We start from the raw sequence: 144,179 nt of genomic DNA on the forward strand, positions 1-144,179 counted from the left end.
TCGTTACAGAATCTCAAGAGGCCAGAGATTTGCAATAGTATTTGTAGATTTCAAAAAAGCATACGACTCGGTAGATAGAGAAACATTACTGAAAGTATTGGAAGAATTTGGGGTCGATAAGAAAACAATTCAAATTATCAAACAGACGCTAACAAACAGTAAGGCCAAAGTTAAATTTATGGGTGAAATTTCAAGGAAGTTCGAAATTAAAACAGGTGTTAGACAAGGTGATGGTTTATCCCCAATCCTCTTCAACTGCGTACTGGAAAAGATATTGAGAATATGGAAAGAAGAACTCAAAGGCACCAAGAATGACATCAGAATTGGAACAAAAAAAGAAAAAATAGAAGTGGACTGTTTAGCTTTTGCAGACGATCTGGCAATAATTACAGAAAACGAAGAAATAGCTCAGAATTACTTGGAGAAACTACAAGAAGTTTCGGCCAGAGCTGGACTGCAGATTTCATTTGAAAAAACCGTGTATATGTCTAATCATAGAAATAACAAGAAAAATCTTATTACTAAATACGGCAATATTAAGAGAGTAGAAAAATTTAAGTATTTAGGTGAAATAATTCAAGTGAATGGTTTAGACAAGAGTGCAAACCAGGCGAGAGCAAGGAAAATGGAATTTGCTTTTCAAAAAACCAAAGACATATATAACAAAAAAAACATTTCGATTCAAGCTAAATTAAGACATTATAAAACTGTCATTAGACCAGAATGCCTGTATGCATCGGAGTGCCTAACTCTTAACAAAAAGGGGGAAATAGAAAACATGGAAAGGAAAGAAAGGAAAATTTTGAGAAAAATATTAGGACCGAGAAAGATTGGAGAAGAGTACAAGCTAAAGAGTAATAAGGAAATATACAAAACTATTGAGAAAGTGAGTGATGCAATGCGTAAACGCAGACTAACGTTTTATGGTCACCTGTCGAGGATGGATGGAAACAGACTAACAAGAAAAGTGTTTGAACATAGTAACAGGAACGAAACGACCAACAATAAATGGATACAGATGGTGAAAAAGGATTTGGCCTATTTTAATGTCACCCGTGAGTCAATCAGGGACAGGAAAAAGTTTAGACAAATAGTGAACGAAATTGTTTTCCAGAAGAAACGAAACTAAAGAATAATAACAGGAAATGGTCGGAAGAGCGGAGGAGGAACCATTCGAAAATGATGAGGAAATATTGGGAAGAGAGAAAAAAGATCAAAAAGCCGGGCAAGTGAATTGTTGAACGTGGTCCAAAGATGGCCGAAATCGAAAGAAGAAGAAATAGAGAAACATTAAAAGTAGGCGGATTACTGTAAACTTTAGATATAGAGGAAGTTATTTAATTATAATTTCAAATCATTTGTTAATATTTACACCCATAACTGCAAAAATGGAGGAAAACCATATAAATTATTGTTTACAAATAAACTGTGGCAGACAAAAGAAAACTGGTGACAGCATATTATTTCTCGGAAAATTTCCGTCTGATTTGATGTGTCATATGTGTGTAAAAGGTTAACATTAAGAATTTCAGCAATTTTCACGTTCAGTAGTTTAACTGACTTCAGTGGTGCTTGGCCGAGGTTTTCAGGGTGAACATCGACATTTCGGAGGAGAGTCTTATCGATGTATGTCCAGACGCCATTGCAGGTGGTCGGGCTATGGTAATCTGTGTTCGAGGAAGTTTTATCTGATGAACGGTGGAATAGCGGCTAGTTAGCGTGTGTGAATTATCCAGTGTTCCTACTCTTGGACATAGAAATTTTTCTGCGTCTGACGGACGTGTTGTTTTTCAGGTTGTGTGTGACACAAGCAGCGCATAGAAGGGTTCAGTGCGTAGCCATTCTGGAATTTATAGTCTGAGGCACTGTGGAACTTTTCCGGTTTTCTAAAGAAAACTCATGCAATTAATGGTGGTTTACTGAACCGCCTGCAAGATCTTAGGAAACCCGGCCGGGCTCTGAAATTAATTTATTGTGAACTGTAGCTTTGGATTTTTCTATGTTGTTATTGGCAATAAAATGGAATTTGTGCAACTTGAGAAAAAGAGCGTACGCGATTTTTGCATTGTAAATCCTGCCTGCATTTATATTAACCACTTTTGTGGAACATTGGATACATTGCAACAAAGTGAGTGGGCACTCCATAGACGAAACGTAGCCAACCTTGTTAAGTCCTACCAACTGAAGTGTTTGTCCTGTGTAATGCGTGGGTAAATATTTTTCTACAGTAGCACGTGGGGGCTCCGAGCTGATACAGAACTTGTAAAGAGTGTAGAACTTTGGTTTTCGGCGAGTTGATGAGAGAGATTGTACTTTATTTCCTCGTCCACACCACGTGCACATTCACATACAACCCGCGCGGTGGTAAGGTTTGTCCTTTCGTCTCTTACCAGTGGGCTGCTCGTGTGAGGTGTGACCACCCACCTATCTCAAACGGTATGCCTATTTGTAAGAACCACTGGCTCTACGTGCATTGTGTATACGCTGCGAGAATAAAAGTATTCATAGTAAAGTGACGAGAATGCGAGTGATTATTTATCGTCATAATTACCACCCCCCCCCCCCCCCGCTCACCACTACCCACAAATTATTTCCTAGTAAGTGCTCAAGAAAAAGTTACCGCCTGCTCCGTTGAACTTATTTATCCGCAGATGGAAAAAAAGGGTTCAAATGGCTCTGAGCACTATGGGACTTAACATCTATGGTCATCAGTCCCCTAGAACTTAGAACTACTTAAACCTAACTAACCTAAGGACAGCACACACATCCATGCCCGAGACAGGATTCAAACCTGCGACCGTAGCAGCAGCGCGGTTGCAGACTGAAGCGCCTAGAACCGCTTGGCCACCGCGGCCGGGAATCAAACTAGGATTCATTTCCGAAACACTCCAGCAGAGCATAATGAACAATAATCAGGTGAGTCAGGAAAAGACGCTCTCGCAGCAGAAAAACAAGTGGTAGCATTACATATTAAAACAGGTCGCCTCAAAATTATTCGGACACCCGGTGCATTGTGCTGCCACCTACTGCCAGGCCCTCCATATCAGCGACGTCAGTAATTAGAAATCGTCAGAGAGCAGAACGGGGCAATCACGCACTTCCAGCGTGGTCAGGTGATTGGGTGTCACACGCCTGTACGCGAGATATCCAGACTCCTAAACATCCCTAGGTCCACCTTTCCGATGTGATAGCGAAATGTACACGTGAAGGCACACGTACAGCACAAAAGCGTACAGGCCGACCTCGTCTGTTGACTGACAGAGACCGCCGACAGTTAAAGAGGGTCGTAATGTGTAATAGGCAGACGTCTATCCAGACCATCACACAGCAATTGCAAACTGCATCAGGATCCACCGCAAGTACTATGACAGTTAGGCGGGAGGTGAGAAAATTTGGATTTCACGGTCGAGCGGCTGCTCATAAGCAACACATCACGCCGGTAAATGCCAAACGACGCCTCGCTTGGTGTTAAGGAGCGTAATCTTTGGTGTGACGTCATAAGCGAGTGACTGCGTGTGAGATCGCTCTCTAAGTTTTCATATATTTTTAGGTTCCAGATACATATTTTAACGGTTTTTGTGATGATATTTACTATATAAGTGACGTATTAGTGGTTTCTTCATTCAGCTCTGCCTTTCTTCTGTTGTGACGTGATATTTGTGAGTGTTTCGTATCGAGCAACTTAACCTCTTGCCTGTGTTTACATTCCGCGCTGACCAGTTGCAGCTGTAGCGGCGCATCGAAAGCTAAGTACTAATTAATTGTTTGTGCATAGTGATTTATTTAGGAACTTTAGTAGTCTTCAACCGGTGTTCGTGGTGTTTTCTGGTGAAATAATTTCAGAAGAACCTTTTGGGAACTGTTTACAGCTCGTTACTGTGTGATTAGACGTTTGATTCTCTTTCTGTATTAGTCTTTTGTTATATTCACATTTGTTGTTTATTAATACTGTTGATAATAGTAGTTACTTCCCTTGTAGAGTAAGTTTGTGATTATTGTAGTCAGGTTTTTAGCATCTTCTTATTGTAGTAGCGGAACTTAGGAAAAGTAAAATTTTACCATGAGTGAGGTGGGCTTTGCCGTAGGTTCGTGAGTAGTGGATTGCGGTGTGACACTTGTTCGAAGTATTTTCACTGGGGGGAATGCAGTGGGGAAGCCAGTGGGCATTCTGGTGAGATCCTCTCCTGGAACTGCAGGTTATGTAGCAAGAGTAAACTGATAGAGGAGCAGGAGCGTAAGATCTGTGCCCTTCAGGTGCAGTTGAAAAACGCACAGGAGGAGCTAGATAGGATGAGGAGGGAGAAGGGGGTTGGGGAATGGGAGCTGGCTGTTGGCAAGAGATCTGCTAGGAGAAGAAGATTTTCAGATAGTTTTACTATTGGTGTTTACAATAGATATGACCAACTGTCAGAGTCTAGTGGAGAGGAATCTCTAGTAGCTGTAGATGTAGGAAGTATGCAGCAGACCTCAGTAGTTACTGTGCCTAGAACAGTTGCAAAGTCGAAGAGGAACAAGAAGGTTCTGCTGTTAGGTAGTTCACATGGCAGAGGTGTAGGCCAGCAGTTGCAGGAAGTGCTGGGAAGTGAGTACCAGGTCACCAGCATTGTGAAGCCTAATGCAGGGTTGGCTCAGGTGACTGTTAACATAGGGGGGTTATGTAGGGATTTTACTAAAGAGGATCAGGTAGTGATTGTGGGTGGGGCTGGTAATAGTATTGGTAGGGATGGGGAGTATAACATAGATGGTGACCTGGAAAAGATAGCCACTCAGACTGGCAACACGAATGTGCATTTCGTGGAACTGTTTCAGCGTCACGATCGGCCTCATCTTAATACAGCCGTCAGGCGTAATAACATGAGACTTGGGGGTGCGCTGATGACAGAAAGCATGGGTCACATTTCAGTGGTGTCGGTGGAGTCTATCAGCAGGACGGGTTTCACTAGACACGGCCTGCACCTCAACAGGTATGGGAAGGGGAGGTTGGCAAAGCTTATAGGTGACAGCATAGGTGGGGTTGGTGGGATCACTCATGGGAAAATTCCTGCAGTAGTGTGTGTTAGAGCTGCACCTTTTTTAGATTGAAGTCAGCTGATAGGTATTCCTGCTTAAGGGAAGTCTCTCTAACAAGGGAATCACTTTTGACAAAGCTTAGGTATCCGAGTAATGAGGGAATTAGTATATTTCATCAAAATATACAAGGTATTAGGGATAAAGTTAGTGAACTGCTTATAGATGTTGACTCTGAAATTATTGGTATATCTGAACACTTCTTAAATAAGGAGATAATTCAGAGGCTTCCTTTACCAGGATACAGGTTGGCTGGCTGCTTTTCGAGGAGCTCTTTGCGGTGTGGGGGAGTAGCCATGTATGTGAAAAACGGCATCGCATTTGAGTCAATTGATGTTTCAAAGTACTGCACTGAAAAGGTGTTTGAATGTTGTGCAGGTGTGGTTAAATTTAACGGAGTTAAACTTGTAACTGTTGTTATTTATAGATCCCCAGACTCCGATTTCACAGCATTTTTGCTAAAGCTAGAGGAGGTTCTTGGTTCACTTTATAGGAAATACAAAAAGTTAGTTACATGTGGTGACTTCAATATTAATTGTATAAGTGATTGTGCAAGGAAGAGGATGCTGGTAGACCTCTTTAATTCATATAATCTTATGCAAACCGTATTCTTTCCAACGAGAGTGCAAGGGAACAGTAGAACAACCATAGACAACATTTTTGTTCATTCCTCATTACTAGAAGGGCATTCTGTTAGAAAAAAGGTGAATGGCCTTTCAGATCATGATGCGCAAATTTTAACTTTAAAAGATTTTTATGCTGCAACTCGTGTTAAATATAGTCATCAGCTGTTCAGGAAAGCTGATCCGGTTGCTGTAGGGACCTTTGTAAACCTTATAAAGGAACAAGAGTGGCAAGATGTTTATAGCGCTGAGACAGTAAACGATAAATATAATGCTTTTCTAAAGACCTTTCTCATGCTCTTTGAAAGTTGCTTTCCGTTACAACGTTTAAAACAGGGTACTAGCACAAACAGGCAGCCTGGGTGGCTGACTAGAGGGATAAGAATATCTTGTAGAACAAAGTGGCAATTATATCAAAACGTTAGAAACAGTCAAAATCTAAATGCAGCAGCCCATTACAAACAGTATTGTAAGGTGCTTAAAAATGTTATTAGGAAGGCAAAAAGTATGTGGTATGCAGATAGAATAGCTAAGTCTCAGGATAAAATTAAAACCATATGGTCAGTCGTAAAGGAAGTTGCTGGTCTGCAGAGACAGGTCGAGGATATAGAATCAGTGCGTAGTGGGAATGTCCGTGTTACTGATAAGTCGCATATATGTACAGTATTTAATAATCACTTTCTGAATATAGCAGGTGAACTAAATAGAAACCTAATTCCAACAGGGAATCATATAGCGCTCTTAGAAAAAAGTGTTCCGAGACTGTTACCTGAAATGCTCCTCCATGATACTGACAAGAGGGAGATTGAGTTAATAATTAAATCACTAAAGACCAAGAACTCTCATGGATATGACGGGGTATCTAGCAGAATACTGAAGTATTGTTCTATGTATGTTAGCCCAGTACTTAGCCATATCTGTAACTTTTCCTTTAGGAGTGGTCGGTTTCCTGATCGATTAAAATACTCGGTAGTGAAGCCACTTTATAAAAAGGGAGACATTGATAATGTTGACAATTTTAGACCTATTTCTATGCCATCGGTGTTTGCTAAAGTTATCGAGAAGGTTGTATATACAAGGTTACTGGAGCATTTAAATTCACATAATTTGCTGTCAAATGTTCAGTTTGGTTTTAGAAATGGTTTAACAACTGAAAATGCTATATTCTCTTTTCTCTGTGAGGTTTTCGACGGATTAAATAAAAGGTTGCGAACGCTAGGTGTTTTCTTTGATTTAACGAAGGCTTTTGACTGTGTTGACCACAAAATATTACTGCAGAAGTTGGACCATTATGGAGTAAGGGGAGTAGCTTACAATTGGTTCGCCTCTTACTTTAAGAACAGAAAGCAGAGGGTAATTCTCCGCAATATTGAGAGTGGTAGTGATGTTCAGTCCCAATGGGGCACTGTTAAGTGGGGCGTTCCCCAAGGGTCGGTGCTGGGGCCACTGCTGTTTCTTATTTATATAAATGATATGCCTTCTAGTATTACAGGTGATTCAAAAATATTTCTGTTTGCTGATGACACCAGCTTGATAGTGAAGGATCTTGTGTGTAATATTGAAACAGTAACAAATAATTTAGTTCATGAAATAAGTTCGTGGCTTGTGGAAAATAATTTGATGCTAAATCACAGTAAGACTCAGTTTTTACAGTTTCTAACTCACAATTCAACAAGAACTGACATTTTAATCAGACAGAATGGGCATGTTATAAGCGAGACGGAACAGTTCAAGTTCCTAGGCGTACGGATAGATAGTAAGCTGTTGTGGAAAGCCCATGTTCAGGATCTTGTTCAGAAACTAAATGCTGCTTTATTTACCATTAGAACAGTATCTGAAATAAGTGACACTTCAACACGAAAAGTAGTCTACTTCGCATATTTTCATACGCTTATGTCGTATGGTATTATTTTTTGGGGTAATTCTTCTGATTCAAAAAGGGTATTTTTGGCTCAAAAACGGGCTGTTCGAGCTATATGTGGTGTAAGTTCGAGAACCTCTTGTCGACCCCTATTCAAAAATCTGGGAATTCTGACATTGCCCTCACAGTATATATTTTCTTTAATGTCGTTTGTTGTTAGCAATATTAGCCTATTCCCAAGAGTTAGCAGCTTTCACTCAGTTAATACTAGGCAGAAATCAAATCTGCATGTAGAATGCAGTTCCTTGACTCTTGTGCAGAAAGGAGTGCAGTATTCTGCTGCATCCATTTTCAATAAGCTACCACAAGAACTCAAAAATCTTAGCAGTAGCCCAAACTCTTTTAAGTCTAAACTGAAGAGTTTCCTCATGGCTCACTCCTTCTATTCTGTCGAGGAGCTCCTGGAAGAGCTAAAAAATTAAGCAAATTCCAGTGTTACATTGTTGATTGTCTTCATTTAACCTTATGACTTGTCACCTGAATATGTTTTTTTTTCTATATTTCATTTTATCTGTTTCTAATATCGTGTTATAATTTCATGTATTGACTCGTTCCATGACCATGGAGATTTCTCCTTAATTTGGTCCCACGGAACAATAAATAAATAAATAAATAATAAATAAAACATTGGACGATTCAACAGTGGCAAAACGATGTGTGGAGTGACGAATCAAGGTACACAGTGTGGCAGGGTGTGGGTATGGCGAATGCCCGGTGAACGTCATCTGCCAGCGTGTGTAGTGCCAACAGTAAAATTCGGAGGCGGTGGTGTTATGGTGTGGTCGTGTTTTTCATGGATGGGGTTTGCACCCCTTGTTGTTCTGCGTGGCACTATCACAGCACAGGCCTACATTGATGTTTTAAACACCCCCTTGCTTCCCACTCTTGAAGAGCAATTCGGGGATGGTGATTATTTTATTTATTTATTTATTTAACCTGGCAAGATTAGGGCCATCAGGCCCTCTCTTACATCTAACCAGGCATTCTACTTATTTTACATTCATATGTTTTAGTACGCATGTTAAACTACATCTAGTACAAAAAGTGAAATAAACAATTTGAAAGGTACACCTGGAAAAATACATACATATAGAGTTTATATTCTTAGATCACAAGTACTGTTATAATTAGACATTATTGAACAGACAGATTTGAGATAGGAGTGCTGGCAGCAGGGAGTATGAGGGAGACTCATGGTGAAGGGAGGAGAAGAATAGAGAGACATGATGAAACATAATTAAGGAAATATAAAGGAAAAGAATATTGCGTGGCTAATAGAGATAGATGAAGAGGAAGGCATCTCAGGAGCAACATAGGAGACGCTAGCTTTGCTATTTGACAGATGAGGGGATTGTCCTTGTACATTAATTTTGTGGAGAACTTTATGAGGATGATAGTAGGAAGTGCTTCAACTTCTTCTTAAAAGCAGCAGGAGATTGAATTTTGCGCAAACTAAGGGGCAGTTTGTTCCAGAGGCGGACAGCGGCAACTGAGAAGGAGTTTGCAACTGGGGTGCTTGTGCGACGAGGAGTCGGTGGAGTAGACATAGAGTGTGGTAGTCGCGCAATTTGTCCGGCCGCAGCCACCCTAGCTGGGAGTATGAGGCACTAACATGGTCATATCGGCGAATGTTGCAGGTGTAACGCACACAGGCATTCATGGTTAGCTGTAGCCGTCTTTTGTTTTCACTGCTCATGCCTTGTTGAATCACATCACAATAGTGGAGGTTCGGTAGAACGAGTGCTTGCACGAGCTGGCGTTTCAAGTCCTGTGGAAATATGTTCCGAAACTTTTTGAGAGCATAGAGACAAGCAGACGTCTTTCGGCACACTGCGACTGTATTCTCCGCCCAGTTGAGATGCTCATCCAAAGTTACACCCAAGTTCTTCACTGTTTTCTGATATGGTATTGGAGTACCGTCGAGCAGAACAGGAGGTAGCCGTTCGCGGAAATCTGAACTTATTAATTTCTGATGGGCTATTAAGATTACTTGCGTCTTTTTTGCATTTAGCATTACTTCTTTAAACACGATCGAGCACCTGTTCGTAACGCACGGCCTGTGTCGCAGTGGTTGCACGATTATAAGATTCCTGTAATGGACTGGCCTGCACTGTGTCCTGACCTGAATCCTACAGAACACCTTTGGGATGTTTTGGAACGTTTCTTCGTGCCAGATCTCACCGATGAACATCGATACCTCTCCTCAGTGCAGCACTCCGTGAAGAATGGGCTGCCATTCCCCAAGAAACCTTCCAGCACCTGATTGAACGTATGCACGAAAGAATGGAAACTGTCACCAAGGCTAAGGGTGGCCCAACGCCATATTGAATTCCAGCATTACCGATGTAGGCGGCACGGATACATTTTCAGCCTGGTGTCCGGATACTTTAGATCACTTAGTGTATATGTGGGTGCAGTTCGCAAGTAATGTTGCAAACGCAGCTAGCAGTAAGGAAGTAATAAACTAAAATGACGTGCCTAGCGCTGAAATTGCGATCGATGAACAGTGATAATGTAGAAAGCGATAGAGGTTTGCGCTTCCATCAATTTTGGAAGTGTCGGCGAAGAGAAGTTTCGTAAAGGTTTGAAATTTTGTGTAAAGTTTGTTCCCAAATGCTGGACGAATATAGTCCAGGTCATTTGTATGCGTTGTGTTACGCCAGCTGAAGACAGGTATATAAGATTATTGCTCTGTATTATGGCAGCGTTTTATATTCGGTCAATAATTATATGAAATATTGAAACTGTAATTTTCGTTGAGTATGCGAGTATACAACCGGGATTTTCACCGTGAACGGTGGACAAATTATTACGCTGTTGTCAGCTGTAATTTCAATGTCAATTTATTGGCAACCGCTTTCGACGATTACACTTCGTCATCATCGGGCCTCTTAAGTACATAGTGGATGAATTTTCTCGAAAGACGTCAGTCAGAAAGTCCCACGTGAAATTACAGCTGACTGTAGAGTTGAAATCTGCAATATTCCCGCCGGCTGTGATCCTCTGCTAGTACTTGACAGGTGTGGACCTGCCGGAATGTGAAAGAGGCTAGTCGTTGAGTGACAGACGTATTAGCCAGTGGCTGTTGGTTGTTACTTGTTACTTACCACAGAGTAATGCCGCGATGGTAAGTGACAGCAGGAACAAGTTACACGTCGGCGGAGTGCGGAGGGATACAGACCGTGAATTCCTGAATTTTCATTTAAAACTGTGACAAATGGCAACTCAGAATACCAGTTACCCAAAAGTAACGGTGGCAGCGATAACTCTTATCGGAAAGTAACAGGTTAGTCCGTCCCTAATAGGGCACGCGTGCGCTTGGGTCCGCTGCCAGTGTGGAAGCGGGCAGACCAGTCGCGTCGCAGAGCCTTTGTTTGCTGGAGAGGTCCGTCTGGAGGCCAGCGCCCCGGGCAAGGCCGCGCCGCAGACTCCAGTTCCACTGCGACCAGCTCCAGGCGCGGAGATCGCGTGCGCCGCCGCCTCCAGGCTGGAGGCTCCGGTCACGCACGGCGCGCGGCTGGATTTTCTTTCTCCGGCAGCCGGTACCCAGTACTCGCTTTCCTGCTGGCGGAGAGCTAAAGCGCCGGGCACGTGTTTTGAGAGCGCCGTCGAACGGCCCACGACCGTATCTGACGAGTGCGGTGCGTGGTCACCACCTCACAGCCACACCCCCCTCTGCCTCCAGTAACAGACACTCTTTTCTGCCCGAATAAGAGATCTGGTCTACTGTTGTTAGTGCATTACTATCTGACGTTGACATTCTCCTCCCGAGATCCAACCACGGTAAAATTGTACTTCTTGTATGCGAGATATTTAAGGCAAACCAGATAGCCGCATACTCCAACAACAGTACCGGGTGTTCCTCTTAAAAGAGTTGTCAGGCGCATTTCATCTGGAGTTTCGGCAAGCAAATCACAATTTCGCTTTCACAGTGTGTAACTGGAGTCAGTACAGAGCAACACCGCTCGTCACGTAGTTTCGACTCCCGGTGTCCACGCAAAGCCTCCGTTTGTTTCTTCTTACAAACAGATACGTAGACGACACTTTGATGCTTATAGAGGGTAACATTACAGATATAGACGAAATACATGAAGCACTGAATCAGTTAACCCCACAATGAATTTCACCACACACCAAGAAACAAACAAAACAATTACACTACTGGCCATTAAAATTGCTACACCAGGAAGATGACGTGCTACAGACGCGAAATTTAACCGACAGGAAGAAGATGCTGCGATATGGAAATGATAGCTTTTGAGAGCATTCACACAAGGTTGGCGCCGGTGGCGACACCTACAATGTGCTGACACGACGAAAGTTTCCAACCGATTTCTCATACACAAACAGCAGTTGACCGGCGTTGCCTGCTGAAACGTTGTTGTGATGCCTCGTGTAAGGAGGAGAAATGCGCACCATCACGTTTCCGACTTTGATAAAGCTCTAATTGTAGCCTATCGCGATTGCGGTTTATCGTATCGCGGCATTGCTGCTCGTGTTGGTCGAGATCCAATGGCTGTTAGCAGAATATGGAATCGGTGGGCTCAGGAGCGTAATACGGAACGCCGTGCTGGATCCCAACGGCCTCGTATCACTAGCAGTCGAGATGACAGACATCTTATCCGCATGGCTGTAACGGATCGTGCAGCCACGTCTCGATCCCTGAGTCAGCAGATGGGGACGTTTCCAAGACAACAACCATCTGCATGGACAGTTCGACGACGTTTGCAGTAGCATGGACTATCAGCTCGGAGACCGTGGCTGCGGTTACCCTTGACGCTGCATCAGAGACAGGAGCGCCTGCGATGGTGTAAACGACGAACCTGGGTGCACGAATGGCAAAACGTCATTTTTTCGGATGAATCCAGGTTCTGTTTACAGCATCGTGATGGTCGCACCCGTGTTTGGCGACATCGCGGTGAACGCACATTGGAAGCGTGTATTCGTCATCGCCATTCTGGCGTATCACCTGGCGTGATGGTATCGGGTGCCATTGGTCACACGTCTCGGTCACCTCTTGTTCGCATTGACGGCTCTTTGAACAGTGGACGTTACATTTCGGATGTGTTACGACCCGTCAGTGTAATCACATGTCAATTCTAATATAACACATTTGTCCAATGAATACCCGTTTATCATCTGCATTTCTTCTTGGTGTAGCAACTTTAATGGCCAGTAGTGTAACTTCCTAGACCTAACTATTAATGACACCGCTAACAAACATTGCTTCCAAATGGACAGAAAGTCTACCACAAAAGACTGCAAAATCAACACACACAAGTCATCAAAAGCCGAGAAACTCGCATTCTTCCACACAATGCTTAACCGATTACCAATAGAAGACGAAGCAATACAGAAGCAAATAATAGTGTTAGGATACGTAGCCCAGCAAAACGATCACGATTCCAACATTTTAACACATATTTACTACAACACGATATGAAAGGCACACTATATATAAAGAAACAACGCTAAACGCACACACAACGAAAGAGAACAAAATTCGTAACCACAACATACCTAGGAAACAATACGAACAAAATTAACTAATTATTCAACAAAACCGACATCGCCTTTGCGTAACAAAACACACACAGCCTCGAACACAAAATTCACAAAGGCAACTCGAAAATTATTCTTCAAAAATGTGTGTGAATTCCTAAGGGACCAAACTGCTGAGGTCATCGGTCGTTAGACCTACACACTACTTAAACAACACACACACCCGTGCCCGAGGGAGGACTCGAACCTCCGGCGGGACCAGCCGCACAGTCCGTGACATGGCGCCTCAAACCGCGCGGCCACTTCGCGCGGCGAAAATTCTTCTACACGAGAACCGCGGCATTTACAAAATTTCGTGTAACGCATTTCACAAATTCTATACGGGATAAAACCGGTAAAAACTTTAAACTAAAATACAAAGAACACACCAGAGAAAGTGAAAACAAATCATCCACTTTTTTTTTTTTTCAACACCTACAAACAGATTCAAATGGTTCAAATGGCTCTGAGCACTATGGGACATAACTTCTGAGGTCATCAGTCCCCTAGAACTTAGAACTACTTGAGCCTAACTAACCTAAGGACATCACACACATCCATGCCCGAGGCAGGATTCGAACCTGCGACCATAGCGGTAGCGCAGTTCCAGACTGTAGCGCCTAGAACCGCTTGGGCACACCGGCTAGCCTGTAAGATCACATGTCTATTGCAAACGAATAGTGAAAAGTAGTAAATGTCCTGCACATGTGCATACAATGCTTTTCACATACAAATGATTTAACGAGCAGGCTACAAACAGAAAACCACAAAGTAAATGCTATAAACGAAGCACTACAAACATTACATAGTACGCACAAGAGAACTTTCATGAGCATGCTTGAGGAAATAGAGATATATTCACGTGCACTCAGTATCCCTGCAATTTTACTGAACGAACAAACCGACCTAAAGCAGAAAAAGTGCATAGAAGGCTTCCTTCATGTTATAAATCAGTAATAAATCAGGAAGCCTAACGACACACATAACATGAAGACTATAAAACAGTGACATCACGCCAACGTAAATCAAAGACAATAAAGAAATTATTACGAAAAAAATTAAAAATATAAAATAAAAATCTGAAATAAAACCAAAACAAACTCCAGACAAAAATATAATTAGAATCGAACCTATAAAAATAATAAAAAAATGAATTTCACATATCATTTAAAATGGTAAGTACGAGGCGTGTTTTTTTAAGTAAGTACCGTTTTGAAATTAAAAAAAAGACGTGCTAAGATATCTCAATAATTTTATTTTTACATGCAAGCCTGTACCTTAATCTACGCACTGACGCCATTACAGTCTGATTACTCGTTGTTTACTTTGTGTACTGGGTGTTTAAGATGCCTCCGGTAATCGCGAGTCCCGCCCACTGTGAAGTACGGGCTGTTATAAGATTTCTTTGGGCTAAAGGCCTAAAAGCGATCGGTATTCATCGTGAGATCTGTGCAGTTTACGGAGAAAACATTGTGAGTGATGGAACGGTAATGAAGTGGGTGAGAGCATTTAAAGATGGCTTCACAAATGTGCATGATGAACAGCGGAGTGGGCGTCCTTCGGTCGTTAATGAAAGTTGGGTGCAGTTAGTGGACAAAAAGGTGAGGGAAAACAGACGCTTTACGATTTCCTCCTTGCGGGATGACTTTCCTAATGTTTCTCGTAGTGTTTTGCATGGCATTGTGACCGAGCACTTGAATTACCGAAATTTGTGCACATGTTGGGTACAGAAAATGCTGACGGATGTGCACAAAACCAAATGTTTAGACAGTGCATTGACTTTCCTTGAGCGGCACCACGACGACGGTGATGATTTCTTAAGCCAAATTGTTACGGGCGATGAAACACGTGTGGCCTACGTCACACCAGAATCGAAGCAACTGTCCGTGGAAGTTGAGCAAGGGCATCGTTTTGCTGCAAGACAATGCCCGTCCGCATGTGGCGAATCAGACCAAAGATCTCGTCACATCTTTTCGATGGGAAACTCTAGATCGTGCTCCGTACAGCCCCGATCTTGCGCCCAGTGACTACCATCTGTTCCTGCACTTGAAGAAACACCTGGGCGGTCAGCGTCTTCGAGACGATGACGAAGTCAAAACAGTGGTGATGCGGTGGTTAACAACTCAGGTGGCAGACTTCTATGGGGAGGGTGTTCAAAAACTGGTACAACGTTATGAGAAGTCTTTTTTTTTTAAATTTCAAAATGGTACTTTCCTAAAAAACATGCCTCGTATGTAAACATGTAACATCGCTGATCCACTGTCATCCAAGCTGTCAGAAAAGTAGCATACATGGAAACCAAGTAAAATCAGATATACGCCTCCAGTATGCACCTAGGAGAAAGTAGTGATTCTAGAAAATAATAGGATATGACAAGAACGATGTTACATGTAAAACCCCGTGTTATAGCTTTCCTCATCACAGTTACAGACCGCTGTATTAAGACCATTGTAAACGGTAAGGTGGGGTTGGATCAGACCCCAACCCTCCAAATACCGATTTTTTTACGACACCACTCATGTAGAGAAAGCCCGTCAACCATTTTATTTCAACGCTCTCTGTTGGTGAATGAAACCACTGGACCGTACTGTACTTTTGCCTAGATTTCTCGATTTCAAGATTTGTGTACAAAACAATTTTTTCTATAATTTTCGAATCTATAAATAATGAAAATATTTCCAATTCACTAGTGACCCCCCTTGCTTCCCCACGTGGACCAGGGAAATGAGTAATAATATTTGAGGCTGGTGTCCTAGAAAATTTTGAATGGATGGGTTTGTTGGTCCATATTGTCTCTAAGTCTTTACCTAGTTCAAAATGTTTCTCATCATCTACATCTGACTGACAATTATCAAACTCTACTGCTCCTGCCGCACAATGAAATACATCATCCTCGTAATCGGTATTAGATAATACATCATCCTCGGTTTCTGAACGGTTTTCTGCATCGATATTGTCGCCATCCTCTGACTCAGCCCCCTGTCGGAGAAACTCGTTGTATACCTCCTCAGGAGTTCTAAGGAGTTGATGCGCCATTTTAGTAAGATACTAGGAGAGAAAACAAAACTTAGATGTAATATAAACATCAATATGGGGTTGAATCCTCCCCACAAAAGAAACTAATAAGTGTGACGTAAACAGTAAGGAGGGGTCGGATGCAAACCGAGCGCGGGTAATGTAGATTTCGGATAGAGAGGGTAGCTACATGTCACTCACCAGACTGACGTGGCCTCCTCGGCGTTCTCGGGACGTCTGGCTGGTAGGGTAGCTGGAACCACAGCGCTCTCACAAATGGGAGTGGGCAGTTTCAAGCAAAACAGACTCGCTGGGGTCGGATCCAACCCCAACCTTATCGTTAGAGGGTTAATGCCGAATTTTATGTGCCCATTCGATAGATCGGTCCCAAATTACTCTAGTGCGACATTTATTTTTTCGATGTGTGTTAACAGGGACAGTGAAACAACGTAAACAGTAAGCGGTACTCGAGCACCGCCCCGGCCCGCGCCAACTTCTGCCGCCGTGCAGAAGCAGCGCTGCCCAGTCGCTCCTCACTCGAACCCTGCAATCAGTGATAACCGACTCAAACCATCTCTGAACAGCAGGTTGCGAGGCATCCCAGATATGCTCAGTAATGTTCATGTCTGGGGAGTCTGGTGGCAAGCGGAGATGTTTGAACTCAGAAGAGCGTTCCCGGAGACACTCGGAAGCAATTCTGGACGTGTGGGGAGTCGCATTGTCCTGCTGGAATCACCCAAGTTCGTTGGAATACACAATGGATACGAATGGATGCATGTGATGACAGAGGATGCTTACGCACTTGTCACCTGTCAGAGTCGTATCTAGACGTAATTGGGGTCCCATATTACTACAACTGTACATTCCCCACACCATTACAGAGCCTCCACCAGCTTGAACAGTCACCTGCTGACATTCAGGGTCCATGGATTCATGAGGTTGTCTCCATACCCGACCACGCCCATCGGCTCGATACAATTTGAAACGAGACTCGTCCGACCAGGCAGGCAACATGTCTCCAGGCATCGACAGTCCAATGTCGGTGTTGACGGGCCCAGGCGAGGCGTAAGACTTTGTGTCGTGCCGTCATCAAGGGTACACGAGTGGGTCTTGAGTTCCGGAAGCCCATATCAATGACGTTTCGTTGATTGGTTCGTACGCTGACACTTGCTGACGGCCCCGCATTGAAATCTGCAGCAATATGGGGAAGGGCTATATTTCTGTGACCTTGAACGATTCTCTTCAGTCGTTGGTACTGTTCTTGCAGAAACTTTTTCTTGCCGCAGCGTTGTCACAGATTTGATCTTTTACCGGATATCTGATATTCACGGAGCCTCGTGAAATGTTCGCACGGGAGAATCTCCATTTCATAGCTACCTCGAAGATGCTGTGTCCCCATCGCTCTAACTCGGTTGGACCTTGATAACCTGCCATTGTAGCAGCAGTAACCGATCTACCAATTGCGCCACACACTTGCTGTCTTATACAGGCGTTGCAGGCCGCAGCGCGGTATTCTGCCTGTTTACACGCCTCTGTACACTAATACGCATGTCCGTACCTGTTTCTTTGGCGCTTCAGTGTATTTAAACATAGAAGCCCTGCCAAGGCGCCGTCTTATATTAAGCCAGTTGCAAACTTAACCGCCATGGCGACTGACGCTTCTCGCCTGCTAGCACGGATCTCACATGGTTGGTTCTGTTTGTTACACACCATGTCTTGTCGCCAATCACAACTTTTCTTTATTTACTGCCCGCACGACGCGTTTCGGGAAAGAATTTCCAACATGAGGTGCGTTTTTCGTGGCACTTAGACACCGCAGGCGTGATGTTTTCCATGTTCGAGCTGTTGCAGCATTGTGACGACATTCCTGTACTGTAAACACGCGCATTTGTGTAACTACCGACGGATCTTACAAGGGAACCTCCCCATCGCACCCCCCTCAGATTTAGTTATAAGTTGGCACAGTGGATAGGTTTGAAAAACTAAACACAGATCAATTGAGAAAACAGGAAGAAGTTGTGTGGAACTATAAAAAAATAAGTCCATGTGCAAGATATACAACATCAAGGACAGTGTGAGCTCAGGAGCGCCGTGGTCCCGTGGTTAGCGTGAGCAGCTGCGGTATGAGAGCTCCTTGGTTCAAGTCTTCCCTCGGGTGAAAAGTTTACTTTCTTTATTTTCGCAAAGTTATGATCTGTCCGTTCGTTCATTGACATCTCTGTTCACTGTAATAAGTTTAGTGTCTGTGTTTTGCTACCGCACCGCAAAACCGTGCGATTAGTAGACGAAAGGACGTGCCTCTCTAATGGGAACCGAAAACATTTGATCGCAAGGTCATAGGTCAACCGATTCCTCCACAGGAAAACACGTCTGATATATTCTATACGACACTGGTGACGGCATGTGCGTCACATGACAGGAATTTGTTGTCAACTCACCTAACTTGTACACTTGGCGAATGGGTAAAAAGATTCTTTTACCTTGCCCGATTTAGGTTTTCTTGTGGATGTGATAATGACTCCCAAAAAAGTGATTAAAACATAAGTGTTTGTCACATAAACTGAAAATAAAAGTTAAACTTTTCACCCGAGGGAAGGCTTGAACCAAGGACCTCTCGTTTCGCAGCTGCTCACACTAACCACGGGACCACAGCACTCCCAAGCTTGCTATTTCCTTGTTGTTGCCTATCTTGCACATGAACTACTCAGTTTGTATATTTTGCTTATTTTTTCATAGTTCCACACAACTTCTTCCTGTTTTCTCGATTGATCTGTGTTCAGTTTCTCAAGGCCTATCCACTGTGCCAACTTATAACTAAATCTGAGGGGGGGTGCGATGGGGAGGTTCCCTTGTTAGTAGATAGTGGCGATATTCCTTCAACTTTTACTTACAGTTATTGCATCTTTAGCGGAATGACGTTTCGCTACTTTCAAGTTTGGAAGTATGGGACAATTAAATGAAAACGAGACGGATGGTAATAGTTGCAAGGCTTCCTACGTATTCTGCCATTGTGAATAATTCACCTTTACTGTAGTGGGACAAAGAACCCCCAGGTTAGCCGAGAGCGGTAACGCGCAGCTTCCCGGACTCGGGTAGACGCGCCGGCCCCGGATCGAATCCGCCCAGCGGATTAACGCCAAGGGCCGGTGTGCCGGCCACCCTGGATGTGCTTTTTAGGCGGTTTTCCACTCCCCGCTAGGTGAATACCGGGCTGGTCCCCAGTTCCACCTCAGTCACACGCGTCGCAGACATCTGAAACTCGTTCGCACTCTTTCACGATTCACACTAGATGCAGACAGCTGGGGTACACTGGTTACATCCCTGGGGGGGTATGGTGTGGCGGCAAGAAGGGCATCCGGCCACACCTAAAACTAACCTTGCAAAATCCGCTGTAACCACGCTGACCCTGCGATCGCTGCGGGACTGTGGCGTAAGCGAAAGAAAGAAAGAAAGAAACTGTAGTCAGACAAAGATGAATGAGCGTGTTGCACGTGTACTGAATAACATCCTCGACTGCGCTTAAGTTTATCTGTGGGTCGTATCTGAGTGGTGCAGCGGTGGTGCATTCTTATTTGAGGCACAGTAGGGAGCAGTTGCCTTTTTACAGAAGAATATCTGATATTTGTTAATCTGAGAGAAATTATCTGGAATACTTTATTACGGAGATGCACACTTGTTTGTAAACATATCCTATCTATTCTATTGATGGAGAAGGTTTTTATGGGAATTTTTCAAGACAACCAATGAAAGCACAACAGTGCAATGTTCGTTTGTTACAACTATTTTTTAAATATTTTATGGCCTTCATTGGACCACTCTAGTCACTTATAGAAAGGTTTACACAAGTTGTTGTTATTCAGTTCAAAATGGTTGAAATGGCTCTGAGCACCATGGGACTTTATATCGGAGGTCATCAGTCCCCTAGAACTTAGAACTACTTAAACCTAACTAACCTAAGGACATCACAGGCATCCAGCCGGCCGAAGTGGCCGTGCGGTTAAAGGCGCTGCAGTCTGGAACCGCAAGACCGCTACGGTCGCAGGTTCGAATCCTGCCTCGGGCATGGATGTTTGTGATGTCCTTAGGTTAGTTAGGTTTAACTAGTTCTAAGTTCTAGGGGACTAATGACCTCAGAAGTTGAGTCCCATAGTGCTCAGAGCCATTTTGAACAGGCATCCATGCCCGAGGCAGGATTCGAACCTGCGACCGTAGCGGTCGCGCAGTTCCAGACTGTAGCGCCTAGAACCGCTGGCCACTCCGGCCGGCTGTAGTCATCAAAAACTATTTCCACACTGTGGGATACATAATTCCTTTATAAATATTGGGTGTGTGTGCATCAACACGCACGCGTATGGACTACAGAAAATTTAACAATAACATTGCAGTAAATAACGGTTTCCAACACAGCTTGCACTACAGCTGGAAGGAGATTTTTCACTTTCGTAAAATCACGTGTTTCACATCCAAATTTCTGCCGGTGAATAGAAGCGGTGATGTAGTAACACTCTCTATTCTCAGCGATCACAGGCCCTGTAGACCACGTGCTGCATCAACGCTCTGCTTCCACTGCCTTCTATCTCTCGTAGTCTCTCTACAACCTGCGGAAATTCCTAATGCTGCGATGTCCTTACCTATGTCATCTTTCCACCTTGTACGGGGTCGGCCCAATGGTCTTGTTGCCTGGAGAGTTCCTTCAAATGCTTTCTTGGTGATTGTGTTGTTTTTCATTCTGGCCACATGTCCAGCCCATTGCAGTCTCCTACTTTTTAATTTCTGGATGATAGTGGGTTGCTTCATTAACTGATAAATTTCATTGTTCTTTCGAATTCTCCATACGCCATTCTCCAGCAAAGGTCACAGATTTTTTCTCATTACTTTTCTTTCGAAAACATACAGTTTTTCTCTTTCATTCTTTGTAAGCGTCCAGCTTTCAGAACCGTACAGTACTATGGGGCAGATAATAGTTGGTGTGCGTGAAATCTTATGGGACTTAACTGCTAAGGTCATCAGTCCCTAAGCTTACACACTACTTAACGTAAATTATCCTAAGGACAAACACAAACACACACCCATGCCCGAGGGAGGACTCGAACCTCCGCCGGGACCAGCCGCACAGTCTGTGACTGCAGCGCCTGAGACCTCTCGGCTAATCCCGCGCGGCCAGATGTGTTGTGTATCTTCATCTTTGTGGTGATTGACAAAGCTTTACTACTAATACTAAAAAGTGAAAACTGTGAAATAGTTAGTCTTATGTGGCAGACACTGTAAACTTGTATCGCGGTGGAACTGGAAGGAACGGTACGTCGACGCACTTGACAGAGGCTATGAGAGCACGGGTGTAGATGCGAGTCCGCGTGTGCTGGAGAAGAGACAGCCGGTATGTGCAGGCGGCGCGGCCACATAAGGCGGCTGAAGCTCCGTGTCGCGTGGTTTGCTGTCTGTCCAATGCAGTGGCGATGATCCGGCGGCCGTATTCACGTGGGAGCTTCGCGAGCACCACAATGAGCGGGCAGCGGCACTATACCGAGCATGAGACCGCAGAAGGGGGCCGAAACGTGTCCGGGGGGGGGGGGGGGGGGCGGCATACGGGACCTCTCGAGAGCTGAGGACTGCCGTGCCGGCATGCGTGCGGTGCGTGACGCAGCAGTGCGGGCCGAGGATGAGCGCCCCACGAACTTGCGTGACTCGGCAAAGAGCAGGTCCAGCTGCAGCGCGGGCGGGACGCATCTGCACTCCTCGGAGCGAGTGGCCGTGGGTGCTTCTGCCGTATGGCCCGCGCGGCGCTGGGGGGCGACGTTGTTTATACAGGCGCACGTGCGGTAGCGGGCAAGACCCGTCGTAGGATTCTCAGTAGCTTAGGAGGAATACAGTGCTCATTTTGTTTGTTTGTTATTCTTTTACAGGGTGGGCGATAGATCCCCGTACCCCCGAGCCCGTGTTTTGTATCGGATGTTATTATGCAGGACGGCAGCTATGTTACTTCTTATCAATTGCTGGAGTTCGTGTTTATATGTCTTCGCAGTCTCAGTCGAGTTTCAATTTGTGACCATCGAGCCGGCCGCGGTAGCCGAGCGGTTGTAGGCAGTTCAGTCCGGAACCGCGCAACTGCTACGGTCGCAGGTTCGAATCCTGCCTCGGGCATGGGTTGGTGTGAAGTCCTTAGGTTATTTAGGTTTAAGTAGTTCTAAGTTATAGGGGACTGATGACCTCAGATGTTAAGTCGCATAGTGCTCAGAGCCATTTGAACCATATTTGTAGCCATCGAAGATGTGAGCGGTCACATAGTTACAGCACTGAGCAGCACTTAGCGACAACTTTGTGGGTGCACGAAGTACAACGAGACAGATTATGGGATCAAAAAAAAGTTCAAATGTGTGTGAAATCTTATTGGACTTAACTGCTAAGGTCATCAGTCCCTAAGCTTACACACTACTTAACCTAAATTATCCTAAGGACAAACACACACAAACCCATGCCCGAGGGAGGACTCGAACATCCGCCGGGACCAGCCGCTCAGATTATGGGATCATTCCGGGAGATATGCACTAAGGTGCCACAGAGGAAAGACGTGCATTTGTTCTTGTTAAAGGCAGGCCGCGGAGTGGAAGATACGAGAACAAACATGTGCCGGTGTCTCTGCTTCGATGGAACTATTCCATATGAAGTCGACACGTAAACGTTCTTCGGAACTCGGTATGGCGAGCTCAGCAAAGCGAGATCATATGAAAAAGATCTTGAGGGCAGACCTTCTCGAGCGACGCATACAGATCGGAATCAGCGCTGCTGTGCTTTGTTACTCAATTTCCAAATGCAGTGAGTCGTACCGAGATAACGTTTTCAGGTGAATATTCCATTTATCGCAGGTCATGTGATCAAAATAATGTCGTTTAGGCCAAAGAGAATCCTCATTACACGGTAGAGTTAGAAAGGAACACCCCTCGCGTAATGCTGTGGCAGCGATCACATCAGATCCGCCTGGATACTTTTTTGAAGGCGCAGATTATTTGCTAATGTTGCGGACGTGGTCAGTACGTCAGCTAGAGGGAAGGGGCCTCAAAGGACGCAAACGGTGGCGGCAAGGCGGACCGACTCTGGCAGTGCGCCTCTTCCTCAATAAACACTTTCTAGGACAGCGGATGGGCTTTGGCTCATCAGCAACAACAGCTCCCTTGAAATGGCCACCAAGGAGTCCTGACCTCACCACACCTGGCAACTAGTTTTGTGGTCTCATTAAGGTGCACTTCGGTACCCACAAACGAAGAACTCCGCAATCGTCTTGAGCATGCATTTCGCAGTGTAACACCGGACACGGTCCAAAATATGTCAAAACGAACATGGGGGCGTATGGAAATGTGTTTAAAACATGATGGGGAACATACCGATATATGGGACACTTAAAATGTGAGTAAGTATTTGTGCCAAGACAAATCAAATCAGTTATCATTCTGTACAGGAGGGTACGGCGACTTCTCGCCCACCCAGTATATTTCATCCTCAGGTCTGTCAGATAGCATCATCATAGTAAATCATCGTCAGATGCTATGTATACGTGTCACAAACTGAAGTGCGAGAGAAACGGGTAGAACTGGCTAATATCGTGCAGGGCCCCTGCGAAACACGAAGTGGCATGGACTCGACTAATGTCTGAAGTAGTGCTGGAGGGAACTGACACCAGGAATGCTTCAGGGCTGTCCATAAATTCGGAAGAGTACGAGGGGGTGGAGATCTCTTCTGAACAGCATGTTGCAGGGCATCGCAGATATGGGCAATAATGTTCATGTCTGGGGAGTTTGGTGGCCAGCGGAAGTGTTTAAACTCAGAAGAGTGTTCCTGGACCAACTCTGTAGCAATTTGGGACATGTGGGGTGTCGCATTGTCCTGCTGGAACTCCCCAAGTTAGTCGGAATGCACAATGGACATGAATGGATGCAGGTGATCAGACAGGATGGTTACGTACGTGTCACCTGTCAGAGTCGTACCTAGACGTATCAGAGGTCCCACATCACTCCAGCTGTACACGCATCGCACCATTGCAGTACCTCCAGCAGGTTGAACAGTCCCCTGCTGACAGGCAGGATCCATGGATTCACGAGGCTGTCTCCATACTCGTACACGCCCATCCGCTCGACGCAATTTGAAACGACCAATGTCGGTGTTGATGGTCCCAGGCGAGACGTAAAACTTTGTGTGGTGCATTCATCGAGGGTACACGAGTTGACCTTCGGCTCCGAAAGCCCATACCGATTATGTTTCGTCGAATGTTTCGCACGCTGACACTTGTTGATGGCACAGCATTGATGTGAGCAGCAATCTGCGGAAGGGCTGCACCTCTGTCACGTTGATCGATTCAGTCGTCGCTGGTTTCGTTCTTGCAGGATTGTTTTCCGGACGCAGCGATGTCCGATATTTGATGTTTTACCGAGCTCCTAATATTCACGGTACACTCGTGAAATGGTCGTACGGGAAAATCCACACCTCGTCGCTACCTCGGAGATGCTGTGTCGCATCGCTCGTGCGCCGACTGTAACACAACGTTCAAACTCACTTAAATCTCGATAACCTGCTATTGTAGCAGCAGTAACCGATCTAACAATAGGCCAGACACTTCTTATATATACGTTGCGGACCGCAGCACCGTATTCTGCCTGTATTCTCTGTATTTGAATTCCATGCCTATACCAGTTTCTTTGGCAGTTCAATGTAATATCTATTGCTGATATAGCTGCAACACTTTTTAAGTTTGGATACAGTAATGACTGGGGAATAGCTACACAAGGGAATGAAGAAAATGGAGGATTGTTTAACAAATTACTTGCTCGCAGTGGGCATCCACAGTGGTGTGCACGACTTAGGGATGGAAGTAACTTACGCACGATGTGTCCCTGCCAAAAGACATAGCACGGCGAAACTCGGACCATATATAGAAACAACTGCTTGAGTATCGGACAGAAGGTAACTGAAAGTAATAAGCAATGACGTGAACAGGTATGACACCTTTGTCCAAAGACAATAATTATCGTGATCTACAATCGTCCCCTGGACATAAAAAAGGGGGGGCATGATTTTTTATGGGAGGTTTGGAATCCGGCAACGTGCTCCCATTCTGGCCACAAAACTGGCCAATGTCCTACAGTGTTCTGGCAAACAAAGTTTCGAGGAATTGGATTTGATGCATGCCCTATTTTCTGCTTCCTTGGAGATTCAGTACCTACGCCTGAATGATGTCTGCCGCTCTTTGTCCCACCTACGTCCTTGTTGATTCTGAACGGCGCATCAGCTACTCCAACTTTGAGCTCATAAATGCTCTGGTTGTTTTCGGGTACACCAAGGGTGTCACAGTTCCTCCTGTGCAACAGCCATGCATTTACTACCATGGAACCTAGGAAGTGAAAAGAAAATGCGGATGGCATTACTGCCTCGACCTGAGGTTTATTGTATATAATTTAATTAGTGAATCCAAAAGATCCACGCCTCACACAAATTCATTGAGGGAAAGAATAACTGATGGGCAGTCAACTTCCTTTGCCCTTCTCACCCAGTCGGTTCACCTTGCTTAGTGGTATCACTAGAGAAGGCACACATGCGACAATAATCACTGTCTCAAAAGCGACGATACTCTTCTTCTTCGCATCAAATACTTCAGGATTCACTGTCTACAAAAGAACAGTTCGCCTGCAAATGCCTAAGTTAACCCTAAAACTTTTAGAAAATACGCTCACAAATGTTAGGAGCGATGTCTACCATAATCTTTTTTTACCGAGATATGGTGCATTGTAGCTACGTGTATCCTTGAAATAATTCTTTGATTTGTCTTTAACTATACGATAATTTGAAAGAAGTCTTTGATACAATGAGTTCAAAAATAAATTTTGTGTTAAAGGCGGCAAACTATCTGGTCCTTTGTGACAGCACAGTGTGAATGCCGCTTTATCGCGCAAAGTCGCATCAGATACGAAATGATTTGCGTTACAAATTATGCACTGTAAATTCATCAAAACCACAATCACGGTTCTCAAAATTCTTCGGAATTATGTTCAGTGCGCATTTAAATGTACCTTTCAGAATCACAATAAGAATTATCGTTATCAACATCTCCGTTATTCCCATTACTTTGCCGCGCGGGGTAGCCTGGTCTGGGGGGCGTCTTATCACGGTCCGTGCGGCTCACCCCCCCCCCCCCCCCCTCCCGTCGGTGTTTCGAGTCCTCCCTCGGACATGGGTGTGTGCGTCGTCCTTAGCGTTAAGTTAGTCTAAGTTACATTAAATAGTGTGTAAGCGTAGGGACCGATGACCTGAGCAGTTTGGTCCCATAAGACCTTACCACAAATTACCAGTTTTTCCCCTTACTTTCTGTACGCAAAAATTGTGTATTTCTATCTCTTCATCTCTCAGTCTGACTCGTTAAAATTCTACTTCGAGATGTAGCCTTAAACATTATCCTTATAATAAAGGACGTTCTAGCTACTCATAATGAAGATACTGAAAATCAGGAACACTGTAAATTTTCTGGTGAAAGGCATCAAACGGACGTACAGTTACCTCCGTCTACTCTTAGACCAAGATAAGTGAAAAAACGACGATAATAAACAACGTTTGTTGTCTCCGACGGCTTCGTTACTACGTTTCGTTTTCCGCTGTTGACAACATCAACGACATAGTAATTGCGGCATCGTAGCTGTCCGGTATGCGTGCGTTACTGCAAATGAACTACATGGGATAGGCAAAATAATGTGAACACCTGTACTTACTTCGGGAATGGTTTGTTAATAAAAGGTTGGACCCTCATTTTCCCACAATACAGCTGTGATTCTTCTTGGAATATTGGTATATAATAATTGTATAGTCCCCAGTGGAATTTTATGCCACTCTTCGATCAGAACTTCTTCTAACTCCTATAGTGACGAGGCAGGCCAAAATCGCTCCCAGAAGGGTTCGATATTGTTCAAGTCCGAGGACTGCGGTGGCCAGGGAAGCGCTGCAGTTCAGGTGCACTGTCCTGGCTGTGTGTATGGGTGCACTGCCGTCCTGAAATATGGAATCATTGTGGGGGAACACCTAGAATGTTCGCATTATCGTTGGTTGGAACACGGCTTTTGAGAGTAATTATGGGACCAGCAGAATGCCATGATATGGCTGCCCAAATGGTTCAAATGGCTCTGAGTACTAGGGGAGTTAACATCTGAGGTCATAAAAAATGGTTCAAGTGGCTCTAAGCACTATGGGACTTAACGTCTGTCATCAGTCCCCTAGAACTTAGAACTCCTTAAGCGTAACTAACCTAAGGACATCACACACATCCACGCCCGAGGCAGGATTCGAACCTGCGACCGTAGCAGCAGCGCGGTTCCAGACTGAAGCGCCTAGAACCGGCCGGCCATAGCGGCCGGCTATGGCTGCCCACACCATCACACTTCCACCTCCACGCTTAACCGCTGGAATCGAGCAATCAGGTCTGTAGGCTCCTTTCGGCGTTCTCGAGAAGCAAACCGGCCCGATGTTGGAAATGACGAAAACCTTCACTGGTCGGACCATATGACGCGTGTCCACTGATCAGTCGCCTAGGATTTATGCTCCTGACACCGTGTTTTACGCTTCTTAGCGTTTCGGTATAGCAGCTCCTCCACGAACATTCGCTTTATGGAGTTCTCGGCGGACATTGATATCTGCAGTCACTTTAACCGCCATAGTTTTGCGTTGTTTTTACATAATTCGTGTTAGCGTACGACGATCTCTGTCATATAGTTTTGATTTGCGCCCACTATTACGTTTACACGATGATGTCTTTCCATGTTTTGTATAGGCTGCCACGACTGTTGAAACAGCTGCTCTTGAAACATTCAATAAGTTGGCTGTCTCGGTTACTGATGCTCCAGCTAATCGGGCCCGCACAGTCTGCCCTGTTTCGAGTTCTGTTGCACGACGACCTCGCTCTCTGACCGCAAATACGAAGTGTGCACTACTAGTATACAACCTGCACACATGCCTGGTCCGTACTGAACGCGCACAGTGCAGCGCGACGCGTGCCTTGCCAGCGCTGTTGACCGTCAGACACAGCCGTCCCGTTACTACCACTCCTCACTTTATTTTGCCTATTCCCTGTATCTCCAACATTCAAACATGAACGTCGCTAGAATGCAACTTCGCGAAACGTTGTTACTATATTGTGTCGTTTCTACCACAGCACGTGATCTTTACGCGTGGTCGAAGTTGGCAGCAATGTAAGAGACAAACGAAAAGTTTTCTGATGTGTTTCTGTCTACTTCCTCTTCTAACGATTTTCTATACACATGATTCTTTTTTATTTTGCCACATCTACGGCAAAGTTCCTCTGGAATTATGTAAGTTTCATTGGCCTCTTTATATAATTAATTTCAAAAATCGGTACTTCAGTTTTCGACGCTCACGTATTAATATTATGGACGCTAAATAAAACGTTATCACAATGAACGTCCACATTGCTATTACTTTCTCTATGCAACAGTTCTGTCTACCTGTGCGTCTTTCACTCTGAAATGTCAGCACTCTCTTTCTAAGCATACCCTGACACAGATATGGTTCCCACATAATACGGGAAGTCGGAAGTCGTAGTTATTGAAAATGAAGAAATTAAAAATCAGGAACTTACTTCAAATTTTCTGACAGTGGCAGTAAATGATCACGCAGCTACTCTCACAGAAAAGTAAGCAAACAACGACACCAATACACAACATTAATTACGGACTTCGTTACTACGATATGTTGATTTTCACTGCTGACAACATCATCGATCAAGCAGCTGTCGCATTGCAGCTGCCCGCTATACATATTGTACTGCAAATGAACCATCTGAACAAGGCAGCCCGTAGAACGCAATCTCACGAAGTGTTGTTACTTTCGTATGTAATTTCTACTGTAGCACCTGATGGGCGCGCAGTGCAGAGGTTGGTAGCTCTCCAATGTCGATGTTCAGGTATTGGAGATTTTAATGCGTGATAGAGAATGTAACTTCAGCGCTGTGAATGTAAAAGCTTCTATTTCGTTTTACCACTGTTAAACGGCTACATACACACGTTATTTTTGGTTGGCACTTCTATGGCAAAGTACCTTTCGAGTTTATGCAAGGATCATTGGCCACCTTCTACAATTAAGATTAAAAATTGGTTCTTCAAGTTTCGTGTTTACGTATTAACATCACGATCAACAGCTGTAATACACGCGTCTACGCTACACACAAGATGCAACTATTCAAGTAATTGCAGAAGTTCTCACTCTCCTATCTTTTAGTCCGGAGCGTTACGAATATGTTACGCACAAGCTTCTTGCTATTGAAATACAGCAATGTATTGTTTACGTTACAAATTTGTCGAGCTCGTCCACAGAATGCTGATGACGAGGTGCTGAATGAAAGTATGGGAAAGATAAATTTTTGGCACAACCTTCGCCACGAACAATTGTAGTCTGATACCTGTGCAGGTTGTAGACGACTCATTAAAGTAAATATTAAACGTGTAAATATTAAATCTGTCAGGACTTGCCTTCTCTGAAGTTGTAATTATTACATTCTTCCTTAAGTCTGAGGGTATTTCACCTGTCTCGTAAATCTCGCACCTCAGGCAGAATAGTTTTGTCTCGGATGGTTCTCCAAAGGTTCTCAGTAATTCTGAGGGAACTTTGCCGACTGTAGGGTCCTTGTTCCAAATTAAGCTTGTCGCGATATCACGTCTCCCGTCTCACGTTTATCGACTGCATTTTTTCTTTTTAAAATACGGTCTTAAAATTTCTTTCCCTTGCGCAACCCTTCTACAGTTCCTTCCAGTTGTTAGGTTTCCCCTATGTGTTTAATGCTGGCTTGTCATATAAGGTCTTGCTATTCCTGCAGCTGCTTCCCTTTTCTCCTAAAGTTTCTTTTATTTTCCAGTGCACTCTTCTACGGCTTGCATTTATCCGGCAGACACTCATGTTTTGCATTTTGCATCACCTGTCAACTTTTTGGACGCCAGTGTTTCCTTCCGCCCGCTTTACTTGATGCGTTTCTGAATTTTTCCTTCCATAATTTAAATAAGTATCTCGTGTCCGATCCCACTATGTCTTCTGTACATTGTCGTTTTGAGTATTTCATCGTCTGCTGCCTTCACTATATCATTTCACAAAGCTCCTCATTCGTCTTCTTTTGTATTCCTTTCCCGTGTTTCACTAAGTCAGTTACCTCGAGAACCTCTGGTTCTTTCAATTTATGCAGCTGCCATGTCCTAAATTTCCTATTTCTTAAGATTTAATCTCCAGTTCATAACCAATAAATTACAGTGAGAGTCAACGTATCAATCTGGAAATGTTTTGAAATTTAAAACCTGGTTTCAAAATCTTATATAAGCACTCCGTCTTCATGCCACAAGTGGCCCATCGCGACCATCCGACCGCCGTGTCATCCTCAGATGAGGAGGCGGTTAGGAGGGTCGTGTGGTCAGCACACCGCTCTCCCGGTCGTTACGATGCTTTTCTTTGACCGGAGCCGCTACTGGTCGGTAGAATACCTCCTCAATTGGCATCACGAAGCTGAATGCAATGCCGAAAAACGGCAACAGCGCATGGCGGCCCGTATGGTCACCCACGCCCGACAGCGCTTAACGTCGGTGATCTGCCGCGAACCGGTGTACCACTGCGACAAGGCCTTTGTGCTGCTATTATATAGCCTATCTAAAATTTTTCCTTGTCTTATCCAAATGTGCAGCTTGCTTAGTACTTTTTAAACGAAATAATGGGATTGTTTAAATTATGTCTTTCATTCGTTTCCTTATTCCATATTCACCTACTATTTTTCCTCCTCTTCGTTTTCCTACTATCGATTTCCAGGCACGCATAGAATTAAATTTTCGTATCTCTCAATCATCTGAATAATTTCTTTCATCTCTTCGTGAATGCTCTCAATCTCTTCATATTTTGTGGAGGTAGTTGGCATATGAACTTGAATTACTGCGGCGAGTGTTGACTTTGTGTGTATTTTGACTACTATAATGCGTTCAGTGCGGCGTACATAGTAGCTTACCCGCATTCTTATTTTCTTATTCATTATTAGGTCTACTGTTGCATTACCCCAATTTGAGCTTTTGTTGATAATACTGTATTGACGTAAGCGGAAGTCTTGTTCGTCCTGCCACCACACACCAATAATTTTCTCTTTTCAAATTCTCTAACTTTCTCAGCCGATTACGGAATCTAACATTCCACGCCCCGACACGCAGAATGCGAGTTTTCGTTTTCTCAATGATGGCATCCTGCTGAGTAGACTGCGCTCAGAACTCCGGATGGGAAACTGGTTTACCTCCGGAATATTTTATCCAACAAGCTTCAGTCCTCGTTAAGCCATGGCGTAGAGTTGCATGCCATGGGAAAAGAACAGAGATTTGTTCAGAAACTTCCGGAACATTCGTATATTCGCGTCAATGGTATGTTGGAGCGAAATGTGGTTGGCATCGCTCTAAACGCCTGTGTTTCATATGTAACTGCCGGACGTTTCATTGTTGTACGTCCGTTACATATCGTTCATTGCTGTATCGAGTGCAACGTTGTGTCGCGCAGTTTGGGAATCTCGAGGTGGCAGAGTTAGAGGAGCAACGCGTCTGCAAGAAATTTTGCGTGAAACTCGAGGAAACCTGTGCAGAGACACACCAGATGGTGCAGGAAGCCTACGGTGATGGGTACTTAGGCCATATTCGGTGTTATGAACGGTTCACACGGTTTAAAAATCGCAGGATGAAATTTAAAGATGACCCTCGCTCAGGACGCCCTTCGACTTCCACCTGCGACGCTCGTGTCAGGAACGCCTACGAAATTGTGCGTGCCAGTCGAAGACATGGAGAAACGTGGACAATGGCAGAAAGGGACTGGAGCAGACTGCAAGCAGGGGAAATGAAATTTCTCAGTGCAGTTAACGGAAAAACAAGAATGGACAGAGTAAGGAATGTATAGATTAGAAGAAAGTATGAGAGAAGAAATTGAAAAGAAGAGATTCAGATGGTATGGGCATGTTAAGAGGACGCATGGGCAGAGACTCCCCAAAATTATGGAAGATCTAAAAATGGATGGGAAAAGACCTAGAGGGCCCCCAAGAACACGGTGGAAAATGGGAGTGAGAATATCTGTGGAAAGGAGATGTGAGACCTGGCAGCAAGTGGGGGAAGAAAAGTGGTGAGGGGACCGAGACAAATGGAGAGGACTCGTCAGCAGCCAGACCCGGCAGTAGCTGGAGCGGGATTCGGATATAGATAGATAGATAGAGTCGAAGACTGACTGACCGAGAGATTCTACATCTACATCTACATTCATACTCCGCAAGCCACCCAACGGTGTGTGGCGGAGGGCACTTTACGTGCCACTGTCATTACCCCCCTTTCCTGTTCCAGTCGCGTATGGTTCGCGGGAAGAACGACTGAAAGCCTCCGTGCGCGCTCTAATCTCTCTAATTTTACGTTCGTGATCTCCTCGGGAGGTATAAGTAGGGGGAAGCAATATACTCGATACCTCATCCAGAAACGCACCCTCTCGAAACCTGGCGAGCAAGCTACACCGCGATGCAGAGCGCCTCTCTTGCAGAGTCTGCCACTTGAGTTTATTAAACATCTCCGTAACGCTATCACGGTTACCAAATAACCCTGTGACGAAGCGCGCCGCTCTTCTTTGGATCTTCTCTATCTCCTCCGTCAACCCGATCTGGTACGGATCCCACACTGATGAGCAATACTCAAGTATAGGTCGAACGAGTGTTTTGTAAGCCAACTCCTTTGTTGCTGGACTACATTTTCTAAGCACTCTCCCAATGAATCTCAACCTGGTACCCGCCTTACCAACAATTAATTTTATATGATCATTCCACTTCAAATCGTTCCGCACGCATACTCCCAGATATTTTACAGAAGTAACTGCTACCAGTGTTTGTTCCGCTATCATATAATCATACAATAAAGGATCCTTCTTTCTATGTATTCGCAATACATTACATTTGTCTATGTTAAGGGACAGTTGCCACTCCCTGCACCAAGTGCCTATCCGCTGCAGATCTTCCTGCATTTCGCTACAATTTTCTAATGCTGCAACTTCTCTCTATACTACAGCATCATCCGCGAAAAGCCGCATGGAACTTCCGACACTATCTACTAGGTCATTTATATACATTGTGAAAAGCAATGGTCCCATAACACTCCCCTGTGGCACGCCAGAGGTTACCTTAACGTCTGTAGACGTCTCTCCATTGATAACAACACGCTGTGTTCTGTTTGATAAAAAATCTTCAATCCAGCCACACAGCTGGTCTGATATTCCGTAGGCTCTTACTTTGTTTATCAGGCGACAGAGCGGAACTGTATCGAACGCCTTCCGGAAGTCAAGAAAAATAGCATCTACCTGGGAGCCTGTATCTAATATTTTCTGGGTCTCATGAACAAATAACGCGAGTTGGGTCTCACACGATCGCTGTTTCCGGTATCCATGTTGATTCCTACATAGTAGATTCTGGGTTTCCAAAAACGACATGATACTCGAGCAAAAAACATGTTCTAAAATTCTACAACAGATCGACGTCAGAGATATAGGTCTATAGTTTTGCGCATCTGCTCGACGACCCTTCTTGAAGACTGGGACTACCTGTGCTCTTTTCCAATCATTTGGAACCCTCTGTTCCTCTAGAGACTTGCGGTACACGGCTGTTAGACGGGGGGCAAGTTCTTTCGCGTACTCTGTGTAGAATCGAATTGGTATCCCGTCAGGTCCAGTGGACTTTCCTCTGTTGAGTGATTCCAGTTGCTTTTCTATTCCTTGGACACTTATTTCGATGTCAGCCATTTTTTCGTTTGTGCGAGGATTTAGAGAAGGAACTGCAGTGCGGTCTTCCTCTGTGAAACAGCTTTGGAAAAAGGTGTTTAGTATTTCAGCTTTAGGCGTGTCATCCTCTGTTTCAATGCCATCATCATCCCGGAGTGTCTGGATATGCTGTTTCGAGCCACTTACTGATTTAACGTAAGACCAGAACTTCCTAGGATTTTCTGTCAAGTCTGTACATAGAATTTTACTTTCGAATTCACTGAACGCTTCTCGCATAGCCCTCCTTACGCTAACTTTGACATCGCTTAGCTTCTGTTTGTCTGAGAGGTTTTGGCTGCGTTTAAACTTGGAGTGAAGCTCTCTTTGCTTTCGCAGTAGTTTCCTAACTTTGTTGTTGTACCACGGTGGGTTTTTCCCGTCCCTCACAGTTTTACTCGGCACGTACCTGTCTAAAACGCATTTTACGATTGCCTTGAACTTTTTCCATAAACACTCAACATTGTCAGTGTCGGAACAGAAATTTTCGTTTTGATCTGTTAGGTGGTCTGAAATGTGCCTTCTATTACTCTTGCTAAACAGATAAACCTTCCTCCCTTTTTTTATATTCCTATTAACTTCCATATTCAGGGATGCTACAACGGCCTTATGATCACTGATTCTCTGTTCTGCACTTACAGAGTCGAAAAGTTCGGGTCTGTTTGTTATCAGTAGGTCCAAGATGTTATCTCCACGAGTTGGTTCTCTGTTTAATTGCTCGAGGTAATTTTCGGATAGTGCACTCAGTATAATGTCACTCGATGCTCTGTCCCTACCACCCGTCCTAAACATCTGAGTGTCCCAGTCTATATCAGGTAAATTGAAATCTCCACCTAAGACTATAACATGCTGAGGAAATTTATGCGAAATGTATTCCAAATTTTCTCTCAGTTGTTCTGCCACTAACGCTGCTGAGTCGGGAGGTCGATAAAAGGAGCCAATTATTAACCCAGCTCGGTTGTTGAGTGTAACCTCCACCCATAATAATTCACAGGAACTATCCACTTCTACTTCACTACAGGATAAACTACTACTAACAGCGACAAACACTCCACCACCGGTTGCATGCAATCTATCCTTCCTGAACACCGTCTGTACCTCTGTAAAAATTTCGGCAGAATTTATCTCTGGCTTAAGCCAGCTCTCTGTACCTATAACGATTTCAGCTTCGGTGCTTTCTATCAGCGCTTGAAGTTCCGGTACTTTACCAACGCAGCTTCGACAGTTTGCAATTACAATACCGATTGCTGCTTGGTCCCCGCATGTCCTGACTTTGCTCCGCACCCTTTGAGGCTGTTGCCCTTTCTGTACCTGCCCGAGGCCATCTAACCTAAAAAACCGCCCAGCCCACGCCACACAACCCCTGCTACCCGTGTAGCCGCTTGCTGCGTGTAGTGGACTCCTGACCTATCCAGCGGAACCCGAAACCCCACCACCCTATGGTGCAAGTCGAGGAATCTGCAGCCCACATGGTCGCAGAACCGTCTCAGCCTCTGATTCAGACCCTCCACTCGGCTCTGTACCAAAGGTCCGCAGTCAGTCCTGTCGACGATGCTGCAGATGGTGAGCTCTGCTTTCATCCCGCTAGCGAGACTGGCAGTCTTCACCAAATCAGATAGCCGTCGGAAGCCAGAGAGGATTTCCTCCGATCCATAGCGACAAACATCATTGGTGCCGACATAAGCGACCACCTGCAGATGGGTGCACCCTGTACCCTTCATGGCATCCGGAAGGACCCTTTCCACATCTGGAATGACTCCCCCCGGTATGCACACGGAGTGCACATTGGTTTTCTTCCCCTCTCTTGCTGCCATATCCCTAAGGGGCCCCATTACGCGCCTGACGTTGGAGCTCCCAACTACCAGTAAGCCCACCCTCTGCGACCGCCCGGATCTTGCAGACTGAGGGGCAACCTCTGGAACAGGACAAGCAGCCATGTCAGGCCGAAGATCAGTATCAGCCTGAGACAGAACCTGAAACCGGTTCGTCAGACAAACTGGAGATTCCAGAAGAATGTAACATTTCAGTTAGATCGTTCCTGACACAGAATCTTGGAATGAATCGTGTTGTCACCAAGTTCGTCCCATGTCTGGAGAGTCAATACCAGATAGACCTTCGCCTCGCCATCCTTGAATAGCTTTTGCACCGCGCAAATGAGAACGAGATGTTCCTTAAGAGAATCTGAACTGGTGCAGTTATGATGTTGAGACCGAGGTCCAGTCTTCACGGTGGGTGGGGAAAGGTTCTCCGAGACCAAGAATAGCTCGTGAGGTAAGGTCAGATGTGAAAGCCACGCTGACAGTTTGCTTTGACTCTGAAGGATTAGTTCATCATGAATTCGTGCCAGAGGGGCTAACTGTAGTCGACGGTGGTAATGTTGCGGCGCCTGCGAGAAAATGTGAGGAGAAAACGGCCTGAAATGTGGCGAGACAATCCGTGCCTCTTGCAACACGATAGCGCAGCCTCACACTCATCCCTGTTGGTGCGTAAGTAACGCACAAAACACGAAATCGCTGTGCTGCCCCATCCTCCGTAGTCTCCAGACCTGCCCACTGTGGACTTTTTTTCAACACGTTTCTTGTAGTGGCATTTTCGCAGCAGCTGTACATAAATTGCAGTTGTTTCAGAGAAAATGTCTTTTTTGCCTGCTGCACATCGAAATTTTTATTTTTATTTATGCACCCAGACGCGTTTCGCCTTTCTTACAAGGCATCTTCAGTGGGTGTCCTGAAATATTACTGTACATGCTTTGTCCATTTTTACACATAGGTTATGGTTTCACATGTAGGATATAGATTTAAAAACAGTTCCTTAGCGTTTTTTTTTATGAAATGGAAAGGTACTTACAGGTAACTTCTAATTCATTGCATCTAAGCAAACTACTTTTTCTCATCTGGCAACCAGGTGGACATTTTACATACACTGCTCCCCTCCTTCCCCCAAATGCCACACCAGGAGCTACAGTAAAAAATAATGGACGAAGCGTTCTAGGTTGATCTAGTTTAAGACTCTTTATTTTTAAGTACACTTCTCTATGTATGTATGTATAAACGCCTGAAGATGAACAGAACATGTTCGAAACGCGTTGCATTATGTTACATTAAGCATAAAATAAAATGTGACTGGTAGCAGAAACTTGAAACAAATAATTATCCCACACAGTCACGGTTCACAGACATAGCCATTATGGCTGAAAATAATTTTACAGTTCACTTTCAGTTCACTGTTTACGTTACGCACCACTGTAACTGCCATCTTTTTAATACAGAGTTTCATTTGTTTTTCTAAGTGTTACCAAATTCTCAGTTTTCCGCATTCAACTGTTTTGCGAGTGTGTATATGTGTGTGTGTGTGTGTGTGTGTGTGTGTGTGTGTATTAGAGAGGGAGAGAGTTTTTATAATAAAATAAAAATTTTCTTAAAAATAATAATTATTATTATTATATTTTCCTGTGTATACTTACGAGAGGAATCAGATGTGTAATCATTTGTTGGAATTTCTGTCTATTATATGATCAATCAGTGTAAACAGTGAGTTGTTAGTCATATTTGCTTGATCATTTAGTAGTTGTTTCTTTTCTGTCTTTGTTTTGTATATATGATAGTTTTCCTGTAATGTTAGGAGATGTCTTTCATTACTTATTCTAATTATTTTCATATCATTGTCTCTTGTAGTAGGTTTGTGGTTATCTTCTCCCAAATGTTCTGCAAAAGTTGAGTGGCTCGTTCCATATTTCCATGTTCTGATATGTTCTTTGCACCGGGTGTCAAATGTTCTGCTGGTCTGTCCTGTGTACCTTCCATCACACGTGTTGCACTGTAGTTAGCATATTCCTGCTTTTTGGTAGATATCTGTGTTTTTTGTTATTTTTGGAATGTGCCTTTCGATTGAATTGTCTGTTTTGAATGCTATGATTATCCCTTGTCATTTCAAAACGTTTGTTATTTTAAGTGTGAGTTTGTGTACCATCTTGAATGTTCTTTCTTGTTTTCCTTCACTCTTTGCGACGTTGTTGTTCTGTCACTGTTTGTACCTGTTTGTGTAGTGTTTTGTTGTACTTTTGTCTGTGGGTGTTTATGTACCGTGTTCACTGACTGTATTTGTTTTTTAATTTTTATTTATTTATTTATTTATTTATTTTTTTTTTTGTAACGTAGTGACTAGATTCCTATTGTACCGATTGTTTGTTGCTATTTCTGTGATGATGTCTACTTCTATCTGGTGATTTTCGCGTTTCTGAAGTTCTGAACCCCGCTGAAAGGACGAAGATTTTCAACGACAGACGAGATAAAAGAAAATTTGCAGACGGCGCTTCGTGCGATCTAGCAAGAGGCGTACGAAGGCTGCTTCCGGAAGTGGAAGCGGCGATGGGAGCGGTGCACCAGTTTTGGAGGAGAGTGTTTCGAAGGAGGCCACGCACGGTAAGCGTAGAAAAGTTTTGCGGACAAAGCTCCGGAACTTTTTCAACAGATCTCGTACAAAGGCTGAAGTTTGCCCTTGCCAAGCGTACGTCGACGTGTATCTGTGAGCCACGCAAGTCGCTCCAACTCGGCTGTATAATGCCTCGCGTGTTCCTAACATTGTCCGGAAACGAAACTGATGTAGCCCAACCTCGACTTCTCCCAGTTTTCTCGTCTGTCATTTATTCGGGACAGTATTTTGCAACGATAGCTTAGTAAACTGATGATGTAATAAGACTCACAAGAGTCTGCACCTTACTGCTTTCACACTGTGATTATTACTTCTCTGACTGCTGACGGTATTGCCAGATGCAGGAATGAGACGGGTGGTACTCGGTCACCGGAGGGGTGTTTCGTGAATGGACCTAACGCGGCTCTCAGCCACCTGCAGCTGCCTACCGGCTGGTGCAGCTGTGTCCTTATCAGACCGCATCTGGCCGTGGCCGTGGCCCAGGGGTTCCTTACCAGCAGAACCAAACAGCGACATTAGGGCCAGCGTGAGTCTGAAGCCTTATGGGACTTAACTGCTACGGTCATCAGTCCCTAAGCTTACACAGTACGTAACCTAAACCATCCTAAGGGCAAACACACACACCTATGACCGAGGGAGGACTCGAAACTCCGCCGGGACCAGCCGCACAGTCCATGACTGCAGCGCCTGAGACCCCTCGGCTGATCACGCGCGGCAAAAGACTCAAAATCGCCAGAATTTTGCCCACGCGTATCCCATTTTAGTTGATTCGTTCATGGCAAATAAAATTCAGAATCTTTTAGTAGAAGCTCAGTTTGGCTTCAAGTACGGAAAAGGCACCGGGGAGGTGGTTCTTACGTTGCGACGCATATTGGAAGAGAGGACGAAGAAAAACAAAACACATTCGTAGCATTTCTCCGTCTGGAAAAAGCGTCCGGCAATGTAAAATGGTACGAGATGTTCGAAATTCTGAGGAAAGTAGGGGTAGACTATAGGGAGAGATGGATAATGTACAATGTGTACTCCAACCAACAGGGAACAGTAATTTCATTTGATTCATTATCGTAAATGGTTTTGAAAGCCTGCGACTGTGAAAACAATAAGTTTGTTTATAAATAATTCTTCTGCTACCACTCACGATTTTCTTTATCTACTTTTCACGCGTTTTGGGAAATGATTCCCATTTTCAAGTGCGTTTTTTGTGCGTATTATGCCATTTCTACAGACACACTACATCAGTCATAGCAACGCACGTACATAGTACAGGACACCCATTTGGAAAAACAGAGCAAAATGTCAAAGCACTCCACCGACTAAATAAAGGACATAAAATGGATTTGCTAGAAGAACTGGAGATATATTCACATTACAGAAAATATGAAGATAAAGTTTTAAACGAAAAACGTGAAAGTGAATCAGTTTCTTCCGATGTTTCAATAGTATACTTAAATAAAAATAGTAACACATAGAAATAAGTACAACTGTAAGATCGATGTAAGTAAATTGTGATCCAAATTATTACGATAGATAACCTCTGTACAAAAGCATATCATACGCTGTGGAAGACATGTAATGTTATCTCAGTTCCACACTTGTAGAAATATCTTTGTAACTGTTTTGTTTATGTACGATATTTTCGATGTTTAAAGTGTACAGCAACTTGTGTGTGGTGTTTACTGTGTGTGAGAATTTGCAAAAATGGACCATAAGAAAACTCCAAGTACAAATTTTTCCAAATTTCGCCACTAACTTCACAGAAAGATCGATAACCAACTAAAAATCGCGTGTTTCGTATATATTGCAGTAAAGTCAACGAAATGAAGCAGACTCACACACATCGACAACATCAGATAGAAATGGCATAATACACACAAAAAACGCACTTGAAAATGGGAATCATTTCCCGAAACGCGTCGTGTGAAAAGTTTATAAACGAACCTATTATAGGGAACAATAAGAATGGAAGACCAACAACCAATTGCTCTGATTAAAAAGGCTACAAGATGAAAGGTGGCTACACTGAGCCACAGCGCCAGAGATCGCGCTAGAGAGTATTGTTCCGCCGCTTCCACTGGCAGTGATTCTTGAGATGTCGTAGTGGGCAGTGCTTGTCGAGGACTCGTAGTAGTCAGTTCCTGTCGAGAGGTCGTGGTGGAGTGTGCTTGTCGAGATGTTGTAGCAAGGAGTGCTTGTTCCATGTTTTATGCAGTTGTTTGATGGGCTAGACAGCAGATGTTATTCGAATGGAAATATTGTAGTGATCAGAGTGCTTTTCGTCAATATATATGAAGGTAAAATATTCCGTGTTTTTTTTGTTTTTCATTATTTCAGTGTCTTAAATAATGCGTCATGACAGGTTCAGTCAACAAAGCATCTGGCTTGTGTTCTTGTATTAGAGTATAATTCTGGTTTTCTTGAGTAATTATGGTATTTTTATTTTCTTTAATTAATTCAGTATAAATGATATTTAAAATTTCTTGTGTCATTGAAGAAGAACCGTGCCAGATGCGTACGTTGAGCCACACTTCCACACACAGAACAGTTATACTTGTGCTTTGGTTTCGTAGGTTTTATAGTTGCTGGGGACTTAATTAATTAATTGTATTAATGAAAATTACCATTTCATTCTTTGTTATTGTTCTATGCAGTCAGATTGCGTAATAATACTAGTCAGGGCCAACCGTTTACGAGACTTCGTAATCGGACAGACAGCTACTAAAGCAAAAATTTAAAATATTGTTTGCATTTAATTTTAATTAAGCCCCCATGCAAAGACAAGGCTGCCGTCCTTCAGCCCTATTCTTCAGTCTGTACATCGAAGAAGCAATGACGGAGAAACAGAAAGGTTCGAGAGTGGGATTAAAGTACAGGATGAAAGTACATCGATGATATGATTCACTGATGACATCGCTGTGCTCCGTGGGAGGGAAGAATAGTTACAGGATCTGTTGAATGAAATGGACAGTCTATTGAGCACACGATACGGATAGGAAGCAAACCGGAGGAAGCTGAAACTAATGAAGAGAATCGGAAATGAGATTATGTAAATATTGGGGATCGCGAATTACACGAAGCTAAAGAATGCTGCCACCTTGGAAGTGAAATAACACCTGGCAGACGAGGCAAAGATGAAATAAAAACTAGACCAACTCAGACAAAAAGGGCACCCCTGGTCTGCTAGTAGCAGATTCCCTTAACCTGAGGAAGAAACTTCTGCGACTGGACGTGGGGAGCACGGTATTGTGCGGCAGTGGATGATGGACTGTGGGAAAACCGGAAGAGAAGAAAGACAATCCAAGCACCTGAGTTAGGGTGTCATAGAAGGATGTTGACAATTAGGTGGACTGATATGACTGGCAATGCAGAGCTTGTCCGCGGAATGGGAGAGGAAAGGGATACATGGAAAACACTGGCAAGAAGAAGGGACAGGGTGATAGAAGATGGGTTAAGACACCAGCGAATGACTTGCAGGGTACTGGAGAGGGTAAAAATCCTACGGGAAGACCGAAAACAAATGACTGATTAATTGTGGATTTAGGGTTAAAGTGCTAGTCTGAGAATTCGTGGCGGGCCACATCATACCAGTGTACCAGTCGCAGGTCTCAAGACTAAAACGAAATTTTCAAGCTACTACGTGGGGCAGAGTGGCAAGAATTTTCAAATTAGTTACAACGAACACATCAACTGTTACACACTTAACCAATTTACAAAATCAGTAACAGCAACACATATGACAAACACTGGACACCCATCTGAAAACATAGAAGATCTTAAGATACTCCATCGCTTCCAAAAGTCACATCCAATGGATTTTTTGAAGGAGTTTGATATTGAGTCGGTTAACTTTTTCAAGGGTTCCTGCTGCATATGATACTTATTTCCATAAATAGGTACACTTCCTCATACATTTCTATAAATAATATATCAGTAGTCAACAGTGGTAAAAATAAATTTCATAACTGACAACTACATAACAAGATCCAAAAACACTACAACAGCCCTGTGTATAAGCTCTTTCTGATACCACAGTGTCGTAATATCTTTGTAGCACGTTTTGATTACTAAAACAAACTGTGTAAGTGATGATCTGCGTGCGGGTGAATGTATAATGCGAAAAGCACAATACATGTAAATAGACAAACAAATTGTAACATTGAAACTTCCTGGCAGATTAAAACTGTGTGCCGGACCGAGACTCGAACTCGAGACCTTTGCCTTTCGCGGGCAAGTGCTCTACCATCTGAGCTACCCAAGCACGACTCACGCCCCGTCCACACAGCTTTACTTCTGGCAGTACCTCGTCTCCTACCTACCAAACTTTACAGAAGCTCTCCTGCGAACCATGCAGAACTTGCACTCCTGAAAGAAAGGATTTTGCCAGGAACTTTCATTGAGCGCACACTCCGCTGCAGAGTGAAAATCTCATTCTGGAAACATCCCCCAGGCTGTGGCTAAGCCATGTCTCCGCAATATCCTTCCTTTCAGGAGTGCTAGTTCTGCAAGGTTCGCAGGAGGGCTTTTGTAAAGTTTGGAAGGTAGGAGACGAGGTCTGGTGGAATTAAAGCTATGAGGACGGGGCGTGAGTCGTGCTTCGGTAGCTCAGTTGGTGAGTCTGCCTTCGGCAGTGACACAGTGCGGACCGTGTTGCCTGCCGGCCGCGCTGTGGTGCGCGCGCCTGTTTGTTTACGCCGGAGCGGCTTCGCGTGTGCGGTGTTGTGAGTCTAGAACGAGATGGCACACTCGTACAGAAAAACGACTTTGAAGTTCAGTTTTGCGAACGACTATACACGACCAAAGGCACACGAGATTGAACGTTTCTTCAGAGAAGAGGTAAAAATCGATCCACAGGAAATCGTGGGAATCAATTTATCGCTCGTTTCAAGCGTCGTCTATGTCAAGCTTGTTGACGAGGCTGCTTACGACAGACTTCTACAACGATCGCCGAACGGGTATCGTTTCTGTCATGCCGACGGGAATGTTGGTGCGGTTACAGTCGATCACGCGGGAAAGGGGATCCGCACTATACGAGTCTTCGAACTTCCGTTTGAGTTCCCGTCTGAACTTGTTACCGACGCCTTTCGACCGTACGGTACAGTTCTATCCCATGTGGCCGAAAAATGGACGAGTTTTACCACGTATCCCGTTTTAAATGGGGTGAGACAAATACGGATAGAACTGCGAAAGCACGTCCCCCTCTCATTTGTACATAGGAGGTTGTCGAGCGATTATAATCTATGATGGGCAACCTCGCACTTGCTCGGGGTGCGGGAAAGAAGGTCACGTCCGCTCGGAATGCCTCCAGCGACGTTTAGTGCAAACTCCACGGGATGACGTTCAGGCGCCACAACAGACGACTGTCTTACCGTTGACCTTTGTGGAAGCCCTGAGAGGCGACGTGAGGGAGATTTCCGATGGGCACCAGCAGCTGCCCCCTATAGAGAACATGGACACCAACGGACTGGAACTCCGACCACCGGTTCCACCACAGCAGACACAGGACACCACACAAGAGATGCAGCTGACGGCCGCTCCAGGCTCATCCGTGGTGGCTGCCAGTGCTTCCACCGAGAGCGTGATAGGCCAGGCCCCAGACGGAGGATACGCAACCCCAACAGCCGATGCGGAAGCAAGGCAACGGAAACAGCGTTCGCCGAAGAGAAGAAAGAAGCGTCGACTGACTTCTGCTGACGATAGCCATAGTCCCGAGGGGACAGTGGACGACAACGACAGTATCGACCTGAGACCAGTGGATTCAACAGATACCGAGATGACGATGCAGGAACTACACAGCGACGATAACTTGACCTCTCCTTCTGGTGACCGGAAGGCGGATGTGGAGATGACAACTGTCCAACATCAGAGCGATGTCAACGTTACCTCCCATCCTTCGACCAGTTCCGGAAATATGCTGGGGGACTGGGCGCAAGAAATGGACCAGCAGGAACAGGATGAAAATACGTACGCGACGATTGAGGACAGTCCTGGCCAGAGGCCGGGAGGGGTCGGGAAATGTTGACCAACTTAGTGTGTTGAGGAGCGCCGGGGGCAGATGGACGCTTAATGACACCGCCCTACAACTGATGAACACAAGCCAGGCGTACCGCATTGCCACGATAAACATTAATGGCATACGGACACCGCTTAAAATTCAAATGCTGAAAGATATGTTACGCGCTGCGGACGTGGACATTGTACTCCTACAAGAAGTGCGTTTCACATCGCCGCCAGAGTTCTACGGTTACGAGGCACATTATTCAGTGCACGATGAAAGTGGATGCGGTGTGGCGATTCTCACCAGGGAAGGAATAGGAGTGGAGGACGTCAGGTCTCTCCCTTCGGCACGCGGCATAGCGATCACTGTCGACGGCGTTCGTTTCATCAATTTATACGCACCATCTGGCTCCACAAAACGAAGAGAAAGGGCGAGTTTTTACACCGAAGAGATAGCACCGTTGTTCGCTGGACGCTTTGATAACTATATAGTGGGCGGCGACTTTAATTGTGTCGTCGACAAAAAGGACCAAGTACCTCATTATGTGCCATGCATGGAACTGCGTGCGTTGATTACCGAAATGGCGCTTCTGGATACCTGGGAACTGCAGCATGGTGACAGACCGGGTTATACGTTTCTCACGGGACACTCGGCGAGTAGACTTGATAGAGTGTACGTGACACGAGCACTACGGACGGCGATACTGGATGCCGAAATCTGGCCAGCGGCTTTTACGGATCATATGGCGAACGTCTGTACGATTCCACTAACGCGTCAGAAGATATGGCGGAGTAAAGGTCACTGGAAAATGAATTGTGCACTTCTACGTGACACTGAATGTCACCGGTCGATAGAGGCGGCCTGGGAGACCTGCGTTCGCCGCCAACGAGCCTACACCTCGGTTCTCCAGTGGTGGATTAAATGCGCAAAACCAACGTTACGGAGAACGTTGATACGATACGGGCAGGACACATCGCAGTGGAACCGCACAACGGCTGATTTTTATTTTACAGCCCTGAGGGAGCTGATGACCCAACAACCATCGCCGGAAAGGCACACGGCCATGCGAAGGATAAAAGCCAAGTTATTACAGCTGACGAGACTAAGAATGGAAGGTATAATGGTCCGGGCGAGATTGGCGGACACAGCTGCTGCCGAAACCCCCTCCATGCACCACGTGGTACGAGAACGCCACCGACGACGCAGGACATTGATCAGGGAACTCATCTCTGAAACTGGCCAGCAAGTTGTGAACCAGCGTGATATTGCGCATGTGTTTACTGACTATTTCCGCCAGTTATATGGACCTGTACAAGTGAACCACGAGACACTACATGATGTCATCTCGGAAATGCCAGATAGAGGACCACCACTAGATGCAGAGACTTTCATCACAGCGATAACAGAGGACGAGCTGACAGATGCAATTGCCAGGGGTGCTCCGAACAAGTCCCCAGGACAGGACGGCTTCCCAATTGAATTTTACCGCGCCTTTGCATACCTCATGGGACGGACCTGGATTCAGATGTACAACGAACTCCTGTTACCACAGACTGAGATACCTGTCGAATTCACGGAGGGTATCATCATCCCAATACCCAAACCACGCGGTGGCAGAAATCCAGGACCACTCACTCTCTTGAACTGCGACTATAAGATTTTCGCGCGCATCCTTGGGGCTCGCCTGCGGTCTACACTTTCTGATAGACTCCTCAGAGATCAAACTTGCCTCGGCGGCAAGAGTAACGTACATACGGCGCTCGGTGACTACCGAGATATCATCGCATTAGCAGCGGCATGCCGAGTGCGTGGGGCACTCGTCGCTATTGACTTCGATCATGCGTTCGACAGAGTGGATCATACCTTTTTGCATGCGGTGATGGGCAGATTGGGAATCCCGCAGGCCTTCATCCTAGTGATCATGCGACTGTTACACGGCGTACGATCAAAGGTCTCGGTGAATGGGCGGGGCACTGACTACATTGACAAACTGCCTATTGGCTTCTGTCTCGGGTTCTTCGGCCGACGTTCATCTAATGATTTTTCTGACGTTTCGCCAGCACGAGTGGCTGGCATTGTCAAAGCTTCACCCTCCATTGCCGGTGGTGAACTGGCAATGGAGGGTGAAGCTTTGACAATGCCAGCCACTCGTGCTGGCGAAACGTCAGAAAAATCATTAGATGAACGTCGGCCGAAGAACCCGAGACAGAAGCCAATAGGCAGTTTGTCAACAAGTGGCCACGAAAGCCTCAACAATTTTGTACTGACTACATTGTTATTTCAAGGTCAGTTCGTCAGGGTTGCCCCCTTTCGATAGTTTTGTATGCAATGGCATTGGAACCCTGTCTATATGGTCTCCGAAGACGGTTGGAGGGAGTGCCGTTGCCACAACTGACCTTTCATTGCCGCGCTTATGCTGACGATGTGATGCTGGTGGCACGGACAGGCGAAGAAGTACGTACGGCGTTGGCATGGATACAGCGATATGGGATGGCGGCAGGAAGCGTGCTTAATCTACAAAAATCACGCTGCATGCACGTCGGTCGAGGATTACAACCGGGGGAGGAAGGCCCGCTCATCTTAGTTCCGGCCATCAAATGCCTAGGTATTACGTTCCACACGGATGTGCAGCGGACAGCAGCGGATAACTACCGACGCATATTGAAGCTGACGCGGACAATGGTGCTGTTACAGAAATTAAGAGCGTTGGATATGATTCAGAGGGTGACCTATGTTAACGTATACCTAGCACCGAGACTCACTCACGTAGCGCATGTCCTGCCTTTAACACGCGCAATGGCATCACGGATACAAGCAACTTTCGGAACCTACGTGAGTGTGGGACACCTGTTTAAGATCCGATACACAACGGTTACGCTACCACCTGGAGAGGGTGGACTTGGTCTAGTGAACGTGTATGAAAAGGCACGGGCGTTATTCGTAAGTACGATTTTCCGACAGTGGCGCGGTCAATTTCGCAATATCTCGGGTGCGTTGGCCGATGTACTAGCACCCACTTCAATGCTGCCCCCAGTCAATGTGGGCCATATTTCACCGAAGCTGTCACATTTCAAGTCTTTTTTTTTTGGAGCTTAGCTATGTCAGAGATTCCTTCCCAACAACACGACTACCGACGACGCGAGACGTATACCAACTCTTACTGCGCCGGTGCCCCAGGAATACCCTGGAGAAGAAGTACCCAGACAAGAACTGGCGACAGATATGGCGCGTTATACGGAACGTTTACCTCCCAACATCGGTACGCTCAACATGGTATGTGGTGATAAATAGGAAGTACGCAACGAATCAACGGCGGCACGCGATTCGTTTGACACACACTCCACTATGTTTAGGCTGCGCAACAGTGGACACTGATGAACATCGTTTAGTATGTAGTGGGACGGCTCCGGTGTGGCACTTGGCACAACAGATATTGGCGTTCCTGTTACGCTCCGCCCCTCACACAATTTCATCAGACACACTTTTTTTCCCCCAAGAATCTTATTTCCCGGTCCAAAAAACCAATGCGGTGACATGGGTGCGGGGAATGGTGGTGGGCTACGTATATAACGAATCGGAAAAGGACAAAATTGATTTTTGGCATTTTCTCCTGGATGGACACACGAAGCTGCAACAGCATACGAAGTATAGGCAAGACTTCGCTAATTACTTGCGACTTACATTTACCGACCCGCCGGCCAGATGGGGTGTGACGGGTGAGAGATGAGATAGACGAAGAAGCCGAGATAGACATCGATCACACTTACGGACCCTTAGTTAACTTCGAGAAGACGACCCAGTCTTACACCAACGTCTGGAGAACGAGTCGATAGATGGCTCTCTTGCTTTATCGAACGTCGGGTCGTGAGCAGATGTCGCCCCCGACACGAATTTCATTTCATTGCTACAGGAGCATGTTTCTTTTGTATTTGTACTATCCGCAATGTCTTCATGTCTATCATTTGGACATTTTCAGTTTTATTCATTTCGTTGATTAATTAATTTTCTCATTAGCCACTATTTGTCAACATAGGGACTTTGTAGACACTATTTATGCGATAGTACCACAAAATGTATGTCAGCAAAGGTGGTAAGCCTGACATTCGATTTAAAAAAAAAAAAAAGTTGGTAGAGCACTTGACCGCGAAAGGTAAAGCTCCCGAGTTCGAGTCTTGGTCCGGCACACAGTTTTAATCTGCCAGGAAGTTTCATATCAGCGCACACTTCGCCGCAGAGTGAAAATCTCATTCTGAAATCGTAATATTGGCATATAAAAGTGCGCCAAGATACATTTTGTCCGATTTTACGATTGCAGTATAATCTCAAAAACACATTTACAACGCAAGAGAGGCGAAAATCATACATGTAGAACTCACCAAAAATATTCGTGTGCACAAATACTCTTCAAAATGAGACTAAATTCTCGAAATGCGTTGTGCCAAGCATGAAAAAATAACTAACTGATGATGTTTTACATTATTTAAATCATAAAGTCACGAAGTCCATGCACGAGACAGTGATCGTATTTGGCACTTTGTTAATAATATTCGTCTTGAGTGCACTACGTAATGCAATTCATAATATTACCGGTTTCGGTTTTCGGTACCGAAAGCTGGCTTGCGGAGTGCAGCTGTAGATGTAGATGCAGATCAAGTGTGCCCCTGGACTACCCCCGTGTTTGTGCTGGTGGCGCGGAGTACACACGGTGCGCCTGGGTAAACACGAGGAGAGCGAGGTGTGTAGGGGCAGGGGCGAGCATTTAAGTGGGACCAGCAGCTGACGGAGGTTGGCTTGATTTCCTGCCCCGGAGCTGGAAGCTGGAGGAGATGCTGCGGCGTGGGAGACTGGAGTTTGGAGGGGTGGGGTGGGGTGGGGTGGGGTGGCAGGGGGGGAGATGAGACGCCTCAGACGGACGGCAGATGTTTGACGGGGCTCGGGCGGGCCGCGTGGGAAATTGTCTGCCGCTCTCTGGGGAGCTGTTTGTAGGTCTGCTCACCGCTCAGCGCCAGCGGCGGCCGGCAGTCGTGTGCCGGGGCGCGGCGTGCCGAGCGATGGGCATCAGCGGTATCCTATCAAAATACCGTTCTCGCGAAAGAATCGAGAGGAAAATATCGACACCGTCAATTATCGATGCATCGAGGAAATCTTCTCAGGTCTTCAGCCGAGTTGTGGCGTCAAGTTGTCGCAACGTGTCGTCGAGTTTCCTACTGGCCATCTTCAGGTGAAAACTCGTCGAATCGTTTGCGACAACAGGACGCTACGACTCACCTGATAAGCCAAGAAGGATTCTTGAATGTAATTCCCCGAGAAAGCCTACAACATTCTCACACAGCACACCTTTATGGGGAGGATAGCTAGCGCAGCTTCGAGAACCTGAAGATGACGAGTATGGAATTCGTCGAAACGTCAACTCGGCGACATGACTCGGCGGATACTCCGAGACGATTTTATCATCGAAATTTGTCGAAAAAGCCGCAGTTCCTTATGTACCCATTCTTATCTATGATAAAAGATTGATGTATACACACTGCACTGGCTACAGTATCTCTAGCTCCGCTTTTAAAGTGTATCTGTAACAGAGAAGAGAGAGAGAGAGAGAGGGAGGGAGAGATAGTCGACTTGCGCAAGTTTTAAATGGAATCATGACAGTAACCCCTTCACCTCCTATTCTTTCAAGAATCAAGTCCTATGTATAAAACACCTTCACACCTTTGATTAATTCACGGCGAATTAATGTGTTAAATATGTGATGTCAAGCTTGAAGAACCTTTACGTATGAAGCGCAAAATCCTAATTATGTGTGTTTTATTACTTTCGAGTTACTCACTCCTAATACAAGCTGGCTAAATTGCACTCCGATTTAAGGAAAACTAGTTTTCCGCCAATCTCAATGTTTATGACGTCATATCCTCTGAAGAATGTGTCGCATAATAGTATAATTTTGCAGAAACATTCAGTGGAAAACGTGGATACTGTCTGCCAATCAATTTAGTAGTAAAAAAGTAATATATTGAAACGTCCAGACTTGTACTGAATTTTGACTCCATGAACACCGAAAATGTGTAAAATGATAAACTTTTCTCCTCTTGTTATTTTAAGGCCGTGTGAATGAGAAGTCGTTTCGAAAAGTTATGAATTTATGAGCAAAGTTTACTGGAAGTGCTGGAACCGACTGAATTATGCGGTGAAAATTTTGGGTATACATTACTGACTATTAAAATTGCCACAGCAAAGAAAAAAAACGGGTATTCATTGGACAAATATATTATACTAGAACTGACATGTGATTACATTTTCACGCAATTTGGGTGCATAGATCCTGAGAAATCAGTACCCAGAACAACCACCTCTGGCGGTTATAACGACCGTGATACGCCTGGGCATTGAGTCAAACAGAACTTGGATGGCGTGTACAGGTACAGCTGCCCGTGCAGCTTCAACACGATACCACAGTTCATCTAGAGTAGTGACTGGCGTATTGTGACGAGCCACCATTGACTAGACGTTTTCAATTGGTGAGAGATCTGGAGAATGTGCTGGCCAGGGCAGCAGTCGAACATTTTCTGTATCCAGAAAGGCCCGTACAGGACCTGCAACATGCGGTCGTGCATTATCCTGCTGAAATGTAGGGTTTTGCAGGGATCGAATGAAGGGGACTAGCCATGGGTCGTAACACATTTGAAATGTCAACTGTTCAAAGTGCCGTCAATGCGAACAAGAGGTGACTAGTGGCACCCGATACCATTACGCCAGGTGATACACCAGTATGGCGATGGCGAATACACGCTTCCATCGTGCGTTCACCGCTATGTCGCCAAACACGGATGCGAGCATCATGATACTTTAAACAGAACCTGGATTCATCCCAAAACATGACGTTTTGCCATTCGTGCAACCAGGTACATCGTTGAGTACACCATCGCAGGCGCTCCTGTCTGCGATGCAGCGTCAAGGGTAACCGCAGCCGTGGTCTCCGAGTTGATAGTCCATGCTGCTGCAAACGTCGTCGAACTGTTCTTGCAGATGGTTGTTGTCTTGCAAACGTCCCCATATGTTGACTCAGGGATCGAGACGTGGCTGCACGATCCGTTATAGCCATGCGGATAAGATGCCTGTCATCTCGACTGCTAGTGATACGAGGCCGTTGGGATCCAGCACGGCGTTCCGTATTACCCTCCTGAACCTACCGATTCCATATTCTGCTAACAGTCATGGGATCTCGACCAACGCGAGCAGCAATGCCGCGATACGATGAACCGCAATCGCGATAGGCTACAATCCGACCTTTATCGAAGTCGGAAACGTGATGGTACGCATTTCTTCTCCTTACACGAGGCAACGCCGATCAACTGCTGTTTGTGTATGAGAAATCGGTTGGAAACTTTCCTCGTATCAGCACGTTGTAGGTATCGCCACCGGCGCCAACCTTGTGTGGATGCTCTGAAAAGCTAATCATTTGCATATCACAGATCCTTCTTCCTGTCGGTTAATTTCGCGTCTGTAGGATGTTATCTTCGTGGTGTAGCTATTTTAATGGCCAGTAGTGTATAAAGAAAAGGAACGAGTCGGTTAAATAATTAATGCAGCACATTTTTTTTCTCTCGGCCATTTTCGGTTGAAATATGCGGAATTTGTTGCAGAACATCGTCGAATGTTCCCGCTTAAGCTGCTATAAGTTCACGAAGTTACTATGGTTGGCATTGCTATAAATAGCCTTCAAACTGGTGTGTGTAACGGAGCTGCGTTCCCAGCAGAGAGCTGAGTTCCTTCCTGCGGAAAACCAGAGTACCGCAGACATATTCATGGCCGGTTGCGGAACGTGTACCCGGTGGTCAACAAAAGCGCGCTGAGTCGTCGTGCGAGGCGTCCGTCACATCGCAACGGAACTGACCGACCTCCCGCGCTCCGGCCGGCCGCACACAGCTGTGACTCCGGCTGTGTTGAATGTGCGGACACGCTCATTCGAGATGATCCACGGATCACAATCAAATACCAAAAAGTACTTTAGTGAGTACTTGGAGGGCTTGTGGCCGAAGCCCCAGGGCTATACACCACATTGGTTAGACCTAGGATTTCGTATGGGGCCGTAGTGTGGTGGAAGAAGGTAGAACACTGGGTTGCTACTGAAGAGCTTGCTAAGGTGCAGAGATTGGCCTGCTTAGCCATAACGGGCGGAATTAGCAGCACACCAACCACTGGAATGGAACCGATGCTGGATATGCCTCCACTTCACCTTTGGGTTAAGATTGAGGCAGCAGCTGCGGCACACAGACTTAAAAATGGTCAAAACTGGATCTTATTCGGATATCCAGAATCACACACTAACGTAGTGAGTGAAGTAAATATAGGTAAGGCTGGGAAAAATGCCCGCCGACTATATAATAACTCCCAACTGCTTCGACAAGCCTTACAACATAATAATTGGAAGTAGGGAGCAGTGGGAGAAAACAGTTCTACACCGTACAGGGGACATCGTTTGGTTCACCGATGGGTCGAAAACAGACCAAGGCGTCGGGGCAGGGTTGTACGGGGTTCAGCCAAGATTGTAGAGAATCATCTATCTAGGGAAACTGGCCTCTGTATTGCAAGCTGAAATTACTGCAACCAGGGCATGTGTGGAGGAGAATGTGAGTAGGTGCTACAATGGCCGTAGCATCTACATCTATTCAGACAGCCAGGCAGCCCTGAAATCATTGGCAGCTCCTGCAACAAGATCTAAGATTGTTGCAGATTGCCACAGGGCTCTGGTGGAGCCAGGGGGAAGCAATAGGGTGTACGTAGTGTGGGTCCCTGACCACTCAGGAATCTGTGGCAATGAACAAGCCGATAGGTTGGTTAGGATGGGGCCAAAAACTCCATTCATTGGACCGGAACCTGTCCTGACAATTGAAACATCCCCTTTTTATCAATTATACACGAGACTGTGCTTATCCTGACACACAATATTTTTAGCGCAACGCAATCTGACTTTCAGAAATCCCTACAAAAGAACGGCCCTGACTAACATTAACCTATGCATTTCACAAATCGCTTAGCTCACAAAAATCTTCGTTACTCGAACTACTGCAGTACAGCGAGCGCCACTACTGCCAGCTAAATAAAAGATTCAAACTACGGAAGGCACTAACTACTGATAGGCATAGTTAGCAAATGAAAGATTTTAATAGAGAACAAACAATGTATTTACCTTAATAGTCATAATATATATAGCAGTTCATGACAAATTACAAAACTCCGCCATCTCTCTCCCCACATCCACCACTGCTGGCGGCTCACCTCCAACTGCGCAACGCTACGCGCTGTTCACAGCCAGCTGCCGCTGCCCAACACTACAATGGCAGACAACAATGCAAACTAGCCACAGACTGCACACAGCACAGCCAGTGATTTTCATACAGAGGTGGCGTTACCAATAAAAAAACCTAAACAGCCTACTTACACAATCACCAAGGCTATGATCAAATTCGAACTACGGAACTGGCTTGGGAAACAGCACGTAGGATATTGGACAAAGGTCCATAAACAAAAACATGGTAAGGTAATGATGCCCAACCCATGTTTTAAAAGAAGCTGTTTAATCCTGTGTTTGGACAGAAAAGAGATCAAACTCATGACTGGACTGATGACCGGCCATGGGAACTTCAAGAAACACCCACACACAATGGGTATAACGGAAGAGAACCCTAAATGTAGGATCTGTGATGAGGGTGAAGAAACTGCACCACACCTAATCTTCGGATGCATGGCATTGGAGAGTGAAAGATATAGAATCTTCGGGACAACTAGACCTGAAGAAATTGTGTGTAACAAAAAACTGGTAGAGGGACTCCTTGCACTATTTAAGGGCACTGGTTGGCTTTACTAGTTGTACAGGTGGCGATACCGCACAATAAACCTAGTTTCGGTGCGGGTAGTGGCGGGTCAGACCTAAACTGTTTTATCTCTCCTGTTAAAATCAATCAGTCATTCAAATAGCTCGCTGCCCGTCTGGCAACGCGAGGGTCACACACGTCTGCGCACCAGAGAAGGACTCACAAAACTTACTGGACTTTCCCCCTCATTCACCCTACTGCCCCATCTCGCACCTTCCGACTTCCGTTTCCTTGGGTACACAGGCCATCCCGGTAAAGTGGCATAAGCCCGTCGCGTTGAACGGAGGTGATGTTAAAAAACAGGATTTTGCAGCCCAAAGAGTCTAGAAAAGTATGGTCAATGGAAAATGCCGCATAAAACTAACCTGCTTTCAGAAAAAAAGGTTTCCCATTAGTTATTGATACGATACGATACTTGCATATTGATATGAGTAAAGGTCTTTTTGTGTCTTACCGCTCCTCGACCCGTTTTTATTGGCATTTATTGCTCCGGCTGAAAGTTTTCACGTTAATATTATAATCTTCGACATTTTACAAAACTGTGTGCCGTAGCCAACAGGGTACCGTAACGTGACAGAATATGGAAATGAAAACCTCCCTTTCGGGCATACACTACTCTCTGAAGACATGTCTCTGACTATAAATGATCCATTTGGTGTTGATGACGATAATACACTCCTGGAAATGGAAAAAAGAACACATTGACACCGGTGTGTCAGACCCACCATACTTGCTCCGGACACTGCGAGAGGGCTGTACAAGCAATGATCACACGCACGGCACAGCGGACACACCAGGAACCGCGGTGTTGGCCGTCGAATGGCGCCAGCTGCGCAGCATTTGTGCACCGCCGCCGTCAGTGTCAGCCAGTTTGCCGTGGCATACGGAGCTCCATCGCAGTCTTTAACACTGGTAGCATGCCGCGACAGCGTGGACGTGAACCGTATGTGCAGTTGACGGACTTTGAGCGAGGGCGTATAGTGGGCATGCGGGAGGCCGGGTGGACGTACCGCCGAATTGCTCAACACGTGGGGCGTGAGGTCTCCACAGTACATCGATGTTGTCGCCAGTGGTCGGCGGAAGGTGCACGTGCCCGTCGACCTGGGACCGGACCGCAGCGACGCACGGATGCACGCCAAGACCGTAGGATCCTACGCAGTGCCGTAGGGGACCGCACCGCCACTTCCCAGCAAATTAGGGACACTGTTGCTCCTGGGGTATCGGCTAGGACCATTCGCAACCGTCTCCACGAAGCTGGGCTACGGTCCCGCACACCGTTAGGCCGTCTTCCGCTCACGCCCCAACATCGTGCAGCCCGCCTCCAGTGGTGTCGCGACAGGCGTGAATGGAGGGACGAATGGAGACGTGTCGTCTTCAGCGATGAGAGTCGCTTCTGCCTTGGTGCCAATGATGGTCGTATGCGTGTTTGGCGCCGTGCAGGTGAGCGCCACAATCAGGACTGCATACGAGCGAGGCACACAGGGCCAACACCCGGCATCATGGCGTGGAGAGCGATCTCCTACACTGGCCGTACACCACTGGTGATCGTCGAGGGGACACTGAATAGTGCACGGTACATCCAAACCGTCATCGAACCCATCGTTCTACCATTCCTAGACCGGCAAGGGAACTTGCTGTTCCAACAGCACGTCCGCATGTATCCCGTGCCACCCAACGTGCTCTAGAAGGTGTAAGTCAACTACCCTGGCCAGCAAGATCTCCGGATCTGTCCCCCATTGAGCATGTTTGGGACTGGATGAAGCGTCGTCTCACGCGGTCTGCACGTCCAGCACGAACGCTGGTCCAACTGAGGCGCCAGGTGGAAATGGCATGGCAAGCCGTTCCACAGGACTACGTCCAGCATCTCTACGATCGTCTCCATGGGAGAATAGCAGCCTGCATTGCTGCGAAAGGTGGATATACACTGTACTAGTGCCGACATTGTGCATGCTCTGTTGCCTGTGTCTATGTGCCTGTGGTTCTGTGAGTGTGATCATGTGATGTATCTGACCCCAGGAATGTGTCAATAAAGTTTCCCCTTCCTGGGACAATGAATTCACGGTGTTCTTATTTCAATTTCCAGGAGTGTACTTTTGAGGGTTTATACGTTAATCGCCGTCATGCGACCTGATCATTTAGAAAGCCTTTTCGCATGAGTCACCTGAGTATAAAAGACAGGTGTGGCAAGACACTGCCCTACTATACCCTGTACACCCGCTACTACCAACGTCTGTGTATGCGCATTTCATTGTTGAGGAAATGCCTAGTCTTAGAATTAAGAAAATGTGAGATTTGCGGAGGCAACGACCTTGCCGCAGCGGATACACCGGTTCCCGTGAGATCACCGAAGTTAAGCGCTGTCGGGCGTGGCTGCCACTTGGATGGGTCACCATCCGGGCCACCGTGCGCTGTTGCCATTTTTCGGGGTGCACTCAGCCCCGTGATGCCAACTGAGGAGCTACTCGACCGAATAGTAGCGGCTCCGATCAAAGAAAACCATCATGACGACCGGGAGAGCGGTGTGCTGACCCCACGCCCCTCCTATCCGCATCTTCCACTGAGGATGACACGGCGGTCGGATGGTCCCGGTAGGCCACTCGTGGCTTGAAGACGGATTGCTTTTTTTTTTTTTTTAATTTGCGAAGGTGTGCTCCTTACCGTACTCTCATTCAGGCACTTCCCATTGCTGTTGTGCAGAAGGAAGTGCCCGCAGTGTACTATTCCGTGCGTCCCTAGATCATTCTGGCTTCATTCTGTTAAACAGTACACTAGCGATGTATTTGTGGTCGTGCTGTTAATGCACTTACTGCCGGACCCCTCCCCAATTGAGAATGCTTGGAGTTTTACGGGCAGGGCACTCCAGTCGGCTCGGGATTTTCACGATCTAACGCATCACTTGCACAAAATTTCGTATGATATCGCTCAGGAGGATAGCAGGGGAGGACAGAGTTTGGAATACATCCAACAAATCATCGAAGAAGCTAGGTGTCAGCGCTACTGTAGGGTGAAGAGGTAGGCACAAGTAGGAAAATCGTGGCGGCATTATTAGCACGCGAAGGGTATGATGGAGACAGTATTTTCAATACAGATCTATCACGATTTGAATAGGAAATGGCAAGTGGACGAACTTTACCGGAAGTAGGAGAAAAGCACTTGGACGCTGTGGTGAAATCTGTACCGTGTGCATCTTCACATATCACTTGCTAAATTTCTTGGTAAATAAACGTAAATTTGTTTCAGGAACAAAATGGACAATTCCCACAGGTGAGACAGCTAATAACACAGTAAATTCCGTTCAACATATTTGTCGATTGTAGTACGTCTCCTAAACTTACAAGAAACTGTGTCATCCATTGATTAAATAACGCTTTCACTCCAGGTACGGAAGAAAACACCTTAGTGTTGTTTGACTCTTAGATTGAGCAAGCGGATGGAGCTAGATTTTAAGATCCTGAAATTCGGAAATCCTTAAATGGAAAACGTATTCGCACACAAATAATCCGCACACGAACGAGTAAATACATACAGTCTTTAGACGTCTACTTTTGCAGGCAATATACGACACTGAAGGCTGCACTTGAAATAAATTTATTACGGAGGCATTGCAAGTTACATTATATGACCAAGTACTAATAATGAATCTCCACTTAGAACTTTTTTCAACAGACGTCTTCGCCACTTTTCAAGGACGTGATCATTTACAACTAGCGGATCTATAGATATGTGACAAACTGTAACGAATTCCCACAGTATTTTAAAATCAATGTTACAAGTAAAAAATGGCGATAGTGGTATTAAATATTGTGAAGACAACGCGGGTATTAATTGTTTGTACCGTTCTCAAAAGTCCTGCCCGGAACATTTTGTAAGAAGACCACATTATCACATACTAGCACTGTCGTACGGTGCGGCAAAAGACACCAGGACAGAAACGCCAGTGTACAATAGACAAGTGCAAGTCCGTATTTGTAAGAACGTTATTTGCCACACTGGTTGTGAATAAATGTAATCAGGGTCTTCGGAAATTGCCGTTACGTACTTCTGTTGCTTCTGGAAAATGGAAATGAGCGTCTGGCGTCATTGGCCGGGTGCAGCTCTTATTGCATTCGACGCCCCTGTGGGCGACCTCCGCGCCACATGGGGATGAAATGATGATGAAGACAACACGCCACCCAGTTCCTGAGCGGAGAAAATCCCCGACCCAGCCGGGAATCGAACCCGGGACCGTGGGACGGAAATCCGTCACGTTGATTTTTTTTTCATTTCTTCGATTTTGTTCGTTGTGTTTGGTCGTTGCGGACATCACATGACATCCGGTCAAGTTCGTGTGCTGATCCTTCTTGATAAGGTGACGGTGACGCGACCACTCTTACAAGTTGTTGATTAGACGTGACCATTGCATCACTGCTTTTGCTATTCCACTCACTGATCGCCAGAGAAATTACTCGAGTAATCGTGACGGGTTCTCTTCAACGTGATGCAGTAGGTGGCCTCTTCCAGTCTGCGGCTCCTTGGAGCACCAGAGTCAGCCTGCTGACGGTGAAGGCATCCTCTCCAGAAGCCGATGCGTAACTGTGGCGAAAAGGGTATGCAATGGAGTCGGACGTTGTGGGGAATGATAAAGAGGACGAACCCCTCTCTCCATTACAGTGAGCTTTGCCATACAGAGGAAGGATCGTGTCGGTGTACTCCGCAAACCTGTACTCAACCACGTTGTTCTAACACTTGCAGACACGTGAAGGGGGCTCGAACCAGGTTCAAAATTGGTTCAAATGGCTCTGAGCACTATGGGACTTAACATTTGAGGATAACAGTCCCCTAGAACTTGGAACTACTTAAACCTAACTAACGTAAGGACATCACATACATCCATGCCCGAGGCAGGATTCGAACCTGCGACCGTAGCAGCAGCGCGGTTCCAGACTGAAGCGCCTAGAACCGCTCGGTCACAACGGCCGGCTCAAACCAGGTCAGACGTCAGATGAAATTAGCTGACCCGACGTAATCACCCCCCCCCCCCCCCACCATCGCTACTCGCTACCCTGTCGCATACCTGCCTAGCAAACATGTTTTCACCGGACATCACTTCCTATTCACAATATTATCAACTCACTCCCCTCCATAACTCCTACAGGATTGCAAGGGGATTTTTCGAACACACTGTATAATTATGCACGTATTTACGAACCTATTGATATACAGGTGATATGAATACGTGGTATCACGTTACATTCCGCCAGTGCGGACGGTATTTGCTTCGCGATACATCACCCGTGTTAAAATGGACCGTTTACCAATTGCAGAAAAGGTCGATATCGTGTTGATGTTTGGCTATTGTCATCAAATTGCCCAACGGCCGTGTGCTACGTATGCTGCTCGGTATCCTGGACGACATCATCCAACTGTCCGCACCGTTCGCCGGATAGTTACGTTATTTAAGGAAACAGGAAGTGTTCAGCCACATGGGAAACGTCAACCACGACCTGCAACAAATGATGATGCCCAAGTAGGTGTTTTAGCTGCTGTCGCGGCTAATCCGCACATCACTAGCAGACAAATTGCGCGAGAATTGGGAATACCAAAATCTTCGATGTTGAGAATGCTACATCAAAATCGATTGCACCCGTACCATATTTCTGTGCACCAGGAATTACATGGCGACGACGTGTACAGTTCTGCCACTGGGCACAAGAGAAATTACGGGACAATGACAGATTTTTTGCACGCGTTCTTTTTAACGACGAAGCGTCATTCACCAACCGCGGTAACGTAAACCGGCATAATATGCACTATTGGGCAACGGAAAATCCACGATGGCTGCGACAAGTGGAACATTAGCGACCTCGGCGGGTTAATGAATGGTCCGGCATTATGAGAGGGAGGATAATTTGCCCCTATTTTATCGATGGCAATCTAAATAGTGCAATGTATGTTGACTTCCCACATAATGTTGTACCGATGTTACTACAAGATGTTTCACTGCGTGACCGAATGGCGATGTACTTCGAACACGACGGATGTCCGGCACATAGCTCGCGTACGGTTGAAGGGCGGTATTGAATAGCATATTTCATGAAAGGTGGATCGGTCGTCGAAGCACCATACCGTGGCCCGCACGTTCACCGGATCTGACGTCCCCGGATTTCTTTCTGTGGGGAAAGTTGAAGGATATTTGCTATCGTGATCCACCGACAACGCCTGACAACATGCGTCAGCGCATTGTCAGTGGATGTGCGAACATTACGGAAGGCGAACTACTCGCTGTTGACAGGAATGTCGTTACACGTATTGCCAAATGCATTGAGGTTGACGGACATCATTTTGAGCATTTATTGCATTAATGTGGTATTTACAGGTAATCACGCAGTAACAGCATGCGTTCTCAGAAATGATAAGATCACAAAGGTACATTTATCACTTTGGAACAATCGAAATAAAATGTTCAAAAGTACCTACGTTCTGCATTTTAATTTAAAAAACCTACCTGTTACCAACTGTTCGTCTAAAACTGTGAGCCATATGTTTGTGACTATTACAGCGCCATCTATCACAAAGCGAAAACAGTGGTCGAACTAAAACATTCGTATTTCTTTACGTACTACACGAGTATGTAATAAAAAATGGGGGTCCCTATTAAAAAAAAACGCAGTTGATATCCGTTTGACCTATGGCAGCGCCATCTAGCAGGCCAACCATAGCGCCGTCTGGTTTCCCCCTTCAAGCTAGACAAGTTCCCTTCTTTGTAGTTTTTTCGTATGACGCATATTTCATGAGATATTTGACCGGTCACGATCAATGGACCACCCTGTATACGTAGGTATGCATCCATGTTAGAAGATGAAAAGAAATAAGTTCGAGTTTAAACAGTCTTTTCCCTTACGTACTGTACAGTATGCTGCGGAATTTATTTTCATTAGCAAATGACAATGCCAGTTGCCTTCAAACCGGACATATCGTTCATGAATCCATGGCCCTGATGCTCGAAAACCAGGCATTTGCTTAGTAGGGTATCTTCGCCACTGCGTACACCGATTCGAAATGAGCCTGATACGTGAGTTTCATGCAAATATCACTCGCGCCTACCTTGTCAGTCTGGTTAAATGGAAAAAAAGAAAAGAGAAAGCACACCTTCCTAATACGTGTGGCAGTTGGGTGTACGTCCTGATCGCTTTCTCTCCCTCTCTCTGTCCGTCACCTTCTCCCCCCCCCCCCCCCCTCTCTCTCTCCATTTCCTTTCCGAGAAATTTCGTAACAATTTTTGCTCTTTGTAAATGATGATTATGATTGAAATTCCTGTTTCAAACCTCTGAAATAAAAACACTGATCAGTATAACATCAAATTTCAACGAAATACAATGGTGCCCAAAATTAAAGCAACAAACGGAAATTTTGCAAAGTTGCTTTCATTTTGCCACAAACCAATATAAAAAGGTAAAAAATGGAAATGAGCGTTTGGCTTCGTTGGCCGGCAGGTTCCTTACGGGGCAGGTCCGGCCGCCTCGGTGCAGGTCTCACTACGTACGACGCCACATTGGGCGACCTGCGCGCCGGATGGGGATGAAGTGATGATGAAGGCGGAGAAAATCTCCGACCCAGCCGGGAATCGAACCCGGGCCCGGAGGATGGCAATCCGTTATGCTGACAACTCAGCTATCGGGGCAGACATACAAACAGGCGATAGCAAAGTAGCAACAATGCAGGGAAGTCAGAAAGTAAACAACTGCAACATCCGTAACGGTAGACAAAAATGTTCTTCGTTTTTTTTTTTTTTTTTTTTTTTTTTTTTTTTTTTTTTTTTTTTTACTTAACGGATATGCACACACATTGTGACAACTGGCTGGTGTGCTCAGTATGGGGATGGGGTGTGACCACCTGTGGCAGCAGTACGGGCCTGACAAACGACGACGCGTGCTGTGAATGATGTCGTCAGTCTGATGTTGAGGCAGTGTCGTCCATTCTTCCTGCAGAGCTGCTCGCAGCCTAGGAGAACTACTTAAACCTAACTAACCTAAGGACATCACAGACATCCATCCCCGAGGCAGGATTCGAACCTGCGACCGTAGCGGTCGCGCGGTTCCAGACTGTAGCGCCTAGAACCGCTCGGCCACTCCAATCTGGACCGGAAGAGTTGCTTTTATTGAGTGATTTTAGTTGGTTCACTACTCCGAGGGTATCTGTTTCTAAGGTACTTGTATTGGCAGCTGTAATGGTTTGGAACAATGCAATATTTACTTCGTCTAGTTTGGTGAAGGATCGCCTTCACTGAGGCGGCTGAGCCTTAGGCTCGGCGCCACGCCCGTGCAGCCATGTTTCGTCAGCTGTTACGACACGTTTCAGTTGTGCACCGTTGTCGATTTCATTTGGCGACTCCCGCACAGCATCCGTTCGCCGCCGTTTCTGCTCGACATTCAACACATTTGGCACAGCTCTTACTGTCACACGTTTTGTAGTCACAACACCCAGAAAGATTTCACGGCATGAACCAATTGACACGTCAACGCCATGAGTAACTTAGCTGTTTGTGATTGGTCAATCGTTGGTAATCATTTCTTTCACTTTTTCCGCGTTTTCGTCGGTTGTTGATGTGTTGGAAGTTGGAAAATTGTGGTAAGGTCTTATGAGGCCAATCTGCTAAAGTCATCGATCCCTAAGCTTACGCACTACTTAATCTAACTTACGCTAAGGACAACACACACACATACACACACACATGCCCGAGGGACGACTCAAACCTGTGACGGGAGGAGTCACCCGGACCGTGACAAGGCGCCTCAGACCGCGCGGCTGATCTGGTGGGGCGTCCAGGACATCCGTCACCTTCAACTTCTTCGCAGCCGTCTTGGAAATGCTTACACCACTGGTAAAACTTTGATCTACTCATAGCAGGCTCACCAAAAGCCATATTTAAAATTTCTAAAACTCTATTACAATTTACTCCACCTTTATAGCAAAATTTAATGCCAGTCCTCTAACCCAGTTGTAGAACCAATCACAAATCGCCACTGGTAACTAAACTGTAGACCGACTAAACATCCAATGTGGCTTCCAGTACATAGATACGTTCCACACGTGTTTACCAACTCACCAAAGAACAATCGAGCGAATCGGTTTAGTACACCCCGCAAAATTTCCGGTATTCTTTGAACACACCTTCTGTTGTACAACACACCTCCGAAAACCTTTCGAGATCTTCTCGAGCGCTTGCCACTCACAACCGCTGCTCTTTTGCTTTCCAAAGTGGGAGCAACACGCTAAGAAAGCAGTTGCTCCTGAAGCGTTCGCACACCACTGTATGTATTCCCCAAAACGCTGCACGGCATCTGGCGGCGTCTAGGCCCACTACTTACAAATACACCGACGGAAAAAGCTGTTAACACACTCAGGTATCGGGGCATAATGAGCGCATACTGCGGGAATACGGTGCTTCTGACTCATTTGTCGCTGTCTTCCGCATCGGACAGCGCCAAGGAGGTTTGCATGCACACACTCTGTGTTGGGCCTGCAATAGGGCTGTTGGTATTCTTAAAAATATCGATTACCCGATATATCGATATCTACGGCACACCACACATCGAAGCGATTGATATTTCGGAGGAAAAGTATCGACGTACCCATCTATAAAAATATCGGCCGGACGTTGTAAATATACTGCCGGCTCTAGAGCTGTACATTTAAGTATTTATTTGTTGTAAATAGTCTTCACGGGTGTGCCGCCGGATGACGTTGTGCAAATCCCACAACATTTCCTCGGAGCAACGGTCCGACATCATCAAGTGGTTGAACCTCGCTGGTGGCTAGGTGCGACTGACGACAGTCGCTGGTGGCTAGGTGCGATTGTCGACAGTCGTACCTAGCCACCAGCGAGGTTCAACCACTTGATGATGTCGGACCGTTGCTCCGAGGAAATGTTGTGGCATTTGCACAACGTCATCCGGCGGCACACCCGTGAAGACTATTTACAACATATCCGCCGGGGAAGCCTGAAGAGTCACATATTTATTTGCTATTAGATACTCTGTACATCAATAACATACCAGCCTGAATATCACCCTCAGAGCAAGCATTTAAAGAAAAACGATGCACGGTCATGCTTGGCGGTAACCACTTTGCTAACAGTGGTGCCTGCATGTAAGACGCAAAATAAAAGAGGTTCCACGGTTACGCCGTTCGGCTGCATCAAGTATCGGATTTGTTCGAAACACCGCATGTCGACTTCCCTCTTTTTTCATTTGTGCCAACACCAGGCAGCTAGTAGTTGCATTGTCAAACTTGCGTGGTGAAGCTGAACGTTGCAGTTTCTGTTGGTGGCGCCGAGAACCGCTCGGCCAACCCGGCCAATCGGAGACAGCTTTCCCGTGACATCGAACATATGGCCATTTTTAAGTTACAAGAATTTTAAATCTGGCACTGGACATTTCAATGCCGATTTCGAATTACGATGCACTTGACTTTTGGAGGTAGTTTTTGGAAGAAGAGAAAAGTGCTTCTTATAGTACTTAAAATACTGTGCGTCGTCTCTCTTCCGAGGATTCCAGTGAAGTTCCCTGTACCCTATTCAGTGGGCTGTGGTGACCTGTTAAAACACCGCCGAGTCGGCCGGAAGCCTTGCCACGCCTACCCGATAAGAGAACCTGGACAGCCGGCGTAACAGGAAACGCAGCAAGCAGTTGAGCCCAAAGTACGGACCTCTCGCATCACGCCACGCTGTACGGCCGCCTTATCTGTCAGTATCGGCAGCTACGGCTGGACGGAATCCAGGAAGCACAGAATCAACACCTCCAGCCGCGGCGGTAGCTGGTGACGGTGGAGTAGTCCGCCGCGATAAGGCAACTCAAACACTTTCGGAGGTGAAACACACCGCAGCTCCCTGGCTACCATCGTCCGTGGCGGTCAGTCTCACGTCGCAGAAGCGCAAGATGAAACTCGTTTCACCGATGTCTACAGAATCCGTGCTCGTCGGCATGCTGGAGACAAACTGTGTGAGCTCAGATTATGTTCCGGGACTCTACAACAGGTGGATCTCAGAAATGTTCGTTCTCCTCACCTTCCACGTGGTTCGCGTTCTCTGTCGCCATGCTTTCTTTCGTCGCTCCACATCGTCTTGCCTTTCCGTAATTTTCTGGCTATTAAAATCCACGGAGAAAAAATAAAAGCTTTGAGGTTTGCAGACGACACTGTAATTCTGTCAGGGCAGCAAAGGACCTGGAAGAGCAGTTGAACGGAATGGACAGTGTCTTGAAATGACGATATGAGGTGAACATCAACAAATGCAAAACGAGGATAGTGGAATGTAGTCGAATTAAATCGGGTGACGCTGAGGGAGTTGGATTAGGAAATGAGACACTTAGAGTAGTAACTGAATTTTGCTATTTGGGGATCAAAATTGCTGATGATGGCCGAGGTAGAGAGGATGTAATATGTAGACTGGCAATGGCAAGAAAAGCGTTTCTGAAGAAGAGAAATTTCTTAGCATCGAGTATAGATTTAAGTGTCAGGAAATCCTTTCTGAAAGTATTTGTATGGAGTGTAACCATGAATGGAAGTGAAACATGGACGATAAACAGTTTAGACAAGAAGAGAATAGAAGCTTTCGAAATGTGGTGCTACAGAAGAATGCTGAAGATAAGTTGGGTAGATCATATAACTAATGAGGAGGTATTGAATAGAATTGGAAGAAGAGGAGTTTGTGGCACAACCTGACCAGAAGAAGGGACGGGTTGGTAGGACATGTTCTGAGACATCGAGGGTTCACCAATTTAGCATTATAGGGCAGCGTGGAGGGTAAAAATCGTAGAGGGAGACCAAGGGATGAATACAGTAAGCAGATTCAGAAGGATGTGGGTTGCAGTAGTTACTCAGAGATTACGCTTGCACAGGATAGAGTAGCATGGAGACCACAACAACAACAACAACAACCCAACAGTTAAGCTTCTGCTTGACCACGCCCCTGCCTCCTACGTGAGGCATTTGTCGAGGACCTTTTTAACTTGTTCGATCCGTGCTGTGTTTCATTTAAGATAGGTTCCGCCTTGTGCAGACAAATTTTGTTCTTCTTCTCCCCCAGACATATTTTTCTTTCTACTAAATAAGAGGAAAAATGTTGTTTACTCATTTCTTCCCGCATTTGCAGTTCGATTGTAGGATAGGAATTCCGCGTTTTTGCAAAGACACTGCTTTTTCTTTTCATCCTAACATGTTTCAGCACCTCTGTGACATCTTCAATGGGTTTTTCGTTTACTGAAAAACTGTAAAAAGTTAAAATATTTTAGATTATAATTGATTTAAAAAAGTGAGGCCTAAAGAAAGTTTTTGTTCATTTTGCTTCTTACCGTGATTTTGCATTATGTCGTTTTGCAGGACCAATTATATGGTGTTCCGGACGTTTCTAAAAATCAAGTGATGTATTAAACCGCCGATGAAATTTACATTTACAACGTTTGCTTTGCAGATCACAAGCTATTAATGCAGGACACTGTACAGTTGGTCCTGCAAAACCACATAATGTAAAATCACGGTAAGAAGCAAAATGAACCAAAACTTTATTTAGGCCTGACTTTGTTAAACCAATTATAACCTAAAATATTTTCACTTTTTACAATTTTTCAACTAAGAAACCCACTGATTATGACACAGAGGTGCTGAAACAAGTCTGGGTGAAAAGAAAAAGCAGTATGCAAACAGGCGGACGCCAGATCCTATGATATTCACAAACTTAAAAATAGACAAATCTGTATTTGCTACGTTGTAAACAAATGCTGTCATTTTGGTGGGTTTCTCTATCCTGCGTGACACCTGTCTTTCTTCAGAATCGGTCAATTGCAACAACACAGAACTTTATGAATAAATCAATTTACACCCAAAATTTACGACTGCGAATGTTTTGATTAACATCATTAACTTTCTACATTGCGTTCTGGAAACTGCAGATGACAAACTGTGTAGAAAAACAACTGTGACGTAAAATGCTGAAAATCAGAAAAACCGTGGCATGTTGTAAGGAACTACGTACGAAATTTCTTTATGTAGAGATACTAAAGAGCTACATTCCTGTTATTTAATAGAAACGAAAATTTAAAAAATCACTAACGATGTTGTATCTTCAGCAAAACATATCTAAGTGAGAGAAATAGAAAATATTGTTTGCTCACAGGGTAACTGATCCGAAGATAAATTTATTTGTAAGCACAGACGGCTCCAAGATTGAGCTTCAAATATCCTATATCCCTTAAATTTCCTTATATCGCATCATTTTTTGTGAACCTCTTTCTTTGGAGCATTTCAAAACATCCGTAAAAATCTTATAATTAAATTTTCCTCGAGACATTTCTCATCTTTTAGATAATGGCGTAAGCTGAATAAATGAATTAAAATTAGCGCTACGCCATGGCTCGAGTCCCGCCTTCCTTCTTTACTCGGCACAAATGCTGACCACTGTACCAGCACGCCACTACAGCTAACAAGGGAACCTCCCCATCGCACCCCCCTCAGATTTAGTTATAAGTTGGCACAGTGGATAGGCCTTGAAAAACTGAACACAGATCAATTGAGAAAACAGGAAGAAGTTGTGTGGAACTGTGAAAAAATAAGCAAAATATATACAAACTGAGTAGTTCATGGGAAGATATGCAACATCAAGGAGACTGCGAACGCGGGAGCGCTGTGGCCTCGTGGTAACGTGAGCAGCTGCGGAACGGAAGGTCCTTGGTTCAAATCTTCCATCGAGTGAAAAGTTTAATTTTTTATTTTCAGTTTATGTGACAAACTCTTATGTTTTCATCACTTTTTTGGGAGTGATTATCGCATCCACAAGAAAACCTAAATCGGGCAAGGGAGAAGACTCTTTTTACCCATTCGCCAAGTGTGCAAGTTAGGTGGGTCGACAACATATTCCTGTCATGTGACGCACATGCCGTCACCAGTGTCTGTTTTCCTGTGGAGGAATCGGTTGACCTATGACCTTGCGATCAAATGTTTTCGGTTCCCATTGGAGAGGCACGTCCTTTCGTCTACTAATCGCACGGTTTTGCGATGCGGTCGCAAAACACAGACACTAAACTTATTACAGTGAACAGAGACGTCAATGAACGAACGAAGAGATAATAACTATGCAAAAATAAAGAAAGTAAAATTTTCACTCCAGGGAAGACTTGAACCAAGGACCTCTCGTCCTGCAGTTGCTCACGCTACCACGAACCCACGGCGCTCCTGCGCCCACTTTGTCAATGATGTTGCCAATGTGGCCCATGGACTACTCAGCTTGCGTATTTTGCTTATTTTTTCACGGTTCCACACAACTTCTTCCTCTTTTCTCAATTGATCTGTGTTCAGTTTTTCAAGGCGTATCCACTGTGCCAACTTATAACTAAATCTGAGGGGGTGCGATGGGGAGGTTCCCTTGTAAGATTGCTACACTTGAGGGAAGTTTAATTATAAGATCTGTATGATCACCTGAGGTACACGATTTCCCAGTTATGACCAACGCTGCAATACTACTCCAGTGCCAGAGAGCCCTGGCAATAGTGACAATGCCGGCCGAAGTGGCCGTGCGGTTAAAGGCGCTGCAGTCTGGAACCGCAAGACCGCTACGGTCGCAGGTTCGAATCCTGCCTCGGGCATGGATGTTTGTGATGTCCTTAGGTTAGTTAGGTTTAACTAGTTCTAAGTTCTAGGGGACTAATGACCTCAGCAGTTGAGTCCCATAGTGCTCAGAGCCAATAGTGACAATGTAGGGGGAGGGGGGGGGGGCGGGGAATAGCTGAAGATATGAACTGGAGTTTGTTTTGGGGAGTGTGTAAGTAGGCTGTTTAGGTTTTCTTATTGGTAACGCCACGTAGCGCTCTGTATGAAAATCACTGGCTGTGCTGTGTGCAGTCTGTGGCTAGTTTGCATTGTTGTCTGCCATTGCAGTGTTGGGCAGCTGGATGTGAACAGCGCGTAGCTTTGCGCAGTTGGAGGTGAGCCGCCAGCAGTGGTGGATGTGGGGAGAGAGATGGCGGAGTTTTGAGAATGGATAATCTGGAGGTGTGTCCATCAGAAACAGTAGATTTGTAAGAATGGATGTCATGAACTGATATATATATATATATATATATATATATATATATATATATATATATATATATATATATATATATATATATATGTATTATGACTATTAAGGTAAATACATTTTTTGTTCTCTATCAAAATCTTTCATTTGCTAACTATACCTATCAGTAGTTAGTGCCTTCCGTAGTTTGAATCTTTTATTTAGCTGGCTGTAGTGGCGCTCGCTGTTTTGCAGTAGTTCGAGTAACGAAGATTTTTGTGTGGTAAGTGATTTGTGAAAGGTATAGGTTAATGTTAGTCAGGGCCATTCTTTTGTAGGGATTACGGAAAGTCAGATTGCGTTGCGCCAAAAATATTGTGTGTCAGTTTAGTTTTGATCAGAATAGGCCAAGAGCGAAATGTCTGAGTACGTTCAGTTCTGCTCGGCTGTTTGAAAATCAAATAATGTAAGAGGTTTATCAGCACAGTAATTCATTAATTTTTCAAAGGGGACGTTTCAAGTGCAGTTGACTTCGGTAGACCACGGAGAAATGTTAGCTGTAGTACTGGAGTCCTATAATGGCTAGCATTCCTTCTCAGTAAGGGAACCTGGGTTCAAGTTCTGGCTGTGGCACAAATTTCAATTCATTTATTCAGCTTACACCATTATCGTACATCTGTAAAATTTCAGTATTCGTTTCCTAATGCTTCCTGCCAGGGTTGCCTATTTTTCTGTCGCTTTGTGGCATTCAAGACTGTATCCACCATTGCCCAAGAGTTTATGTCATGATTGTTGTATTCCTTCTTCCTTGAGGATGTTGTCCAGATCGCCCTTTCTGCTTTCGCTCATTCCTGTAAGGTTGTCAGATGATGTGTCGCCATGAGCGGTACTGCGAAGCTGCGTGCCAATTGACAAAGGTGGTATCGTGTCGTCAGGGTAGCGTAAACTCCATACGAACCACAAATGATACGAATTTGTGTGAATATTCTGAAATAAAACTGATGTAAATGACATGTCTGTAAGCGTGGTCATCTTCCGTAGTAGCTATAATACAAAAAAATAGAAACGCACCACGAAGGAATTGTCCGAATGGGATGGTAATCACCAGATATGACGAGCACGTGCAGACAAATGACCGCAGTTTCAGAAAACTGGATGATTCATTCAAGAGGAGTCTTCACAAAGTCAGCACACCGCTAACGCTTTCATTACCCTCTGGCCCTTATGCAAGCACTTATTCAGCTTGGCATTAGTGATAGAGTTGTTTCGTGTATGTCCTCCTGTGCGATTATTGTGCCAAATTCCATGCAATTAACGAGGTTCCTATATTTCTTTTTTTTTTTTTTTTAGTTTTCAGTCTTCTGATTGGTTTGGTCCAGCACACAATGAATTCCTCTCCTGTTCCAATCTCTTCATCTCACAGTAGCACTCGCAGCAAATGTCCTCAATTATTTGCTAGATGTATTTCAATCTCTGTCATGCTCTACAATTTTTGGCCTCTACGACTCCCTCTAGTGCCATGGAAGACATTCCCTCATGTCTTAACAGCTGTCCTATCAACCTGTCCCTTCTCCTTGTCAATGTTTTCCACACATTTCTCTCCTCTCCGATTCTGCACAGAACCTCCTCCTAATTCCTCACCTCATCAGGCCACCTAATTTTCGACATTCCTTTGTAGCACAGCATCTTAAAATGCTTCGATTCTCTTCTGTTCCGGTTTTTCCAGGGTCCATGTTTAACTACAATACAATATTGTGCTCCAAACGTACATTCTCAGAAATTCCTTCCCGAAATTAAGGCCCATGTTTGATACAAGGAGACTTCTCTTGATCAGGAATGCGCTTTTTGCCGGTGCTTGTCCGGTTTTCATGTCGTCCTTGCACCACCCTTCACTGACTGTTTTGTTGCCTAGGCAGCAGAATTGCTTAACTTCATCCAGTTCGTGGCCATCAATCCTCATATTAAGTTTCTGCTACTTCTCATTACTTTCTTCTTTCTTCGGTTTACTCTCAGTCCATATTCTGTACTCATTAGACTGTTCATTCCACTCAGCAGATGATGTAACTCTTCTTCACTTTCACTCCGGATAGCAATGTCATCAGCGAATCGTATCATTTGAATTTTAATGCCCACTCCTGAATCTTTCTTTCATTCGAAGTACAGATTGAACAGTAGGGGCGAATGATTACATCCCTGTCTTACACCCTTCTTAATCCGACCAATTCGATCTTCGTCGTCAAAGTCTTACAATTGCTTCAAATGGTTCAAATGGCTCTGAGCACTATGGGACTCAACTTCTGAGGTCATCAGTCCCCTAGAACTTAGAACTACTTAAGCCTAACTAACCTAAGGACATCACACACATCCATGCCCGAGGCAGGATCCTGCGACAGTTGGGTCTCGCGGTTCCAGACTGTAGTGCCTAGAACCGCTCGGCCACTTCGGCCGGCTTACAATTCCTTCTTGGCTCTTGTACATATCGTATGTTACCCGTCTGCCCCTGCAGCTTACCCCTATTTTTCTCAGAATTACGAACATCTTGCACCATTTTACGTTGCCGACCGTTTTCTCCAGGTCGAAAAATTCTATGAACGTGTCTTGGTTTTTCTTTAGTCTTGCTTCCATTGATAATTGAGGAGTTGGCTCAAATGGCTCTGAGCACTATGGGACTTAACTTCTAAGGTCATCAGTCCCCTAGAACTTAGAACTACTTAAGCCTGACTAACCTAAGGACATCACACACATCCATGCCCGAGGCAGGATTCGAACCTGCGACCGTAACGGTCGCGCGGTTCCAGACTGTAGCACCTAGAACCGCTCGGCCATAACGGTTCGGAAAAATAAAATAAAAATGATTTGGTAAGGTGGCTGGAAATAAAAAGACGACTCGCTACTTTCCAGTCAAAACAATACCGTCATTTTGTGTATATTACTTTATGTGCATTTGTGACAAGTATGATGGGTAACATGCGGAGCACTGCACAAATCAGGATGATACTGATGGTAGAAGCATGGAAAGCCGCAACTACTGCGACATACAGCGCAGGTAATGAACACCGAATATCAGCGTGTGCATGCTTCAAAGTGTCCACTCCAAAACAAACTTGATTTACACTCGTAAGCGGTTCTCGGTCATCGCACAATTTCGTGGTGTACAACACATAGTTGTTATTGGAATTACGACGACATCAAAAAAAGGAAGTATCGGCAGCGAGGTTCGATCCAGAGACCTCAGATTTATGAACCTAAGCGCTTACTCGCCGGGCTGTGCAATCCTTGTACAGTAGCTACCTTGCAAAGTATATATGCGCACGGAACATTTTCAAGCTCGATTTTTGCGAAAACTGTTCGAAGTGGCGTCTTCCTGAATGCATCGTGCTCTACACACGTTGTTAATATCGGAAAGTTAGAGCTGTTGACGGGTTGTCGAAATATCGATACTTCTACCAGAACATAGCAATACACAAAGTCCAAAGTTTTGCCCCATAAAGGGATATCTCGATACAAACATTGCATTGTCGAGTGCCATTATTATTTTATATTATCTTGTTCTCGCAATTATCGGTACATATTTGAGGTTGTGCTTTCGGAATTGTAGTAGAATATAATTCTGTTTTCACAGTGTGAAAGACTCTTGCCACTTTTTGAGCTTTCAGCACGTCGAATCTATCTGTGTATAGCAAGTATACGTGGCACAAAAAAGAAGAAAAAGACGTCCGATTCCTGTGTTGGCCGGAAGAGTAGGGGGGGGGGGGCGGGGGAGAAGATGGGTGGGCGTGTGGAAGGAAATAGTACACCAGTAGGATTAAGACAATAATATTTGACATAAATAGTGTGCTATTTCTTCACTTATTCACATCGGCATTCTTCAAAAACAGTTCTGAAAGTTATACTACGGCATAAAAAAATAGAAAAAAATTGTCAGCCAGTTCTGAAATTGAACAAAAATCTAAATGGCGAGATTGGCTTTTGCGGTGGGCGGAGACATGAGAAGGGAAAGCCGGCCGGAGTGGCCGAGCGGTTCTAGGCGCTACAGTCTGGAACCGCGCGACCGCTACGATCGCAGGTTCGAATCCTGCCTCGGGCATGGATGTATGTGATGTCCTTAGGTTAGCTAGGTTTAAGTAGTTCTAAGTCATAGGGGACTGATGACCTCAGAAGCTAAGTCCCATAGTGCTCAGAGACATTTGAAGCATTTTTGTGAAGGGAAATGCTGACGTCATCGGCGCTCGGCGCTACCAACAAAAACTGCAACGTTTAGCTTCAGCACGCAGTGTCGACACTACGACTGCTAGGTCGCTGGCGTTGGCAGAAATGAAAAAAATAGGGAAGTCGACACGAAGTGCTCCGGACAAATCCGATGTGTCACGAAACCGAACGACGAACGCATCGGATACCTTTTATTGTGTCACTTACATGCTGTTATGATTGTTAGCAAAGTGGTCATCGCCGAGTGCGAACGTGGTCGTTTTGCTTTCAGTTGTCGTTCTAAGGAGGATAGGGAGGATGCTAGAAAGTTGATGAACAGAATATCTAATAATAAAACAAGCAGCTCCAAAAGCGTAAGTATATTCACGATGTGAGGCCGATATTTTTATGGGTGGATACGTCGGTATGATTCTCGCCAATATATCGATATGTTTTATCGATGTATCGAGAGTCCATAACGAAATTTTTTAAATATCTCTGTATGATATTCGCGGTATTTTTAAAAATATGAGTAGTCCTAGGTAGTACGGAGGTATCTGATTATATCGATATCGATATTTATCTTCCGACGTCCCAGCCGCAGCACAGCCATCCGGGACGTGTTCGGCGCAGGAGCACCTGCCTCGCCCCTGCAGGCTGTAAGGCCGCGGGCCCGCTGGAGCTGGAGGCTCCAGATGTGTGAGCCGTGGGAACCCGGACAGCTGTCTGCCAGCGCGCCTCATTGTCTTTTTATGGCGCCTCTGGCTGGCTGTGTGCGTGCGTGTGTGTGCGTGTGCGTGTGCGTGCGTACACAGCCCGAGCTGAGTCTTCCTGCCGGCAGCGCACTGCTCCCAGAGAATGGCTCCACCATTACGTGCGCTACTGCTACTGCACGGGGGACTCCCAGCAGAGGCGGCGGGTGGCTCGCGAACCCCCGGCACGGGCCACCAAGTAATACAGAGTATCAACGAAGGCGGTCTGAGAGCATGCGCATGTCGGCGCATACAGGGTGATTCTGTGATGACGACACAAACTTTCAGGAATGTTGGAGACGGGTAAATGTATCAGTTTGGGGTAAGGCATCCTGAAGCGGACACGACTCAGTCGAAAGGTATATGCGAAAATCATTCAGACACCTCTGACAGTAGAGTACACTACTGGCCATTAAAATTGCTACACCAAGAAGAAATGAAGATGATGAATGCGCATTCATTGGACAAATATATTACACTAGAACTGACATGTGATTACATTTTCACTCAATTTGGGTGCATAGATCCTGAGAAAAAAGTACCCAGGACAACCACCAATGGCCGTAATAACGGCCTTGATACGCCAGGGCATTGAGTCAAACAGAGCTTGGATGGCGTGTACAGGCGCAGCTGCCCATAGGACAGTTCATCAAGAGTAGCGACTGGCGTATTGTGACGAGCAAGTTGCTCGGCCACCATTGACAAGACGTTTTCAGTTGATGAGAGATCTCGAGAATGCGCTGGCCAGAGCAGCAGTCGAACGTTTTCTGTATCCAGAAAGGCCCGTACAGGACCTGCAACATGCGGTCGTGCATTATCCTGCTGAAATGTAGGGTTTCACAGGGATCGAATGAAGGCTAGAGCCACGGGTCGTAACACTTCTGAAATGTAACGACCACTGTTCAAAGTGCCGTCAATGCCAAGAAGAGGTGACCGAGACGTGTAATCAGTGGCACCCTATACCATGACGCCGGATGATAGGCCAGTATGGCGATGACGAATACACGCTTTCAATGTGCGTTCACCGCCATGTCGCCAAACACGGATGCGACCATCATGATGCTGTAAACAGAACCTGGATTCATCCGTAAAAAATGACGTTTTGCCATTCGTGCACCCAGGTTCGTCGTTGAGTGCACCATCACAGGCGCTCCTGTCTGTGATGCAGCGTCAAGGGTAACCGCAGCCACGGTCTCCGAGCTGATAGTCCGTGCTGCTGCAAACTTCGTCGAACTGTTAGTGCAGATGGTTGTTGTCTTGCAAACGTCCCGATCTGTTGACTCAGGGATCGAGACGTGGCTGCATGATCCGTTACGGCCATACGGAATAGATGCCTGACATCTCGACTGGTAGTGATGCGAGGCCGTTGGGATCCAGCACGGCGTTCCGTATTACCCTCCTGAACCCACCGATTCCATATTCTGCTAACAGTCATTTGATCTCGACCAATGCGAGCAGCAATGTCGCGATAAGATAAACCGCAGTCGCGATAGGCTACAATCCGACCTTTATCAAAGTCGGAAAGATGATGGTACGCATTTCTCCTCCTTACACGAGGCATCACAACAACGTTTCAACAAGCAACGCCGGTCAACTGCTCTTTGTGTATGAGAAATCGGTTGGAAACTTTCCTCATGTCCGCACGTTGTAGGTGTCGCCACCGGCGCCATCCTTGTGTGAATGATCTGAAAAGCTAATCATTTGCATATCGCAGGACCTTCCTCCTGTCGGTTAAATTTCACGTGTGTAGCACGTCATCTTCGTGGTGTAGCAATTTTTTTGGCCAGTAGTGTAGTAGGCTAGCTAAAATTCACAGGTGTCGGTACGGACAACAAAAATATAAAAATGTCCAGTAAATATCCGCTGTGATCATCTTCCCTAGTGTGAAATACATTGTAGAGTCAAACAAACTGGTACACCTGCCTAATATCGTGTAGGGCCCCCGCGAGCACGCACAAGAGCCGCAACACGACGTGGCGTGGACTCGACTAAGGCCTGAAGTAGTGCTGGAGACAACTGACACCATGAATCCTGCAATGCTGTCCATAAATGCGTAAGACTCGAGATGGTGGAGATCTCTTCTGAACAGCATGTGGCAAGGCACCCCATATATGCTCAATAACGTTCGTGTCTGGGGAGTTTGGTAGCCAGCGGAAGTATTTAAAGTTGGTAGAGTGTTCCTGGAGACACTCTGTAGCAATTCTGGACGTGTGGGGTGTCACATTGTCCTGCTGGAATTGCCCAAGTCCGTCGGAATGCACAATCTACATGAACGGAAGCAGGTGATCAGACAGCACGCTTACTTACGTGTCACCTGTCAGACTCGTATCTAGACGTATCTTGGGTCCCATATCACTCCAAGTGCACACGCCCCACACAATTACGGTCTCCATCAGCTTGGAAACTGCCCTGCTGACATGCAGGGTCCATGGACTCATGAGGTTGTCTCCATACCCGTACACGTGCATCTGCTCGATACAATCTGAAACGAGACTCGTCCGACCAGGCAACATGTTTCCAGTCATCTACAGTCCAATGTCGGTGTTGACGGGCCTAGGCGAGGCGTAAAGCTTTGTGTCGTGCAGTCGTCAAGGGTACACGGGTGGACCTTCGGCTCCGAAAGCCCATATCGATGATGCTTCGTCGAGTGGCTCGGACGCTGACAGTTGATGGGTCAGCAATGAAAGCTGCAGCAATTTCCGGAAGGGTTGCGCTTCTGTCCCGTTCTTGCAGGATCTCTTTCTGGCGGCAGTGGTGACTTTTTATCGGATTCCTGATATCACGGTACAGTCGTGAAATAGTCGTACGGGAAAATCCCCAGTTCATCGCTACCTCGGAGATGTTGAGTTCCATCGCTCGTGCGCCGAGTATGACACCACGTTCAGACTCAGTTAAATGTTGGTGACCTGCCATTGAAGCAGCAGTAACTGCCCACTCATCAGCGCCCCAGATCTCTGCACTTGAATACGCAAGCCTATACCAGTTTCTTTGGCGCCTCAGTGTACATCCGAACGAAAAGACCGGAAAGTTGCTCAGGTCACACCAAGACTGAAGAAAGTAAATACGACTAATCCGCTGAATTACTTATTCATACCACCAACGTCGGCCGGCACTAGGATTTTTTAACATATACTGTGTTCGACCATTACGAATTATCTCAAAGATAAAGTTATATATATGAAAATGGTAACTGTTCTCGAAAGAACAGATACTATTGATGACCGTGCAGCTTCTCCAGAATAAATGATAATTAATTGAAACCCTCAGCTGCCGACAGGTGTCCGCAGCTCGTGGTCGTGCGGTAGCGTTCTCGCTTCCCACGCCCCGGTTCCCGGGTTCGATTCCCGGCGGGGTCAGGGATTTTCTCTGCCTCGTGATGACTGGGTGTTGTGTGCTGTCCTTAGGTTAGTTAGGTTTAAGTAGTTCTAAGTTCTACGGGACTGATGACCATAGATGTTAAGTCCCATAGTGCTCAGAGCCATTTTGCCGACAGGTGTTGTTGATATACCTCGTTGGGGACAGCTGAAAATGTGTGCCCCGACTGGGACTCGAACCCGTGATCTCCTGGTAACTTGGCAGACGCTCTGTCCATCTGAGCCACCGAGGACACAGATGAATAGCTCTTACGGGAATCGTCACCTTAGTGTGCGCGAGTAATGGGTGGATGGGCAGATATCTATTAGGTACATTACGCATGTAAATTGTGGACAGTTGGGAATGTGGGTCTCACGGGAAGTGTGATAGGGATAAGTAACTGCAGTCGCGTTATTCGTCTGCGTCCTCAGTGGCTCAGACGGACAGAGTGTCTGCGATGTAAGCAGGAGATCCCCGGTTCGAGTCCCGGTCGGGGCACACATTTTCAGCTGTCCCCATCGGGGTATATCAACAACACCTCTCGGCAACTGAGGGTCTGAAATATCATTTATCAAAGACAAAGGTCTATTGACACACAATCACGAAAGATTCAAAAAGTACCGTTCTTGTGGAACTACCTCTTTATCTGCACGAATTAATGAGTGCTATCGATGGGGTATGTCAAAATGATTCCATAGTTCTAAATCTCAAACTGATCCCATGTTTCTAAATTTTGTTACCGTTGCTCACTAGATACTTCTAATCAAACTTCGTGAATATTGAGTATCCTATCAGTTGTGTGACTGGGGCCGTGATTTCCTGTCAGAAAGGCTACAAATTAATCGACCGAAAATCATCGAGTAAAACAGAATTGATATCTGGAAGTGTTACAGGCCCTCTGCTGTTCCTGATCTACGTAAACAATTTTGAAGGTAAATCAGAGCAGCAGCCCTCTTAGATTGTCTGCAGATGATGCTGTCATCTGCCACCTAGTAAAGTCATCAGGAGATCAAAACCAGTTGCAAAAAGACTCAGACAGTATAGGTGAATGGTGCAAAAAGTGGCAACTGTGTCTAAATAAGGAAAATTTTGAGGTCATGCATTTGACTACAGAAAGAAATCTGTTAAATTTCGATTACACAATAAATCACACAAATCTAAGGGCTGTCAATTCGACTAAATATGTAGTAATTATGATTAGGAACAACTTAAGCTGGCACGATCACAGACGTAATGTCGTGGGAAAGGCAACCCAGAGACAAGGTTTTGTTTCCAGATTACGCTCTCCTTTGTCGTCTAATAAAGTCATTTGAAGATCAAAACAAATTGCAAAACGGTTTAGAAAAGATGTCTGTATGGTGCGAAAATTGACAGTTGAGCCTAAATAATGAAAAGTGTGAGGTCATCCACAAGACTGCTAAAACAATCCTTTAAACTTCGGCTACACGATATATCAGTCAGGTGTAAAGGCCGTAAATTCAACTAAATATTTACGAATTACAATTACGAAAAACTTAAATTGGAAAGAACAGATAGGAAATGTTGTGGGGAAGACGAGCCAAAGACTATGTTTTATTGACAGATCATTTAGAAGATGCAACAGGTCTACTAAAGAGACTGCCCACACACAGTACGCTTGTTCGTCCGCTTCTTCGCCTTCTGCGAGGGTATTGCTCCACTGTTTGTCATCGTTACCAGATATAATTGACGGAGGACAGCAAAAATATCAAAAACAGAGCAGCTCGCCTTGTATTATCGCGAAGTAGGGGAGACAGTGTCACGGATATGCTAAGCGAGTTGGGATGGCAGTCATTAAAACACAGCCGTTTTTCGTTGCGGCGAGATCTCGCCACGAAATTTCAGTCACCAACTTTCTCCTCTGAATGTGAAAATGTGTTACTGTCACTCAACTACATGGGGAGAAATGACAATCATAATAAAATTACAGAAACCAGATCTCGAACTGAAGGATATAAGTGTGTATTTTTGGGACACGCTGTTAGAGAGAGGAATGGCAGAGAAATGGTCCGAAAGTGGTCCCAAGAACCCTCTGCCAGGCACTTAATTGTGAATCGCAGAGTAATGATACAGATGTACATATCTTCTAATGAGCGCTCACATCTCTTAAGGCAGGTATTTTAGAGCACACGTTTACTAGAATTTTTTTCATATTTCGGTCCATATCAGCACCTCTGAGAGTTCCCTACCCTACTATCCTAGCAACAACAGTACCGACACATGTATTCCTCTGTCAGAAGTATCGGATCGGTTTTCGCTCTAAGTTTCGACTGCATCGTTTCCGGACTCTAGTCGCTTACCTCCAGCTGATACATTCATAGTATGAAATTTTCTCTCTGTAGCGCAATGTGCGCTGATACGAAACTTCCTGGCAGATTAAAACTGTGTGCCGCACCGAGACTCGAACTGGGGACCTTCGCCTTTCGCAGGCAAGTGCTCTACCATCTGAGCTACCCGAGCACGACTCACGCCCCGTCCTCACAGCTTTACTTTCGCAGGAGAGTTTCTGTGACGTTTGGGAGGTAGGAGACGAGGTACTGGCGGAAGTACAGCTGTGAGGACGGGGCGTCACTCGTGCTTGGGTAGCTCAGATGGTAGAGCACTTGCCCGCAAAAGGCAAAGGTCCCCAGTTCGAGTCTCGGTGCGGCACACAGTTCTAATCTGCCAGGAAGTTTCAAACATTCACACTTCCCCATCGTCCGTGAAAGTCTCCAACATTATCACGAAAACATCCCGTATGTGCGCGGAAATCTGCATCAACAGTCACTTTGCAGATAAAAGTTCCGCTCTGGTGGGGATATCGCCAGGTACACTGCCTGCTCACAAGGGAACCTCCCCGTCGCACCCCCCTCCGATTTGGATATAAGTTGGCACAGTGGATAGGCCTTGAAAAACTGAACACAGATCAATTGAGAAAACAGGAAGAACTTGTGTGGAACTAAGAAAAAAATAAGCAAAATATACAAACTGAGTAGTCCATGCGCAAGACAGACAACATCGAGGATATTGTGAGCTCAGGAGCGGCGTGGTCCTGTGGTTAGCGTGAGCAGTTGCGGAACGAGAGGTCCTTGGCTCGAGTCTTCCCTCGATTGAAAAGTTTAATTTTTTATTTTCAGACAATTATTATCTGTCCGTCCGTCCGATGCGAGGTAACTGCGCTGTAGTATGGGGACGCTACACCTAAACAAACAGTCGACTACAGCGCACGGAAGAGAGAGTATTCCTGCTAACGAGGCTCCCTGGCTGGCAGTTGTCTGTTCGCTACTTTGGACGAGAGTGCATTAAATACGTGAGATTTATTCAAATGTTTTCGGTTCCCATTGGAGAGGCACGTCCTTTCGTCTACTAATCGCACGGTTTTGCGGTGCGGTCGCAAAACACAGACACTAAACTTATTACAGTGAGCAGAGACGTCAATGAACGAACGGACAGATCATAACTTTGCAAAAATAAAGAAAGTAAACATTTCACTTGAGGTGAGACTTCAACCAAAGACCTCTCGTTCCGCAGCTGCTCACGCTAACCACGGGACCGCGGCGCTCCTGAGCTCATACTCTCCTTGATGTTGCCAATGTTGCGCATGGACTACTCAGTTTGTATATTTTGCTTATTTTTTTCTTAGTTCCACACAACTTCTTCCTGTTTTCTCAACTAATCTGTGTTCAGTTTTTCAAGGCCTATCCACTGTGCCAACTTATAACTAAATCGGAGGGGGGTGCGATGGGGAGGTTCGCTTGTCAGAAGTGCCCTGACGCCTTTTAGTGGTTGTTCATGACGACTTTACCACGGCTGGGGACACTTCCAGTGAAGTGTGTGAACGTCTGTGGGAGAATGAAGGCCCATTCTTCCTCAACAGCCGAAGCCAGAGAGCGCAGTCATGTTGGACACTGGGGTGGGAAGCGAAGTCGCCGTTCTGATCCATCTGAAAAGTGTTCCGCCGGGTTCACGTCTGGACAGTGAGCACGCCAGTCCAGTTCAGCAACGTTATTCTCCACAAACCACTGCCTCACAGATGCTGAAACCGACGGTCATCCTCTCCGTACTGTTCTTCTACTGCACGCAATACGTAACTCTGCAAAACGTCTTCACATCCTTCTGCATTTAGCGTTTTCTTAAACCACAGTAACGGGACCCTACCCTAACCGCGAATAAACACCAACATACCACAAGGCAACAATCTCCGTACTTCACTGTTGGCACCAAACGTGACGACGGGTAACATTTTCCAAGCAGTCACCAAACCTAAACCGGCATAGCGTTATTCATCGCTCATATCACCCGATGCCAGTCATCCACTAGCCAGCGCTACCGTTCCTTTCATCAGAGCCGGCCGCTGTGACCGAGCGGTTCTACGCGCTTCAGCCTGGAACCGCGCGACCGCTACGGTCGCAGGTTCGACTCATGCCTCGGGCATGAATGCGTGTGATGTCCGTAGGTTAGTTAGGTTTAAGCAGTTCTAAGTCTATGGGACTGATGACCTCAGATGTTACGTCCCATAGTGCCTAGAGCCATTTGAACCATCTGAACCTTACATCAGCACAGGTGTAGCTTCACACTAACCAGTGACCACAGATACTTAAAAGGAGCTCCTTGGCCACTGTACCCGTCTTGTAACTGCCTACACACAGTTACTATTCTACATGGACTGCTGGTAACATTTGGCAGCTCACGAGTGATTACTTCCTCTGACTTGACGCGATTTTTTTGTGACCTCTGTGATACGTGTTGTTTTCCTGCTCTCGGTTTTTACCTGTGGTTGTGACTGTGTCTCCACTTCAGAGCCTCATTACCACGTATCGACGTGGACAACTTTGGAAGGATTGAAATGTCCCTGATGGATCTGCAACTCAGGTGGGATCCAGTGAGTAGACCACGTTCAAAGTCTCTGAGCCATCCTGATGGACACATACTGCTCGTACCACTTCTCTAGTAATGGCACAGTACTGAGCTGTCTTGACAACTAGTGGTCCGTTCCACGTTACATGCGAGGTGTGCGAAAAAAGTAATGAGACTGGCTTTGTATCTACCAAACTTTTATTTTATTTTTTTCAAATAACACTATTGTTCCCTTCAGCAGCTACACACTGGCGGAGTCGCGCTGAAAGGCTGTCGCCAGCACACCAGTCGCCAAACATAAAGCGCAAAGATCGATAAGTAGGCGCAGGATTGAACGCGACTGTCATAGGAGAGGCGAGAGACACACCCACAAGCAACATGCCGCCAACGCCCTCTCAACAACGTGGATTTTGGCCGCCACTGCTGACTGGAGGGCTCACTCACTCACTCATCCAGTTTGGAGTCTGTCAGTCTACTCGCAGAGCGGGTGTCGTTCGTCACAGGCCTCTACAGTACGTAGTGACCAGGTCAGTGACTGTAGCAGAACTAGTTTTACTGACGTCAGAACAGTCTGCAAGATAACTATTACTGATGAGCTTGCACCACAAAACGGGGATTCTTTTTTTTTTTTTTGTTGGTCATCAGTCTACTGATTGGTTTGATGCGGCCCGCCACGAATTCCTTTCCTGTGCTAACCTCTTCATCTCAGAGTAGCACTTGCAACCTACGTCCTCAATTATTTGCTTGACGTATTCCAATCTCTGTCTTCCTCTACAGTTTTTGCCCTCTACAGCTCCCTCCAGTACCATGGAAGTCATTCCCTCATGTCTTAGCAGATGTCCTATCATCCTGTCCCTTCTCCTTATCAGTGTTTTCCACATATTCCTTTCCTCTCCGATTCTGCATAGAACCTCCTCATTCCTTATCAGTCCACCTAATTTTCAACATTCGTCTATAGCACCACATCTCAAATGCTTCGATTCTCTTCTGTTCCGGTTTTCCCACAGTCCAAGTTTCACTACCATACAATGCTGTACTCCAGACGTACATCCTCAGAAATTTCTTCCTCAAATTAAGGTCGGTATTTGATATTCGTAGACTTCTCTTGGCCAGAAATGCCTTTTTTGCCATAGCGAGTCTGCTTTTGATGTCCTCCTTGCTCCGTCCGTCATTGGTTATTTTACTGCCTAGGTATCAGAATTCCTTAACTTCATTGACTTCGTGACCATCAATCCTAATGTTAAGTTTCTCGCTGTTCTCATTTCTACTACTTCTCATTACCTTCGTCTTTCTCCGATTTACTCTGAAACCATACTATGTACTCATTTGACTGTTCATTCCGTTCAGCAGATCATTTAATTCTTCTTCACTTTCACTGAGGATAGCAATGTCATCAGCGAATCGTATCATTGATATCCTTTCACCTTGTATTTTAATTCCACTCCTGAACCTTTCTTTTATTTCCATCATTGCTTCCTCGATGTACAGATTGAAGAGTAGTGGCGAAAGGCTACAGCCTTGTCTTACACCCTTCTTAATACCAGCACTTCGTTCTTGATCTTCCACTCTTATTATTCCCTCTTGATTGTTGTATATAACCCGTCTCTCCCTATAGCTTACCACTACTTTTTTCAGAATCTCGAACAGCTTGCACCATTTTATACTGTCGAACGCTTTTTCCAGGTCGACAAATCCCATGAAAGTGTCTTGATTTTTCTTTAGCCTTGCTTCCATTATTTACTTTTCCTAAAGCCAATCTGATCGTCACCTAGCGCATTCTCAATTTTCTTTTCCATTCTTCCGTATATTATTCTTGTAAGCAGCTTCGATGCATGAGCTGTTAAGCTGATTGTTCGATAATTCTCGCACTTGTCAGCTCTTGCCGTCTTCGAAATTGTGTGGATGATGTTTTTCCGAAAGTCAGATGGTATGTCGCCAGACTCATATATTCTACACACCAATGTGAATAGTCGTTTTGTTGCCACTTCTCCCAATGATTTTAGAAATTCTGATGGAATGTTATTTATCCCTTCTGCCTTATTTGACCGTAAGCCCTCCAAAGCTCTTTTAAATTCCGATTCTAATACTGTATCCCCTATCTCTTCTAAATCGACTCCTGTTTCTTCTTCTATCACATCAGACAAATCTTCACCCTCATAGAGGATTTCAATGTATTCTTTAACAGTGGAATCCCGTTGCACTCTTAATGTTACCACCGTTGCTTTTAATGTCACCAAAGGTTGTTTTGACTTTCCTGTATGCTGAGTCTGTCCTTCCGACAATCATATCTTTTTCGATGTCTTCACATTTTTCCTGCAGCCATTTCGTCTTAGCTTCCCTGCACTTCCTATTTATTTCATTCCTCAGCGACTTATATTTCTGTATTCCCGATTTTCCCGGATCATGTTTGTACTTCCTCCTTTCATCAATCAACTGAAGTATTTCTTCTGTTACTGATGGTTTCTTCGCAGCTACCTTCTTTGTACCTACGTTTTCCTTCCCAACTTCTGTGATGGCCCTTTTTAGAGATGTCCATTCCTCTTCAACTGTACTGCCTACTGCGCTATTCCTTATTGCTGTATCTATAGCGTCAGAGAATTTCTAACGTATCTCGTCATTCCTTAGTACTTCCGTATCCCACTTCTTTGCGTATTGGTTCTTCCTGACTAATGTCTTGAACTTCAGCCTACTCTTCATCACTACTATATTGTGATCTGAGTCTATATCTGCTCCTGGGTACGCCTTACAGTCCAGTATCTGATTTCGGAATCTCTGTGTGACGATGATGTAATCTAATTGAAATCTTCCCGTATCTCCCGGCCTTTTCCAAGTATACCTCCTCCTCTTGTGATTTTTGAACAGGGTATTCGCTATTACTAGCTGAAACTTGTTACAGAACTCAATTAGTCTTTCTCCTCTTTCATTCCTTGTCCCAAGCCCATATTCTCCTGTAACCTTTTCTTCTACTCCTTCCCCTACAACTGCATTCTAGTCGCCCATGACTATTAGATTTTCGTCTCCCTTTACATACTGCATTACCCTTTCGATATCCTCATGCACTTTCTCTATCTGTTCATCTTCATCTTGCGACGTCGGCATGTATACCTGAACTATCGTTGTCGGTGTTGGTGTGCTGTCGATTCTGATTAGAACAACCCGGTCACTGAACTGTTCACAGTAACACACCCTCTGCCCTACCTTCCTATTCATAACGAATCCTACACCTGTTATACCATTTTCTGCTGCTGTTGATATTACCCGATACTCATCTGACCAGAAATCCTTGTCTTCCTTCCACTTCACTTCACTGACCCCTACTATATCTAGATTGTGCCTTTGCATTTCCCTTTTCAGATTTTCTAGTTTCCCTACCACATTCAAGCTTCTGACATTCCACGCCCCGACTCGTAGAACGTTATCCTTTCGTTGATTATTAAATCTTTTTCTCATGGTAACCTCCCCCTTGGCAGTCCCCTCCCGGAGATCCGAATGGGGGACTATTCCGGAATCTTTTGCCAATGGAGAGATCATCATGACACTTCTTCAATTACAGGCCACATGTCCTGTGGATACACGTTACGTGTCTTTAATGCAGTGGTTTCCATTGCCTTCTGCATCCTTATGTCGTTGATCATTGCTGATTCTTCCGCCTTTAGGGGAAATTTCCCACCCCTAGGACAAGAGAGTGCCCTGAACCTCTATCCGCTCCTCCGCCCTTTTTGACAAAGTCGTTGGCAGAATGAGGCTGATTTCTTATGCCAGAAGTCTTCGGCCGCCAATGCTGATTATTTATCAAAATTTGGGCAGTGGCGGGGATCGAACCCGGGACCGAAAACGTTTTGATTATGAATCAAAGACGCTACCCCTAAACCACGGGTACCCTCCTCAGGGAGTCTATTCAAGTAAATGTCTCCATTTCACGTAAATAAAGAATCCACGTGCGCATTTGTTGTAGAAAGAGGATTCCGGCCTCCCATAAGAACGTCCTCTCCCTTGCTTCCTTGCTGTACTATACTCTACAGCTTCAACTAGTAGGGCACTTAACATCTCGATACTATCTTTTGCATGTTCTCCAGGGCCCCAAAATGACATCCTTTTATAACTTTTTCAATTCCAGGAAAACAAAAAGTCGCAAGGGCTCAGATCAGGTGAATAGGGATCTGTGGAACAACAGGAATGACATGTGAGGTAAAAAATTCCGTGATGGAAGTGGCCGCGTGTCTCAAGCATTGTCATCATGAAGCATCCACTGCCCGCAATGTCTGACCTCAATCATTCACCCTCTTCCCGAGCCTTTCGACGACATCTTTGTAAAATACTTGTTTGACAGTCTGTCCTGGAGGAACAAATTCTTCACGCACGATATCTGTACCGCCAAAACAGCAAATCAGCGTTGTCTTAATCTTTGATTTGCTCATTCGGACTTTCTTCCGTCGAGCAGATGTTTCAGTGTGCCGCTCTGTCTCAGAATCGTATTCACAAGCCCGGGATTCATGGCCTGTGATCACGTGACGCAACCATTCGTGATCACTGGCATTTCTCTCAAGAAGATCAACTCGCACGTTTCTTCGATTGCCCTTCTACTTAGCTGTGAGGCTTTTAGGCACAATTTTGGCACAAACCTTTTGCACGTGCAAAAGTTTTAATGTACGGTGAAAGTATTTAAGAGGTCACGTGTCATCCTTATTGTTAAATGTCGGTCTGATAGCACAAGAGGACGGACACGTTCGACATTTTCGTCGGTTTTTGAAGACGAAGGTGTTCCTGATCTAGGTTCATCTTCAGCATGTCCTGGGCCTTCCAAAATGATTTGTGTCAGCGAAAAAGTTGTGGTCTCGATAAGGGATGTTCCCCCATACGTCTGTTTCAGCGTTTCAAAGGTCGCGCTGGCGGATCCCCCATGTTCCATTCAAAACCTGATGGCATAACATGGCTCTTAATTCCGTTGTTCCATTTTCGTAACACGACAACAAGAACACAGGTCCACTGACGGCGCTCTCAAAAATCACACAGTGGCTGTGCTCAGCTGAAACTCGGACTGTGCACCTGGATGGGATGAGCACGCCGCTCTTCACAAGCAGAACAACACAGCGCTGCCAGATCGCTCGCACTGTTGTCAGCTTCATTACTTTTCTCGCACAAATGGTTCAAATGGCTCTGAGCACTACGGGACTTAACTTCTGACGTCATCAGTCCCCTAGAACTTAGAACTACTTAAGCCTAACTAACCTAAGGACATCACACAATACCCAGTCTTCACGAGGCAGGATTCTAACCTGCGACCGTAGGTATGTAAATCCGGATTCGTTTGCTGAGTTAGTGCATACTTCTACATATCCGCAATAAATATTCATTACCGGTTAACTGCATACGGCGCTAGACGCCGTCACACAGACTCCCGAGACTCATGCCGTCTTCTTTGACTACTGGGGGGGGGCGATAATAAAATGTTCCGGGCTATTATGCCGTGCTCGAATGGGTTTCACATTAAAACTGTTTAAATATTGCCTCACAATCACTTATTTCAAATGGAACGAAGAGTTCTATGAATGGACGGATCGTGTCGCTATGTGGAGCCCATTATGCCCGGTTATAGGGAACTTCTTTAAGGAAAAATTCGAGGAGCAGGCATTCGAAACTGCGAACAAGAAACCGCGTATCTGGTTCCGTTACGTGGATGATACGTTTGTGTTGTTGCGGTATGGCAAGGAGGAACTGGATCGTTTTCACAAACATCTGAACGGGATCAATCCGAAGATTCAGGAGTCAGGCAAAAGATTAAATTTTCTCAGTGCGCTAGTTTTCAAGAAAGAAGATGGTAGCTTGGGCCACACGGTTTACCGAAAACTCACGCAAACAGACCGTTACCTACACCAGGATTCGAGCCACTACCCACAGCAAAAGCGAGGCGTCATAAAAACGTTGGCAGATAGAGCAAGGAACATCTGCAAACCAAAGCTACTTGACGCAGAATTAAAACATCACGCACAATGCATTGCTCATGAATAATCCGCTGAGGTGAAGAGAGCGTTAAGCCCGCCGCGAAGAAGTGATAGCGATGCTCAAGCGCCTGCGTAATCGAACGTTTTCCTCCCATTCATTAAGGACGTGACTGACTGGGTGGGAAAAATCTTGAAAAGGCGGAACATGGCGGTAATTTACACACCCACGCGGAAAATATAATATCACCTAAAACCGGCCAAGGATTCTTGGCAACCGCTGGAATTTATAGGATTCCACGTAGTCGTGGGGAGGTGCGCGTCGGTACCACAAAAAGACCTGTCGGAAAACGACTCGAAGAGCACGAGGGCAGTTGCAGAAGAGATCAGCTGTTGCCGAACATGCTTTGCGAGGTGCATTCAAGTTCTAAGGCCTCCGATTTTTTTTCTCCGGACTGGAAAGAGATAGAAACATGCGCATTGTTTTAAAATGAGGCCACGTTCATTGTCAATACATCCCAGAGATGGCAGCACCGTACGGCAGATGGAATTTTACCGCCAGCGGCGAGAATGAGAACTGTTTTAAATACTTAAAATGGCACCGTTTTCCTTACTTGAACAGCGTGCAATCATTAATTTTCTGAATTTGCGTGGTGTGAAACCAATTGAAATTCATCGACAGTTGAAGGAGACATGTGGTGATGGAGTTATGGATGTGTCAAAAGTGCGTTCGTGGGTGCGACAGTTTAATGAAGGCAGAACATCGTGTGACAACAAACCGAAACAACCTCGGGCCCACAAAAGCCGGTCTGACGACACGATCGAGAAAGTGGAGAGAATTGTTTTGGGGGATCGCCGAATGACTGTTGAACAGATCGCCTCCAGAGTTGGCATTTCTGTGGATCTGTGCACACAATCCTGCACGACGTACTGAAAATGCGAAAGGTGTCATGCAGGTGGGTGCCACGAATGCTGACGGACGACCACACGGCTGCCCGTGTGGCATGTTGCCGAGCAATGTTGACGCGTAACGACAGCAGGAATGGGACTTTCTTTTCCTCGGTTGTGACAATGGATGAGACGTGGATGCCATTTTTCAATCCAGAAACAAAGCGCCAGTCAGCTCAATGGAAGCACACAGATTCACCGCCACCAAAAAAATTTCGGGTAACCGCCAGTGCTGAAAAAATGACGGTGTCCATGTTCTGGGACAGCGAGGGCGTAATCCTTACCCATTGCGTCCCAAAGGGCACAATGGTAACAGGTGCATCCTACGAAAATGTTTTGAAGAACAAATTCCTTCCTGCACTGCAACAAAAACGTCCGGGAAGGGATGCACGTGTGCTGTTTCACCGAGAGAACGCACCCGCACATCGAGCTAACGTTACGCAACAGTTTCTTCGTGATAACAACTTTGAAGTGGTTCCTCATGCTCCCTACTCACCTGACCTGGCTCCTAGTGACTTTTGGCTTTTTCCAACAATGAAAGACACTCTCCGTGGCCACACATTCACCAGCCGTGCTGCTATTGCCTCAGCGATTTTCCAGTGGTCAAAACAGACTCCTAAAGAAGCCTTCGCCGCTGCCATGGAATCGTGGCGTCAGCGTTGTGAAAAATGTGTACGTCTGCAGGGCGATTACGTCGATAAGTAACGCCAGTTTCATCGATTTCGGGTGAGTAGTTAATTAGAAAGAAAATCAGCGGCCTTAGAACATGAATGCACCTCGTACAGCCAGGAGACCAACACATTCATTTCGATAGGACTCAAGTACTGGCCGCCACAAACGAGAACAACGAAAGGCTATACGGAGAGGCCACGGAGATTGTGAAACACCCCAGGAATTTCAGTAGGAAGGAGGAGGGCGTGAAATTGAATGAAATTTGGATTCCGTTGCTGGAGGAGACGGGTGGCAATCTTCCGTCACGGGGTGATGGCAACAGCAGACGACGGCCAGTTGCGTTCGCGTCACGCTACTGCGCGGAAGAGGAATTTTGCTGTCGTCAGTGCCGAGCCAGGGTGTGAATCTGACATTGAACAAAGCTACGATACTCCTTGAAAATGTACTCCGCAGGTGGGGACGAAACGTCGGCTTTTAAACTGAGACATTTCCGGCCGGGAAAGTTTACATTTTGCGTTCGTTATAGTTCCGTACTGCCGCCCAATGAACAAAATACGAACTACGAAATCAGCTCTCCTACTCGACTGCAGAGTTCCTAGTAAACACAATGCAGCATGTTTTTTGTTTCTTGTTAACGGAGACGAAGCTTCAGACTTGAAAGTAACTAAGGGCATTCCCCGAGGAAGTACTATATAACGATTTTGTTCACAATACATAAAAATGACCTAGTGAGTAATGCCGGAACTTCCCTTGAAACCTTCCCGTTTCCTCTACATCTCTTTTGTTACGCAACCTTCCCTTCTATAATAACCTATGAAACCTTCCCTTAGGAATTATATCTCTTGATTAATAATAACAAATGAAATCTTCCCTCTGAAATTAATTCTCTTTCTCAGTCTTCGCATACAAATTTAAATGCTGGTTATTAAAAGTGATTTTCTGATTACTTCGACCAAACATAGAATGTGTCGTCGTCGTGGCCCTCAGTCGTTACCTGCAACAACCCAAAACTGTTCCTTACCTTTCTTACTGTTACAGGATCGACATCTGACTGCTACATCGAACTGCGACATGAATATACTTACTCTGTTTCACTATACTCTGTTAGCTGCTGGTGGGCTGTCATAATAAGTGGCTGTATTTATTACCAAAGCTGACGTTATTCTTTAATAGCAAAGCTGACGTTATTCTTTAATTAATTTGACTGAAGTTACGTAATTCATAGTTAAACTTTGTGAAACATGGACAGTAAACAGTTTGGACAAGAAGAGAATAGAAGCTTTCGAAATGTGGTGCTACAGAAGAATGCTGAAGATTAGATGGGTAGATCACATAACTAATGAGGAGATACTGAAGAGAATTGGGGAGAAGAGGAGATTGTGGCACAACTTGACTAGAAGAAGGGATCGGTTGGTAGGATACGTTCTGAGGCATCAAGGGATCACCAATTTAGTATTGGAGGGGAGCGTGGAGGGCAAAAATCGTAGAGGGAGACCAAGAGATGAATACACTAAGCAGATTCAGAAGGATGTAGGTTGCAGTAAGTACTGGGAGATGAAGAAGCTTCCACAGGATAGAGTAGCATGGAGAGCTGCACCAAACCAGTCTGTAACAACAGTTAAACTTTTTCTTGAGAACAATAAAATTTTGCAAAGTTAAACGTTGATGGTTTTTGGGATGGACTATAATCCGTTATGCAATAGTGCTGGCAAAAATTAATTATATTCTGAATGAAATGATTTTACAAACGTTCAAATGGGACTTACTTTTTACAATAATCTTACAGCTAGCATTGCGCAAACATAGCTTCAGTAGTCCTGAGTTTCTCAAAAACGTAATTAAAAAATGTTAGTTCCTCTTATGACACTAGTCAGCTGATGTCCCTGTACATCCGTTTATAATCTCTTGTAGATCACAGCTGGTGGCTGGCAGGCACACCGCTCCTCTCAATCTCTCGCTTCAGACTCGCGTCACATCTCGCTTACTACTGACTCCTACGAACGCAAAGTGCGGTCTCTCCCGCCAACAATGCTTTCTGGTGCAGACAATCCATGCTACCATTACAAAATGTATCAATGCGCGGTCTTTCCCGCTCGTTTCTTAAAATGTATCCATACGATGTCTCTCCCCCCTTTTTAAAAGTATATCAATGTGCGGTCTCTCCCGCCAACTAAACTTTGGTGCAGACATTCTCTGCTACCACAATTATTTCCAACATGACAAATATTAAATACTCCTACTTAATTCTATTAATAAAATATAAATGTCTTTCATAAATTGTGGTTTCACCATAGACAAGAGAAACATACACGTCTTACACCCTGAAGCTTCCCAAGCATGATGCCTGCCGTTGTACACAGTGAAGTCTGAGTGCTAGAAAGTTCTACCCACACTGAAATTCTCAACAGCAAGAAGGGGTTCCGTGAGATAAACCAAAGCTGGTAGTCGTGTTTCTACGTCTGAAAGACGACGTCTATTCAGATTTAACGCCACTCACATAAGAGTGGCGCTAGTGGCGCCACTTTGAACATGCTGGTCAGGTTTGCTTTCAATACACGCTGTGGAGGTCCTGAGCGTTAGTTACCTTTCAGCTTGGACTTGGCGGGTTGGTGTTAGTCGAGAAGACGCCACTACCAGCACCTCACTGAGTTTTAACGCGGTCGTATAATATCTACATCTACATCCATACTCCGCAAGCCACCTGACGGTGTGTGGCGGAGGGTACCTTGAGTACCTCTATCGGTTCTCCCTTCTATTCCAGTCTCGTATTGTTCGTGGAAAGAAGGATTGTCGGTATGCCTCCGTGTCGGCTCTAATCTGATTTTATCCTCATGGTCTCTTCGCGAGATATACGTAGGAGGGAGAAATATACTGCTTGACTCTTCGGTGAAGGTATGTTCTCGAAACTTCAACTAAAGCCCGTACCGAGCTACTGAGCGTCTCTCCTGCAGAGTCTTCCTCCAGTGGAGTTTATCTATCATCTCCGTAACGCTTTCGCGATTACTAAATGATCCTGTAACGAAGCGCGCTGCTCTCCGTTGGATCTTCTCTATCTCTTCTATCAACCATATCTGGTACGGATCCCACACTGCTGAGCAGTATTCAAGCAGTGGGCGAACAAGCGTACTGTAAACTACTTCCTTTGTTTTCGGATTGCATTTCCTTACGATTCTTCCAATGAATCTGCATTACCGACGATCAACTTTATATGATCATTCCATTTTAAATCACTCCTAATGCGTACTCCCAGATAATTTATGGAATTAACTGCTTCCAGTTGCTGACCTGCTATTTTGTAGGTAAATGATAAGGGATCTTTCTTTCTACGTATTTGCAGCACATTACACTTGTCTACATTGAGATTCAGTTGCCATTCCCTCCACCATGCGTCAATTCGCTGCAGATCCCCCTGCATTTCAGTACAATTTTCCATCGTTACAACCTCTCGATACACCACAGCATCATCCGCAAAAAGCCTCAGTGAACTTCCATTGTCATCCACAAGGTCATTTATGTATATTGTGAATAGCAACAGTCCTACGACACTCCCCTGTGGCACACCTGAAATCACTCTTACTTCGGAAGACTTCTCTCCATCGAGAATGACATGCTACGTTCTGTTATCTAGGAACTCTTCAATCCAATCACACAATAGGTCTCATAGTCCATATGCTCCTACTTTGTTCATTAAACGCCTGTGGGGAACTGTATCTAACGCCTTGCGGAAGTCAAGAAACACGGCATCTACCTGTGAACCCGTGTCTATGGCCCTCTGAGTCTCGTGGACGAACAGCGCGAGCTGGGTCTCACACGATCGCCTTTTTCGAATCCCATGGTGATTCCTACAATTTCTAGTCTCGAGAAAAGTTATTATACTCGAACATAATACATGTTCGAATGTTCTACAACTGATCGACGTTGTTAGAGATATAGGTCTATAGTTCTGCACACCTGTTCGACGTCCCTTCTTGAAAACGGGGATGACCTGTGCCCTTTTCCAATCCTTTGGAACGCCACGCTCTTCTAGAGACCTACAGTACACGCTGTAAGAAGGGGGGCAAGTTTCTTCGCGTACTCTAGGCTACGATAAGCTGTATCTTCATTGTGCGATCCTGTAGGAACACGTGGCAGGAACGCAGCCACTCTGCACGAGCGCTGACAGCGGTGGTTACGGGAATGTACGGTCGCAAGAAGACCGGGCTTTATCTACAGCAGCAATCCGCGCAGCAGTTGGCACCACTGTCACAGAACGATCTCTCGCAAGTGGTTACTTCAAGGACAGCTCTGAGCCAGTGCCCTGTAGCGTTCGTTCCACTGGCTCCAAACTGCCGCCGTCTGCCACCTCAGCCGAGTCGAGCGACAGCTCATGCGAGAGCGAATTAGAGGTCTGTCCGTGTTTTCTGATGGAAAACGGTTCTCCCTCGGTGCCAGTGATGGCTGTGTGTTGGATAGGAGGCCAGTTGAAGCCCTACAACCAACCTGTCTGCGTGCTGGACACACTGGACCTACAGCTGGAATTATGGTCTGGGGTGCGACTTCGTATGACAGCAAGAGCTTTCTCGTGGTTATCCCACGCACACTGACTCCAAATTTGTACGTCAATCTGGTAACTCGATCCGTTGTGCTGCCATTCATGAACAGTATGGATTGGATTTGGATTGATTTGGGGGAAGAGACCAGACAGCGAGGTCATCGGTCTCATCGGATTAGGGAAGGACGGGGAAGGAAGTCGGCCGTGCCCTTTCAGAGGAACCATCCCGGCATTTGCCTGGAGCGATTTGGGGAAATCACAGAAAACTTATATCAGAATGCCCGGACGGAGGATTGAACCGTCATCCTCCCGAATGCGAGTCCAGTGTGCTAGCCACTGCACCACCTCGCTCGGTCCCAAGTGGTTTTTTCCAACATGATAACGGTCGCCCACATAGCGCTGTTGTAACCCATCATGCTGTACAGTGTGTCGACATGTTAGCTTGGCCTGTGTCCGCCCCCGATAGCTGAGTGGACGCCCGCACGGTAGCTCAGCGTGTTCGGTCAGATAGCCGGTTGGCAGCCCTCTGTAATGAAACAAACTGAGTGGAAAGATCAACCACCGAACTTAAACGGATGTCTTACGACGTCCGCCCCGAGCAGATGCAACGATCAAAAGCGATCAAAATGAGATTAAAATAAAAAAAAAGTGGTCAGCGTGACGGAATGTCAGTCCCTAGGGCCCGGGTTCGATTCCCGGCTGGGTCGGAGACTTTCTCTGCTCAGGGACTGGGTGTTATGTTGTCCAAATCATCATCATTTCGTCCTCATCGACGCGCAAGTCGCCGAAGTGGCGTCAACTCGGAAGACTTGCACCAGGCGAACGGTCTACCCGACGGGAGGCCCTAGTCACACGACATTTATTTATTTATTAGCTTGGCCCGTTCAATCACCAGATCTGTTACCAATCTAGCATATGTGGAATGACTGACATCCGACACTGTGTGACAAAACGGATGCACGACTGCGTGCTTGGATTCAACAGCGTGGCGGTTACACCGGTTGTTAGTTTACGAGCGTTTCACATTTGCAGTAGATTATCTCGCGCGTACATTGACCTGTGATCTTGCAATGTCCACCACATAAATGTGTTACCCAGACAAAATATTAACCGGAATTTCATTACTTCCACACTGATTGTTTCTTCGCGATGGTTATTTTTCCGTCAGTGCAAATGTAGGAAGACATCCTCATTCGTTAACTTATCAGTCCACCTAATTTTCAACATTCTTCTGTAGCAGCTCATATCAAATGCTTCTGTTCTCTTCTGTTACGATTTGCCCACAGTCCGTGTTTCACTTCCATACAACGCTGTGCCCCAACGTACATTCTCAGAACTTGCTTCCTCAAAGTAACACCTGTGTTCGATACTAGCAGACTTTTCTTGGCCAGGAATTTCCTCCTCCCTCTGCTAATCTGCTTTTTATGTCTTTGCCTTGCTTCGGTCGCAGGTTCGAATGCTGCCTGGGGCATGGATGTGTGTGATGTCCTTAAGCCGTCGGCACACGGACCGTGCTGTCGAACGTGAACGTTGAGCGTGCCGAGTTCAACGTGCTGCTGAACGATCAGGAACGATGCAACTCGTGCACACGGTACGTGGGCCCCCAACGTGGTATACGCGATCGCAACGCACTCCAGCGGCAGTCGGGGGATGTTTCTAGTTCGTAAATCACATTGTTTACTCATCGGGCGCGCGTAAAATTCCCACGTTAGCTCTATTAAAACACACGTTTCCTCGATCGTCCACGAAAAGGAAAGCACCATGTCCAATCAGAAAGGACACGGGCTTATAAAAGTTCCATTACAAACAGTGCGGTACAAATTTGGAATACTTCTCAGCATAAGATAAACATTATTTCATCATTCCCACATTTTAATAAAACCCAAAGGTCAGCCTTACTTGGTCACTGTTCCTACCCAGTAGCAGAATCTTTGCAACATGTGAATTACGAAGCGTAAAAGAAGAAGGAGCCAAGTATCTTTATACAAGTAGCGCAAGCTGTCCTTTAGATTAAGCCAATCGAACAAAGTCACCCGTCAAAAAAAGGTGAACTTGTACTTACATAACGTCAAATATTATAGTCTACACTCCTGGAAATTGAAATAAGAACACCGTGAATTCATTGTCCCAGGAAGGGGAAACTTTATTGACACATTCCTGGGGTCAGATACATCACATGATCACACTGACAGAACCACAGGCACATAGACACAGGCAACAGAGCATGCACAATGTCGGCACTAGTACAGTGTATATCCACCTTTCGCAGCAATGCAGGCTGCTATTCTCCCATGGAGACGATCGTAGAGATGCTGGATGTAGTCCTGTGGAACGGCTTGCCATGCCATTTCCACCTGGCGCCTCAGTTGGACCAGCGTTCGTGCTGGACGTGCAGACCGCGTGAGACGACGCTTCATCCAGTCCCAAACATGCTCAATGGGGGACAGATCCGGAGATCTTGCTGGCCAGGGTAGTTGACTTACACCTTCTAGAGCACGTTGGGTGGCACGGGATACATGCGGACGTGCATTGTCCTGTTGGAATAGCAAGTTCCCTTCCCGGTCTAGGAATGGTAGAACGATGGGTTCGATGACGGTTTGGATGTACCGTGCACTATTCAGTGTCCCCTCGACGATCACCAGTGGTGTACGGCCAGTGTAGGAGATCGCTCCCCACACCATGATGCCGGGTGTTGGCCCTGTGTGCCTCGGTCGTATACAGTCCTGATTGTGGCGCTCACCTGCACGGCGCCAAACACGCATACGACCATCATTGGCACCAAGGCAGAAGCGACTCTCATCGCTGAAGACGACACGTCTCCATTCGTCCCTCCATTCACGCCTGTCGCGACACCACTGGAGGCGGGCTGCACGATGTTGGGGCGTGAGCGGAAGACGGCCTAACGGTGTGCGGGACCGTAGCCCAGCTTCATGGAGACGGTTGCGAATGGTCCTCGCCGATACCCCAGGAGCAACAGTGTCCCTAATTTGCTGGGAAGTGGCGGTGCGGTCCCCTACGGCACTGCGTAGGATCCTACGGTCTTGGCGTGCATCCGTGCGTCGCTGCGGTCCGGTCCCAGGTCGACGGGCACGTGCACCTTCCGCCGACCACTGGCGACAACATCGATGTACTGTGGAGACCTCACGCCCCACGTGTTGAGCAATTCGGCGGTACGTCCACCCGGCCTCCCGCATGCCCACTATACGCCCTCGCTCAAAGTCCGTCAACTGCACATACGGTTCACGTCCACGCTGTCGCGGCATGCTACCAGTGTTAAAGACTGCGATGGAGCTCCGTATGCCACGGCAAACTGGCTGACACTGACGGCGGCGGTGCACAAATGCTGCGCAGCTAGCGCCATTCGACGGCCAACACCGCGGTTCCTGGTGTGTCCGCTGTGCCGTGCGTGTGATCATTGCTTGTACAGCCCTCTCGCAGTGTCCGGAGCAAGTATGGTGGGTCTGACACACCGGTGTCAATGTGTTCTTTTTTCCATTTCCAGGAGTGTATACTTATATTAAGCTAATAATAAAGTACCAGAACCTAATAAAAAACGCGAATTTTAGGAAAAAAAATTGGTTGTGTCAGGACGCGAACCACCGGCCCGACAAAAAAAAATAGTTGTTGGACAGTGACTCTATTCATTACGCTTTTTTTTTTTTTTTTTTTTTTTTTTTTTTTTTTTTTTTTTTTTTTGCGGACGTCGCTAGACATCCTGTTCAGGTTCGGTGGTTGATCGTTCCACTCGGTTTTTTATTACAGAGGCCAACCGGCTCTCTGACCGAACTAAACCAACATCACACCTCTCGACTCTCATCATAGTAACTTACCGCTTGCTAAAAACCTTAATCGTAGATATGGTACTAACTGAAATTTAATTATAACAAATTGTACCAAGAACAATGCGTTTTGGGTGGATCCTCAGTGTGTCGCTGCCTTCAAATAGCCTACTCTCATTATACGAAAGTTACAATAATTCTTTTGCCACGAATATGATGTTTCTCATTATTTTATTGGAACGAATCACGCAGTCAACAACGGGTTTTCCAGTGATTCTCAATTTGCTGGTGCTCGGAACGGCACAATACATACAGGCTTGAAATGAATGCGAATATGGCGCCTCACAACTCTGTACTGAAGGGAGACGCCGTGTTTGTGACGTAGGTGGCGTTGTGCCATCTCATTGGTCAACGCTCAGACGCACGCTCAGCATATCTGACATGCCAGATATCGCTCTGCACGTTCGGAAAAACTGCCGACCGAGCTATTGCACGCTGTGACGTCACAAACTGCGCACGGTCAACGCTCAGCGTTCGGATGCACGGTCCGTGTGCCGACGGCTTTAGGTTAGTTAGGCTTAAGTAGTTCTAAGTGTAGTGGATTGATGACCTCAGACGTTGAGTCCCATAGTGCTCAGAGCGATTTGAACCATTTTGTCTTTCCTTCGTCAGTCACGTATTATTTTGCTTCCAACTTAGCAGTCTCCCTTCACTTTGTCTACTTCGTGCTACTCAAATTTGCTGTTAAGCCTATCGCTAATTGAAATTCTGTCACTTTTCATTATTTTCGTGATTCCTCGGTTTACTTTCAATACACGTTCTGTACTCGACAGACTCTTCATCGCATTCAACAAGTTCTGTAATTCCTTTTTAACTTTCAGTGAGGATAGAAAATGTCGTCAGCGAATCTTACCCTTTCTGTGCTTCACACTCAATTGTAATGCCGTTCTTGAACCTTTCTTTTATTTCCGTCATTGCTTCTTCGATGTACACCGACGCGACAAAAGTCACGTGAGAGCGATATTCACATTAGAGATGGCGGTAATATCGTGTACACAAGGTATGAAAGGGCTGTGTATTTGTGGAGCTGTCATTTGTACTCACGTGATTCGTGTCTGAAGGCTTCCCACGTGATTATGGCCGCACTACGGCAATCAACCGACTCTGAATGCAGAATGGTAGCTCCAGCTAGACTCATGGGAGATTCCACTTCCAAAATCATTAGGGAATCCAGTATTCCGAGAACCACAATGTCAAAAGTGTGCGAAGAATACCAAATTTCACGCATTACCTCTCACCTCGGACAACACAGTGGTTTATTAAAATTTTCGCTTTTAATACCGTAATGATTTTTTTCCTGCGCTCTCCTTTTGAAACTAACTTCCTGAAGCTGTTTACATAACTGCATATCATATTAGGTGATGATACCCATGTTCAATGGAACACCGATAACCTCTGACATGTCGTTAAGTTAGAGGTTCTCGAAGCACAATCACTTCAATAATACTACAGAGATACACTGGCGCGAAAACAAATCCCAACACCGAGAAGGAGTCGTGCGACATAAACGAAAGTTAGTAGGCGTGTTTGTACGTCTGCAAAAGGGACGTCTACTCAAATTCCGCGCCAGACGCTTAAAAGTGGGTCCAATGGCGCCACTATGAGGATGCAAATCAGGTTTGGTTTAAATACACGCTGTAACGGTCGTGTGCGCTAGTTGCCTTTGAGATTGGACGTGGTGAGTTGATGTCAGCCAAGAATGACAATGTCTCCATGACCAGCAGCTCCTTCAACTTGCACGAGGTCGTGCAACAGGGCTACGACAAGCCGGATGTTCCTTCTGCGATACTGCACGAAGACTTGTCAGGAAAGTAGGCGCTGTACGTGACTTCTGGCTGTGATGGTCACCAGAAAGCACGGTCGCTGTGGCGCAACGTACTGCATCTGCAGCAGCAATCTGAGCAGCAGCTGACACCACAACCAACTGCTACAAATCGGTTACTTCAGAGACAGTTATACACAGACGCTCCGTACCGTGACCCCGAATCTCCACCATTTGCGGCTTCAGTTCCTCTCAAGTAAGAGCTCGTTGGAGGACAGATCTGCTGAGTTTTCTCGTGAGAACTGGTTCTGCCTCGGTGCCAGCGATGGCCGAGTGTTGATCACAAGGGGGCCAGGTGAGGGCGTGCAACCGGCCCGCCTACACGCCAGACACACCGGAGGTGCGACATCGAATGACAGTAGGACCACTCCCGTGGTCATCCCACGCACCGCGGCTTCAAGTTTGTACGACAGCTGGATGATGCGACCTTTAGTGCTGGCATTCACGAACAGCTTTCCGTGGGTCGTTTTCCAACAGGACAACGCTCCCACACATACCGCTGTTCTGACCCAGTATCCTCTACAGTGTGTTGAAGTGTTGCCTTGCCCTGCCCGATCACCGTATCTGTCTCCAGTCGAGCACATATGGGACATCATCAGATGATAACTCCAGCGTCATCCAGAATCAACATAAACCGTCACTGTATTCGCCATCCAACTGCAACAGGCAAGGTGAAAGGTGGCTACACTGAGCCACAGCGCCAGAGATCGCTAGAGAGCATTGTTCCGCCGCCTCCACTGGCACAGTGATTATTGAGATGTCGTAGTGGGCAGTGCTTGGGGAGAGCTCGTAGTAGTCAGTTCGTGTTCAGATGTGCTAGTAGGGAGTGCTTGCTGAGATGTGATACTGAAAGGTTCTTGTTCAGATGTGGTAATAGCGAGTCGGTGTGGAGATATATTGTAATTATGAGAGTGATTTTGGTCAATATATGAAGGTAACGAAACTTGATTTATTTTTCATTATTTCCATGTTTTAAATAATGTGTCATTACAGGTTCAGTCAACAAAGCATCTGGCTTGCGTTCTTGGATTAGAGTGTAATTGTGGTTCTCTTGAGTAATTATGGTATTTGTATTTTCTTTAATTAATTCAGTATAATGTTATTTAAAAATTGTTGTGTTGTTGAAGAAGAACCGTGCCAGATGCGTACGTTGAGTCATACTTCCACACACAGAACAGTTACACTTGTGCTTTGGTTTCGTAGGTTTTATAGTTGCTGGGGACTTAATTAATTAACTGTGTTAATGAAAATTTCCATTTCATTCTTTGTTATTGTTCTAAGCAGTCAGATTGCGTAATAATAATAGTCAGGGCCAACCGTTACGAGACTTCGTAATCGGACAGACAGCTACTAAAGCAAAAAAAAAAAAAATTTAAAATTATTTGCATTAATATTTTTATTAAGCCCCCATGCACGTGGCGACCCTGCCAGGATCGTCCCTTGGAATTCTTCTGATTGTAAAAATAGTGGACAGTAGCATTGTTGTTGTAATTTGTAGTTTAGTAATTATAGTCTATTTTGCATGTGTAGATTTGGTAATTGTCATTCTTATAATGGTATTTTTTTCTCTGAATTTGATTGTTGTCTTGTATACGCGTTGACGATTTAGCGCAATTATTTCAATTGTTCGTTAATCGTGTTTTTTGGGAAACATTTCGAGTGAATGGTATTGTTGATTATAAAGAGTCATTGTGTGTAATTTTCGTACTGTGACGAGTTTTGTATGTTTTGTAAATGATTACGCGATCGATGAAAAAGGCAAAAATGATGGATAGTCGGAATGACGAAATTGTTGACATGGCGAACTCGTCAACACAGGACAACAGTACGATAAATAATGAAGTTGAAAACAATTTAATAAGCAGGGAAAATAGTCCAGAACCCTTTCAAAATTTTTCTCAATCAGAAAATTTAGAGAATACGAGATTAACGATAGAAGATTCTGGAATAGTATCGAACACAGATAGCTTTACAGCTATGACGAAGGAAACTGGTTTTGCGGGAAATGTTAGGGGCGAAAAGAATTTCGAACCGGCTATTATGGAGCAGTTGTTGGGTGCAATATTAAATTTGGGATCACAGTTACGATCTGAATTGAAAACAGATAGGGAAACAATGGGATCACAGTTACGATCTGAATTAAAAACAGAGATTGGAACTTTGGCAACACGGTTAGACTCACAAATAGGAACAATTAAAACTGAGATAGGAACAATGGAAACACGATTAGATTCACGAATAGGGACATGTTTCAGAAACATGAAAGATGAATTAAAGAAAGAAATTAGAGAGGAAGTACAACCGATTTTGAATTCTCACAATAATAGATTAATTGCAGTAGAGATTAGACAAAGGGAACAGGATAGAGAACAGGAAGAAAGAGATCGCGTGATAGTACAAAAATTTTCAGAGCTAAATTTACAATGTGCACACGATAAGGAAGAGATATTTGAGAGAATCGAGGAATCCGTACCAAATGACAGAATAAATAATCTAACACAACAATATGAACAGTTAACTACCAAATGTGTCAACACTGAAACCCGAGTCGCGACACTTACGGAAGACGTAAATAAACAGAAAGAACAATTAGGTGACTTATCGGAAAGAGTTGAGGAGATTTCAGATAAATTGACAAATCTTAGTTTACATGGGGACAGAGATTCAGATGATACAGCTCCATTACCATTTGCAGAAACCGAAGAGTACCAGAACATAAATAAGCATGTTGAAAATCAGGGAAAATTTAATGAACGCGTTAAAAGGGAAGTTGAGGCATTACGAAAGCAAGTCAAACAAATTGAAGGCGAAATCGTAGGAAAAGACAGCAGAAGAAATTTAGAATCACAGATAGCAGAGGGGTTTGAAGAAAGTAATTTATTTCATTTACGGGACACAACAAGAGAGCGCCAGGCGCGCGAACTTGACAATAATCGACATTCAAACTGGGACAGACGCGGTAGGTCTTTGTCGCCACGAGGCGAAAACTTTGACTATAAACACTTTTTGACTGTTCGGAAATTTAAGATCTTCCGCAATTCTAAAAATGACATACATCCATGTGCATGGTTAGATCAATTTATGTATGCACTCCCACCAAATTGGCCACTAAGTCACAAACTGGAATTTATGTGTGGATATTTAGAAAACGAACCGGCGACGCGGATGCGTGCACTCATTAGAGATTGTAATAATCTGAATGATTTTTATCATGCATTTCTATCGGCATATTGGTCCGAAAACACGCAAGACAGAGTCAAACACAGTCTTATTATGCAGCGTAATTTCAAACAGTCTGAATTCCGCACGCCAGCAGAATATTTTGAAGACATGATTCGAAAGAATCAGTTCCTTTCCAACCCTTACAGTCCGACTGAATTAATTCGCATTTGTTTAACTAAGCTGCCACAATCCATAAGACAAATTGCTTTAGCCGGAAGATGTAAAGACGACATTGAGACTTTTAAGACTTTGCTACAAGAACTTGAGTATGACAACGACGACGGGACTTCTTGTAATTTTTTCAGTAGCAGTAATTACAATACATTTTCAGAGAAAAGGGATAGTGATCGGAACGGACGTTATTTGGGTAACTTTGAGAATGACAGACGTAACAGACAGGACAATAGATACCAGCCTTATGACAATAACAGACGTTCTAACAGAAATTACACAGACAATTATAATAACGGTAATTCCTACCGGAATGATCAACCATACGGAAACAGTAATCGGTATCATCAAGATAGAAATTATTCATACAATAACAGAAATTCTTACTACAGAAATAACCAGGGTAGTAGATACAACAATAATTTCAGAAGTGACAGTCGAAATTACACAAGAAGTAGTTATGCAGACAGACAGGAAAACAGAAATTTTAATAACAGACACAACCAAGAATTTGCATCTAACAGACAGGAAGGACCTAATTGGCATCCTCCACGTGACAGAACTTCAGAGAGACAAGTGCAATTAGTAGAAATTGATCCGCGAAATGACGCGAATAATCAAAGACGTGACGCAAACAATCGACAATGACTAGCAGCTTCGGCTTCTGGCAGCAATATAGACGGTTCAGAAAGTAATGACACTTCGACTTTACACTACGTACGACTGGAAGACATGAGAGACATTTTGTTAGACGAAAAGGAAACTAATGTAGACGCATTTTTACATCCTGTTATTGAAGTATGTGTGGGTAAGAATAAGTTCACTGCAGTTTTAGATTCTGGGAGCCCATTGAACGTCATTAGTGAATCAGTTTTTCGTATATGTGAAAGAACTATTGCCTGTCCCGTGTTACCTATTTCTAAAACTACAATTCGAGGAGCGATTTCTGGAAAAGGTGTGGAAGTTAAACAACAGACCAACCTAAATTTCATTTGTCAAGGATACGAATTTTCTGCTAATTTTATTATTGTTCCATTACTCAGTACACAGATTATTTTAGGTATGGAGTTTCTTAACGCACATAAGGCAATTTTGAACTTTAAAGAAGGAAGTGTGAATTTGACTGTTGCCGGAATGCTGAAATGTTTGAAATTTTTCGAGTGTTTAGCAAGATCTGAATCAGATACAAAATGTTTAAGGTTTCTTACTTCTGATGCTTTTGTTGAGCATTATGACGACAGTGTGTTTATTCATGACAATGACAATAGATACAGGGACGCGATGGATGATGTAATTAATAGCGAAGAATTAATTAATGAAAAGGTTAAGAAAGCTGAAGTGCCAGATGACGTTGCAAGAGAAGAGCTGCACCATATTTTGACTTCACATGCTACAGTGTTTAGTCATCACACAGGAACTATACAAGGCTTACAATATTTATTTAAAGTAAAAGAACACACACCATTTCGCGGAAAAACGTACGCTATTCCTTTGGCTTACAGAGACAAGGTTAAGAATGAACTTCAATACATGTTAGATCAGGGCATTGTTGAGCCAGCAGTCAGTCATTATACCAGCCCATTACACGTTGTTCTTAAAAAGGATGGGTCAATTCGTTTGGTTCTGGATTCCAGACAGATAAATAATATTTTATTCCTGAAACTGACCGTCCACAAAATTTAGATGAACTTCTTCAACATTTCCATGGAATTAAAGTTTTATCCACGATTGATATGCGCGCAAGTTTTTGGCAAATAGAACTCCACCCTGATTGTAGAAAATATACTGCTTTTTTAGCCTTTGGTAACTGTCACCAGTTTCGGAAATTACCGTTTGGACTTACTGTATCTTCAGCAGCATTCATTCGTAGCTTAAATGAAATTTTACCTGTTTATCTTCGTGACAATATTACTTCTTATGTTGACGACATTCTTATTGCTAAACGTTCTTGGAGTGAGCATAACAAAATTTTGGATTCATTATTACGTATTTTTGCAAGAGTTGGCATTACAGTGAACTTGGAAAAATCTGAATTTGGTCGTTCTCAGGTGAAATTTCTCGCTCACATTATTCCTACAGAAGGTATTCTTCCTGATACAGAGAAACTAGATGCTATTCGTAATTATGCTGTTCCTTCCACAAAACGTGATGTTCGTAGTTTACTTGGTGTCTGTAATTTTCTTAGACGCTTTGTTAGATTGGATGATTTGGCCACACCTCGTCTACACATTTCAGTTATGCGCACTTTGGTCCCAGAAAATGCTTTCATAAATTGCGAGAAAATTGCTACTTCAGTAATATGGAAAAACGTATTCGATATGTTCTTGCCAAATGCAAATTATGTCAACAGGCAACGTTAAAATTTTTTTTTGGAATGACATACTTTAGAGAAACTAACAGCTACGTAAACATGCGGAGAATGCAAGAGTACCGCGCTGTGTTTTGGCGGCGGCACATACTCAAAGCAACAGTCAGTCTGCGCGCCGCACAAGGCAGTCGTTGACCGCAAACAATCACTTCCTACGTCACGCGCCTACAGCTGATCGAGCGCTCAGTGCGAATGCACTGACAGACGTAAATAAATACACAGTCTAATTTCTCCGACTAAATTCTGTATAAAGCTATAAGGACTTCATAAATTATGTTATTAACGTTCAGTATTTTTCAGGATACGGTTGTATAAAATATTTAAGACCTTCAGGTAAATTCGGTGCGTGTCCGACGTTAAGACGACTTGCTTTGGAGAAAATTTTCAGGAAGAATGTCATTTCGAAGAAGAAAGTAATAAATAAAAAAAAAGGTAACGGTTAATTGAGCTTATTTTTCAGGTAACAGAATTCCACTTAGGTACGTACTTTAAACGTAATTTGCTGCTTGCGATTACGTGATTCATACTTTGTGCTAATTTCATGTTCTATGAATTTACTAGTGAAGCGACGTGCTTACGCATGTTAACTGATTTTGACAATGATTGACTAATGAACAGGGTTGTTATTTGTATATATTATGCATCGCTTGGCTGCTATGCTTTTTCACTGATGTCATATTTTTTTATTATGTGCCTGCTGTGCTTATTAATTTAAATTATAATTGTCACCTGATTAATTGTGCTGATGTGGTTAGATATGTAAGTTATACTTTGTGATTTATCTGCTTGCGCCTTCATGTTTACTTATTAAGATTACATATGAACATTTATTTGCTTATGTCGATGTGATTCTAATGACCTGTTTATTGTGTAAGGCATGTTTGCTGCTGTGCGTATGGATTGCATATTTACACATTTCTGTTTTGTTGTCATAACTACTCTTCAATCTAGTGTATAGAAATGCTGATATACTGTGTACAAATATAGAGTTTAGGTTACACTGTGATATTAATTATAGATTGTTCACTTGGCAGAGCCTCGTTGTAGGGATTGTGCTGCATCCACTTGTTGACATTCTGTTCTCTACTGGTATATTTACTCGCTATTGCATGTTTTGCTTACGCTCAGTGCCTTATATTTTTAAGATAAGAAAATGAACTGCTATAATTCGACGAACGACATTAGTAAAAGAAAGTCATAGAAGTCACATGAGCTGAGGTTTTATGGAAGCTGTATAAATTTATGCTAATAGGAAGGAAGCTAAAGACATGACAGACCAAAACTAGGTTTAGACCATTGACAGTATTACACTGCATTTTTCGTGAGCAATTGAAATAGGAAGTGACACTTGACACAAGGAATACTCCACATGATTGCTTCTGCCATGATTCTTGAAGTGGTGTACACACTGTGAAATATTATGATTATTCACACTCCGTAATCGTACTTAATTACTGAGAGTTATTCGAACTAAGTCTGTTAGAGGTCATGTATGCATTTCTTTTATTTAATGATGGACAAGGAACCAAAATGTATCTTATAATTTATAATGAGTAGAAAATTTGGGTCAGATGGATTACACAGAGGTTGTGTGTGGACACTGTGTCTTCGGATTGTATGGGATGATGAATTGAAGTTGCACTAGGATTTTGTGTGTACTTGTTCGAGGAGACTGACTAGAGGAAAGAGTTGTTATGGAAGTGAAATGATATTGGTGCTAAGGTTTATATGTATCGATGTATTGATGCTGATGATTATTGGAGTTTTGGTGGATAAGAGGTAAAGTAATGATGATGATTATTGAAGTTTTCGTGGACAAAGGTTTATATGTATCGATGTATTGATGCTGATGATTATTGGAGTTTTGGTGGATAAGAGGTAAAGTAATGATGATGATTATTGGAGTTTTCGTGGACAAAGGTTTATATGTATCGATGTATTGATGCTGATGATTATTGGAGTTTTGGTGGATAAGAGGTAAAGTAAGTGATGAGCATTTTTTTTTTTTTTTTGTTGGTCTATATGGAACAAGGAGGATGAAGATGGCAGACTAGAACACTTAAGTAGAAGAAAGATTGCCTACACACACACTTTGTTAAATCAGTAAGCAGTATATGCAGTATATACTTTTTTTTTAGAGAGGAAGCATTTGCATATCTTGGCTCACTGACAGTTGTTCAGCAACCGTACATTTTGATCTGGCTTGGCAAACATTGGTCTTGACATGATGACTATGACGTTGACTTAACTATTATTGACTGTTATACATTGCTGCCACTACTACTTGATACACATGATGAACATAAAATTTTGACAGAATTGCATTTACACAGTTAACACTATTCAATTACACAGTAGCACTAATGTGGATGAAAGATGAGTGAGTCTGTTTTGTGTGTTTTCCTTTTATAATCCCAGAGAAGTGATCCCAACCTATCTCCTAAATATTATTTCACTTGTTTGTTGTGGCTTGCACTGACACCCATAAATATTATAGGTTAACTGTTATTGTGTACTGTAATAGTCAATGTGACAATTAACTGATATCATTTGTGTGTTTATTATGATTTGTATGTTTAGTGTAAGAGCATTGATTATATTTTGTTAAAGAAATTGTATGTGCATTCAAACTATTGTTCATGACTGAACTGTCTCAGTAGTTATGGTGAATAGTATGGACTGTTACTTGCACCTTTTCTACATGATTGGTGCTACAAGGATATGTTTAATTTCTGCTGATGAACTGTGTGATCAGTGATTGTAAAAAAAATTATGGACTGTTACTTGTACCTTTTCTACAATATTGGTGCCACTAGGACATGTTTAATTTCTGCTTATAAACTCTGATGAACAGTGTGATCAGTGACAGTGTATTTTATGGAACTGCTTCTGCTGAGAAATGTGACTTGTTGCTGTGTGTACCTGCTCAACATTGCTGGTGCCACTAATGGACTGCTTCTACTGAAATGGTGTTACTTGTTGATGTCTGCACCTGCTCAACATTGCTGGGTGCCACTGATGGACTGTTTCTACTGAAAAGATGTCACCTGTTGCTGTGTGTACCTGCTCAACATTGCTGGGTACCACTGATGGACTGTTTCTACTGAAAAGATGTCACCTGTTGCTGTGTGTACCTGCTCAACATTGCTGGGTGCCACTGATGGACTGCTTCTACTGAAAAGATGTCACCTGTTGATGTCTGCACCTGCTCAACATTGCTGGGTGCCACTGATGGATTGCTTCTACTGAAATGAAGTCACCTGTTGCTGTGTGTACCTGATCAACATTGCTGGTGCCACTAATGGACTGCTTCTACTGAAATGGTGTTACTTGTTGGTGTCTGCACCTACTCAACATTGCTGGGTGCCACTGATGGACTGCTTCTAGTGAAAAGATGTGACCTGTTGATGTCTGCACCTGCTCAACATTGCTGGGTGCCACTGATGGACTGCTTCTAGTGAAAAGATGTGACCTGTTGATGTCTGCACCTGCTCAACATTGCTGGGTGCCACTGATGGACTGCTTCTAGTGAAAAGATGTGACCTGTTGATGTCTGCACCTGCTCAACATTGCTGGGTGCCACTGATGGACTGCTTCTAGTGAAAAGATGTGACCTGTTGATGTCTGCACCTGCTCAACATTGCTGGGTGCCACTGATGGACTGCTTCTAGTGAAAAGATGTGACCTGTTGATGTCTGCACCTGCTCAACATTGCTGGGTGCCACTGATGGATTGCTTCTACTGAAATGAAGTCACCTGTTGCTGTGTGTACCTGATCAACATTGCTGGTGCCACTAATGGACTGCTTCTACTGAAATGGTGTTACTTGTTGGTGTCTGCACCTACTCAACATTGCTGGGTGCCACTGATGGACTGCTTCTAGTGAAAAGATGTGACCTGTTGATGTCTGCACCTGCTCAACATTGCTGGGTGCCACTGATGGATTGCTTCTACTGAAATGAAGTCACCTGTTGCTGTGTGCACCTGATCAACATTGCGGGTGCCACTAATGGACTGCTTCTAGTGAAAAGATGTGACCTGTTGATGTCTGCACCTGCTCAACATTGCTGGGTGCCACTGATGGACTGCTTCTAGTGAAAAGATGTGACCTGTTGATGTCTGCACCTGCTCAACATTGCTGGGTGCCACTGATGGATTGCTTCTACTGAAATGAAGTCACCTGTTGCTGTGTGTACCTGATCAACATTGCTGGTGCCACTAATGGACTGCTTCTACTGAAATGGTGTTACTTGTTGGTGTCTGCACCTACTCAACATTGCTGGGTGCCACTGATGGACTGCTTCTAGTGAAAAGATGTGACCTGTTGATGTCTGCACCTGCTCAACATTGCTGGGTGCCACTGATGGATTGCTTCTACTGAAATGAAGTCACCTGTTGCTGTGTGCACCTGATCAACATTGCGGGTGCCACTAATGGACTGCTTCTAGTGAAAAGATGTGACCTGTTGATGTCTGCACCTGCTCAACATTGCTGGGTGCCACTGATGGACTGCTTCTAGTGAAAAGATGTGACCTGTTGATGTCTGCACCTGCTCAACATTGCTGGGTGCCACTGATGGATTGCTTCTACTGAAATGAAGTCACCTGTTGCTGTGTGTACCTGATCAACATTGCTGGTGCCACTAATGGACTGCTTCTACTGAAATGGTGTTACTTGTTGGTGTCTGCACCTACTCAACATTGCTGGGTGCCACTGATGGACTGCTTCTAGTGAAAAGATGTGACCTGTTGATGTCTGCACCTGCTCAACATTGCTTTATTTATTTCGAGTCAAAAACATTACAACAATATTTACAATATATACAATATAACAAATCAGGTCAAATCATAAAAGAACAAACTAAACGGTATTAGCCCAAAATTGTGCAACGGCAGCAGCATTGTCTGAAACATCAACAAGCTCTTGTGTGGAACATGATACAGGACATCTAGGACAGTTAATTAAATGTTTGGTTGTCTGTTCTTCTCCGCAGTCACACAAGGTGGAAGATTCCTTCATGAAGCCCCATTTAAACAGGTTGTCCTTAGTTCGTCCGACGCCACTCCTGAGCCGATTTAGAGACTTCCACACTGTCCAGACTTGATTTCCACCAGGAGGAAGGGTCTCAGAAGGAGTCATCCAATCATTGCTGTCAGATTTTGCTGTCCACTGAGATAGTCTGGCTGCTCCAGTCCGACCGGTGAGGGGTGTAGTAGTTCTCATAAAGCTCCTCCTAGATTTGAGTCTACTAATTGGTGGCTGGTATCCATGTAGCAGGTGATCGGTGTTATGATCTGCTTTATGTCTCTCAAGTTTGGCTGCGACTTCACGCCTTATGTCTGGAGGAGCAATACCTGCTAGTTTATGGAGTTTATCAATAGGTGTAGCTTTGAGGCATCCCGTTACTGTCCTGCAGGTTTCGTTCAGTGCCACATCAACCTGCTTTGCATGAGATGACTTGTACCATACAGGACATGCGTATTCAGCTGCGGAATAGCACAAGGCCAAGGCTGATGTTCTTAGTAGTTTGGGATCTGCACCCCAAACGCTGCCAGTGAGCTTCCGCAGGATGTTGTTACGAGCAGCAACTTTCTGCTTAGTGTTAGTGCAGTGTTTTCTGTAGGTCAACGTTCGATCTAAGGTGACACCCAGATATTTGGGGTAGAAACAATGTTCAAGCTCTTGATCTTCCCAACACACTGTAAGTTTTCTGTAGGCCTCTCGATTGCGTAGGTGGAAAGCACAAACTTGAGTTTTAGTAGGGTTCGGTCTTAAGTTATTGACTCTGTAGTACTCAGATAGGTCCTTGAGAGCAACAGTAAGCTGGTTTTCTACTGTGTCAAAATCTCTGGCTTGTGTGACTAAGGCAAGATCATCTGCATAGATGAAACTCTTTGTAAGAGAAGGTTGAGGCTGGTCATTTGTAAATATGTTGAACAATATGGGGGAAAGGACACTACCCTGAGGCAAGCCATTCCTTTGACTTCTCCATCTACTCCTTCTTCCTTGGAACTCCACATAGAATCGCCGGTTTTCCAAAAGTGTCTGCACAGTTCTGGTGAAATTAATGTCTCTAGTGATGTAGTAGACTTTGTGCAATAATTGTCGATGTTGAATGGTGTCATATGCTGCTGTGAGATCCACGAAGACAGCCCCGGAAATGTATCCTTTTTCATATCCCTCTTCAATATGTTCAGTCAGATTAAGGACTTGTGCTGTACAATTCTTTCCAGGTCGGAAACCTGCTTGTTGAGGTATGAGTTGTTTTTCAACAATGGGAGTGAGTCTATTTAGTAACATTCTTTCATAGATTTTATACAAATGGCAAAGGAGCGAAATCGGTCGGTAGTTCTTGGGATCAGCTGCACCCTTTCCAGGTTTTAGTAAGGGAATAACTTTAGTTTTCCTCCAGATGGCAGGGATCTGTTTCCGCTTCAGGCAACCATTATAGAATTGTAGAAGCCATCTTTCCGTGATGGGACCAAAATGTTTAATTTGCTCAATCATTAGGTCGTCTAGACCAGGCGCTTTACCATTTTTGCATTTCTGAATTGCGGTTCTAAGTTCTTGTAAGGTGAAGTCAGTAATGGTGAAGCAGTTTTGACTTGGGCTGAAACCAACCATCTTAATCTTGTCCATGATAATAAACTCCCACCATCTTTTAACAGTGGGCGTTGGAAACGTGGGTATAACCCCGACTTAATTTTTGTTAGCGAGAACATAGCTCACCAATGCAGAAAAACTGTTCTAAATCCGATACCAAATACTCAACACCGCCCCATAGGCTGCCAAGTGTTTGCAGCCATTACTCCTAGAATCACATCATTCCGAAGGCGATACAATTTCAAGAAAGCAGACTGGCAGAAGTTTGCTGATCTCCTTGACTCAGAAGTTTCACGCATAGAACCCTCAGTTTCCAACTATGATGAGTTTGTAGAAGCCGTGAAAAGATGCTCAAGACTCTCAACTCCCAGAGGCTGTCGAGTTAACTACATACCTGGCTTGACAGAAGAATCCGTGAAGCATCTACATAACTATATCCAACTTTTCAATGATAATCCTTACAGCATTGAAACTTTAACTGCTGGCCAAAATTTATCCTCAGCCTTAGCCAAATCCAAAAAAGAACGATGGATAGAGTTACTCGAGAACCTTGATATGTCTAAAAGCAGTCAGAAAGCCTGGCAGTTGCTGCGACGCCTGAACAACGACCCTGTCCACAACCATGGCCATGCAAACATTGCACCAGATCAAATTGCTCATCATCTAATTCAGAATGGCAGGGTCAATTGTTCTAAAGATAGAACAAAACTCAAAAGAGAACCTGAACGTGAAAACAACCACCTATCCTCAACATTGCTGGGTGCCACTGATGGACTGCTTCTAGTGAAAAGATGTGACCTGTTGATGTCTGCACCTGCTCAACATTGCTGGGTGCCACTGATGGACTGCTTCTAGTGAAAAGATGTGACCTGTTGATGTCTGCACCTGCTCAACATTGCTGGGTGCCACTGATGGATTGCTTCTACTGAAATGAAGTCACCTGTTGCTGTGTGTACCTGATCAACATTGCTGGTGCCACTAATGGACTGCTTCTACTGAAATGGTGTTACTTGTTGGTGTCTGCACCTACTCAACATTGCTGGGTGCCACTGATGGACTGCTTCTAGTGAAAAGATGTCACCTGTTGATGTCTGCACCTGCTCAACATTGCTGGGTGCCACTGATGGACTGCTTCTAGTGAAAAGATGTGACCTGTTGATGTCTGCACCTGCTCAACATTGCTGGGTGCCACTGATGGACTGCTTCTAGTGAAAAGATGTGACCTGTTGATGTGTGCACCTGCTCAACATTGCTGGGTGCCACTGATGGACTGCTTCTAGTGAAAAGATGTGACCTGTTGATGTCTGCACCTGCTCAACATTGCTGGGTGCCACTGATGGATTGCTTCTACTGAAATGAAGTCACCTGTTGCTGTGTGTACCTGATCAACATTGCTGGTGCCACTAATGGACTGCTTCTACTGAAATGGTGTTACTTGTTGGTGTCTGCACCTACTCAACATTGCTGGGTGCCACTGATGGACTGCTTCTAGTGAAAAGATGTGACCTGTTGATGTCTGCACCTGCTCAACATTGCTGGGTGCCACTGATGGACTGCTTCTAGTGAAAAGATGTGACCTGTTGCTGTGTGTACCTGATCAACATTGCTGGTGCCACTAATGGACTGCTTCTACTGAAATGGTGTTACTTGTTGATGTCTGCACCTGCTCAACATTGCTGGGTGCCACTGATGGACTGCTTCTAGTGAAAAGATGTGACCTGTTGATGTCTGCACCTGCTCAACATTGCTGGGTGCCACTGATGGACTGCTTCTAGTGAAAAGATGTGACCTGTTGATGTCTGCACCTGCTCAACATTGCTGGGTGCCACTGATGGACTGCTTCTAGTGAAAAGATGTGACCTGTTGATGTCTGCACCTGCTCAACATTGCTGGGTGCCACTGATGGATTGCTTCTACTGAAATGAAGTCACCTGTTGCTGTGTGTACCTGATCAACATTGCTGGTGCCACTAATGGACTGCTTCTACTGAAATGGTGTTACTTGTTGGTGTCTGCACCTACTCAACATTGCTGGGTGCCACTGATGGACTGCTTCTAGTGAAAAGATGTGACCTGTTGATGTCTGCACCTGCTCAACATTGCTGGGTGCCACTGATGGACTGCTTCTAGTGAAAAGATGTGACCTGTTGATGTCTGCACCTGCTCAACATTGCTGGGTGCCACTGATGGACTGCTTCTAGTGAAAAGATGTGACCTGTTGATGTCTGCACCTGCTCAACATTGCTGGGTGCCACTGATGGATTGCTTCTACTGAAATGAAGTCACCTGTTGCTGTGTGTACCTGATCAACATTGCTGGTGCCACTAATGGACTGCTTCTACTGAAATGGTGTTACTTGTTGGTGTCTGCACCTACTCAACATTGCTGGGTGCCACTGATGGACTGCTTCTAGTGAAAAGATGTGACCTGTTGATGTCTGCACCTGCTCAACATTGCTGGGTGCCACTGATGGATTGCTTCTACTGAAATGAAGTCACCTGTTGCTGTGTGTACCTGATCAACATTGCTGGTGCCACTAATGGACTGCTTCTACTGAAATGGTGTTACTTGTTGATGTCTGCACCTGCTCAACATTGCTGGGTGCCACTGATGGACTGCTTCTAGTGAAAAGATGTGACCTGTTGATGTCTGCACCTGCTCAACATTGCTGGGTGCCACTGATGGACTGCTTCTAGTGAAAAGATGTGACCTGTTGATGTCTGCACCTGCTCAACATTGCTGGGTGCCACTGATGGACTGCTTCTAGTGACAAGATGTGACCTGTTGATGTCTGCACCTGCTCAACATTGCTGGGTGCCACTGATGGATTGCTTCTACTGAAATGAAGTCACCTGTTGCTGTGTGTACCTGATCAACATTGCTGGTGCCACTAATGGACTGCTTCTACTGAAATGGTGTTACTTGTTGGTGTCTGCACCTACTCAACATTGCTGGGTGCCACTGATGGACTGCTTCTAGTGAAAAGATGTGACCTGTTGATGTCTGCACCTGCTCAACATTGCTGGGTGCCACTGATGGACTGCTTCTAGTGAAAAGATGTGACCTGTTGATGTCTGCACCTGCTCAACATTGCTGGGTGCCACTGATGGACTGCTTCTAGTGAAAAGATGTGACCTGTTGATGTCTGCACCTGCTCAACATTGCTGGGTGCCACTGATGGACTGCTTCTAGTGAAAAGATGTGACCTGTTGATGTCTGCACCTGCTCAACATTGCTGGGTGCCACTGATGGATTGCTTCTACTGAAATGAAGTCACCTGTTGCTGTGTGTACCTGATCAACATTGCTGGTGCCACTCATGGACTGCTTCTACTGAAATGGTGTTACTTGTTGGTGTCTGTACCTACTCAACATTGCTGGGTGCCACTGATGGACTGCTTCTAGTGAAAAGATGTGACCTGTTGATGTCTGCACCTGCTCAACATTGCTGGGTGCCACTGATGGACTGCTTCTAGTGAAAAGATGTGACCTGTTGATGTCTGCACCTGCTCAACATTGCTGGGTGCCACTGATGGACTGCTTCTAGTGAAAAGATGTGACCTGTTGATGTCTGCACCTGCTCAACATTGCTGGGTGCCACTGATGGACTGCTTCTAGTGAAAAGATGTGACCTGTTGATGTCTGCACCTGCTCAACATTGCTGGGTGCCACTGATGGACTGCTTCTAGTGAAAAGATGTGACCTGTTGATGTCTGCACCTGCTCAACTTTGCTGGGTGCCACTGATGGACTGCTTCTAGTGAAAAGATGTGACCTGTTGATGTCTGCACCTGCTCAACATTGCTGGGTGCCACTGATGGATTGCTTCTACTGAAATGAAGTCACCTGTTGCTGTGTGTACCTGATCAACATTGCTGGTGCCACTAATGGACTGCTTCTACTGAAATGGTGTTACTTGTTGGTGTCTGCACCTACTCAACATTGCTGGGTGCCACTGATGGACTGCTTCTAGTGAAAAGATGTGACCTGTTGATGTCTGCACCTGCTCAACATTGCTGGGTGCCACTGATGGATTGCTTCTACTGAAATGAAGTCACCTGTTGCTGTGTGCACCTGATCAACATTGCGGGTGCCACTGATGGACTGCTTCTATTGAAAAAATGTTACTTGTTGGTATTTGCACCTGTTGACCATTGCTGGGTGCTACTGCTGGAACTGTCAACTGCTTATTCTTGGGCTATGGAAAGCGTTTATGTGAATATTTGTATAAACTGATTTTTTGTGTATTACTGTTTGTGAAAAGTTATGAGACTCTTACCTGCACATATTCGTCATTGCTGACGCTATTGATTGAACTGTTTAACCACATAATACTTGTGTAAACTGTTATGTAAAGTCACATGTATGAAAGAATTTGTATTGCTTACTGTATTTTATATATTAGGTTATTGAAAGGTTAGTGCAAAGCCAAAATTTTATCTAGTTATATGATATTTACGTATTAATATTATCTTTTATTTTTGTCTGTATTTTTTTTGACGAATTTGGTGGTATTTTCACCACCAATGCTGGCAAAAATACCATCAAATTCTAGCCGTGGAGGAAGGGCATATGAAAGGTGGCTACACTGAGCCACAGCGCCAGAGATCGCTAGAGAGCATTGTTCCGCCGCCTCCACTGGCACAGTGATTATTGAGATGTCGTAGTGGGCAGTGCTTGGGGAGAGCTCGTAGTAGTCAGTTCGTGTTCAGATGTGCTAGTAGGGAGTGCTTGCTGAGATGTGATACTGAAAGGTTCTTGTTCAGATGTGGTAATAGCGAGTCGGTGTGGAGATATATTGTAATTATGAGAGTGATTTTGGTCAATATATGAAGGTAACGAAACTTGATTTATTTTTCATTGTTTCCATGTTTTAAATAATGTGTCATTACAGGTTCAGTCAACAAAGCATCTGGCTTGTGTTCTTGGATTAGAGTGTAATTGTGGTTCTCTTGAGTAATTATGGTATTTGTATTTTCTTTAATTAATTCAGTATAATGTTATTTAAAAATTGTTGTGTTGTTGAAGAAGAACCGTGCCAGATGCGTACGTTGAGTCATACTTCCACACACAGAACAGTTACACTTGTGCTTTGGTTTCGTAGGTTTTATAGTTGCTGGGGACTTAATTAATTAACTGTGTTAATGAAAATTTCCATTTCATTCTTTGTTATTGTTCTAAGCAGTCAGATTGCGTAATAATAATAGTCAGGGCCAACCGTTACGAGACTTCGTAATCGGACAGACAGCTACTAAAGCAAAAAAAAAAAAAAAAAAAAATAAAATTATTTGCATTAATATTTTTATTAAGCCCCCATGCAAAGGAACTCCATCCCACAAATGTACATCTGGCACTTGTACAATAAAACGCATACACGTTTGTATTCTTGCATTCTGGTGGTTACGACGGTTATTATTAATGTACCATCTCACATGTTCACATTTGCAAAGGCTTATCTCGCCCTTGCAGTAACATATCACTTAGGTATGTTACCTAGGCAATTGTATTCCCCTAATTTCATTACTCGACATTCAATAATTTTGTGCTGCGATTTTTTTTCCATCAGTATACAAGCTTAACGTGACAATATGGCGTAACTTAGCAGATAATGCTGCCAGTTACTAAGAACCGGTGTAAAATCTCCAGCTGGCATTTCATGGAAAGCCAAAATTTTCTTAATTTATGGCCAACTTGAAGTTTGACAACATGTTAAGTGTCCTGCAATGTATGTTAGAGACATAAGATCAAATACTTGAAAACGGCATAAATGGCCGAAACCTGGGTTTTATTTAAATAAACAATAAAACAGCCACGTTTCTTGTAGTGGCCATTTTCGCAGCAGCTGTATATACATTGTAGTTGTTTCAAAGAAAATGCCTTTTTTGCATGCTGCATATGGAAATTTTTATTTATGCGCCCAGACGCGTTTCGCCTTTTTTACAAGGCATCTTCAGTGGGTGTTCTAGCGTTAAAAGGTTTTTGCTTTTCGTATTTAACCAAATGTAACATTGATGATGATAATTCATGGCAATGTTTACCGACAAGATAAAGAATGCAACCTTTTAACTCTAGATTACGTACTCACGGCAGTTCCCCTTGGCCGTTTTTTGGTACGACTTGGGAAGAGAGAAAAATTAATGAATGATCGACGATGCGTCGGTTCTCGATTGTGTTTAGGAGACGTACGGATTGATTGCGTGAAAATAGTTTCTCAAATGACCTCTTAACCCGGATTGCTTTCACGCAATCAGACTCTTCAATGAAATTACCTAAGGGACCTGTTTGAATAATAAAAAAAATGCAAAACAGTGAAATTTTGTAAAAAAAGTTGTCAGATCGGAAATTGAACACATTAATGGTCTCCCAAATACAATCGAGACACCGCGATAAAGAGCGAACCTGTAACAAAGTTCATTTAAACATAAACATTATTTGTGGTCAATTTAAAGAAAAGAATAAGCATAGATTTTCTGTACAGTGAAACATCAATATATTCTCAAAGAACAAAGGCGTTAAACTATAAACATTAACAAATTTACAATGAATACAAAACTTACATTTTTATGTTTTTCTCATAGATGGAGCAGTCCAACAATCGCTGCTTTTGTATGTGTGATATTTTGTAAAAATTAAATGTCCTGGCGTGCGCGTAAGTATTTTTTATCGTCACAAATTTTACAAAAGCGTTTTTGTTTTTCTTGGTGATAACGTGGTTTTTCAAACTAAAATAAATATAACTTGTAGCGGTGCTACACAACACGTCTTAACAAGTCTTAACAAGTTAATGAAGTACATGTTAACATATCGGCGACCAGAAGTACAACTAACTATAAAGACTCTAGAATTTTCCTAACAAATGATAAATTGTTCTTTCTTCTGTTTCGCAGCTTCTTGCTATCAAGCGCTGCGGCAATGATTTTAAATATCTGCGCCCAGCGAGTCATAGTATTTAAAAGTACCTTTTAAACGCTGGCCGCGCGTCTTGGTATAGGCGCACGTTATAAACAGATTTCGTTTCTTTACTCTCGCGTTGTCATGCTTAGTATCACTACAAACTACAGCTCGGTGGCTGTCCTTTTCTCATATGCAAAATGTCTGAAATCCAATAATATCACATTGCTTCCCGCGTGAGGAGCGATGACTCCGTCAGGATCATCGCGACTCACGCGTAGTCGTGATATTATTGCTTTCGTGAAACAAGTTAGTATTACTTGCAAAAATTCTTTACAATAGATTTTACACACTACATCAGGCAAAGTGGTTAACATACAGAGCATCAGGTAAGTATATTCGTACGAGTGAAATTGATAGTAATTTGCCCATAGGGTAACTACATGACAATTGAACTGTGCTCTTTCTAATGTATTGTACAAGGATAACAAATGTTCATTTCTCGGTAAAAGAAATTAAGATAAAGATACACATACATAGATACATTATACATGGCATAATACATATTAAAAAATAACAAAGGAATAAATTACTTGACTTCGCAGGAAGTCTGGGTGCTGTGTGCACTCGTGGAAAAAAATATGTTACAAAAAATTGACATTCTTGTTTTACAATGACATATTACAGGAATATTTTTGTCGTTGTTTCGTCGAAGATTTCTTGCAGTAATTACGTAGCACTTTACTTATTTGTGGCTTTCATGACCTGCAAAAAAAATGTTTCACTACACTTGGGTAGGTATGAGTTGCACTAGGAGTGGTAGAACTTCGGGTATAAACGATAGCACTGCACTTGAGTGGGGAAATTGATTACACTTTCACAGTGGAGGAAAAGTAGGGCATCATTTTCACTGTGGAAGTTGGAGTAGTTGTCGGGGTGTGATGTTGCGTTGGAAATACGTCGTGGGTCAGGAACTGGAAGATTGCTTCTGCAACATGTTGAGCCGTATGGTGGCGGTCTCTATTTCACTTGACACATGTCCGTGCTTCCATTTGTGTTTTCGTACATGAAAAATACAGAAAAAAAATCTGTATTAGAATGTGCTTACTTACTAATAACTTAATCTAAAAGAAAATTGGATTAGGTAAGGATAACAATTGTTTATGTACATAAGGTCTCACTCTCTTAGGAATGCTTAGTTCTCATATTTATCTATTTTTCAGGTTTTATTTGGTTCGACACGTTTTCGTCATTACTCGGCCTGGTCAGTAAATTCGGTAGCAAATGTCAAAATCGAGCTTAAGACTCTTCCGATTAGTGTCTTTATAATTTCACAAGGTACATGAGTGCTTAATTCATTGCTTTATCATATTTTGTTTTGAATGCATTTCAAACACATTTGGCATTCGCGCTCGTTGTGCAAAGAGAAATTGATTGTTGTGCGCTCAGCGTACACAGTGTTAACGTCCGCTGGTCACAATCACGTGATAATAACTTTTGACAGTTCCACAACGCTAGCAGCAGTATTCTGCGAGAAGCAGAGCGTTTGGTGTCTACTAGCCGTGGCGTGTGTTTTTTACACAGTTTTTCATCTACTCTGGATTACGGAAGCAGCCAGATGCGGCGACTCCCGCAGCTGTTTCGAAGAATGTGTCCGTGGAAAGGCGTACAATATCGTTTGTGGTAAGTACAACACATTCACTTTCACTCTCCGCTTTCTACATCGTGGTTTCGTGGTACAAGTACTTGTAACATTACTTCACACGCGGTATTTCACACGTGTCCTTGGAGTTATCACCTTTTCAGTTCACACGTTATTATTAATTCGTGTTCACATTTATTTGGTCGTCATGTTAAGGTTCACACGCACCACTTTTATACGTGTCCATTAATTACTTGTCTATAGTCGGTTCACACGCAGCAGCGTATACGTGTCCATTTATTACTGACTGCATTATTACTACAAAGTACAGTTAACATTTAGTATATATATCATGTCTAAAAATTATTTACAAAGAAATATTTAGTCTCTGTCACTACAAGGCCCGGCGAAAAGCGTGTCTCTTGTTCGTAGTTTGTGCTTCCAAGGCACTTTAGGTTTACACTTTGTTCGAAATCTTGTTATTCTTTTCTTTTCACATTAGTTACTCTTTTCTGAAGTTCAGCTCTTTTATTTTCTCTCTATTACGTCGTTAGTTTGAAGACATAGTCAATGTGGCTTCGTTTACGTGATGAACAGTTCGTGTTCAAACTAACATTAGGGAAATTAGGAAGCTTGGTGTTCCCTGCCGTGCAATTGCACATAACAAATCTTAATTGAACTCGCAATTTGCGGAGAATAAGCATAGCCCGTCGACAACCAATGTGTCACGACTATCCATTCGTATAGCCTGTATGTATCAATCATGCAACCAGCTCGTAAAATTCACTTCTCTACTGGATAAGGTAGGATGGTAAGGATACTGGTTAGAGGAAAACACAAAAGACTTTTATGGAGTGAAGACATTTGAAGACACAGTGTTAATGACGTATGATATGATGAGCTTAACATAAATTATTATCACCCTAGTTTTTCATGACAAATAGTATAATTAAATCGATACAGTAGTTTCCTTGTCGTCTGATCCAGCTCTCTAAACAATTTTCTATGCATATCTAAAATTACTTAAACCATGCATTAGCAGTGAACTGTGTCTGTTAACTATCTTCCGTTCCATGTATCGTAAAATTGGTTTTCTAAAAAAAAATCGTCATACCTCGAGGACCTGAAATAGATATTTCTAGTACTAAATTAGTTTATTTATAAATGATCTTTGTAAGTATTTCAGCTGCACTGTGCCGTAAGATTGTTATGAGCGTATACGGTTTTCTCCGTATAAAATAATTGAGTTGCGCACTTCTTTCCTGCTACCTGGATCTGTATTGACTTACTTGATTCTTATATGCTAAGCTGCTGCTTTTTGCCTGCTGCGTTTCATAGGTGGTCTCATAAAATTTGTTGTCACACACTCCTTATGCATAACATAACATTTACCTCATTAGAGTAAGCGACCTTAATCAATTTTTTTTTCTACGAGCAATCATTCTGGTCTGAATGATCATTTTAATTTATTTCATTCAAGAGGAGAGAGCTTTGCTATACTTAAAACTAGTGGTACCAGGTGGCACTTAGCACGTCCCTACTATAATATTTATTTGTCACCTCTTTCGGCTGTGGCCGTTCGTGGCTCAATTAACTTAAAACTAACTTACATCTAAGGCAAATCTTGCTCTCCTACAATAAATGTGTTTTACTTAAGGTGCTCATATAAATTACTTATCTTGCTGTGGCAGGTCAACAGGGTGTTAGTCCTGTGCATTACTCTTACATACGTTGGTACTTCACACATAGTATAACAACTTCTAGTGTGTGTATATTTTATTTTAGCAGCTTAACTTAACAGATATTTTCAATGGTTGACTCTGTATTTCTTCAAGTCTGCGTGATGAAACAATCCTTTTATTCGTCCAGATACAGGGTCAGCTAATAGATAGCAACCAATGTGCGGCTTTCTTAAGATTATATGGTCCTTCATACAAGTGCTGCCACTTGCGATTCTTATGATGAATCAAAGATGGTTTGAAGTGGGTCTTTAATAGCACTCGTTCATTTATACGATACGATAAGACTTTTCTAATGTGTTTGTCATGCGCCTTTTTTCTAAGGTTGGCATGAGTGGTTAAAGATATGAGAGCTTATTGGTTCCGCAGCTTCCCCGTGGAGGCATAATGAAGCTACTAATGGTTTTCCGACTGGGGTGGAGCTGAAATGTCAGTTATTTTTACTTGACTAGTATTTTGCGGCATACCAAGTCGAAAATTCGCGTTCGTATCCCACACGACTTGTGCATCTCTTGATTGCGTTTTATTTGACATCGCGTCTGGTGCTTGGTTCGCCTGTGTGTAGAACATGGTCGGATTTTCTTGGCTATTATGACCGGCGGTGTCAGGAAAAGCATGCGACGAATTGTCCTGACTATTGTTCCTGAACTGTTGGTTGGGTTGGTGTGAAAATGTCGCATTTTTCGGCTGTGAAAAATTCATTTGGTGAGAGGGAGTGAAGTGACTCGGCTGACTGTACTGTTGTGGTCCGTTATAATTGTTCCATTTCTTTCCCTTGTGACGATTTCCATTATTCGTCTTGTTGTTCTGGTACTGGTAATTACCGTTGTGATTTATCGGTGAATTACCGTATTGTTGCTGTGTGTTTTGATAAATCGGATTGTATCTATTCTGGTGTGGATATTTGTTATATTGTTTTCCATTATGGCGGTTGAAACTGTTATGATTGCCGTAAGGCTGAGCGTTTGGTTGTCCCGTGTTATGTTGGTACAACATTCCATTGACGCAATTTGTTATGCGCTGCTGCGGAGCGGGCGGTCCATTATTATAATTATTCCGCGCGCTCGCACGCACATCCTCATAGATCATATCCAAATTGTCAAGAACAGAAAGAAAGGCTTCTAGGTCTTCTTCACTCACATTAACTAGTTTTTCTCTTATTGACACAGGAAGTTTTGGCTTTAAGATCATGATTACATCTTTGGTTGAAATGGGCGTGTCCCAATACTGAATTTTACGTAGATATTTTTCAAAATAACGTCTCAACCCTCCTCCTTTGGTGTTGAAAGGTTCGGCGTTGTAAACCTCCTTTCGGAGTCTTTGTTGTATACCTGAACTCCAGAATTTATTCAAAAAATGCTTTTCAAAATCTGCATAGGTGTGACATTTGTCTATTATTTCTGTACCCCAAATTGATCCTTCACCGTGTACATAGCCTAAGATGAACTGTATCCGCTGCCTGTCGTTCCATGATTCTGGAAAAACACCTGTGAATGATTTTAGAAATACCATGGGATGTATATTTCGTTTTTCAGGTATAAAAGGCTGAAAAACTCTGTGTTTTAGCACACTCTCGTCTCGCATTAGTTCAACGAGTGTTAGTTGATCGGCATGACTACGTGATGTGGAAATTTCGTCACGCGTATTATTTACTGTTGGTGAGAATTGTACCTGACACTCGGGATATTGACGATTATCGTGTTCTGGCGGTAGCGAATACTCACTTTGATTGTCACCTTGCAATTCCGTAACTTGTCGTTTCAGTTGATCTATATCATTGCTTAGCTGACGTTTCCATTCCGGAAGATCGTGGATAAATGCTCGTCTGATTTCACCTAATTCACTGGTTAAAGTGTCACCAGAAGTACCGGGAGCGGTTAAGATTTCTGCTGTCGCAGATTTAACCGTACCCTTTAGTTCAGCGTGTACCTTGCTGACAATGTACTGTTCTTTGGATTGCATCCACTCTTCAAATTCCCTATTAAGTGTATTGCTTATACCGGTGTTGACATCTGCGATCTTTTTGTCAATATTGATATCGGATATTTGCTGAGCAAGGTCTTCGACTCTCTCGCCAACGTGGTTGACACTTTCTGTCAATTGGCTTACTCTCTTTGAAACATCACTGTAAGGTTTCAAAGAGTCACTCGCAGTTGATTTACACACATCTATTTGGGCCTGCATATCTATGAACTTGCTACCAATATTGGTCTCGGCGGATTCCACCATCGAAAGAACACTATCAATTTTTGCGTGTACGCTTGCGTTTAGCTCGCTTGCGTAAGCAGTGGTAATGGCTTTAATTTTTTCCTCCATGGTGTCATTCGAATTTTTGATTTGTGCTTGGATGTCCTCTATCCTTGATTCTAAACTGCTGAACCTGCTGTCACTTTGATTTGCTAACTGACTGATTTGCGTTCCAAGATTGTCACTTTGGTTTGTTAACTGTGCCATTCGAGTGTCAAGATTACCCATGTGAGCTTCAATGTTATCACTCTTGTTTGTAAGCTGTGCCATGTTTGCTTCAAAACTGGTTTTCATATCAGCAAACAATTTTAGTATATCTGACAGCGAGCATTCACGTGACTGCGACGCGGTCTGTGGCGCCGACAGCTCACGTGTCGCTTCGTCGTCTGTTGTTCCCCCACTACGAGATTCAGGTTTGTTTACACCCGCGCGCGGTCTAAGTTGCCTTGGTTGCTCATCAGCCATCGTAAATTTAAAGTAGTTACACTGCACGAGCTAAAAAAGATAATTTTTTTTTTAAATTATGATTTTCACATGTCAGGTGCGCAAAGGATTTCGCGTCCTGATTTCTGAGATATTGCTTGCGCGTTATAAAAAAAATTGAAACTCTGACACACGAAAATGCCAATATGGCAACGGGAGTGATAAAATAAATGAAAAACACTTATAGAGCACTGAAACTGGTACAGATAGCGGCCATTGTGTTTCACTAAAATACACAACAATGGAAATTCTTGCTAACTATTTCTAACTATTATAAGCGAAATGATGTGATAGAGGCGGATCTAATAGCAAAGGGAAACAGAAATTTGGAAATTAAATTGCTCGAGGAAAAGGAAAAAAGCGTAGAGAGTGAATGTCACGAGCCGACTGAATGCTCGGTACGCAAAGCTTCAAACGTAATGAAAAATCGTACTCACGTTAGTTGTCTTGCGCGCTGCTATTTATTGCTGTTGTGGATTCTTACTGCGATTTTCTGCATATGCGTCCTTTTTGTATCACTGGTTTTTGCTTCCAATTTTCTCCAGATGGTAGCATGAAAATAAAAAGAACAAATTAGTTTTTTAGTCAAGTCCCTGTTCGGGCGCCACATCTAGCGTTAAAAGGTTTTGGCTTTTCGTATTTAACCAAATATAACATTGATGATGATAATTCATGGCAATGTTTACCGACAAGATAAAGAATGCAACCTTTTAACTCTAGATTGCGTACTCACGGCAGTTCCCCTTGGCCGTTTTTTGGTACGACTTGGGAAGAGAGAAAAATTAATGAATGATCGACGATGCGTCGGTTCTCGATTGTGTTTAGGAGACGTACGGATTGATTGCGTGAAAATAGTTTCTCAAATGACCTCTTAACCCGGATTGCTTTCACGCAATCAGACTCTTCAATGAAATTACCTAAGGGACCTGTTTGAATAATAAAAAAAATGCAAAACAGTGAAATTTTGTAAAAAAAGTTGTCAGATCGGAAATTGAACACATTAATGGTCTCCCAAATACAATCGAGACACCGCGATAAAGAGCGAACCTGTAACAAAGTTCATTTAAACATAAACATTATTTGTGGTCAATTTAAAGAAAAGAATAAGCATAGATTTTCTGTACAGTGAAACATCAATATATTCTCAAAGAACAAAGGCGTTAAACTATAAACATTAACAAATTTACAATGAATACAAAACTTACATTTTTATGTTTTTCTCATAGATGGAGCAGTCCAACAATCGCTGCTTTTGTATGTGTGATATTTTGTAAAAATTAAATGTCCTGGCGTGCGCGTAAGTATTTTTTATCGTCACAAATTTTACAAAAGCGTTTTTGTTTTTCTTGGTGATAACGTGGTTTTTCAAACTAAAATAAATATAACTTGTAGCGGTGCTACACAACACGTCTTAACAAGTCTTAACAAGTTAATGAAGTACATGTTAACATATCGGCGACCAGAAGTACAACTAACTATAAAGACTCTAGAATTTTCCTAACAAATGATAAATTGTTCTTTCTTCTGTTTCGCAGCTTCTTGCTATCAAGCGCTGCGGCAATGATTTTAAATATCTGCGCCCAGCGAGTCATAGTATTTAAAAGTACCTTTTAAACGCTGGCCGCGCGTCTTGGTATAGGCGCACGTTATAAACAGATTTCGTTTCTTTACTCTCGCGTTGTCATGCTTAGTATCACTACAAACTACAGCTCGGTGGCTGTCCTTTTCTCATATGCAAAATGTCTGAAATCCAATAATATCACAGTGTCCTGAAATATAGCTTGATTTGTCCATTTTTACACATAGGTCATGGTTTCACATCTAGGTTATAGATTTAAAAACAGTTCCTTAACGTCCTTTTATGAAATGAAAAGGCACTTACAGGTAACTTCTAATTCATTGCATCCAAGCAAACTGCTTTTTGTCATCTGGCAACCAGGTGGACGTCTTACAGTTCACTTTCAGTTCACTGTTTACGTTACACAGCACTGTAACTGCCATCTTTTTAATACAGAGTTTCATTTGTTTTTCTGAGTGTTATCAATATTCTCAGTTTTCTGCATTCAACTGTTTCGTGAATGTGTGTGTGTGTGTGTGTGTGTACAGCCTGTATTTTGCAAAATCGGGACAAAATAGGGTCTTGTCGGGATGCCGGCCCGATGTATTGGGACGGCTGGCAACCCCAAATAATAGTAACGGGCGTGGAGAGTAGCTGTCACTGAGAAGAATCGCAGAACCACCGATATCATTTTTACCGCAATAAAATTGTTAATGACTCATCAGAACCACTCATGCATCGATTTTCTATCATATGTGCCCCACATTTTTCCTTTTATTTTTAGCAGTGTTGTCATACCTATTAAAATTTCGTAAGAACAAATTTGCAGGAATATCTGTACGGGGCACGGAATACATATTGGGCGACGAGAAATTGTTTTATACTTTCTAGTTAATTTTAAGAACGTGATGTAAGTAGGGCTATATGTAAGTGATACGCAACATTCTGAAAAAATGCAGAAATGTAATTGGTCATTATTATACAAAAAAAAAAAAAAAATATTTGAGCCCTGTCGATAGCTGAAGGAATTTTACGGAAATCGAACAATTTTTCAGTTCACACATAGCATTTTACTACCATGCTGTCAATTTTCTCAAATGGAATAACTTGTACTGTAGTAAACGAATCTACTTTGAGTTTTGTGTTGTACTTCACAGCCCTTGTGTATGAGACACCGATAACCTTTCAAACAGCAACTGAAATGTTATGGACAGTTAATTGGCTACGATTATGACACATTCCCGCCAGTTCTCAGTTTTAATTATACTGGTAAACTAAGTTGACGAATTATCCATCTTTTTGATTTGCAGCTCCTTGTATTGGTCGTGTTTGCAGTTAAAAATTTTTTGGATGTGAGGTCCGCCAGTTACGCAAAACACCGTTTTTTCTAAGTACCCGAAACATGTTTCGGCACCACTGTGCCATCATCAGTGGGTTTTCGTTTCTATTTGTTCTGCAACGTGAATATTTTTGTTAAATGATTATGAAATTATGTGCATTTTTAGTTCAAACAACAGATCATTTATTTTTTTAGATACCTTTACATTTGGTGTGCATGAATTTTCTGGATTACTGCAGGTAGCTTGTCATCTGCAACGAAACGATGCTGATGTTTTTCGCTGGGAGTTAACCTATCTTCTAGAATGTAATTTAGTTTTTCGCGATGTTTTCGTGCCTATTTTCGTATTTACTTACGTTTTAGTGTGGCAAGCACTTCCATTCTCCACATCTTACTGAGATGTTGTGTTGCATACGTAACTCTAACAAGTATTTTCCACAAATAACGTAGTAGAACACTTTTTGACTACACCAGAACACAGCGTGATTGTGGTTTGTTATGTGTCCCAGCCCAGTCAGTGTTCATTTGTTCCCCAGAGAGTTCGGCGCCAAATCTGAATTTTGTTTGCATTTTATCTTTGTGTGTGTGTGTGTAGACTTTATCTGTTTGTGCTGTTTTTATTTGTTAAGTTCCTTTAATGTGTTAAATAGTGTGCCCTTGCAGAGTGTACTCAGCATGATCCGGAGAATGGAAGTGCTTGCCACACGGAAACGTAAGTAAATACGAAAATAGGCACGAAAACATCGCGAAAAACTAAATTACATTCTAGCCGATAGGTTAACTCCCAGCAAAAAACTTTGTCATCAGCATCGTTTGGTTGCAGATGACAAGCTACCTGTAGTAATCCAGAAAATTCATGCACACCAAATGTAAAGTCATTTACAAAAGAAATGATCTGTTGTTTGAACTAAAAATGCACATAATTTTATAAGCATTGAACAAGAATGTTCACATTGCACAATAAATAGAAACGAAAACCCACTGTCGATGGCACAGTGGTGCCGAAACATGTTTGGGGTACTGAGAAAAAACGGTCTTTTGCATAACTGGCGGAGCTCACATCCAAAAAAATTTTTAAGTTGACCAATTCCCTTTACTTAGTTATTTAACCGACGAATTCGGCAGTAAAATAACTGACAGTTATAAGTAACTTTTGAAAGTAACTGTTATAAGAAATAACCGTAACCGCGATAACTGATACTTGCGAATAACCGTTTTGCTCATTATTGCGGGAATGGGAGGCGACGGCAGCAGAGGTGTTGGCGACGAAGGACGAGCGCTCGGTTGCGTTTGTGGGGCGGCTGGACTGCGACCGCGGGGAGGGGGTAGAGAGGGTGGTCTGGCAGGGGGGGGGGTGCACTCGTGGACAATGCGGGGCCCGTGCTGCCACAAGGGAGGAAGATTTGGCAGGAGAGCAGCAGGTAGGCCCTGCCCTGGCCGATCCGAACAGCGACAACACCGCTCTCCCCGTGCAGGCCGCGACAGCCACTTCCTTTGCCGAGGAACACACTGCGCCGTGCACAGCCGACGCTTTCGCTTCACTTCTAGTCTGACCTTAAAATAAACGTTAAGGTTCGTTTGAGCAGTTACCAGACAGCGCCAGACAACAGGCTCTACAGCACATGCGCAGCTACGATGACGTAGGCAGCCACTGCTTGGTGCTTGCTCTCCTTTTCGCCGCATTTCTGGTGGAATTCCGTGCGTGGTGGGGCATCACGTGACCGTGTGCAGCCCCGCGGCATGCTGTTCAGAGGACATACAGAGATGTACTTACAGCAGTTGTTTTACCATATCCCACCCACATAAGGGATGCAAATAAGGAAGCAGTTCTTGCCAAATATCATTTCAAAAGTAGACTCCACAGCTCGAATTGTTATGTAGCATTTCCAACAGATTTACATCTACACAGCACTGCAAAAAGCTAGTAGGATGGAATACAAATTTCTTGCAAAAAAAAATAATTAGACAGTTTCTTGTGTAGCTTACACCGGAATAGAGGGCAATAAATTTCACGACTATTTCAAAATGTGTAAAAAATTAACTTGGTTGTCTGTGAGGCAAAGAAACTGTACAACTGACAGTTTATATTCTACTCTAGGAGTAAATATGAAGCCATGTGCGGAGCTAAAACGATAAAGCGCGGTATGCTGCCAGTCTACAATTTAGCACAGATTGGTATTCTATAAATTTGAGACGTAAACACAAATTAAGAAAGAACTTCAGGCCTAGAGGAAGTACTAGACAAGTGCCTTGTGATCGAAAAACACTGTTCACAGAAGGCAGATTTGTAAAATTCTGCTATAGCTGTCATTATGTTTGAAACATAATATTTAGTTCAAAACTGCTGACAAATTTGCCTACTTAGTGAGCTTCAAGTCAATGTTTACGTATGTTCGTACGTATATAGCATTCTGAGATTTAACAGTGTCATAAAAGGAAGAGGATATCAGAGACCTACTTCAGCAGCATTGGAATTTCATAAATCATACGAAAAAGTGCTTCACTCCGCTCTAATTGCTCATTTCTATGTCCACGTGGACTCTGACGTACCTGATATTCAGATTTTCATGTGGTTTTCGTGCTACCAATTTTCTTGGCGGTCGAGTACTCTATTCTCATGTTTGGTTCTTCATTATGGTATAACGTAATTCGTCCCAGAAAATGAAAATTTGCACTTGAAATTGAACGAGGTTGAAAGTAGCCAATAGTGAGGAATGAAACACTTCGTACAAATAAACTAACTGCCTCAGCGGGAAAAAAATTAATAGAGGCAAATTTCTCTATAAAACAGACAGAAATAGCTTCATTAAGACATTAATGGTTGGTTGCTAATAACGTGGAAATAATATAAAATCAGAAAATTGAAACTACTAACTTATTTTGGTCTATCATGGTTAGGCCACAGAAATCTGTCTTCATTTTATTTGACGTGGGAGCTGTAAACGAAGAGACCAGCAATATTACGAAGACAAGTTACACATACACGGGTCACGTGGGAAAGCTCCCCCTCCCGCCCCGGATTCCGTGACTTGTCCCAGCTGAAGCTTCGTTGCCAACCGAATTTCAAATGCTTCTTTCACTACTGAGTCCCGAAAAGATGAAGTCGAGGCTATAATTTGGACATTATCGTACACCATAGAGTGGCCAGTGTCAATACAGTGCTTCGCTACCGCAGATTTATTAGGTTGCAAGAGACGGGTGTACCTGCGGTGCTCTGTGCATCTCTCCTGGACTGTACGTGTCGTGTCTCCGATGTATGGAACAGTATGAGAGTCGTCGAAATGTTGCGGCAACTGGGTCATCAGCCGAGAAGACATCATCAGTTACTTCCGCGGAAAAAAGCCTATATTCTGATAGAACGCAGCAAAATTTCCGTGTTTGGCCGTGCACTTCCAGTAAGTCTTTTGTACGAAACAGTTAAGGCTTTCGTGGCCACTTGTTGACAAACTGCCTGTTGGCTTGTGTCTCGCGTTCTTCGGTCGACGTTTATTTGATGGTTTTTCTGACGTTTCGCCAGTGCGATAGGCTGCCATTTTTAAAGTTTCACCCTCCATCGCCGGCGGTGAACTGGAGCCGAGGTCGCGGCCGCAGACTATACAGGGTGATTCAAAAAGAATACCACAACTTTAGGAATTTAAAACTCTGCAACGACAAAAGGCAGAGCTAAGCACTATCTGTCGGCGAATTAAGGGAGCTATAAAGTTTCATTTAGTTGTACATTTGTTCGCTTGAGGCGCTGTTGACTAGGCGTCAGCGTCAGTTGATGCTAAGATGGCGACCGCTCAACAGAAAGCTTTTTGTGTTATTGAGTACGGCAGAAGTGAATCGACGACAGTTGTTCAGCGTGCATTTCGAACGAAGTATGGTGTTAAACCTCCTGATAGGTGGTGTATTAAACGTTGGTATAAACAGTTTACAGAGAATGGGTGTTTGTGCAAAGGGAAAAGTTCTAGACGGCCGAGAACGAGTGATGAAAATGTAGCACGCATCCAGCAAGCATTTGTTCGCAGCCCAGGAAAATCGACTCGCAGAGCTAGTGTTTCGGCCACCTCTCCCAGCCACCATTGATGATTTGAAACGAGAAATAACAGCAGCTATCCAAACTGTTACGCCTGATATGCTACAGAGAGTGTGGAACGAGTTGGAGTATCGGGTTGATATTGCTCGAGTGTCTGGAGGGGGCCATATTGAACGTCTCTGAACTTGTTTTTGAGTGAAAAAAAACCTTTTTAAATACTCTTTGTAATGATGTATAACAGAAGGTTATATTATGTTTCTTTCATTAAATACACATTTTTAAAGTTGTGGGATTCTTTTTGAATCACCCTGTATATTGTATGTACGTGGCGCGCCAACGTGCGGGAGCTTCTCCGCGGTCATTTCCGGTGCGGTTCTCCTCTCGCTACCTGCGACGGTCATTCGCTACAGGTTCTTTGTTGAAGCTGATTTGGTGTTTGTGTATTTGTACAGCTTCTCTGAACAAGCGGATGTGATAGCTCTTCTGTACAGACGAATTTTAGGGCATGATCGGCCTCTCTCAGCGCGTGCTCTGCCACGGCCGATTTCTGCACCTGCCCCAATCTGCAATGCCGCTTATGTGCTGTGTTCCGGGTGTTGATTGATTGTCCATTCATTCCAACATATTGCGCAAACACGGCGCAAAGACTGTTTATAAACACACAAAGAATATCAACGACTGTCTCAGATCGCCAAAGGAGAAAAGGGACCCACTTCCAATGTGGGCAAGTGCATAACGTGGACATGCGGACAAGTTTCTGTCGCAATGACTGGACGATCAATCAGCACCAGGATCTCAGAACACAAGCGAAAAAAATGGTTCAAATGGCTCTGAGCACTATGGGACAACTGCTGCGGTCATAAGTGCCCTAGAACTTAGAACTACTTAAACCTAACTAACCTAAGGACATCACACACATCCATGCCCGAGGCAGGATTCGAACTTGCGACCGTAACGGTCGTGCAATTCCAGACTGTAGCGCGTAGAACTGCTCGGCCACTCTGGCCGGCGAACACAAGCGACATTGCAGGTTGGGAGAGGCGGAGAAATCGGCTGTGGCACATCACGCGCTGTAGCAAAATTCGCCGACACGGAAGTTCTGCGTGTAGAGAAGAACTATCACGTCCGCTTGTTCAGAGAAGCTGTAGAAATACACAAACACGAAAATAGCTCCAACAAGAAACCTGCAGGGAATGACCGTCGCAAGTAGCAAGATCAGCACTGAAAATGACCGTGGCAAGTCCTCCGACGTTGGCGCAAGCTCGGTTCCAGTGCACCACCACCAACGGAGGGGGGGGCGGGGGTGAAATTTTTTGACAATTCCAGCCTATCACATTGGCGAAAAGACAAAGAAAAACCATCAAACACGACGGCCGAAGAAACCGAAACAGAAGTCAATAGGCAGTTTTTAAGCCTTTTGTGTTCAAGACAAGCTTAAAAATACAAAAGAAACTTGTCGACACTTTTGTTCCGATCTTGTCGAGGTTTCGCTGTATTTTATAGGTTGGTTGTGTTGTGTTATTTGGGGGGAAGAGACCAAACTGCGGGGTCATCAGATTAGGGAAGGACGAGGAAGGAAGTCGGCCGTGACCTTTCCAAGGAACCATCCCGGCATTTGCCTGGAGTGATTTAGGGAAATCACGGAAAACCTAAATCAGGGTGGCCGGGCGCGGGATTGAACCGTCGTCCTCCCGAATGCGAGTCCAGTGTGCCAACCACTGCGCCACCTCGCTCGGTATATATTTTATCAATAGTACAATCTGCTACGTACTAGGGCATGCTTTTCAAATCATCCTATGGATTCTAAAACTGAGGCCCTTTACCTACTAATTTACCCCCTCATGGCGACTTACCCTCCCTCCCGCATTTCCCAGCTACCCCCTTGCCTAGCTGAATAGCTGACCAGTCATCCAAACTCCTCAGAACAAGATCACTCCCTACCTAATGGGATTCGACAAAAATATGGAAACACCAAAGACACCACACAGTACCGTGCCTTCTGTGACGTAGGGAACCAGTTGTCATCCAAAACTGCTTGCAGTTGCCTCGGAATGGATAAATATAGCTCTTGTATCGTTTTCAAGTGAACCTTATACCATTCTTACAGCAAAAGAGTGGCAAGTTCGGTTAGCGATCACGTGCCCTTCTCTCCGAAGCAGACCACCGACGTTCAATAAATATTGAGGTCTGACGACTGCGAGAATCCATCCTTGTGCTCAAAAAACCACTCCTGGACGAGGAGATGTATGAGAGCAGGGGTCCTCCCGTCATGGAACACAACATTACCATTTGGGAGCCAACACTGTACTATGGGATGGACCTGATGAGCCAAAACGGTCACATAATCCTTGCAGAGTACCCGCAGGGCCATGGAACAGCACGATGCGACTGCCCAAATAATCACGGAGTACCCGCAATGTTGCAACCACGGGAAGAACTGGCCAGGTGCTTGAAACAGTGTGAAACGCAGCTCATCCGAGCAAATGACTTTCCTTCATAGCTCCACAGCCCAAGTGTTCCAGTTACCAGCATTTGCATCACTGGATGGATGGTTTTGTAATTCCAGCTGACCCTGCAACTCCCTGCTTCTGGAAGACCCTTGGTGGTGTTTTGGAGCTGACAAGGTTCACGAGACCGACATTTAGTTCTGGGGTGACTTTCGCAGCTGTCGTGCTCTTATTTCTCGCTACATCCCTCTTCAGTGACCGACTCAGAACACACATTCGTCCGCGTTGTGCCTTAGCGGCATAAACCTTCGATACGGTGCCTCTTGAATCAGCACCAAAATCCCTTCGGCTACCTCGGTTACGGACACACCCTTCCTGCGACCACCAACCAGTTGCGCCAAGTTCGAGGTGACGCAGCTCCGACATCTCCAGTCGTGCTGCATGGAGTATAAGTCCTCGATTCTTTGTTGAAGTTGAAACGTCTCTGTGGAGTCGCTTCATAAGACTCTTGTCTCACTGCATTTTGTACATCCTATTCCGTCCACCGCCTGATTGCAGTTTAATTTATAAACCCACCCCGAAAGACTGAGCAATCAAACTAAGGCATGTTAAATGATATTACACTACTGGCCATTAAAATTGCTATACCACGAAGATGACGTGCTACAGACGCGAAATTTAACCGACGGAAAGAAGGTGCTGTGATATGCAAATGATCAGCTTTTCAGAGCATTCACACAAGGTTGGCGCCGATCGCGACACCTAGCCCACATCTCGTGGTCGTGCGGTAGCGTTCTCGCTTCCCACGCCCGGGTTCCCGGGTTCGATTCCCGGCGGGTCAGGGATTTTCTCTGCCTCGTGATGGCTGGGTGTTGTGTGCTGTCCTTAGGTTAGTTAGGTTTAAGTAGTTCTAAGTTCTAGGGGACTGATGACCATAGATGTTAAGTCCCATAGTGCTCAGAGCCATTTGAACCATTTTTCGCGACACCTACAACGAACTGACACGAGGAACATTTCCAACCGATTTCTCATACACAAACAGTAGTTGACCGGCGTAGCCTTGTGAAACGTTGTTGTGATGCCTCGTGTAAGGAGAAGAAATGCGTACCATTACATTTCCGACTTTGATAAAGTTCGGATTGTAGCTTATTGCGATTGCGGTTTATCGTGTCGCGACATTGCTGCTCGCGTCGGTCGAAATCCAATGACTGTTAGCAGAATATGGAATCGGTGGGTTCAGGAGGGTAATACGGAACGCCGTGCTGGATCCCAACGGCCTCGTATCACTAGCAGTCGAGATGACAGGCATCTTATCCGCGTGGCTATAACGGATCGTGCAGCCACGTCTCGATCGCTGAGTCAACAGATGGGGAAGTTTGCAAGACAACAACCGTCTGCACGAACAGTTCGACGACGTTTGCAGCAGCACAGACTATCAGCTCGGAGATCATGGCTGCGGTTACCGTTGACGCTGCATCACAGACAGGAGCGGCTGCGATGGTGTACTCGACGACGAACCTGGCTGCACGAATGGCAAAACTTCATTTTTTTCGATGAATTTAGGTTCTGTTAACAGCATCATGATGGTCGCATCCGTGTTTGGCGACATCGCGGTGAACGCACATTGCAAGCGTGCATTCGTCATCGCCATACTGTCGTATCACCCGGCGTGATGGTATGGGGTGCCCTTGGTTACACGTCTCGGTCACCGCATTGACGGCACTTTGAACAGTGGACGTTACATTTCACTAGGATAATGCACGACCACATGTTGCACGTCCTGTACGGGTCTTTCTGGATAGAGAAAATGTTCGACTGCTGCCCTGGCCAGCACATTCTCCAGATCTCTCTCCAATTGAAAACGTCTGGTCAATGGTGGCCGAGCAACTGGCTCGTCACAATTCGACATTCACTAATCTTGATGAACTGTGGTATCGAGTTGAAGCTGCATGGGCAGCTGTACCTGTACACACCATCCGAGCTATGTTTGACTCAATGCCCAGGCGTATCAAGGCCGTCATTACGGCCAGAGGTGGTTGTCCTGGGTACTGATTTCTCAGGATCTATGCACCCAAATTGCGTGAAAATGTAATCGCATGTCATTTCTGGTATATTTGTCCAATGAATACCCGTTTATCATCTGCATTTCTTCTTGGTGTAGCAATTTTAATGGCCAGTAGTGTATTTTTGATTTTTTTGTGTTCCATAGTAAATCATGACTTGTATTTATTAAGTTTTTCCCTTCACCCTACCGTATGTGTGCGTAAATGTGATTGAATGAGTGTTTTTAGGTGTGGTTTCGGGTTTGTTTTTTGGGGGACGCTGAGTTGGTTGTCGTCTTCTAGGAGCAGGTGATGTTTGCTTGTCGTTTGGAGGGTAGCACAGGATGACCGACTTAGGATCCCAGTACCTGGACAGAGAAGTTTACCCCTTTTAGTCTGAGGTTGGTTTGTCTGTCAGGTTGGTGGCGGAAGCCTGTCCCTCTGGCAGCTTCCGTTGCACCGGTAGTTAGGCGAAGCCTGGTGGAGACAGGACACACTGCAGCTAGCGGTTGGCGAGTACAGTTTGTAGCTTCTAGAGAGAGTTTCTGCCTTGCGGAGTTAATCTTATTTCGTGACGGGAAAATTATTCTGCTATTGCCCCATTAAAATTTCTTACATATGTGCTTGGTTTAATGTCTAATTTCTGAACAGTTAGCTCGTAATCTAGTTTAGCACGTGTTGAAGTTCCGCCGTTCGTAAGCGGCAGGCGCGGATTCCTTGTCGTATATCTACTGTACAAACCTTGCGAATCAGATAAACCTCTTTCCAAGCTAGTGCACGAGCATAATGGTGATAGGTATCTCTCTGAACTGTTTCTGTCGTGGGTATGTAGATGGAATGATTCAATTATTGTGTTCCACTTCGCTATTGTGTGTTTTTTCCTTTTTTTAATGCGCTATTCTACCGTTTTTTTGGCGAATTATTTAGTTAAAGTTTTCATTCAGGCAGAAGTCATGTGTATTCATAGGATGTGCATCAAATTCAGAAATGAAATAAATATGCTACGTAAAAGATAAACTCTGCGTCCTTTATATTTCTCATTGATGCCAGTCTTCAAATTAATTTTCTATTTCCTGATTTTTTTTAAGTTAATCTGCTTGCTTGTGATGGACAAAAATGGGAGGGAAAAATCAATTTAATTAAACAAGCTCACTGATATACAATGCTGTCGGCCTGGCTCGTTCTGTTCATCTGCGCCGGCGCTCTTTTGTTCTCGTTTCGTTTCTTATGATGGCAAGTTCAAGTGAACAACGTACAGCTGTGGAATTTTGTCTTCTGCTCGGTAAAAATATTGCTGAAACTGTTTTAGTGTCGGAAGCAGCTTACCCAGGTGACGCTACGGCTTTCACTCGAGTGTACGAGCGGCTTGGTCGATTTAAAAATGGCGGCAAGTCGGTTGATGACAAACCTCGCTCTGGACGTCCATCAACTGCCGGAATCGACGAAAATATCGAAACAGTTGGACAGCTGGTGCTCACAGACCGTCGACAGACAATTGATCAACTGTCAGAGACTTGTGGGTTACCTTGGAGCTCGGTTCAGACAGGCGGCTGGCTCTTCCACCACGACAACGCAACTGCACGCACCGCACGGCCATCTCTGTTAGACAGTTACTGGCTAAAAATGGCACGGTTCCGCTGCCCCACGCACCTTACTCGCCTGTCCTGGCTGTGTGAGTCTTTTTTCCCATGCATGAAAAGGGACATGGAGGAACACCGATTTGACAACATTGAAGAAGGAGACGAAAAAAAGAGGGCGCTGCTGTCAGCCATTTCTAAAGATGACTACAAAGAATGTTTTGGGCAGTGGAAGCACCAATGGGACAAATGTATCAGTTGCAATGGAGACTATTTTGAAGGGGATAAGGTTGTTTTGTAAACAGGTTCAAAGTACAGCTTTTAAAAAATAATACCCTTTTTTTTTGGTGGCTCCTGGTATTGGGGTTTTACTAGGGTTTTTCCGCGTTCCGTCTACGTATGGAACGCGGCATAACGAGTGTTGAAATGGCACTGTGCGTGCTGTAGTTAGTCAGTCTTGGCTCATTGTCTCCACGAGAGCGATTCGTAGAGGGTTGTAGTGTATTCCTAGAGCCACCAGTTAGAGCCGGTTCTTCGAACCTCGTAAGTAAACTTTCAGTAGATAGTTTACGGCTATCTTCAAGAGTCTGCCAGATCGGTTTCTTCAGCACCTCTGTGACGCTCTTCCGCGGGTCAGACAAACCTGCGACCATACGTGCTGCCCTTCTGCGCATACGTAAAAAAAAAAAATTAAAAAAAGGTATTTGTATGAGCTGGCCGATTCCGACAGTGACTCATCAATATTATAGGATGCAACGGTTTTTGTTTTGTGAAGTTGTAACACTTGCATCGATTAGAAGTAGGTTGGCATTATGTAACTATGTATCTGCAATTATGGAGTGTGTATTCTGTGTTATTTAAAGTCCTTGCTTTGTGATAGGAAAATTAGAGTTTTGTAATGTATATACGAAAAAAGCAATATGATTTGTTAAATTATTGTAATATGTGTACGTTAATAAGAAGGACGTGTTTATTGATAGCTGGTTCATGCCTAGGGCACGTGTATTTGTAACACACAAAAGATGTAGGGAAGTCCCTCCGCAAAGGAAGTGGCATGGTCCGATGTAAAAGGTAGTTTTGGCGGTCGAACTGAGCGACTCCTTGGTGTGTATGTCATGCAGTGTGTGGCTAGCCGTAGCACGGTACACTTCGACGGTGCTAAGAGAGGCAGTTGGAAGTTCCTTCACAAAGTCTTTGCCTCGGATATGAATCTGGCTATTATTTGGTATTCTCGGCAAAAAGGAATGGCTCTAATATGGTGAAAATCCGACTCCAAGAAGAGATTTTATAGAGCATTCGGACATCAAGAGCCGTGAGTAGAGTTAGCTACCATGTCGCTTGCCACCGATCTTCGCCACTGCTTCACTGACTTCACACATTCAGTAATGTATATGGGCATGCACCAGTTAATCCGTGTGTGGTTTGAATAATAATCACAAAAAACTGTGTCCAGGACCATATTTTCTATCCTGATCACGAGCCTATGCAGGGTCCTCACCTGTTATTAAAACCGAGTATCCTGATCTAAATGAACAACTCTTACATTCAAGCGTTTAAAAGTTATTTTTTCCTGTGGTGTAAAAGGAGTAGTGGAATTTAAAGTTCAAACCACAAAAGTGAAGTTGATAGGATTTTGCTAAAGCATCCTTAATTTATTACAAAATATACTTTGGAGGAATACAGCGCAACATTGTGTAAATATTATTGTCTAAAATACCTGCTTCACAAGTGATATAATAAGTTAAGGTAATTTTCAAAAACTAGTGTGGTTATGATTTCTATGATGAATGGTTCCCTTTTTTTAAGTTAATTAAGCCCAGTGTTGTGTTTTATTGTCTTACAAAGTAAATCATGAATTACTCCAAATGAAGTGGATGATTAGCTGTTTAAATTAGTCTTTTCTACTATAATAATCAGAGAGCGTTGACTAGAGAAACTATACTAGTCTATGGGTCCCCATCATATTCTCCACTTATTAGAAAAAAATTGAACTGTTACTATTGTCTAGAAAAACTGATATGTAGCAGAGTTTAGACACTGTTTTTATGATATTATTTATCTTCTTAGTTCTACACTTCATGCAGTAACATTTCAGTATTTGATTGAGTGTAGTTGTCATTAGTATGAGTTTGGCACAGATTTGCTTCCCATAATTTGCTGGTGTTTGTGTGTGTGTTACTGGTAACTGCTGCTGCACACAGTTCAGAGTGCAGTGTGTCAGTTTGTATCCTGTGTGCTATTCAAAGGGAAATATCAACGAAAGTAACTTCAATAGCCAATATCCAATTTTCTTAAACATATATTTCCAAATAAATATGCCTAATTGGGCTGGCGACCGTTCATTTTTTTTCATTCCCTTATGATTTTACCACTTTCATTAACTCCCACGGTTAGAGTCGGTTTAGTTTTTCTGTTAATTTCACCATATTCAGAATTATAGTCCGATATCTTTGGCCATTGCACACGCGTGGTCAATTTTCGAAATCCTCTCAGATGGTAACATTAGTTTGTTTCACGGCAAGTTAGTGTTATACATGGCTTTTCCTGTGACAGTTCTAACGGTTAGGCTGTTAGGAAAGAGTGACGTATAACGCTAGTGTTATAAAGTGCACTATTTTACATTTCTGAACAATTAAAGCAAGCTGCCAATCTTTGTACCACAGATATCACTGTGAAAGAACCTGCCAAAAAGTTGCCGCCAGGAAAAATATTTTAAGAAAACTGACGAATAGTAAATGGGGAGCTAGTGTGACTGTATTACGAACAACTGCTCAAGCACTTTGCTTCTCCACGGCAGAATATGCATGCCCTGTATGGTCCAGCTCCACACATGCCAAAAAAGTCACTACAGTCCTTAATGAAACATGCAGGCTAACAACAGGATGCACGAAACCCACTCCACTTGGGAAAATATACAAAGCAGCTGGATTCTCATCTCCTGAATCCCGAAGAATTGCGCACGACATACAGAAAAATTTAAACAGATTTTCGACGAGCGCCACCCGCTGCATGGTTCTTCGTGTGGACGTAGCAGACTTAAATCCCGCAAGAGATTTCTCACTAGTGAATTGAACCAGCCTCCGAAGGACTACCCTGCCTCACGAGAAATACCCAGCGGCAGCACATCAAGCTGGAAGATTTGGAGAACACTGAACCGCATCAGAACAGGCGTAGCACCAGTTAAAGCAAACCTAGTCAAATGGGGCTTCAAGGACGAAGGAGACAACAAATGCGTCTGTGGTGAAGTTCAGGATATGGAACACCTCCTACAGCGTTCCATCTGCCCCACAAGGTGTACCCTTGACGAACTATGGCTTGAGAAGAGAGAAACATTGGACTTGGCCCGACATTGGGCTGAAAGGCCACGAAAGGACACGAAAAAGTAAAGTAAGTGTACCACTTTGAAATCTTATCAAGATTTGATTTAATATTTATGCAGCTTCTTTCGATAGCTGCATCATCATCAAAAAGTCTGAGGTTGTGATTAATATTGTCCTCAGTGTCACTGCTGTGCGACGTGAACAGCAAGGGTCCCAACACACTGCTATGGGCCACATCCGGAGTTATTTCTACATCTGTTGGTGACTCTGCTGTATCTTGCCCATCAAAAAATCCCAAGTCCTGTCATAGATTTCGCTTGACACCCCATAAGATCGTACTTTTGATAAACGTGGACTGAGTCAAATGCTTCTCAGAAATCGAGAAATGCTGGATCTACGTGGCTGCCTTGATCCAAAGCAGTGGAACAGGTAGTAAACCTCAAGAGCATTCTGAGAGGTAGGGCAACAGGGGACCACAACACATTAGTAATTTTTGTCTGCTTTGGACGAAACGTACGACTCGATTGAAGGACGAACGTTATTTAGGGTTTTTGAGATATTCAAAGTTAATAGGAAGGCTAGGCAGATGGTAGAACACCATCCAGAAACTTAACTTTTTTGGAGAAATCTCTGGTCCTATGAGCCCGTCTGGCTAGGAGACGGATTACCCTCAATTCTCTTCGGTATCGCCCTGGAGGAAATAATGAAAATCTGCGACGAAGCTCTGACGTTGGAAGGAGTAAGTGGAACACACCTCGGGAAGAAAGGGGACAATCTGGGAATGAGGTGTGTAGCTGTCGTCGATGACCTTGCCCTTTTAGATAAAAACTGGTAGGATGTGCAAAGAAAGCTACAGATCTTGCATAAACTCGCTACATAAATGAGACTCATAGTCTCACATTGGAACACAGAATATATGGAACTCAGACACCAGCGGCATAAATACTTGTAGGTAAACTCTGGGAAAATTCAGTTCACAAGCAAATTAAAACACTTAGGAGAATGGATCTAATCCGATGGATTGGATAAAGAAGCAGTCAAGGGAAGAGACACAAAATTAAACGTAGCTTACAAACCAGTTCAGAACTGGTACAAGAAACAAATTCGAAATCAGGTATTTTAAGTCAGCTATAGAACCAGAAAGACTCCATGCTTCGGAGTGCCTTACTTTCAGTGAAAACACACAATTGGGAAAACTTGAAACGGAGGAAAAGCAGTTTCTCGCGAAAATTCTGGGCTGTGCAATATTGTATTTAGTCAATGAGCACTTTGATATATTTGAATTCTATATTGAAATTCAGAAACAGAGTCAACAGCATAAAATCATCTGAAGAGAAATCATTAAAATGGAGGTCCATGCATTATAATTCCACCGGCTGACCAAACGTCCCGGGTTTGCCGGGGCTGTCCCGTATCTCACATATGCCAGCGCGTTTTGTTGTTACTTAATAAGGACTTATAGTCAACACTAGTAAATTTGCAGAATTCCTTTAACATATGGGTTTTAACACCATATGTTTTAAAATACGTGTAAATTTTGAACAGAATCTTCTCAACTGCAATTCGCAGATCGTGTCTCTGAGTGAACATTACTGTGCAAAACGGAGAGTTTTGTTTATTTTATTATTGTTTGATTTTGCTCGAAGTTTCTCGTAAACATTCTGTCTTCCATTATGGGTGGCTCCCCCAAAATTGTTATTGGCACTGTATGCAGGAAACGCAATTACTATGCCCAGTAAACCATATTTTGTCGAAATTTTCTCAATAAACTGAATATGTGTATCATCTGTTTAGTTTTGAACAATACTAATATCTAAAAATTTTACCTTTATGCCGAAACCAGGAATGTAATATCGAACCACTGATGGGACCACTTTCATTGCTCTGTGATTCGATGCATCAGTCAACATAGAAACATATTCTGCTCTTTGTAATTATTAACTGTGACTGTAAGAGCATGGGAAGGCAAGAACATTAGCAACAATTGCTTCACTTTTAGTTCAGCACAACAATAGCAAGGCCTGTCGAAAAGCTTAAGGATCAACGATGTGGTCATTTAATCAAAACTCTGATTGTGATAGAATGTGTGATACACAAACTTCTTCAGGAGCCAGTTTTAAATTGGGCACTTGGGTAGAGTTTCTCTTAAAAACGAATTAATCTTCTTGCTACTTGTAGACGCCGAAGACTCTTCCGTCAGTTTCTTCTTTTGGAGGTAACCTTTGGTCACATCTCCCACCGTGACCGATTAAAAACACCGATCTGCATACGGTACACCGAACTTAATCATTCATGTC

The 144,179-nt window shown here is 44.3% G+C and overlaps 1 pseudogene; it reads left to right on the top strand.

The window, feature by feature from the left end:
• The first annotated feature begins 56,590 nt into the window (after nt 1-56,590).
• On the top strand, nt 56,591-56,708 carry LOC126214062 (5S ribosomal RNA; annotated as a pseudogene).
• The last annotated feature ends 87,471 nt before the right edge of the window (nt 56,709-144,179 follow it).

This window comes from Schistocerca nitens, chromosome 11, assembly GCF_023898315.1.
Source record: "Schistocerca nitens isolate TAMUIC-IGC-003100 chromosome 11, iqSchNite1.1, whole genome shotgun sequence".
NCBI lineage: Eukaryota > Metazoa > Arthropoda > Insecta > Orthoptera > Acrididae > Schistocerca > Schistocerca nitens.